We start from the raw sequence: 144,179 nt of genomic DNA on the forward strand, positions 1-144,179 counted from the left end.
TCTGTATTTCATTTCCCTTGCTTATTTACTAAAAGATAAACTAGTCACTTTTTCCCACTGACTTTGCTTAGTTATAATTTCTTTTAGCCTCACAGACAATTTTATTTTGGATTTAATATGGGAGATCCTATCCTTGGTTTTTCCATGTTTGTCCTAATTTTTAAAGTTTTACTTAATATAAAACTACATTAACAAAAATTCAAGCAACAGACTCAAAATCCAAAAGTGAAGCTGAAAATGGCAGCAGAGTTTGTTCCCTGATTTCTAACTCTTAAACCATACGTAAATAAGGATTTTTCCCCCCCTCCATGCCCCACTTTGTTCTCTGAAAAATAAGAACTTGGTGTCATTACTCACATCTTTAGTGGTCAGATCAGGGTCTTTTGTTAAAAATTCTCACCTAAGGAAGTTCCAGATATTCCCTAGGAATGTCCTCAGGTGGCTTGAAAATATTTTTCTCCACCGATTATGTCGAACCTATGTGTAGCCATCCAGACTTAGATTTCTAAGCAAAACAACCAAATTATGAACTCCCCGTGTGGCTCACAACAAAATAACCAAATTATTTTTCATCTTGGCACAAAACTAACTCAGGAGTCAGGTCTCTGCCCCCAAGGGAAAAAAGGAGAAGGGTAACCTGACACATAGAGCGCTAGTAGCCCCCAAGTTAGAGGAAAAGGCTCTTTTTACGGTGTTACTGCTGCAGTATCAATAATGAAGTAGAAGAGGCAGTTACGTAGAACAAATGTCTGCATTTAGAAAAGGAATAAAGAAAGAGAAGATATGCTTTCATTTGAGCCTACATTCATAACCCTGAACTTCTGGAAAGAAATCATTAAATCCAGTACCTGAAAGAGATAAATAGAAAAGGATCCCATTGCAAAGTACCACTGTCCTTACCCCTTAGATCCTCCCAACAGATACTCCCAAACATTGCTAACTGGCATTTCTGAGGTTCAAAGTATTCACTCTGGGTACCCACTGCTCTTCTAGTCACAGGATTATGTGGGAATCCTGCCATTAGAGCAGTTTACTCCACCATCCTGGATTTCAACATGTACATCTAAGGTCAATACTCCTTTCTACTTCCTCGTCTATCTGATTCATTGATGACAAAGAACTCACAGTTTGTCTATAGTTTCTAGTCCTGTGACACTTAACTTTCTTTGATAATCAAATATTCATTGTTGCCTTCCAATTACAACAGACTACTTTCTCTGTTCTATTAGCAATTCTCTTACTAGGGTTATTTCTGTCAATCTAGAAGTTAACCTCTAAAATAGACAGAATTCAGCACTAATTCAGGAAAATAACAGTAATCTGTTACAGGTAAATATTGAACTAGTGTAAAAGTTGTTTATGTATTTGGAGGAAGATGGTCAAAAGGTACAAACTTCTAGTTACAAGATAAACAAGTACTAGGGATATAATGTACATGACTCTGACTAACACTGTGTATAATAGACAGGAAAGTTAAGAGAGTAGATCCTGAGAGTTTTCATCCCAAGGAGAAATATTATTTCTTTTCTTTTTTATTGTATCTATGTGATATGTGGATGTTAAACCTGTTGTAATTATTTCAAAATACATGTAAATCAAATCTTCATGCTATATACCTTAAATTTGCAGTGACGCACATCAATTATTTTTCAATAAAAATAATAATCTTCATAATACATGCTTAAAATATTTAAATTTTTTAAAATAAAAATATTAAAAATGTTTAATTTAAATATTTAAAACTAATCCAAATGACCCGACAGGGTTTACTTTTCAATAATTTAAAATAAAACTAGATATCTAACAAGAAATACTTAAAGGAGTGTGTGTGTGTGTGTGTGTGTGTGTGTGTGCACACGTGTATAATGACAGGAATGAGTAAGGTTATTTTCCACAATTAAGTTTCTAATTGCAGAAAATATGATAATAAAAATATTTCTCATATATCTTCCCCTATTTTTAACCATGGCATATATAGGTAATACAATAAAAAACAATATCATGTAAATAAATCAGAAAATGTTGCTTCCTAGTGCTAGAAAGTAGGAATAGCATACCCTAATCCATACACAAATGAGCATAACTTTGGTTAAAAACAAAATAATATTTCATGCTCAAAAATTAGCCAAAGAAATATTTCTAGGTCCTTTTCCTCTTTGCCTTTATAATTTAAATATATCAAACCAAAATATTCAAACTTCCACTGATAACTGAAATAGTAATATAAAAAACAGAACAGCATAAACAGAAGGAGCCATTACAGGTTCCTGAAGAGAAATTAATTTAAAAATGACATGTTTTGAGCTGTTATTCTAAGAGAGGTTTCTTTATCCCTTAGTGAGGATTCGAGTGATTTATTGAGATGCTCTCCTACTTTAGGGATAGGCTCGTATGTTCTCACCCACAAGGACATGCTCTTCTAAAGGACACATTGGAATAAACCCTGAGACTTCTCCAAACAACATGCTAAATGCCCTGGAGATTCTGAAATGTCTCTTTTCTCCCTCCCTGTCCTACAGCCTCAACAGAGGCCACTATTGTTATCATAAGGATATTACATCCATTAAGTATGTGAAAGGTAAAATTATGGCAATTTGCCATTTTAGTGCATACATACTAGTTCATCACTGTCATCTTGGATGGCTTGCTTCACCTTCTCAGACCTTTTTCTTCTTGGTCTTCTTTTTTCCATCTGTAAAGTAAAGAACTAAGGAAATTAAAGTCTTTTCCAGCTATAATGTTTCAAAGTTTTATCATTGTTCAGGGTGATAAGGTAAGGGAATAAAAGAGAAATCTTTGATCTGCCTCCATAAATTCTAGGCTATATTGATTTCTGTAAAATGTTACTATTCTGTGAAATTTGTGGAATTATCTCAACAGTGATCAACCCACAAAATTATCTGTATATATATATATTTAGTCTTGGAAGTCTTAGTACTATACCCAGATTTTATGTCTGACTGTACAATTCCACACTGCCAACATTTCTATTCTTAAAGAACTGTCATTAGATAAAAACAAGGAGGTCAGAAAATAGTACTATTAATTCCTCTCCTTCCCTTCTATAGTATACTAAAAGCAAAGGTCAGTACAAAAAATTTACTCACAAAAAATCAGTGATTTTAAAGATTACCAAAGATTTATATTAGGAAACATTTAAATTTTCATAGTAAGATCAAAAGAAGAAAGTTAATTTTTAATAGAGTTTTTACTACAGCTTTCTACAAATGCATATCATCATTTATGAACACAGTTTCTACTTCACTGAATTCCTTTTCTAAAGTTATTTATGTAAAACTCTTATTGAACATATGGTAACCAAAATGTTTTATTCTTTAATTCTGTCCTTCAAAACTGTTCATTAAAGCAAAAAATGGGAGTTCCCTTCATGACTCAGCAGTTAACGAATCCAACTAGGATCCATGAGGATGTGGGTTTGAACCCTGGACTCGCTCAGTGAATTAAGGATCCAGCCTTGCCATGAGCTGTGGTGTAGGTCACAGACATGGCTTGGATCCCATGGTTGCTGTGGCTGTGACAAAGGCTGGCAGCTGTAGCTCTGATTTGATCCCTAGTCTGGAAAAAGGGAAAAAACTCTGTAATAATCAAAACAATACCAGATTCTATACCTCTTGAGGGCAAATGACATGTTTCCTTTTGTACAGCTCAAGGAATATTGTACATCAAGCAAGCACTGGATGCTCTTCAATGCACTTTATATTAAATTATACTCCCCTATGGAGTTTCATATGTGTGTATATATATATATATATACATATATATATATATATATACACACACACATATATATATATATCCATATTGTTATGCACTGGTTACTTACTGTGGAAGAGGCATACTGTAGTTGGTGCCTGACTAGGACACAGAATTTACCCTGATTGATTCATGTGAAGAAACTTTAACAAAATTACTAGTTACAGGTGTACATATATGAAAGGAATGAGTGAAGATGATACAGACCAGCAACAGAGAGGAACTGTTACCACTCCTTGCACTTAAGGAGTGAGGGAAGGAAATATTATTGCAGGAATTCCAGTGATAGCTGGAGCCCTGGAGAAGGGGTCACCCAGCAGGAAGTGTGAAATTAGAGGGGTGCAGCCACTATTAGGAAAGTGACACTGAAACAAAGAAGAGGAGAGGAAGGAATACCCAGAAATTCTCTTGATTTTCTGAAGATCCCTTCTCCCAATGACAACACCAACTGCAAATCACCTGTCCAAGGAGCACTGCTGATGCACAGATGTCAGCACAGAGCTGAGAGGAAAAGGGCAGAAAATAGACCTGGGGACTAATCCAAGAAAAACCAACACTGTGAATATTGCATTCCTCCAAAACAATAATATTTCTGTTAATAATAATTCACAGATAATAAATCTTTTGTCAAAGTCTATTTATCAGAGTCAAATAGGGAGCCACATTTTCAGCACACAAGGCAGTAGATGGATTAGAGAACTCTTTGGGGGAAGTAATTAAAATAATAACCCATAGAGCAAAAAATAAGCATCCAGGAGTCTGAGAGTAGAAGGAAAGGAAAGCAAATCAGGTTTAGTTAGCAGAAAAAATAGCCAAAGTCTTCCAAAGTACAGGAAAAACTGTGAAGGACTGTGCCAGGGCCACAAAAGAGCCAAAGATTTAGTCTTTCTCTTTCATGAAGCCAGAGAGTAGAGGTCATGGTTTCCTTCATCTCTTTTTGTAAAGAGTAGAACAATCAGAAAGAAGTTTCAGGGGTTCTTCTTTCTCTTCTCAATCTCTCCATTTGCTGCCTGAGTCCTAAGAGAACATGGTTTTCTCCATCATAATAAAGTGCCTGAAATCATTTGTTCATTCATTCATTCATGCTCTTTACAAGGTGAGTTGCTCTGCCTTATTTATTAGTAAAATCCTGCACCATGCCCAAAGCCCAGCTGGCACACAATAGGTATCAATAAACATTAGTTGAATAAAAACCAATTATGTGAATGGATGAAGAAATAGAGATAATATAAATGTCTATTTTGTAAAACATTGCAACTTTAAAGAAAACATAATGACTTGCCAACTAATTCCTAAACATAAATGACTGAGATCTTGAATGCTTGAAATTTTGACCTAGGATACGGGACTAAGAAACCTGGAGAGCTTGAAGCGGAAGGAGGAACAGCTCCACAAAGGGGCAGCTGAAAACACAGAGAACAAACAGAACTCTTCAGAGACTTCACAGCTTTTTCAAGGGAAGGTTCTGTTTACCATCAGCTGGGAGGAGACAAACAACAGCTTTGTGGAAATATGTTTGTTGTGTTTGGTGCCAAGATGCAGAGTTCAGTTTCCAAGAATTTTTGGTGATTTATTGTATGATTTAAACATACTTATATAGAATTATTTTTTCCTTAAAAGATCCCTTTCACCATATTTGCCGTTTTTCTTTCTTAATTAGAGATCATTAATTCTGTTTGAAAGCTAGGGAACATAAAAATTTACCTTACCTTCAAACTTTGAAAAAAATTGTTTAACTCAATACTTATGCTTTGAAATATCATTATGGAACTTTAATATTAGATATAGAAAGCAGAATCAAATTATAAATATACTTTTCTAGAACAGGCCATACATTTTCTGGAGAAGAACTTAAAATTTCAGATTATATACTCTAAAAACTACTTGAATATTCTAGAAATACATATGTATACATTGCTTTTCACTTATGTTCATTTCACAGACTTCTATAAAATAGCCCCCTTTACCAGATATATATAAAAATATTTATTAGCCTCATTAACTGGCCCTTAATAAGTCAACACTAAACTATTTCTTTACTTTTCTCTGGCTAATCTATTGCAGCAACGAAATATTAGTTTTCCGTAAGTAAAGCCTCCTAACCCTTCTTATCACTTCCCTGCTGGCATCTCAGACATTAGAGTAATGAGAGGTCAATGATAAGAAGAAGAGGAGCAGAGAGGGAGGAAAAGAGAAAATAGACAAGACAGGTGTTACCAAAAAATTGGGACAATAGTATATAACCTAGAACCTGAGTTCTAAACACCGATCTACCATCGAGTGACTTAGGCATCACTTCATTCACCTATAAAATGAATGACTTGATTCAGTGGTTGCTAAGATTCCCACTGGCTCTGCAGTATTGTACTATTCTCTGTGAGATAGAACCTCTTTTCCTTTCACTTGAAACCCCTAGTTAAAAACAAATAAGGTACCACTATTTTATTTGCTCCAAATATCATGACTATAAGCATCATCCCAGAGGCATCCTGGGATGATCACAAGCCCCAACAATGCCTTGAAACTGGCATCTTTTGTATCCAAAAGAAAAAAATGGCTGGAAAACACACTCAAAAGGCTGCGCTGCAGACTTCAAAAATAAGGCCTGCACATGTCTACTTTGTAGAACAGCCTGGCTGACTTTTGACCTGACTTAGTATTACGTGAAGCAGCTTACTGACAATGCCAATAACATCACACATAATAGAACACACATCTTGTAAGTGAACCACAGATAGTGCCAGGCAACATAAAGAATCCAGGAAATACACACTTAAAATGTTAACTACTTAAACAGAATAGCTACTGAAGGATCTGGAAGCAAATATACAAACTGCTTCTCTAAGGTTAAAGAGCCACATTTTAGGATTCTTCAATGCCTGCTGCCATGGTCTTCCTTTTAAAAGACCCAATAATTTCTCAAGACACATGTTTAACAAAAGGCCACATCTATTTCCCCCAATAAAGTTTCAGTCTAACATTACTAAACGTTTGTTTAAATGGATTATGTTTAGCCATAGAAATAAAGCATGACTTCCAGAGTTTGGAAAAAAGAGAAAAACAGCCTTTTAGAATTAGTAGGTACCACTCTAATCTGAAGCTTGTACTGTCCTTTTCAATCGCTGCAGAGAAACAATTAATAAAGGAATCCATTAAGACCTGATTATTGCTACTAAAAAAGGAAGGTAGAATTTCAGGCCTTTGAAGTAACTGAGAATGATTCAGGCCTCATTACAGAGATATAATCTACATTCATACATTTATGTTAGTGATTCAAATCTATTGGGAGAGATTGAATTCCGTTAAATAGTGCATCTTTCCTGTGGAACTTTTCTCAGGCTTTCTCGGGCTAACCTAAGAGGTGACCTAACAATGCAAAGCAGTGGAGTATTTAGGGATTCAACTGTGCTATAAAAGAAAGGCCTCACAGAAGAGAGAAAGACGAATGAGATATAATCTAAAAAGCTATGTCAGCTTTTCCTTTGGGCTGTTTTGTAAATGCCTTTTCTGTCATCACGCTGCACAGAAGAGTGGCGAAAGGGCCCTAGAACCTTGGAACACTGCACCTGCTGCAGCTGGTTTTTAATATGGAAGTTTTGAAGATGTGTTTTTCCCATTTAGGACAGACTAGAAACACAAATCTTCTAACTTAAACGTCTGAACAGCTTCCTCTACTGGAGAAGAAAGTTGGTAGACATAAACGTGAGAGAAAAAGAGAGAGAATGAGAGAGCAGCTACCTTCAAGGTTTGGAGAGAGGGGTGACGCCTATTATATGAGTTAAAAAAAATGTAAAGGATCTCAAGCTGGCATTTATAGGGTACATGCCCAGTTTAGAGAAACCTCAACATAATAACTTCCTGTGTTCTTTAACTTTTCATGGCAGAATCTTAATTGTATGGTTTCATCAAACATATTTTTTTAAATGTAGTTTTAATTATTTGTCAATTCATACATTTGGATTCTACTGAACAATTGGGCTGAAACTCTAGTCCCTTAGAAATACTATACTCTTTTTCAGGCATTTGTCAGCTCACATACAAAACTGAAGTAGAAAATTGAAATTAGCACTGGGAGTTTCTTTTTAAATATCCGTGCTTTAATGAAAGAAAAGACTTGTTTGACATACACCTTTTATTTGCTTAACTCTCCAATTAATAGCTACAGAAATTAGAGCTAATTTTATTAAATATACAAATGTACTGTGGTGTTGACCACATTGTCAAAGTCTTCTGGATAAGCATTGCAATGGTTTATAAATAATGCAATTAAAATACCAATTCTAGTATTAAAAGGTTCTGTTTCAAAAGCTCTGAATGGACAGGAAAATATAAGAGGATGTGTGTAAAGTCATTTTTCAGGTCACTAAACAACATAATTGGGCAATCATTCCTAATGCCCATCTCTAAAATTAGATTTTTTACAAAATTTCTTCGTATTTTCTCCTGTTCACAATGAAAATTGAGACCAAATGCACATTGTAGGGACTCTGGCTTGTTGTAATGCAGCAAGCTCTCCTGACTAGTTCCCTCCAAATTACAATCATAGAGGTCAAATTCACAAGTTTACCTTGAAGTGGTTATCCCTCTTAGAATAGCTTCCAAAAAATTAGGTTGAACCATATGAAATTGCCACTTTTGAAAGTTGAAAGACATAAAATATTGGCAATTTCATATGCTTCCACATACACAAATGTCCATCTGCCTTAAAGAACATAAATACTTTATACCAGTTCATCTTTAGGCACTTCTTCCAGTCAAACTTTCCCCAGTTTAGAGTAATCCTTAAGAGATTCTCTAGGAATTCTTACTCAGATTGGAGTGGATTATCACAGTATCTCCTTCTTTGTACCTCTTAATCCTTGGCAAAGGCTTCCTAACCAAGGAATTGGTGCTGTCTATACCTGAGATGTAAGTTTGTTAGTAATCAAGGCTTGAGGGATGGAGAGTGTGAGAAAGAGAGGGAGACTGGTGGAGCAGTTATATTGTAAAATACAGCCCTTTAAACATTAAATTTGAAGACAGAAAAAAGAAAACACCCCTTGACGGCAAAGTGCAAAGGAAATTGCCTAAAATATAGACAGCAGAATATTGGGCCAAATCGTATGACTAAATCTTTGCAATCTCAATAAAGTGAGTTCGCTTTGAAGTGCACGCGTTATTCTGTAAACGACCCTTGTTAGCAATTAGAAATCGGTCATTTCGGTCCCTGATTTCATTTGTGCCGAGAGAGGCGACTTTTAAGGGTGGTGATAAATCTCCCTGAGCTTAAAAGGCAGAGAGGGCCAAAGTGTGAACTTTTTACTTCAGCAACGGAAGCGAGAAATCAGTGATTCATTAAAGCACAGACCTCCTTGGAAGCTGGCAGAAGAGGAGGAAAGGAAACTAATTATGTCTTCCTTTTCTTTGCTTGCTCACACCAGTTTATAATCTGCTGCTTTAGGGGGTTTATCCTTAGCATCTTTCTTCCTCAACGCCCCCCGCCCCCCTTTCTGGGAGTAAGAGGGGGAAAAAAAGTCAGCCAAGCACCAGGCTCCAGGTGGCTCTCAAGTACTTCACTGTCAAAGGAAAAGAAAAGAAAAGAAAAAAAATCCTATGCTGGAAAACAAGTGAGAAAGGGGCTCTCCAGAGGGGATTGGTTCAGGGTGGAAGAAAGCAAAATTCGGAAAGTGTGAGGATACAGCTTGCGCCGGTGACCAGCGCTCAGAGCACAAGGACGCTTTCGCGGCAATTAGCCGGAGCTGGAAGCGCAGGCGGGGACTGCAGGCTGCCGCGGCGGGGTGGCGAGGAAGGGACCCGCAGCCCCCGAGCTCCGGGCAGAGGCATTGCGCTCCCTTCTACTCGATCCCCTGCTCTCCCCCCCCTCCTGGCCTCCTTCCCCCCTCCCTCTCCTTGGCGTTCCCAGCAGCCGAGGGTTTCAGATGTCCCACCGCCGTTTGACCCCCTCCCCCCGCTTCTCCACCCTTGCAAATGAGGTTTGACCAGCAGAGGCAGAGCCCACCTCTGGCTTAGAATCACTGACATTTAGACTCCAGGCTTCAACCTGTTTACAAGCGGGCTTTCCAAAGGAAGGGGGTGGGAGGAGGAGGGAAATTGGGCCAAACAAAACACCAACCGCCATCCCCCCCCACCCCCAAATAAGAAGTGACTTTCTGGAGGCTTCAAACCAACAGGCACCATCAAAAAGAGAAAGCGAGAGGGGGAAGAAAACAACGACGACCGGGCAGCTGCATCCAGTTCTGACAACTCCAAAGGGACGCACTTTTAGAACTGGCTAGCCAGCTGGGGCTCTTCGGAGAGGGGCCAGAAGGTGCCAACCGCAGAGGGGCGCAGATATCTCCCCCAGCCTCCCACCCCAGGCCCTTTGGGTTTTGTTCACCGTGCTGTCATCTGTTTTTCAGACCTTTTTTTGCATCTAACATGGTGAAGAAAGGAGTGAAGAAAGGAGTGAAGAAGAGAACAAAGTAACTCCTGGGGGAGTGAAGATCGACGGTGACCCACACCACCACCGCCGCCACCAGTTTCTGCTACTGCGGCCACCCACGTCCACATTCACCCGGAGAGCGAGGGGCGCGCGGCAGCAGATCCGAGAAAGGAGCAAGGAGAGGCAGCCGGCCCTTTCGAGGAGTTATGGATGTTGGTGCTTTCACTTCTGGTCAAATCCGAGCCCAGAGGGAGCTAACCAGCGGCCGCCACCTCCAGCTGTCTCCTTGCCTCGCACCAGGTCTTACCCTTCCAGTATGTTCCTTCTGATGAGACAATTTCCAGTGCCGAGAGTTTCAGTACAATGTGGAAATGGATACTGACACATTGTGCCTCAGCCTTTCCCCACCTGCCCGGCTGCTGCTGCTGTTGCTTCTTGTTGCTGTTCTTGGTGTCTTCCGTCCCTGTCACCTGCCAAGCCCTTGGTCAGGACATGGTGTCACCAGAGGCCACCAACTCCTCTTCCTCCTCCTCCTCCTCGTCCTTCTCCTCTCCTTCCAGTGCGGGGAGGCATGTGCGGAGCTACAACCACCTCCAAGGAGATGTCCGCTGGAGAAAGCTATTTTCTTTCACCAAGTACTTTCTCAAGATTGAGAATGGGAAGGTCAGCGGTACCAAGAAGGAGAACTGCCCGTACAGTAAGTAACAAATGCGCGCTCCCCTCCTCCCAATTATCCACCCCCACCCCACACGGGGGGGAAAATCTGTTCCAGATGTGGCCAACTAAATATTTACGTCCCAAACCCCTGTAAAATGATTAAGTGGAATACTTTCACACTAAATCACCCCCCCTCCCTTGTATACATTGCCCTGACGCACCTCCTCCTCTCAGCGTGCTCCCTCCGCACACCCCACTCCCTGCCTTGCCACCCTATCTGCTCTGTCTCTCTGGCTTGCACTCGTGGGACCACTCAGGGCGCCCAAGGGTTGCTGGAGTGCATAGGTGCCCCTCTCTGTCTCTATTACCCTTCCCCACCTCATCCCAAGGTCTCCTTTCCCTCCCTTTTGGAAATCACTCAAGTAAACACATTTTGTTTCTTTTCGCTGGCAATCTTATTAAGAGTTTCAGGACAGTTTCCTCAAGCTGAAAATAATTATCCGCTGTCAATTATAAAGACTTTATGGGAACTTTAAGAAAAGTCAATTTCATCCTCTCCCCACCCCCATCCCTTTACTCCAACATCCCTCTAGATAGGAGCAAAAGCATTTTTCTGGTTTTGATTTTTTTTTTTTTTGTCCCTCATGTTGGCTTGAGTGATTGCAGTTCATGAAGTTAGCTTTTCAGGCACCACCGCTGCTATTTGTCTTCTGCCTGCCTTCTCTCTTGGTAACATGATGCTCATGTCTGCATTGTCAATAGCATATGCGCTGCTTTTGTGGTGTCCTGTTGTACTCCTTTCTTCTGAAACCTCTCATATTGCAGAGCCATAGTACTACAGCATTGTAAACATCTGGGACTGGAGTCACACAGACCTCACACAAATTTCATTGTCATTCTTTTATTTTCAAAGTAAAAGTCGTAAGTTTGTTTCCATGGTTATAGTTTATCCCATAGGATGAGGTTTTCTCCTCAATACAAATTATTCTCTGATTCTTGGGACTACTTACCTTTTTCCTTTCTCTCTCCCTCTTTCTTTCCTTCTTTAGTTCTTACTCTTCTTTCTTGCAGGAATGTGGGTGGGGTGGGGATGGGGGAGAGCTAGAAGAAGAGGAGTGGACATTGTGTCGCTTCTTGAATCAGACCAGCAAGGCCAGATTACTCTGTTGGCTTCCTTTCCTAGTTACTTTCAAGTGGTGGGACTTATTCATCCTCTATTGATTGCTATTTGAAAGGATCCTGAGGCTATGTAATGGCACACTGAAGATAGTAGACAATGACATTTAAACATCTTTAATGACCATTTAGCATTATCTTGATGGTACTTCCAAGTTACCTTTTCAAGGGACTTTTTTGTGTCAATTGTTTGGGAATTCCAAGCACATATTTGCCAGCTAACTTAAATACATGAGTCATATATTTTAAGATTCCTTAGCCCAGCAAGTAACTGGTACTAATGGGAAAGACAATTAACCAGAACTTAGCATCATATTTTTAAAATAAAAGATTTACAAGAAATAAGGCTTAGTTTTCTTATTTGGGGACACACAAACATTCAACATTAGCTTCTGTTCCTCCTCAGCTGCTGCTTAGATTTACTAAAATTAGCAATATGTTTACAAGTAATAAAAAAGATCTGTATAAGTATTTTAAAGTATTCCACTTTATGTTTATTACCAGAGATGTTGCATAGTCCATTATCTATATTGTTTTCCATTCTCATTTATAAGAAGTACGTGAAATAATGTCATTTATGATTTTTTTTAGCTCAAAAGTAATTTGTTACCTAAATTTATTAGATACAATGTATAGATGTTATGGTTGTTGATTGAAAATTTTAATATTCTTGTTCACTTCTAAAACAAAATAATTGTGTTATCATCCAGGTAGGACAATGGGTAAGAAGTGATCCAAACACCTTAGTGAAGAGTGATCTGGGAGTTTAAAAAAAAAAAAAATTCACAGGGACTGAAATTCTTTTTATTTTTAGTTCATGGTGATAACTCAAAGAAATATAATAAAAGTTCAGAGTATTGCAAATTTTTTTTACACTAACTTGATTTTGGTATTGCTATATTTTAAGTGTTTTTAGATGGGATGTAAGGACTAATCTACAGTAGTTTATTTAGTCAACTTAAATTACTATTTTTTAAAAAATAATGATCACCATATGATTAACTATTTAGTAAAATGATTTCTAGAATACACAGTAAAATATATTTTTACAGTAAGAATTATCTGCAAAGAGAAGAGTACACAATTTTTATCACATAAAAACAAGTGTGGAAAATTTTCATCCTAAAGTATCCCAATATGTCTTCCACATGATAAATTATAACTTTAATAGTCCATATTAAAATTATAATATATAGTAATGCAAGCCTAATCAGTGGTTGGAAATGAAAGGGGATGGGGCTTGCTCTGCTAAATAATGTCAAACCATAAATAATTTAGGCTTTCCTAGAACATCTGTATCAAGACATAGCAAGTGAATAGTAGAGGTTGAAAAAGCCTTAATTTCACATGTGGCTGGGTAATCAGAATGCTGCTACAATATCCAGCTGGACTGATTCAGCTGAACTACATGGTATCATTAAGATATTGTCTAAATGTTGCTTAATTACATGAGAACAAACTTTTGCCATGCCTGCAGGGTAACCAGCCAGCCAGCCCATCAAATGGTAACCTGTTAAATATTAGGGTATCTAACCTCTGAAGAGTGTCAGTTCCTTGTCCAAAAACCACATTTCAGTAACATTTTCCTAAACAAGTTATTAATTAATCTCAATACACAAAGCTGTTCTTTTGAGATTTGTCTATTTGAATGTTAATTTTCTTTGTTATTTTTAACCCTAGTATTATTGCTGCTAAAATACAGTAACAGCTTATTTAAGAGGTTACATGTTTGTGATGTCCTGGGTAATTAAACAACTGTTTTACTGGCTTTTTGCCAACAAAATGCTAAGAAAAGAGAAGTAAGGAAATCGCCCATAAGCCTTGCAAAATCATTTTTAATGTCCACCTCCAAAGTTAGTTCCCAGAAATTGGATGGTTCTAAAAATATTACATGTGCCAGAGAAACTCTTCTTCATTTTGAGTGATTATTATAACTTTTAGGGGTAGGGTATTTTTTTGTTTGTTGCTTAGCCATTATATGACAGTAGAAAGAATCAAAGGAGCAGTGATGAATTATGTTTCTCCTGCTAGAGGTCTGAGAAAGCTTGAATAATTTAGAATAGCTGTCATGTATCTGTCACTAGATATGCTCAGACTCATTTAGGTTTGTTTTATCATTATTTACATCTAGAGCTTTGCCCTTGAAACATTACCACTCAGCTCCAGTTCTGGCCTCCTAGAAAAGCTGGATACAGCTGTTAGGTACCCTTACAACTGGGACTGGTGGGCTTATTTCTGGATGTGGGTAAAACAGCTGTGGGATACTCTCATGATTGCCACTTAGAGAAAAGGCAAGTCAAGTGAAAAGAAAATGTATCCCTAAACTTGAGAAAGGCAAGGATAGATATTCTCAAAATGGTGCTTATAATAGTCTTTCCAGGAGAGGAGTATGGGAGACATTGAGATATCAGTATGTTCTCATCATGCTTCCTATGCCCTCTTATATACCTCATTGAAGACTCATTAATAGTACTATGATTTAGATAGAGCTAGCCACACTTTTCAAATATGAAAACCAACCCTGAAAAAAAGTGAATCACTCAAGATCCTTCAGTTGGCAGTTGACAAAGCCAGGATTCAAACCTAAATTGATTTGATTTTTATCACTACTTTTCTCCTTCACCTCTCTGCTACTGGCAACACTGATCTCAATATATTAGAGGTAGATACCACAAAACTCTAAAGACCAAATTATTCAAATCCTTAATTGCCTCTTGCTGTGTACACAAACTGTTCTTCAGAAGGAAGTTGGAAGAACAGCAGAATGACAGTGGAACAGAATGAAATATGTTAAAGGTATTGCAGCTGGCTACCTGGTGTCAGACAATGTTAGTGCATTCTCTAGGTGAAATAGCCCTTTCGATTTTATGTTTGAGAATATAATTGTTCATGGACACACAATATATGCGTAGATCAGTCTCACAGAGGGCATTTGAAATACATGACTAAGAAAAATCCATGCCATTGTATATACTGATTGTTTATAGCTGAGTACCAAATGTTTAATTGTTCCCACATGTAATAAAATAATTTGATTGTAAATACAAGTGTGAAATAGGGCTGCTGAAGAAACTTCTGATGTAGCACTCTCAACGGAGCAAAATCTTAGACACCTAAAGCTCTATGTGTGTGTGTATGTGTGTGTGTGTGTAACAAAAACTTTAAAATGACTCTGTAAACCAAAAATGTACTTCACTCATAAAAATGACAGATTATCTTCTTGTATTAAAGGTTTGCATCATTACTTTTTAATCAGGACTAGAGCTTATTGTGGGAAATTAAATAAGGTAAGAATTTTTTTGAGGAAAATAAGGACTTGAATAATAGATTAAATAATTACTTGAAAATTATCTCCAAATAGATATAAAACGGTTTTCTGGGAAGAGAACCTATATACAACTTATGGCTTCCACTGGTATCTTATTTAAGTTGTGGTTGTTTCTAGAGTTTGGTTGAATAATTTATAATTGCTTCCATTCAATCATGAGGATTGAGGATATATGAAGGTGGAAGGCAACTGTAGTTAATGTTTACATAACACTGTCCTATTACCTTTACTGCATTCCTACCATATGGACCCACCACTTTGATGGATTTATCATAAATCCATTAAAAATTCACTATTACAGAGAGTTTCCTCTTCATAAACCTGATTTATAACCATCTACTAGATGAAACTCAAGAAAACAGCAGGCGGAAATCACATGCCAATATTGGAGTATGAGAATTCATAGACACCAATCTCTAGGTCTTGGATATTTTAGTAATATATTACCCAAAGGTATGTACCTTTCTTTATAAACAGCTATTTTCAAAATGATGTTTAAGCACAGAACTTAAAAGGAAGAGGAATTGTGTCATACAAAGAAGGAAACTCTATTGCATGTATTTTTACTATCTAGTTTAGAGTGAAAAGCTTTACTCTAGTTCATTTATTTAGTTTTTAATGAACTTATGGTAGAACATGAATGAACATTTTAAGTTCCTACACAATTACCTTAATGTTCAGAGGCAAACCCCATTTGTTATCCAAACATCTGACTTTGCATAGGCCAAAATGCTGGAAAAAAGTTGATGGCTCATTTGAAACGGAGCTAATGTTCTTCACATTTATGAGCTGCCTATGAATATCTCCATCTTTCCTGAGCCTGAAATGTCTGTATGCTTATCCAAAATTGCAGTCCAAATGATATTTCTTTATTATACTTTAGAAGGAAGAGTAATACATGTGTATTAGTTCAAAGTGATTTTTATCTCTCTTAACATTAATTCTGTGACCTTTGCAATGAAGAGTAATTCAGATGACATTTTTAGTATTACTGTTCCAACATTTGTCAGCATTAATAGTTGATTTTTGGTTAATATAAGTAAAACATTAGCATTTCTCTCCCGGAAGTTAATGTTCTCCTTTAATTTTCTAGTAAAACGGGGCATAATATTTATGTTAATGTAATTTTAATACAGTTTTATTACAATATAGAAAAGTAATGAGCCTCATTTTGTCTCAAGTTCTTTATGCAGGAGTATCTTCATGTATATTGCAATGTTTTAAGATCATTTACATTTGACAAATGGTGTTTGTTATTTGGTTTTGCAGATTTAAAATATTTACTTTTCATAATTGGCACTCTTTTTTTTTTCATTGCCTATTACCTTTACTTGTGCCAGTCAGTTAGTATAACAAGTGATAATCTAGAAATATGCCTTTAAAATTAGTGTAAGAAAATATATCTGTATCTTGGGAAGCCAGCAGCGATACTCTGATACTGTATTTATGAATAAAAAAAGTTAATGCTTTATAGAATCAGTTTAAGACCAAGTATTTAATTAGTACATACTTTGCACAAATAGAAAGTTTCAAGACATCTAAAAGGGAGCCAGGTGACCCAGGAAATAATGGCCTTAAGACTCCCTTGCTTTTAAATCAGGTCAGTTGTGTTCTTTCTTTGAACACTATGTTCTAATTGGAACAATAAATCAAAGACGACACTCAAAGTAGATTCCCATGTAAGGTGGACAACTGGACAGTGACTTTTTACTGCTGCTAACACGTGCATCCAATTACCATTTGATAGATTCATAGTGCTAGCAGTAAAGCATTGCCTCATTTTATACTTCACCTAATAATTCTTCAACCTAAACCTGTCTACCTTTACCTATATCTAATCTGTCAATATGTGTGTTATCATTAATGAGGAATTTTCAAGTGTTTGACATGCTTCCTATAATGAATGATGACATTAGGATATTAATGCTTCATTTAACTATAATAGAAGTATTAAGTCAGTATCCCCAACTTCAAGTAATTGTCAACTAAATATAACTTAATCATTTTACTACAACTATATAACTTAATAATGAATAGTGTAGGTTAATTTTAATTCTAAATAGCAAAATCAAGAATTTTTTTAAAAGGCATTTTTCTGTAATCATTATTTTATTTCAAGGACCTTATGTTAACATGTTTTACTGATAAAAACCTGTTAGATCATCCTTAATTTTTTTTGAGGTACTTTCCCTGTTTGAGGATAACTTGACATATTCATAGGGTCTTTATAATTCAAGATCCATCAACTGCTTTCTAATGGTTCTGTCCTAGGGCAGCTGTTCATCTGAACTATCAGCCATTTGAGGCACTGTGAAATCCTAATACTTTATCACCTCTTCATCACTTCACTATATCTCCTTTTCTTGTTTTCTTATTTTTCCTTTTGCCTGGTTACATACCATTGAAACAAGGTAAAGTTATCCATTATCATTGCTTAGCATCCGATGATACATTTAGAGCCAGTAGCCTAGCTGTTTTTGGATGTGTAGCATCAAAAAATATAGTTTATATTCTATGCATAAAAGTCTTCAGCAATGCAAATTCAACATACTCCATCAGGTGCCTCTTCTCATTTCAAATATCTAGTGAATTCTCCATTGTCCCAGCACTCAGGCCAATTTCTTAAAGCTTTGCTTTTAGTGAAGTGGGCAAACCATGAATAAGCACCTTCTGAGAATGGACACTGGTTGTTGGATTAGAAGTCATCAATCTGAATTTTCCCTTTAAGTTATTCTCTTCCCTGTAACTCTCCCTACAGGTTCATTTTATCTCTCTTTTATAAACTGTTTTAGTATATGCAACACTCATGGTTACTTTGTCAATATTATGACCATTTTGCATAAGAGAAAGTGAAGATGATTTAGGAAAACAAATAATTATTTCTCTTCTCTTTTAGTCATCATTTATTTCAAAATGATTAATGTTAATTTAGAAGTCTTTAATATTTTAAACTTCCAGAACTTCACTTACATTATAAAGCTTCTCTGTACACCTCTGCCAACTGTAGCTCTCTAAAATAAAACCCATGTTCTCATTTTAATACTGATTATCCAAATAGAAAAATGTGAAATATACATGCATGTTCACTTCAGGATGACCAAACATAGAAATGCACAGGAGTTCCTATCGTAGTTCAGTGGAAATGAATCTGACTAGTATCCATGAGGACACAGGTTTGATCCCTGGCCTTGCTCAGTGGGTTAAGGATCCATCGTTGCCATGAGCTGTGGTGTAGGTCGCAGATGCAGCTAGGATCTGGTGTTGCCGTGGCTGTGACATAGGCCGGTAGCTGTAGCTCTGATTTGACCCCTAGCCTGGGAACCTCCGTATGCTGCAGATACGGACCTAAAGGAAGAAAAAAAAGAAAAAAAAATGCACGGAGTTAGAATCTGAATTCATAGTGCATGTGTGTGCACATAAATTCTTTCAAGAAAGAACCTCTTGGCACTGATTGCCGAATTAGATTTATTTTTTATTATATGTAAAATCTGACTATTTATATATGTTAAATTGATTTGTTACTATAATAATAATTAAAAGCCAAACTTATTTTTACAGTTGGTTTTTAATTATATAGAGGGATAGATTTCCAAAGCTTAAATAGCTTTATTGATAGAATTATTAAAAGAAAAATTAATATTCTGCAACATGAAGAAATACAACAGTAATTTATATACTACTTATGATATAAAGTAAGATCTATTTACAATATTATTCACAGTAATAATTAGTAATATAGTGAGCCAGGTTTCTAAGGCATTTTGGAGAACATCTCTGTAGAAGGATGTGATTCCACAAATGTGAAAAGAAAAAAAATGTTAGAGATGTTAATCAGATAATGATATAAAAAGTTGATGAATGAAACTACATAAAAGCTTTAAAGCTGAAGCAAGAGAGATGATAAAGAACATATAATTAGAATGTTAGAAGCCAGAGGAAAAGCAGAAGAGGCCATAGAGCATTTAGACATAGACTGTGAGAGGAGGAGGAGATGCTTTGCTGGAGTGATGAAGACAAGGGTTTTGAACTCTCAGGAAGGAGATCAAGCTAATGAGTAGCGCTGCAAAAGGGCTGACATGACAAGAAAGGTGTGAGGGAAATATAACCCGAGCCCTGGCATTCGACTGGATGTTAAATTAACTGAAACGAGAACCTGTGATCTAAAAGGAATCCCACAGAAGTAATTGCAGCCACAGTATCAGAATATGGAAGGCTAAATCTGAGTTCCTGCTAAAGAACTGAAGAAGGGTAGAGGGGTTAAAAGCCTGGGCTTTGATTAAAAGTGATTACAACTATGGACCTGGATCAAAAGTAAGTTTTAAAGACACAAAAGTGGGTGCATCTGAGTCTCCAGACTGCTGACAATAGTGTATCACTTGGGCAAGTTGTCATCAGTAAAACAAAGATAATAACAATACCTACCTCTTTTCTGCAGAATAAAGCTTAAAAAAGATCATTTATTCATTCAACAGAAATGTATTAAGGGTCTGCTTTGTGTCATAAAACGTCTGACACTTAAATATGTGCTGAAAAAAGATGCTAGTTTTACTCTTATAGAGCTTCACTTTACAGATAGTTTTAGAAAAACAAGAGGTAAGTGATGAAAACTGGGGTAACTGTATGGAAAACAAATAGGAAAGCTAAGCAAAAACAGTTGGGGACCATTCTAGGCTAGAGAAGCCTGTTGAGGGAGGGAGGGAGGAGGAAGAGAATAGGCAGGGGAACGTCTGGTGCCTCTTCCAAGAAGTACAGAAAAAGCACACTGAGCCTAGGGTTTAGTAACAGGTTTGGAGAAGTTGACGTTAATATTGGTAATAGCTTAATGATGCCCTCATGAAATGGGTATTCACATATCAAGAAAAAGCAAATGTGATGCTTCCTCGTGTTTGAAGGAAAAGCATCAGGAAGGAAACCAGCAGATTATTTCATAAAGTGGGAACTAAAATTATCAGGATAGAAGAAAGAAGCAGGGATGAGGAATACACTTGGCTTTTTTTTAAGAATAGAAATATTAGAACATCTGAAATAATTTAAGATTTGGAATTACAGTATTCATAATGTTCTGAGGTTTGGGGGAAAGCATAGAGATATGATCCATTAAGAGGCTAGTAGCAGGAATTCCCTTCGTGGCTCAGTGGTTAACAAACACAACTAGGATCCATGAGAATGTGGGTTCAATCTCTGGCCTCAGTGGATTAAGGATCTGGTGTTGCCATGAGCTGTGGTGTAGGTCACAGATGCAGCTCAGATCCTGCGTTTGCTATGGCTGTGGTATTGGCCGGCAGCTGTAGCTCCAGTTCAACCCCTAGCCTGGGAGCTTCTATATGCCATGAGTGTGGCCCTAAAAAGCAAAAAAAAAAAAAAAAAAGAGAGAGAGAGAGAGAGACTAGTAGCAGATAACTTGAGGAGAAATGAGCTAAAAGAAAAGAAGGTAACACATGTTCAAGGACACAACTGCAAAAGAGAACAAAAAAAGGAAAACAACAACAACCAAAGCCTAAGGACAAAACAAGTTGGAAGAAGACAGATTACTGCATTAAAGGGAAAAATAAAAGTGACTCAATTTTTAAATATTTCAAAATAAATCTTATGTTTCAAGTTATGATATGGTTTTGAACCAGGATTATCACAGATGCTCAGCTCTCAGTAAGTTCTGTAGTTTAAATTTCTTAATTCTCATCCCAGGACTGTAACCTTTTTGGCCCATACCTTCAAAGGGTTTGCAATCTAGAGACAGAGACAGGAGATCTTCCCATGCAGTTGGAAGATAATGTAAGGCTGTTTATGCTAAATTCCAAAGAAGTGGGATAGAATTTAAGCAAATAGCAACCTATATCTGAGGGAAGGATGATGACAAGGAGAGTGTCACACTGAGGATAAGGAGCTCTAGACAGACTTAGATTGAAGAAAGGAATAAGAAAATCCTAAAAGAAGGCACAGAAGCATGTAGGCACAGAACCTTATATAAAGTTTTCAGGAAACAACGGGCCAGTGGGGTAGAGCAGTTTACAGATTGTTGGGTATCTTATGAAATACAAAGCAAAATACACTAGACCATGTTATCAGGTGAGAGGGAAGTATGTAAATATCCTTAGATTTGAGGACCTAAGTTTTCTGCTAAAACTTTACATGTAAATAGTTTGCATTTTAAATTGCCTTTATTTTATATTTATTAACTTTTTGAAATAAGGAAAAAAGAGAAAGCAGAGAAATATTTGAAAAGAGTATTAATTATAGCATAACTGACATAACCTGAAAGTATTAAAATTGTACCTTAACCTGCCAAAAAAATCCCTCAGAACTAATTTATACAAGGGACATAAAAAAGTAGTCCTGATCTACATCAAATGGCATCATCTTTACCATTTCTGATTTGCTAAGTGACCGTTACTTAAAATTTTAAAATTGTTCCTACTGTAGAAGTTCTTAACTAACATATCCCCGGGAAGGGGTTTTACAATTTTGCAGCAGATTCCCAAAGGGAACTACTGACACATCAATATTACTTGCTCCACTTGTGTATTTTTTCGTATCGTTGTTGTTCTAAATTGTCTTAGATTTACTTGGTTTAGGTGATTAGGAAAAGAAACAAAGGACAACAGCTCTTTTTCTTGCAAAAGAGTATACTTAAGTACTTTAAAAACAGCTAGGAGCAGGATGCTGACAGCATGTATGCAACTGCACCCACTGTTAAGACCTTGAGCTTTGCAGACAAACTTCTTGATGTAGAACCTCGGTTCTAAAACTGGGTAGTTATGTGCACTTGGACAAAGGACTGTCAGGGTCTTGATCTGTACAACTGTTAAGTGAGAATAATAATACCACCTACCTCATCACTGTTGGAAGGATAAGTTTGTAAACTTACAAATGAGACTATAAATGTTAATTTCTATATATAGGGCCTGGCACATTTTAAGATTAGCTCTTAATACTGTTTTATGCTATGACTACTGTGTTGTTTTTAATTATCCCATTTTCTGAAAAGATTCTTAAGTCATAGGATAATAAAAAATTAGACAGAAAAGTGGTATCATACCGTTTTGTTTTATAGTTTACAAAGCATTTTAATATTTTCATCAATTGACTCTCAGAAAAATTACATGAAATGGGTAAAACAGACACTGTTACTTTTAACTACTCTTATCTTTAGATGAGAAAATTGAGTCTGAAAGTTATGCCAGACTGAAGTTACATACTTAGTATACGTGAGTCAGAATGTAAACCTAGGACAGTCTTAGCTAGTATGACCTGTCCTGGTTTGCCTGGGATAGTCTCACTTTGTGCCTCTTGTTCTGACATATAATTAATAACACCCTTATCACTCTCAAACTATCCATTACAAAATCTCCCTAGTATTAGCCCTCTGGGTCTGTGTAAGGCACAAATCTATACAAGCCGCTATTAAATACTTTCATTTCATCCCAGTGTCCCCAGAACAGTATCTTCTTTGAGTGTCATGTAAGGCCTTCAGGATTGTTCTCTACTGACCCCTCCATCCCTGCCCCTGCTTTCCTACTATACTCCCCATTACAGACATATTGAGTTATTACAGTTCCAGAACATGGCTTATTCCCTCACGTGCAGCCTTTGCATAACCTCCTGGTCTAGTTGGAGTGATGTTCCTGCCCTTGCCCCCTTTCTTTCAGGTCCCAGTAAGATGTCATCTCTAGGAAACCTTCCTAACCACTCTAATGTCCTCTCAGAACCTGCCTCCAAAACAACATTAATCTAGTATTTCAACACAATCTCACACTTGATTAATTTACCCATCTAGTTTTCTCATACACAGAAGGCTGGCTGAGGAAGGATGGTAAGCGTCACACTGACCTTTGTATGCAAACCCTTAATATGCTGTTAGGCATGTAATGGGTCCTCTCTCTATTAGATAAATTACACTTTTTAACTGCATATCCTTGATCCAAGACATTTAGACTTTCTTTGGTTTCATCACCTGGTCTGGAAAGTGTGATCAACATATTACCTACCTGAAAAATGTGGTTGAAGTAAACTATCTTTTAAAATTCCTCTAAGTTCTACAATTCTGAGAACTTAGAAAATAAGTTAGCATCATTACTTAACTAAATGTTAAGTACTTATATTCATACAAACTTCTGACTGGAGATCTAAGTAATCTTTTAAATAGATTGTTTCCTATACTTCTCCAATTTCCTGAGGTTACTATTGACTATATTCAGTGGAGTACATGATGAATTACAAAACTGATGCTGTTCTATTTGGTTCTGAGGTAATTTGGTGAGAATTAAAATGAGCAATGCTTAGTAATTCATTTAGAGAATCAGAATGTACTGCAGAAGAGTGGGAGCAAGAGGATATGGTTCAGACTCTTGGCTATGTCAAAAAATTTGCTGTTCGGGAGTTCCCATTGTGGCTCAGCAGTAACAAACCTCATGGATAGTATCCATGAGGATGTGGGTTCAGTCCCTGGCCTTACTCAGTGGGTTAAGGATCCAGCATTGCTCAAGCTGTGGTGTAGGTCACAGATGTGGCTTGAATCCCACATTGCTGTGGCTGTGCTGTAGGCTGGCAGTTGTAGCTCTGATTCGCCCCCCAGCCTGGGAACTTCCATATGCTGTGGCTTGTGGCCCTAAAACAAAATAAAACAAAACAAAACAATCAAAACACATTTGCTGTTCAGTTTTAAGCACATCATTTACTTTATCTTGCCTTCAGAAACTTAATCTATGTAATGAGTATATTAAACTAAATAAAATCATTAACATATTTTATTCAATCATTTCCTAGATTAAGGAGCAGATTCTAGGAGCATAATTATTTTAGGAGATAATAACTATAGTCTGCTGAATAAGAGCCACCCAGAGATATCAGTTCCTAATCCCTGGAGTATATGAATATTGCATTATATGATAAAATGTCTACAGATATGATAAAGTTAAGGATCTGGAAATGAGGAAATTATCCTGCATTATCCAGGTGGGTTCTAAATGCCATTACTTGTTCCTGTAAAAGAGGGACAGGGGGATCAGACACAGAGAAGGCAAAAAGTACTTCAATGATTGAAGCAGAGAGAGATTTAAAGATGCAATGCTCTGGCTTTGAAGACAGATGAAGGAGCCAAGAGGCAAGGAATATGGCTACAGATGTTGGAAGAGGAGAAAAACAGATTCTCCCCTTAGAATCAATGGAAGGATCTTGGCCCTTCTGATACCTTGATTTGGGCCCAGTGAAACTAATATTAGGCTTCCAGCCTCCAGAACTGTGAAAGAATAAATTTCTGTCTTTTTAAGACACCAAGTTTGTTTACTGCAGCAACCACAGGAAGCCAATACAGATTTTGATACCTCAGATTTGGGTGATGCTGTAACAAATACCTAAAAATGTGGAAATGGTTTTGGAATTGGGTTATGGGTATGGGCTGGAAGAATTTTGAGGCACATGATAGAAAAAGCCTACATTGCCATAAACATACTTCTAGTTAAACTATGGATATTAAAGACTCTTTGCTGAGGGCTCAGAAGAAAAAGCCCAGTAGAGAAAGCCTGTGTCATCTTAGAGAATACATGTAGCTTTCAAGAGAGAATGTTGGTAGAAATATAGATATTAACAGTGCTTCTGATGAGAGGGGAAATAGGGAGCATATTATTGGAAATTGGAAGAAAGGCAATCTATGTTATATAGTGGTAGATACTTTGGTGTCTTATAGTTTTGTAGAAAGTGGTGAACTTGGAAGTTTAAATGAGGAAATTTCTAAGAAGAGTGCTGAAGGGGCAGTATGGTTTCTTCCTGATGCTTACAATAAAATGTGAGGGGAATGAGATAAAGTGAAGAAAGAACTGTTAAGTAAAATAGAACCAACACTTGATTTGGAATTTCTCAGCCTATCCAGATTGCAAAAGATACTAAATTAAAAGATTCACTATTAGGAAAATATGCTCTAAAGAAAAGTCCAATGGTGTGACTGAACAGTCTTAAGCTAGTTCATGTGACTGGGGGGTTCCCTCAGCCATCTCAACAGAAAGCCAGAAATAGAAATAATCAGAGATCTGGGGAGGATCCTCTTGTCTACTGACATGAATGCCTGGGTGACACACACAGGAAACCCACGAAGTTTTTGAGAATGTTGTATCAGCAGAAATACTGCCTGTTAGACAAAAAGAAACTGAGGTAGGACAAAATGAAGGACAGCTGTCAGACTCCCCAAATTCTACAAGCAGGAAATAGGCTTATAAAACCATTCAGCTACAGACACACACTAACTTTCAAGAAAAGGAAGGATCTCAATGAGGGCATAGCCAAGGCAGAACCACAGGTAAAAAAGCAGGACCCTCAAGCCACAAAGGAATATTCCCAAATCTTGAAATCTAACCAAATTTTCCCTACTATATTTTGAATTGTTGTGACTGGTGACTCTTTCTTCCTTCCATTTTTCCCTTTCCCTTTTTTGTAATGGGAATGTCTATAACACTAGTATTATTCCTGTCCCACCATTGTGTTTTGGGTATAGATATTTTATTCTCTAGTTTTACAGATCCAGAGATATAGAGGAGTTTTGGCCCAAGATGGATCATACCTAGATACATCTAAATACCATACAGGATTTAGATTATGTAGGTGATGAGACTTTAGATTTTTGAGCTCGTGACATCTAAATGAGATTTTGAAGTTTTATTTTATGATGTGTGGAAACCTTGGGGGATGTTGGAGTGAGGTGAATGTACTTTTACATACGGAATGGCTGTAAATTTGGGGAGTCCAGAGGTGGGTTGCAGTATGATGAATAATGACTATCCAAAGATATCAGGTGCTAATCACTAAAACCTGTGAATGTTATATAGTAAAGTTTTGCAGATGTGATTAGATTAAAATCTTGCCATTAGGAAACTGAGATTATTTAAGTGGGCCCTAACTACCATCACAAATGTCTTTACAAGACAAAGGCAGAGGGAGATTTGATATACACACAGAAGGTAGAGGGTAATTTGACAATGGAAGCAGAGAGAGATTTGAAGACAGCTGGATTTGCAGATAGAGGAAGCACCATGAGCCATTTATGTGCCTCAAGAAGCTGGAAGAGGCAAGGAATCATTTCTCTCTGAGGGAGCTTTCATGTTGGCCCCATCAACGTCTTGAATTCAGCCCAGTAAAACTGATAATGGACTTCTGGATCCTATAACTGTGAGAGAAAAACTTCTTGTTGTTTTAAGCCACCAACCTGGTGGTAATTTGTAATAGCGGCCCTAAGAAAATAATGCAGTAATCTATACTGTATTTATGTGCCCCAAATTAATGGTGATTTGACAAAAACAGTACCTTATCATAGAAATAATTAAGAATGGACTCAAAAAGATGTAAATCCCAACACTTTATGTATCACTTATCAGTTGTGTGACCGAGATAGGTCTCTGAGCACCTGATTCTTCACCTGATCAATGAAGATTAAAATGACATGTAAAAATATCTAGTAAAGTATTAGGCTCATAATGCAACACCAAATTTTTGTTGAATCTAAATTTATTACAAGTTTAAATGACTTTATATCTATAAAACATTGTTTTGAAAATAGTTTATTCACACATAGTACTTTGACTGCTGGGTGCTATAGCCACAAAGGAAGAACTTTAATTCTTTGGCACAGAACCTGACTATAAAGGTGGTTATAAAAAAGCAAGCAAATAACATAGTCCATCCAAGAATATGTGTTTTTCTCCTTCTCACTGGTCCAAAAGTCCCTGTGCTTAAGATACGTGCTAAACCCATGAGAACATTTCCAATGTATAGTCAAAGATGATAGAAAATCTTTTAATAAATGAATAATTAATATAATTAAAATATAAGCAAGTGGTCTTTTGAAATATTTCAGTGTTTAAATATGTTGAAGTTACTATACTTTTGCTCTCTTTTGCATCATCTATCCTCTTTTACTATGGATAGAATTAATATAAATTCCCATGTTTAAGGTTCTTACATCTCAAAATGTTTCCATACGGGTATAACTCCAAAATGTATCTTCATGATTATTTATATATTTTCAGATATTAAGGCCTGGAAAATCATGATTCTAAAACTGGCACTTCCTTTTCCAAAAACGAATTTCTCTACAGTAATATAAGCTATGAAGTGGCAGATAGTAGATAAATGCTTTACTGTCATGTCTTAGGGTAATGTGGCTTTTTCCGAGCTGAGGCTGACAGTGGCATCTCCTAATTTAAAGTGTTACAGAGCTCACTCCCTTTTCTCCTTAACACTCATTATGACTGGGTGCTGGAGTTATGGTAATTTGAGAAGAGAGGTAATAATGGTGAAATGAGAAAGGTGAGTACAAATAGGAACAGGGTTCTGATGCATAGAAGCTGGGTATAGGATCTGATCCAGGACTATCTTGAGCATAGTGAGCATGCCCCCGGAGGGAAGGATCAATCCTACCAGCCCTGGGGGCAGTCAAAGATTTCTACTCACAGTCTCTAAAAGCAAGCAAATAACAGTCCATCCAAGTCTACACGAGGCTTCTGTATTCTCTTAGCAATAGAATAGCCACAGAGACAGTTGTGAGTTATGATTTGAGAACCAGCCCTTACCCATTTCTCTTAATAAGATTATTTTTAATAAGTCCTTAGAAAAGAGATTTGAAGCAAAAGAATAAGCAATATTTGAAACAGCTAACAATAATAGGCAATGCTAGGGTATTTTTCAAAGTTGGACCAATGGAACACATGATCAGAATAAACCAGGTGATCGCTCAAAATGCAAATTATAAGTCCTATTCCAGAAGTACCACACAAGGGAAGTGGGGATGGATAAAAGAGGACACAGGAATTTGAACTTCATTAAACACCCCACGCAACTCTTAATGCCAATAAACCTCTAAGAAACAATAAAATTAAGGGTGAGAGTAAATTAAGTGTATGAGGATTGAGAGGTGTTTTGAGTTTGGGATAATCTGAAAATTTTGGCAGAGTGAATTTCATGCACATATTTCATGTCTGCACATTTTCCATTTTTGCACACATTCTGGGAAAGAAGAAAGCAATAGTGTGTTCTGTAAAGAGGAAGTAATTTTTAAAGTTAAGACATATGCTCCAGTTTAAATACTTCTTGGTTGGTGGAAGATTTTCTGATAAATCTGAGATTAGGTCAGTTTTCAGCTCACTATTCTAAGTGTATGAGTTGTATGTGTTACATCTGGGGTGAGGGAAGAGAAGACCTAGTATCCATCCAAAACTGGCTGTGTTCTCACCATGTCAAAATGCTTTGCCATTGCTATTTATGAGAAAGAGCTGGGGTGCTACACCAAATGACAATTGTGTAAACAAATTTTTAGAGATTCAAGGCTCCCACCCACTTATTACTTTTTTTTTAAGCCACAGGAATTTGTTCATAAGCACCTCTAAGCCTATGAGGGTTGGCAGAAACCTAGTCCTCAAAGTAATCACTTCAGTTTGTAACTCAACTTTCAAAACTAAAAACATGAAAAAAACAAAAGAATATTGATGAGTTTCTATAGTTTCCTCAGGAATGATCTTTCAACTCAAGGATATCCTTAACGTCTTATGAGTTATTGAGAGGAATTTCTCTTTATTTTGAGGATTTTTTCTTTCACCAGTGGAAAACATTTTTGTTTCAGTTTCTGGATATAACCCTATTTTCAGATGGTTGGGATTTGGTACTACAGTAAAAGGTATGACTATGTCCACCTTGGGTGTTGCAAAGTATGCAAACTATAGGCTCCCTCCTAGAATCAGTGACATTTCTTTACACCTACAAAAGACACTTTGGACCAGATTTATAGTCCATATAACTCACGGAATGTCTTCCGCAAAGTCACAGGGAATATGAATCTGGGAGTGTTAATAAAGAATTGAAAACACTTAGCATGCCTTCCAATATATATTTTTTTCTTTTTATATACTTTTTCTTTGTACTGAAGGCTTCAAAGTCATTTGAAAATAAGATTAAGCAGAATATTTTCAGCTGGGCTTATCAGTCAGTGTGTAACCACTGACATCGGCCATAGTTTATTTGTCTAAAATGGTTATTGTGCTGAGCAACCTAAAGTAGTGTGGTTGGGTTTTTCACAATCCAAAAAGACTTCATAGAGTTTAAAATTATTTGTTATGTCCTGTTGTGTTATATGAAGCCACTGGCCTAAAGCATTTTTGCCCTAATGTTTTGTGCTACAAAGAAGGCATCGAATTATTTCAACTATTAAAGAAGCTGACATTGAATACTGCTGATTCGATTCACCATCAATTGTCATGTTGTTTTCTTTTTTGGTGACAATGATTATAGAATAAAAGCATCCCAGTTAAAACTTTTTATCATCCTATGCCATGTCCTTATTTGGTGACCAACACTTTAATTGAACTAACAATGTTTTCAACTACTAACAGTAACTTTTTTTTTTTTTTTTTGATAGAGCAGAGGTGGATACCAGCAAGAGGAAAATTAGAAGTTGGAATAAATATTATTATTAATTTCATTCTTACTTTATAAAAAATAAATTAAGCATTGAGTAATATTCTAAACTCAGACTTACTACATTAAAAAATCTTTATTTTCCTATATTGATCATGGAAAATGTTTTGAGGCAGTTCAGTTTTAATTAATGTATGGGTTCTTCATGTGACATTGTATTCTTAGATTTTTTTAAAATCGCTTTGGACATCAGCAGAATCCACTGAATAAACAGATAGAGATTTTTTTTTAAAGCGATATAATAAGGATTTTATTAGGCAGCATTGAATGATGCAAATTGGGTGAATATTATCAACTACTACATCTAGCTCCATGATTTTATATATTGTTTTAGTTCTGTTTTTAGAGTGGGATAAAATAATAGTAACAGTTAATGATACTGAATACCTGGTCTTAAATACTTTCACATGTATACTCATTTAATCTTCAAGCAACCCTAGGGTGTGCATATTAGTGTCATCCTAATTTACAGATGGGAAAATCTAAAGCCACTAAGAGACTGAGTGACTACACTGAAGTATTATAGTTAAGAAGCAGTGAAACTAGGGTTTGAATCCTAGTAAAGTAGTTCCAGTACACATGTACTTAATTACAATAATACTGCAGCCTTCAATAAGATATAACATATAACTAGTCTAATTTGAAATCCTTTAGTTTAGCAGAGGAAAACTGGGCATTTTGCTGTTACATCAGCAAATTAAATTTTATGTAGTATTCTATGCTTCTTGACTCAACTTTGCCTGCACTAAGACCAAGAATATCCCTTCTTGCCATCTACAGATCTGTACTAGCAGCTGCAAAAATGTGGCTCCTGATCACTTTGGTCTTCACAATGACTAAAATAAAAAGCAGATCAAAAAAGATATGTACTTTTCCACTAGTAATCTTTTTAAAGAAAGATAAACTGGAAACATTTGAAAAATAACGTTTTATAGTATGAGTTCATTTTTCCATCAATTCTTTCAGCTTAAAATTCTCTACATCATTCATTTAATATCAAAGATGGTACTTTTGACCTAATCACATATGAAAAGAAAATATTTATTCTGTTTTTTTGCAGTTTGGGAAATATTTGTCTGGATGCCAAACTGCCTGAAGACAGTAACATTTTCAGAGAAGTTTACTTAGACTTGCTGATCTTTTCCCTTTTACTTAATGTCTCAATAGTTTCCAAGTTCAACTTGACGTATTCTCTAAAGTCATCCATATTATACTCCTACATCTTCATGTAGACATTTTTAAGTACAAAGAACTTAAAAATGGTCCAAATATTGAATTAAATAAAACATTTCTTTTCTCATCTTATCAAATGTCTTCCCTAATGAATTTCAACCAAACTGACTAAGAATCAGCTTTTGACATACCTCATGCTAATAGTAGATTTGCTTTCTGCTTTTGAAGGCAAATTGATATTCACAAATCATATGTCACAAGCCACTAAAAGTGTCAGAATCCCACAGCAGGCCCTTGGTGGCTTGTTAATCTCTCCTGTTTAAAGGAAACAGACTAATTCACTTAAATATAATGAAAGCCATGCCTGCTCCAGCCTGGTCCCTCAAAGAGTGTCAGCCCATACAAGTCCTGCCTTCTTTCTTCACCTCCTTCTTTCCTGGCTCTGACAATTAAACATGATACTAAGAAGCAACAATTTCCTTAATGTTGTCATGTCTGAGTTATTTCAGATGTTACATATGTACAAAATGTAGAATCTTTTTTTTTTTGGCATTGAAAAAATATAGACAAGGAGGTATCTCTGCTCATCTCTCACCATTGTTCTCAACGAATCATAAATGATAAGCCAAGATGTTAAATGGGTGGAGGAAATTATATATATCTTTGTTTTCCTTATTCTAATTGGCTTCCACTGGGAAGGGAGGGAAAAATATAAAGAAGTACAAAATAGGAAGTAATTGATACAGAGGTATGATACTGAACTTCTGTGGTAGACTAGCTAAAATCTGAAAATATTATGGTCAGAGTGATAAAAGAGCAGTTTTCAAAAGGACCAAATCAAAGATGATTGGTATAATATTAATAGGAGGAAAGAAAAGACTTTATCTTGACTTTGTGCACCCAGAAGTTATCCAAATGTAATTGTGCCCAAGCTTTATTATTTTGAGCAGTTCTCATTTATTTCTGTTCTGTGGAGAGAGAGTCAGATGTTCTCTGACTCTTATTGCCCAGATACACACAACTCATACATTTTTGGATATTTATGTTTGTAGTTAATTAATACATTGTCTGTTTGTGGTTTTCCATGCTGAAACTATACACAATAGTTAGTGAGGTTAGCTCTTCCTATCATTTACCTTAGTGACAAGGAAGAAATCTAGGAGTGGGACCAAAACTTTCTAGGATGAAACAGATTTTTACTTTTAACATATGCCTTAATCAAGGCTTAGAGTCATAAGAATAAAACTCTGGAGTTAGGACATTTAGGGGGAAAAAACAATTTTCACTGCAAGCATACTGTACACGTTAGTCATGGCTCAGTGCAGTAGGAATTTTATGGAGCAAGAAGGGGGAGGTGCAAGAAGGTTTTGAGTTTCTTTCCAAATGTATTTTTAAAATAACATTACAGAATCAAGATTTATGAAGAAAGGAAGACAATAACAAAAAGAATGCTTTTTCTTTTGGCCAATTACTTGAGAACTGGATTGACCACAAGGAAAAGAGTGTGAAGTAGCGAAAAGGAGGCAACTGATTGAAGAGATCCCTAATGTGACAACGTCTGGAATCTTACAAGACAATCTGGCAGAGCCTGTTGACAGCTAATCTTGGGATATAAAGTCTGAGTGGAAGTTGGAGGCATGAAAGGAGTTTTCAGAGGCTAATTTAGGTCACCTCCGCTCTCTTCCACAAACCACACTCTACATCATTTCAGACGTCTCACACCCCTGATAACTGACAAAAATCATAACTGGGAATCCATGGTACTCATTAATAGCCAATTCTAGTGTTTGGACATAATACCTGGATGTATATTAAAATTTTCTTAAATCTCTTGTTCTCTAATTTTAGCTCACTTTGTCTTGGTTTCTCAATTAGCATGAGAGATAACTGAATAACCTACTTAATACCTTCACAATGACCTACTTAAAATCTTTACATTTTCCATTTATTTGCATCTTCTTTAATTTTTTCATTAAAGTTTTATCATTTTCAGTGTACAGATATTTCATCTCCTAGGTTAAATTCATTCTTAAACATTGTATTTTGGGTTTTGTTATTGTTGTTATTTGGTTTTTATTTTTTTCAAATGGCCAGACCTGTAGCATATGGAAGTTCCCAGGCTAGGGATTGAATCCAAGCAACAGCTGCAGTCTACATTGCAGCTGTGGCAATGCCAAAACCTTTAACCCACGGCACTGAACCAGGCATCAAACCCACGTCTCCGCAGCAATGCAAGTTGCTGCAGTCAGATTCTTAGCCCACTGTGCCACAGCAAGAATTCCCATTTTATTGTTTTTGATACTACTGTTAATAAGATTATTTTATTTCTTCTTCAGATAGTTGGCTGATAGTGTATAGAAATGCAACTGTTTTTTTATATTTGTTCCATATACTACAACTTTCCATTTTCAATGTAAAAACCATCTGCAGAAAACCATCCACAAAGATTATGTTGCCAGATTTATACCTTGATTTCCTTATCAAAAGAACTCATATTGTGGTTGAATTCACTCAGATACTTAGTTTTACAAGACACATTTACATGTATGCTCTTATTCGGTTTTCAGAATAGCTCTCTGAATCATATATAGAAGGGTAGGTGGTAATATATTTATTCTACATGTGAAAAAAACTAATCATATTGCACTTAAGCTAGAATTCTCTTCCTCTGGTCTCTAATTAATAATCTTTCCACTGTACTATTACATTTCTCCAAGAACAGAGCTTCCTAGCCACAGTACCGCTGACATTTTGTGCTGGATAGTTCTTTGCTGTGGGAGGCTGCCCAAGGAATTGTAGGATTTTAGCAGCACCCCTGCTTTCTTCTAACTGGATGTCAGTAATACTTCTCTCTCAGTTGTGACAACCAAAAATTGTCATTGTCGTGGTCCACGGGCTAGGAGGTTGAAAACCTGATCCTATCTGGATAATAACTATTCAGTTACTATTAGGTATCATGACATTTCCTAAATGCAAGATATGTAAATTTTCCTTAATGCGATCCTATGTATTAATATTCATAGAATTGTTGAGCTGTCATTTTTTGATAATAATGACTACCTGTCCCCTCATAGAGGGTATAATCTAGTATCTTTCCTTAATACTTCTAAAGCTTTTAGCTTTCAATCACAAAGTAATTTTCCATCTTTAGAGTCATGTGAAACATTTTTTTCAAAAAGCTTTTTTTTTTCCTTAAAAGTTTAAAATGCGAAAGAAGACATAACTCAGATGAGTTTGGAAGTCTCTTAGCCTCCAAAGCCTTGGCCTATAGCTAAGATCTGAGCCCAGAATTGTTCTTTCCTTTTTGCTGTACTCTCTGAAGCTGTCAGTTTCTGCCATATCTAGTGAATTATATAATGCAATATATAATATATATATAAATGCAATTATAAGGAAGTCATTTTTATAACCAGTTGCTAATTTTTTTCCTCATTACTGCATGATCCAGGGCTATCTTACTTGTGTAGGTGGGGATATATGAAAGAGCTCAAGAGACAAACCATGAAGGAAAATTTTACCTGTATTACCTAGAAAATAACTAATAAAAGCAAAAAGAATAATTAAGATTTCCCATAGACCACAAAGGTATACAAAATTATGAGTGACTTCAAGTGAATATGTAGTCAGTGACATTCTACCTTTTAAGTTAATAATAAATTTTCTAATGACATAAAGCAAATACCAGGTGGCTGAAGATATTTTAAAGAGGGTCTCACTAATCAATGAAGAAAGATATTGTCAGTGACCTCATTGGAAAATCACATTTAAAGGGGAAAACCCCTTTATGCTTATTTTTCACTTTTCACAAACACCTTTTTTGGTTCTTCTTGGGTGCAGAAGATAATTCATGTTAAATTCCAAACTCTGTGAAACTTGCTTGGTCCAAAGTTATCACAGAAAATTTAGAGTAGTCAAGTTTTATGTGAAATGTCTTTAAAAGCTTCCAATCTATATTTTTAAATTGCTATTGATTTCAAGAATACCTAATGGCTAAATCTTGCTGGTTCATTGTAAGTAATAATTGTATACCCTTATGAAAGGTTAAATACCCATTTCATTAATTCTGTTTATATAAGTGTCCTGGTGACATTAATTAGCTATTAAAAGAGAATTATGTTTACTTGAGATAGACCAGTTATTTTAATGCAAGTTTTCACTTGAAGAGCCATTACTTTTTGTACTGCAAGTTGAAAACTGTGTTAGTAGTGCATTAAATGATGGCATTTACAGATCTGAGGCAAGCCAAACAATCCCTTTTTTATAATTTGTAATGTTTAGGTAAATCATATTCATCTGTTGTTTTTTCCCCAAAATGAAGTCCAGGAAAATTGATACTGTCATGGAAAATTGGAAAAATCATAGAACACACTTAATCAGTAGTACATTCATTATTTAACAAATATTTATTGAGTATCTACTACATTCCAAGCCTGTGAAATATTGTGGAGATAATGACATTAGTCATTGCTGTCTCCCACATGGAACTCCCAGTCTAGAACCAGAGACAGACACATAAACACACCATCATGTCTTAGAGTTAGTGCAAATGAAAAGGGCAGTGGAGGCACAAAAAGAGGGAGAAGTTAACCTGGCCTCAGAGTGTTTTGGGCAGGAACACTCAGAAATGAGTAATGTCAATTCAGGTTTCTCCAGGGAGAATCTCTTCAGCAGAGGATAAAGGTTTCATAGAGTATCTCCAAGATATTAGGGGAACTGTAAATAGAGGGAGGATAGCATATATAAGGGCTGAGAGGATTGAAATAATTTGTCGTATTTAGGGAAATAAGAAATTCTTGACTTAATATTTATCCTCTAGCACATATTATCCATTGATACTCTGCTATCCCTACATCTGATAGAGGATATGACAAAAAGTTTACAGGATTGGCTACTGTGAACAGCATCAACGTTATCCAATATGAGGAAATATAAGAATAGTTGTTTGCTATGTGCTGGGTTACAGGAACTTTATATATTTCTAGATTAAATCTATCAAAAAAATGGAACAGGTGATATTTTCCATTTTTCAGAAGAATTAAAGGATAGTTTGTTACAGTTAACAAGGACAACAATAGCAGAGCCATGATGCTGAGCTGGATCTACTTGAATATAATCACATGGAATATTGTCCTTCTTCTAAGTGTGTTATCTGGTTCAGTAAGATTTTTTTAGAGAGTATAGTCCTCTCAAGAGACCTTCAGAATAGAAGCAGAAGGCATGAAATCATGGGATTTGCTTGAACAAAATAAGCACAGGTCACCCTTCTGATAAAGGGAACAACTGAGAGAGTGGTAAGAGGTGGTTTTGCATATATATATATTTGAGAAATTTTTTGCAAATGCAGATGAAAGGAAATGAGAAATAGTATTTAGGTGCTTAGGAAATGGAAATTACAAAGCTGCTGAGCGGACAAACCAAAATCAGTGAAAATTTTCAAGTAAACTTACAGAAAATATCAAATGCAGATTTATTAAGTGCAACATAATAATGAGTTCGTAAGGCACGAAGAATCTGTAGAAGCCAACTTTTCTAAGTCTTGCCAGACTATGCAAGACAGACTTAGCTCTCCTTCCTGGCTCAGCTCCTAAACAGAGCTATTATCTGAAGAGATAATTCCAGATTCTTTGACCCCTTCCAAATTCTTACTTGATGAACAGTCATCTGGAGTGGAACTCTTACTCTCAATTGGGTTTTCAGAGTGCTACACCAAGCTTTACACTCCTGATTAACACTATGGGTCATCTCCATGCACCCAGTAGTTCTTGGAGACTAAGATTCTCAACTGTCCCTGGGAGGAGAGGGATGGGTGGGGCCCCTTGAGTGGCCTTCGAATGTCTCAGTATTAAAATAGAAATCTCTTGTAAGTGTCTTAAAAATCTCAGCTGTCATTTCTCCAACTTAAAAAAAAATTGAATTCAGAAAGCAATAAACTACATGCAAAGAATGCCTGCAGAACTTCTATGGGACAGCAGAAGCAGTTTTTAGCTGAACTAGCAAAATCTGTCATCATTCCAGTCAAAATTTCAGCACTGAACAATAATCTTCATTCAGAGTTGCCTCTGCAAGGCAACTCTTCACATTTAAAAATTTTATTATTGCTTGTAGTCCATGGAATACCTTTTAATGCAGACACTTCATGGCACTTTGGCTTACGTTCCATACTGAGTCAATGAGATAACTAGGAGGACATTCATTCAGAAAAGGCTGGAGGTTCAAATTAGAAAAATAAGGAATTCATGATGTTTTCATCATTGGCAGGCCTCAGAATATCCAAATCTTGAAATATCATTAAGACAAAATATTTTCTAGATAAAGTTATGCCCTTCATATTCTCTGACAATCAGTCAATTGGTGATGGAGTTGCTAGAGGTGTCTTGCTACTTTCAGTGGTAGTGTTAAAAATGATTGTCATCATGTGTTGAAACATTCATTGAGCACCTGCAGGCATAACATAAAGAGTCATACTATTCCAGCCCTGTGCTTAAGAGTCTTTGATCTAATTTAGGTGACAAGGTTGTCAATATAATAAGTACCCATAAAAATTCCTAATTACTGAGTACAAATGGAATGGTTCACAAAATGAATAGAGAGGCAGGCATGAAGAAGCCATAGAGGCAGACCCACAAGAGAGGCTCTTTGAAGGAAATATGCAATCTAGATGGCAGGAAACTCAAGGTGGTGGCCATGGTCTAAATGAGAAATGTGGCCAGTATTCAGGGATCAGGGACCAGATGCATGTAGGAGAATGAATGGTTGCCACAAGAAAGGGATTGTGGGGGATTAGGGGAAAAGTGAAATGGGCACATCAAAAGCCATCAGGAAATCTCAAATGTAAGGCTACGTAGGAAAATTGAATTGACATACTAAATGTCTTACCTTTCAAAACTACTTTTCTTGGTGGAGTATTTTAAACAATTAAATGGAATCTGTTTTAATCAAAGATCTTTCTTATGTGATTAAGATGTCATTTTATAGTGGAAACATGAAGTATAACATCTGAACTTCAAAATTCTTCAAACCTATCTTGACAGAGATCATCCCATGAAGTGATCCCATGAACCATGCATTGAATGAACTTTTGTGGTTTTCAGGACTGCAAGGATGGAGAGGATTTGAAGGTGGAAACTTTTAGGGTTCATAAAAGGATGCAAGTATTTCAAGAAGGTGATTCAGTCCAGAAGGTGGCACTTTCTAAACAATCACAAGGCTAAACATAGATCACAAATTTTCAAGATGGAATTAGATTTTCCAGTCCAGTCAAATTAGACCACCATTGCTTAGCACAAGCTACCTTGGGACCCAAATGGCAAAGTAATCAACCATTAAAGAGTATCTGCCATATGCAAATAATTACATTTGCTATTGGATAGGTTTCTACTAAAAAGTCCAGTGAACAACATCTTCCCCCTGATTCAGTCTGCAAGACTGGCCCAAAAGAAGCTTATCTAATACAGACTTCCTCTCTCCCAGGTAATGTGGAAGGTTTTGTGATTTCCTTAGAAAGCTGCATGATACCATGATGTAGAATAATTAATGATTATTCTCCCTGGGAGATCCAGAATATCATATGTCAGTATCTTTGAATATACATCTGATTTTTGCAATATTATCTTGCCAATGTGTTTCAATATAATTTTTCTTTGCAAAATTCTTTATGTAAAAAGGTACAGGTTCAGAGCATACCTAATGGCAGGGAAAAAAAATCCTCAAAACTTTACTAGCAGATAAACTAAAAATAAGGTACTGTGGATGGTTCAGAAGCAGTGCAAGATAGTACCCCCACCTTTACAAGATTCCAAATCTTGGTAGGAGGCTCTCATTGGATTATAATAAGACTGCACATAATCAATTCTTGAAAGGCTTCAGCCTTTATGCATACTGAAGCCTGGAGGTTTGGGGCTGTGTGTATTTTATCTCAGAGGAAACAAATATACATAAAAGCAGAAAAGTCTTTCTTAGAGAATATCACTCTGAAATTTTCTAAATTGGGGGACTAATCCTATTAATTATATAATTTCCATTTTTCACGGCCTTTAAAACAGATACATCAATTTAAGATACAATGTACTAACTTTTAATATTGTCATGGGTAGAGCATGTACCATTAAAATTGATGTGTGGAGATAATAGGCACCACATGGTTTCTTACTGTCTATAAGCCTGGCTTTAATCACAGATTCTTCATGAAATGTTGCAATCCTGGGCTGAGTTAGCTGTAAGGTCCTTCTGGGGTACAGACTAGGCTGTGGATTATAGGTGAAACTGCCTTATGAGTCTACTGAGATTAATTACATCTGAAAGTTTCCAGGACAATTCACATCAGTTGACACTCTGTGCTCACTAAATAAACAATCCAGAGGGAGTCCTTTATTAGCAGAACAAGAAAGTAGCTGTCTGTGTTCTATAATGTCCTTTTGTTTTTTAGAGCTTCTGACTCAAAAAGCCTTTCTGTTTGCTTAATGTAGGCTTTATTAAGCCAAATAATGAAGAGCCAAGAGGATCAAAATCTTGAATTTAAATTCTATATCTCAAGGAACAGTTCTTAATTTAAGATCGTGTGACCCAGGACAGCAGTCCAGTGCATCATAGGGAAAGCATCCCAGTGTTTATCCAAAACTTTAAAGTACATGATGTGGTACTCAGAGGCTTCCTAACCTGCAGAAGTTTTATAAAGAAGTTAGCCAACAAGCATAGGTTAAAGATCCTTTTAGTATATTCTGCTTTATCTATTGGAACTTCTTTCATGTAGAAGCCTTCTAATTCTCAATGAGCCACAATCCTCTTATCTGTAAGTCTTTTGGTTCTTAAGCAAAGGAATGGTTAAAAAAAAAAAAAAAAAAAAAAAACACTGGGGGCCCAATAGTCTAAGCTGACCTGGAAATGCTTTTGTCTCCTGTTTTGAAATGCCATCAAGCCTCCTGTTTTTGAAATCACTCAGCTTCTAGGGTATACCAGTTCCATTTTTCCTCACATGGTCTCTGCTTCACCATCTTATAATTTGGTGAGTATGATAAGTTCTGGAGGAGATAGAAGCAAATGAGTAATTCCTACAGATCTTCCTAAGAATTTCCACAGCAGGAAATATTAGGGTCCTGATAACATTTAAGAAAAAGGCACCGTATTTACAAAGGCACTGTTACTCTATAAAGAGTAACCTATATCTACCAAGATGTTGAGAAAGCAGGAGAATGTTGCCCCAGATTGGCATCTTTGTCATTAAACAACTTAAACACTTTACAAAGAGAGGCAAAATACCATAAAGTTAAGAGCTGAGCTTGAATCCTGGCTTTCACCACTTAATGAAGTATGTGACCTCAGCAAGTGACTGAACCTCAGGTGCCTGTTATCTCTCAGGAGAAAAGGATACAAGTAGTATCTCACACATAGGCTGTTAGATGGCTAAATGACTTGATATGTAATACCTGGTATGTATTAAACACAATTCAACTAGAAATTCTCAATTCCATTAATTTCTCTGCAATCAAATTCACTGTGAGCATCTACATAGAGATCAATTTTTATGTCTGTAAACTAATGAGAAAAGACATACAAATTACAAGATATCAAAGTTTTTACCCTATCCCAGTCTGGTGAGTTGTATGACTATGCAATTACTCGGTCTTTTGGGGTTCGGGTTTCCTCAGCTGTAAAATGAGGAGGTAGAAATAGATTATTTCTACAGCTCCTTTCAGGTCTAACATTCAATTACTTCAACTCTAGAGTTTTGTTTTGTCCAGCCAAAATAACTCATCATGTTTCCAAATTGCATTAGCATGTTTGTTTTTTCATAAAATCTTAGGAAATTACAGGTAGTATTAATGATCCAAATGGCATCCTTCACCTACACACACATATTACTTTTTGTGTAACAACCTTTTTTCTAAAAGTTTTGGCAGTTGGAGCAGGAAGAAGTGAAACATTAGATTTTTGAAAGCAAAGTATATTGCAGGGAAAGGGTTATAAGGTCACCCAGTTAGTCTGAAGTGTGTAATTCTTTTCTCTCTCACCTCATTCTTGCTTCTTCAGAGTAGCAGTTGAGTAATATTGCATCAGTTTGATAAGGCTCTCTTGCCCTTCCTAACAACTAAAACCATCCTAAGACACCTTTTCATGGACACTCCCTCCATTAAAGTATCAGAGAACTTTAGAACAGCTTTTAAAAATAGCTAATAAATTAATGATTTTCTTGAGAAATTCTTTTCACTGAAGGAGTATCACTTAGAAACAGTTGATATGCTATATAAGATCTTCATATTGAATAAGGATGTTTCTGTCTCCAGAAACATGCTTAGAAAACATCCCTGAGACCTTGTTATTCAAAAAGGAACAGACACAAAACTACTGCATTTGGCTGCCAGTAAAGAGTTCATTTTGTTTACATTATTGCTCTCCAAAGAAGACAAGATGAGATTGTCATTATCCAAATGTTGTCCAGTGTTTTCCAACTCAGTTCCTGAGCTAAAGTAAGAGATTGCCAAAAATCATGTTTACAACATTGAATGCATTGTGTAATAAAGTGTTAGGTAGATAAGCTAATAAAATTACTTATTTTAGACCTAAATCTAAGTTGAATTTGGGTCTAATTCTCTTCCCCAAAGGAGACAAAGAGAGTTGATTTTTTGATAAACTGAAATATACCCAACTTTTTATTGATAGTAGAGGGTGAGATCGCTTATCGAGATGTTGCCCATGGAAAACACTCCTTTTCAGTGGGAGAAGCTAGCTAGTCTCAATAGAATCACTGCAGGTCATCTATTTAATTGATCTGGATTCTAAAATTTGTTAAAATGAAATTGGCAAAGAATATTCTTTATTGTCTCTGAGGGCTGCCTTGTGGACTCTGAGCCACAGTGGAGTTGGAAAAAGTTTAGGAACAGAGCTGAAATTAAATCCTTAGATGCCTATCATTGATTTCCTACAGGAGATTGTAACAGCTTCCCCTCCCACCCTTTGCTGACACTGCGAGTTGTATGATCAACATTCCCTGGATAAAGCATTAGTGGTTCAAGCCTCTTGGGAAAGGCAGTGATGTGCTTTGAATATTTGGCCCAAAGTACCCCTTTAGATAATTTATATCAATTTATTCTACTTATAAAATGCAGATTAGGAAAACAGTATCATGATGCTTTTAATATAAACACATTACTCCCAAAATAGCCATGCAGAGCCATATCGAAGAAGTTTTCTCTTTTATGCTATGTTGTATTTACTGTTATTATTGTAGTGTTGCTAAAGTACTACAGGAAAATATAGGCTCTCCTTGTTTGTATGATACCTTTGTACGCTAACACCTAATAAGTCATTCTTTGTTTGGAGCTCAGGAATCTGAGATGCTTATTAGTTCTCTACTTTCCTAGTAAATGGTACCATTTTAAAGTATAATGTTAATATATATCAAAATATTCCACACCTTTGAGTCCTCAACAAGTTTCCTATTCTACTTGAGTCAATTCATATCAGATCCTTGGAAACTATTTTCTCTTTCTGTTCAATCTTTTATTATGTCTACAAAAAAAGATATTTTTATCCCATGGAGAAAAGGAATACACTTTGACTTTTCTACAAATACTTCCTTTATAAGATCTTTGTAATATTAGGTTGGGGCTTTATGAATGCTGAGGAGTCCAGGAGACATTGGTTGTGCTTTTTTTGAATCAATCGTCTTCCTCCCTACCCCATTTTTCCAGCTCTAACTATAAGTGGAATAAATGTTCTTGTAAGTCTTATTTTTCTTTTCTTGCCATTGAGATCATAATTCTGCATGATATAGACACATAATTTGGAAACTGGTTACACGCAAAGAGGATGAAGCCATTGCCTTTTTAAGATCTGAGTGTACCTCAACACTGCCTACCAAGATAGAAAGCCTAATGAATGGAAAAGGGAACTAGTACTACAAGGATAGTGAATCATGAAAGCTAATAAAACCAAGATCTGACCAAAGCTGCATCTGGGAATGAGGTTTTAAGAAGCAGGCAGAAATGTGCACTAATTATCAAACTGTTAATATATTACATGTGTTTTGGAGAGAAGACAGTGTGACTCGGGGCAGGCAGTAGCTAAACCAGTAGCCCTGGATTTTATCCATCACAAATTTAGTATTAAAACACCAGCTGCATTATAATGCAACCAATTTCCATACATAACCTGGTGGTCCAACCAAATGTACTACCACTTTCAGAGATTTTAACATTTATTTGAAGACCAGGGTCTATTTGGACACCTTCTGAGAAGAGGATAGAAAGCTTAGATTCATCAGTCAGGTGATGTTTATAGCTCTTCAATGAAAATGAAGAAAAGTTTGAGGGTTCTTAAGGTCTTCAGATACAATTAGACTTGAGAGAAAAATTAATTATTTGACTTAAAATTGCCAATGAAATTGCCCTTTAGTATGAGGTAGCTGGAATCAGGGATGATATATTAAATATAGTATAGATATTAAATTTATATTTAATAAGCACTTGTAATTAAAAATATACCTTCTTTTTAGTTTTTCTGAGAAATGCTATTCATTACAATAAAAGGTAACATATATGTCAGATAAAAACAAGAACTGAGAACATAGACACTTAACATGTCAATAATTCTCTAGTTTCTATTTAAGAGTTTTACTTAAAAAGGAGATTTATATATTGTGGAAGAGTCAATTTAAGCATTTTGTATGCTCTTTGTTAAGAAGTCTGAGGTTTTCTTGTATTCTCCTAAAAAAGGGAACTTTCTAACATTCAGCAAGGTAGAACCAACTAACTCAACTAAACTAAGTAAAAAATCCCAGAGAGTTATAGCTTGTTACTCACTATCCTATTCTATTCTTTATTACTAACTTGTAACTTGGAAGTATGAGAGACAAAGATAGAGATTTAAAAAATCCTCAAATTATTTATTGAATAAGTGCATTTCTTAAAATTTCATTTCATTTCAGAAATGGAAGCATATGAGCTAGCTGGAGAAACCATAGGTGTCCTTTCAAGTTTAGCTACATTCTAGGAGAGAAAATAAGAGCCTTTTTCTTCATGATAAACTACTGAGATTTCTCTCATAGTAATGATTTAGTAGACAGTTCACATAATCCTAAAACTAATAGGAAGAGATTGTAGAGCCTCTACGAATTCCTTATTCCCCAGCTTCTTCTGCTGAAGAAAAATTTTCCAGATATATCCAATTTTATGAACAGAATCTTTCAATTTAGAAGGTATCTGAGAAGCTCTCATTATGATATTTGGAAAGTACCCTCAGGATTTCTTTTATTATTTATACCTAATTACCAAAGGATTCAAGGCAATTTAAAATAAAATACAAATGCAAAACAAAACCACTAAAATAAGGAAATAAGAATATATAGGAATTATATAATAAAGATTTAGTTGCAATAATTTTATTAGAAACAATGCTGGGGCTTGCTATTGGGCATAATATTTAGCTCTAAGCTATTAAAACATTCAGAAAAAAGAAAACACATAACAGAGCATATAGTTCTCAAAAAAAAAGAGGTAAAACAAACAAAAGCTAACAACTACAACAACACAGAGAGGTCATCTGAACAATAACAATAAGAACAATAACAGAGAGGTCATCTGAACGGTAAAAATATTTCTTAGCATTGGATTCTTTAGTGAATACTGAGGAGGGGAGATGGATTGCAGATATGGAAACTAATATTAATTGAGAAGAGAATATTGACCAGGCACTGGTCTAGGTACTTTATCACATAGTCTAATTTATAGTCATCACAAGATCTCTAAGAGGTAAGTACTATTATATTATCTTCATGAGGAAAATGAGAACACTGAGGTTACGTGCTTTCATTTTACCTACATATGGCACTATGTCACATTAAGGGAATGTTTTTTTAACTCAAAACATTTTTTCTTGTCTAAATCCATTCTTGTGACAAGCCTAAGTAAGAAGTTTAAAAGGTTATTTTTAATAGTAACAACTTCCGTTAGCATTTACTGACCACATCCTATATACATTAACTCATGTAAACCTCAGAAAAACCCTTGCGTTGGATACTATTAATATCCCTATTTTACTGATGAGGAAAAAGAGACACAGAGAGATCAGCTAGCCTAGGTTCCCATATTTACAAAACCTAGAAATTTCCCAAGTAATGTCCAAATCATATAATCCTGGGGATTTGAATTAATGCAAGGGTTGGTCTTAGAATTCTTTGATGGACGCTCTTAACTTTAGACTAAAAATCAGTTATCTCAACCAAGTTCTGATAGGAGCTGGGTAGGAGTCAAGAAGAGTTCCTGAAATGCACAGTTGATACATTGTTTCCAAAACCTAAGAGCCTGGCTTGTACTCTGGCTTAGGTAAGGGCTATGCCACCTCTGCATTGGTGTTGCTTTTTGGTGGCACAGAGCAACAGGTATGAGTTTTCTCTGTGGCAGCTTTTGCATTGTTTGCAGGTAGTTCTTTTATTGAACCCTTGAATTCTGACAATAGATTCCAATATACCCTGCACTAATGCATCAAAAGCTTCAGAAAGTTTCCTCAAAGCCAAAGCCCTCACTCTATCACGTGGGTCAGGAGCATGGCGTTTCTCTTTGTTCATCAAGCCTTGATGTTGTGGCCAGTGCTAAATCAGTTACCCATTCACATCTCAGTGTACCCAAATATGCTCCTCTAACAGAGAGTAGAACTTTAAAGTTTGGGCCCTTCTTAGCCTGAGATGCTGAGATGGAATCACTAACAATAAAATGATTGATTCTACAAATATCCACTAGCTTCTAAATTTTTTACAACTGAATTAAAATTAAAACACAGTTCCTAGTTGTAAAATTCACACCTTAAAGTAAAAAAAAAAAAAAAGACATAAGTCAGTAAATATTTAACTCCAGATTATGTATATGTGTGGATGATGTGTGTGTTTTAATTTAAAGAAAGGAATACACACATTGTGCATTTTTGGCACACATTATTAGGTTGAATTATGTATTATTGACTATATTCCTCCAAATCTTATTTACAAAAATGGAAGTTTACATGGTTTAATCTAGTACCTCCAAATAAAAAAACTATTAATTGTAGCAAAATATCAATAGAAATGCTATAGAAATTTAACCTGGAAGCCTTACTTCTTTGAGATAAGATAACTACCATGAGCTGGCCTGGAAATTATTTCTGGTTTTCAGAAGGGAAGCACACATTGTAGCGTGTATCTATGTTTAATTAATGACACACAGTATTTGTTATTCTCTAATTCAGGTTTTAATTATAGCTCCCAATTATTTAAAGAATTTTCTTTTTAAATACTTGGAAAACCACTTTTAAAAACAAGTTAGGAGTTCCCGTTGTTGCTCAGTGGAAACAAATCTGACTAGTATCCATGAGGACACAGTTTCAACCCCTGGCCTCATTCAGTAGGTTAAGGATCCAGTCTTGCCGTGAGTTGTGGTGTTGCAGATGTGGCTCGGATCTGGTGTTGCTGTGGTGTAGGCCAGCAGCTACAGCTCCAATTTGACCCCTAGCCTGGGAACTTCCATATACCATGGGTGCTGCCCTAGAAAGTCAAAAAGCAAAAGTTAGATCATATCGAATGGAATAAATCAGAGATTCTTTTTATTGAGTATAGCCTTCAAGCATTACAAATATAAGAACAAATCATTGACTCATTTAATCTACTATCCATCTAATCTATCATTAGAAGATAAATTAAGCCACTCTTTTATGTAAGAATATTGGTAGACAACGTCATGTCTTTAGAGCATTCACTGTACAGTTGATAAACATTAATCACTTTTAAATAATAAGAAACACAACATGAGTTATTATCTTCTCTCAAGATAAGAAGAAGAATATTTAAAATCCAAGAGAATTCAAATTTCAACATGGGTAAATTGAATTACTTCATATTTATTTATTTATTTAGGCTTTTAGGGCCCTACCTGCAATATACAGAATTTCCTGGGCTAGGGGTCAAGTCCCAGCTGTAGTTGCCAGCCTCTGCCACAGCAATGTAGGATCTGAACCATGTGTGTGCAATCTACACAATAGCTCACAGCCACATCAGATCCTTGACCCACTGAGCAAGGCCAGTGATATAACCTGCATCCTCATGGATACTAGTCAGGTTTGTAACCCGCTGAGCCAAAACAGGATTAGCTTATTTTTACTAATTTAACAACCGGAATAAGCAATCTGACCTGAGAAGATTAATTTCAATAAATGGATATTAATATAAGTACTTTTAAAATTTTTAGGTTCAATATAATACCCATAACAGTGTTCATGTGGCATTATTTTCTAAGCTATCTAATGATGCAAATATAAACAAGTTTTCTTAGTATGTAAGTCACAAAAATCAACATTTGTCCAAAAAAAAATAACTGTACTGCCATCTAAAGCATGAGTCAAAACCAAGAATTACCAAAGTTATTTCATAAGCTCTTTGCTAAAAATAGATACTTTTTTCATGTAATGAACCATGGATAAAATAACAATAATCTTCTGTCATTTAAAAAATTCTTATTTTAATCTGAATATATTTCTTAAATTATGTTTGATATATATAATTTAAGAGCATATGTATGTAATGCATACTCACTGATTTGTTAAATATTTTATGTTATACATATGTTTATACATGTACATATATAATTTTTATTGCTAATATTATAGCATGCCCATTATTAGATATAGATAAGAAAGTATTAAAATAATACTATTTCGCTACCAAGAGGTGACTGCTGTTTTATTTTGTTCAATTTCCTTTCAGTCCTTTGTATTATAATCATGTGATTCTATACTATACAGATATTCCCAGTGGATATTATACTGTACATAGTATATTTTATCCTGGTGATAACTTTATTTTTTCATGGACACTTTTTCATACCATTAAAAATATTCATAAATAATAGTTTAAAACTCCTGTAAGATTCTGACTTGTACCTATATTATAGTTACTTACCCATGTATATATACTATATATTTATTAGATATGTTTAGGAAATATATATATAATGGCAATGGTTAAAATATTCAAAATAATCCTTTTAGTTTAATATTTTCATTATCTCAGTGTCTCAGATAAAGACATAGATTTTCCATAGCTAGCAGATGATAAAATGAGGATTGTCTGTATGATTCCAAACACAATGATCTTAGCCACTCAACTGCACTGTCCTAAAGTGATTTCCTAGAAACCAAATTTTAGGTAAAAGAGTATGCAGATTTTTAAAGCTACCAACATGTATTCCCAAACAGCTTTTCAGTTTTTTCTGAAGATATTTAACTAGAGTAAAATTAGAATATTAAACTATTTTCAAAATCAATTATGAGTCAAACTAGTATGACACATACACCTAGGCCAAGTCTAACCTGATTTCAAAATAGACTACATTCCAGCAAGGGAAATAAAAAGTGATTTTGCCATATATATGTAATATTACACACATACAATATATATGTACTATAATATACATTGTATATATGATTTACATATATGATTTTTCTTTGGGAACTGTCATTTATTAAAAAGTTAAAGCCATGAAAAAATGGTCTGTAAAATGATGGTGAAATAGATAAGGTAGCAAAATTGCTTTGCATGTGGACTTAATAGAGATCACTGCTGGGCTGAGCAGCAAGATAGGCAAGAAGGTGGAAGAAATGAAAGAGGAGGTGAAATAAAATAGGTGACAAATGATTACAGAGACAAGTGGGTAGTGAGTATATGGTCATAGTAGAAAGTAGGAGGGGGCATAGGGAGTATGATTAAAATATTCTAGAAAACAAGCACATCTTTTATTTAATCATAAATTATTTAAATCTCTATGACCTGTACCCTCCCCCTAGTTGCAAATGCAGATGTTAAAGCCCACTACATAGACAAATGCCTTGAATGAGTTTAGAAGAACATTAGAGAAAAGAAGCCCTGTTTCACATGCAAGCAATGTGAGCATAAAGAAGATTCATGGAAAATGTGATTAAACTTTTAGTGGACACATAAGATTGAGAGTTTAATGCAAACTAAAATTTACAGCCATAGGAGATGAAAAACATTACCTCTCAGCATCCGTTCCAAGTAGGGCTACCAGATAAAATATAGAACTCCCTGTTAAACATGGACTTTAGATAAAGAATGAGTGACTTTTAGTATAAATGTGTCCAAAATATTGCATGTGGTATATATACACTAAAAAGTCATTCACTGTTTTTCTGAAATTCAAATTTAATTGAGCCCTCTGCATTTTTATTCACTCTTAATAACCTCCAGAGATATCAGAAAGGATGGTAGCTTCTGCCTTATCTGGGACAAGAGTGATAGAAATTTGTCCTGAATTTTCTTTACAATTTAGAAGATAGAGCAAACACAAATGCACATAGTGTCAGATCTCATGTGAAGTGCTTGCTGTGATCCGAAAGTATCTCCTCAAAATTCATATGTTGAAATCCTAAGCCCCAAAAGTGATGGTATTAGTTGGTGGGGTCTTTGGAAGGTGATAAGATCATGACAGGGGCGCCTTCATAAATGTGATTAAGAGCTCTTATAAAAAAGAGCCTATGGAACCACCCCCGCCCCCCAGCTCCTTGAGCCCTATTAGGACATGAGAAGCCTGTGACCTGGAAAGAGGGCCCCATCCAATCACGATAGTACCCTGATCTCAGATTTCCAACCTCCAGAACTGTGAGTAAGAAACTTCTACTATTTATAGTCACCCAGACTGTGGTGTTTTGTTAGCAGCCCAAGCAGACTGAGACAGTGTCCTTTTTTCGGTCTCTAGTCTTACTTCCATTATGGTAGGATTAATACATTAGCATGTCTTATTAGCATTTGCTTTGTTTATACTTATGGAATATTTTATCCTATCACCAGTGGTTTCATAGAAGAAAATTAAATTTTTAATAACTCACTACTGGCCCACCTTTAGTCTTTTTTTTTTTTTTTTTTTTTGCCATTTCTTGGGCTGCTCCCGCGGCATATGGAGATTCCCAGGCTAGGGTCCAATCGGAGCTGTAGCCACTGGCCTACGCCAGAGCCACAGCAACGCGGGATCCGAGCCGCGTCTGCAACCTACACCACAGCTCACGGCAACGCCGGATCATTAACCCACTGAGCAAGGGCAGGGACCGAACCCGCAACCTCATGGTTCCTAGTCGGATTCGTTAACCACTGCGCCACGACGGGAACTCCTGGCCCACCTTTAGATATACAACTCTTTGGACTAGTTCACACATTTCCTTAAAGAAATGTTGTAGGACTAGCAATGCTTTATTAACTTCTTTATCCACAGTACAGCTAGAAGGCAGGTAGAAGCCTTGAGATCTGTTAACTATCCTAATATTTGTAAAATATTTTCACCTTGAACAGGTTCTATATACCTTTTATACCAAAATCTGACAGTCTTTAAGACAAATGACACATTGCATAATGGTGTATGGAAGACTTCTATATTTACCTTCTAAATTTGATAAAAATATGATATGGCCCCAACATAAATAATCATATTACTGAGACTAAAAAAATTGTTCTAAATAATAAAAACAAAAGAAAAGAAGAGAAATTACTTTTCTGGGGAAAAATAAAAGCCTTAAGCCAGAGCGACTGGGTCCCACCCTTCTGTACAGGAACCTTGCTATAAGGATGTGAGTTGAATTTAATTAACAATTATCAGTGGAGCACTTACTAAATGACACAGCTAGAATTTTACTCTAAGGTTACAAAGTAAACTACAGTCCCTGAAACCAAGTACAATCTATTCATGTAGAAAGTATGGATAAGGTATAAAAAGCACACACACACAAAGAGCTATTCTCAGTAAGAGAAGGAAGATTTGCCATGGGTGAATCATCATACAGGCAGGTCTTTGGGTTTTTTGAAGGATCCAGGAATCTTTGCCAAACATGAAAAGGAAGTGTTGTTCCTATCAGCCTATGATGTGTGAAAACTGTTAGTACCTCAGTATTGCTTGAGTGTAAGATGAGAGGTAGGGAGAGCCATTTATGCAGAAGTCATGATATTATTAAACGATGCTTGCAATAGTGACCTATGCCAAAGTGTTTTAAACAGGTGCATGTCACTTGACCACAGAAGTAACTCAAAATGATCACTCAGTGACACGAAGGGGAGATATGACTGAAGCAGAAGGAGTGTGAGGGAGTCTAGGGAGGACATTATTATTAATGATCTGAACTAAAGATGCTATGACACAGGTGTAACTTCATCCAGAAACAGAGGAGATGGGTTCATCTACCCATTCATTTATCTATTTTTTTCTGCAAATATTTATTGAATACCTACTATGTGGTAGGCCTTCTTCTGGGCAGTAAGTGCCTAGAAACAAAGAGACAAAAATGGCCCTGTCTTAAGAAGCTTACACTATAGAAAGGAAAAATAAATTTTCAAAAGTAGATCAACGAATTTAAAATATAATACTATGATTTTAAATTGTATTTTTTAAAGTAGAATGAAGTGCTGTGTAAGAACTGCACTATCAGTATGGTAGCTGCTAGCCACAGTAGCTATTTTAATTTAGATTATTTAAATAAAATTTAAATTATTCAGTTTTTGAATATCACATGTTAAGTGCTCAATAATTACATCCTGGACATCATAGATTATTGAACATTTCTGTCACTGCAGAAGGTTCAGGATGGAGCTGCTTTAAGACAAATTATTTGTACAAAATTATTTATTTATAAGGAAATGATATTTGTTCTGAAACCTGAAGGATGGGATAGCATCAGCCATGTCAAAATTAGGGGAGATAAAGCCCAAGCAGAGGACACTAGTACAAGAGTCCTGAAGAATAAAATCAATATTGTCAAGAAAGAGAAAAATCCAGTGGGGCTGGAGAATGGTGTGTGAAAGAGAGAGTAGTGGGATATATTTAAAACGTGGATTGTGGCCCCTTATGCCACGGAGTCTGACATTTACTCTAACTTAATGGAAGCCATGAAGAGATTAACAGATGTGAATGACATGTGATTTTTTTAAAAAATCATTTTATTTTGGGGGACAAGAGAAATGAGTAAAAATGAAAGCATGTTCATGGGAAAAAATATGGCTTTGGACTGTACTAACAACAGAGCTGTAGAGAAGTAGTAGGGTCAAGACACAATTTGGAGGCAGAACAAACAAATCTTTGTGTCTGACAGCAAATGGGAGTGGGAAGTGAAGAGATGAGAAAAAGTGAATGATATTGCTTTGTACGGAGATGAAGAAAGCTGTAGGTGCAAGGAACAGCTTTGGGAGGAAAAATCAGTTGTTTGACTTTGGAGATAGTAAGTTCACTATTAATATTTAAGAGTAGCTGTCAAGCAGTTAGAGGTTTAGGAGTTTAGGAAAGAAGTCAGGGCTGGAGAAGTATGTTTGGGCAACATCATCACACATATGGAATTTAAAATCATGATGCCGAGAGATCCCTGTGGAGACAGCATAGAAGACCTGGGTCTGAGTCCAACTTCAACCCAATTATTTCTATATTGAGTAGAGTAAGGGAAGGAGATAAAAGAATGACAGAAAGAGTGCCAAAGAGAAAGGAGAAAAAAACCCAGAGAGTGAATTCTCAGAAGACCAGTGAGAAAATTGTTTCTAGAAATATGAAGGAATAGTTATTTCAAATGCCACTGAGAGGAAGGATAAGACTAGATAGAAGAGACTGCTGGAATTTGGCAGCATGAGTGTTGTTGCTGTCTGATGAAAGAGGGCCAGGTAGAAGCCCAATTTTATTGAGCTGAGGCAAAGAATGAAAAGTGAAAAAAAATGGGGATATATAGACAACTTATGTTTTGCTGAGATGGGGAGAAAAAAAATGGAGAGAAACTGCAGAAAAGCTTGAGGTCAAAGGAAGGTCTGAAGATGAGAGATACCCACATATATTAGAGAATGACCCTGTACTGGGGCAGAAAGTGATGATGGTAAAGGTCATTCACTTGAGCTAAGATGAACAGAAGTTCAATAATGATGCCAATGTTTAATGTAGTAATATTCTTAAAAACAGAAGACTAAAAACATCTTGTTGAAATCTAATGTTCTCGGGCAATATGATCTGAGTTCAGTTTAACTTACTTATCTTTCCCCAAAGTAGCCTCAAATCAGATTTTCTCATTTTGTCATTCATTATTTTTCAGTAATCAAAGAACCTTGTAAAAGGTTGTAATTCCCAACCTTTTAACATTTGAAGACTATATTTACAGCTAAGATAGTTTTAGATTCCCATATGGAATCTTAGGCCTACATAATAGTGGAAAGCTAGTAGGTATGCTTTAAAATAAACTTTATCACTACAAAACATCCACAAGCATTTGAAAAATAGTGTATATTTCTTTAGATATGCTTCTTATTCAGATTGTAGGCAATGTGTGATGTGACCATTGATTATAATACCTGAAATTCTTTAGGCACACAGATTGGAGGGAAGTCCACAGACAGTATGAAAAGAAGGAAGCCAACAAATAATTGTACATACCACTGTAGCCTGAATCAGGGAGGTTACTAGGGATATATGAGTGCTTTTGTCCAAATTCAAAAAGTTATTTTTCAGATGAAATCCTTTGAAAGTCTCAAAACTTCCTTTCATTTACTGACCCCTAGAAACCACTGACCCAGCACATACCATAAAATCAGAACAATGCTGAAACTTACTGTTATTATTAACAAATGTTTCAAAGAAAATCATCTTAAAGGAAAACTTGTACTCTCTCAATCCTAAATATTGAAAAGACAAAATATTTATCCCTAGAAACAGAAATCAGTCACATAGTTGGTTTAAAAATACATATAAAACCATAATTTTGTTAAAAAGAAAAAAATGAACTTTTACTGAAATTATAACTCCAATGTGTCATTTTTACTATGTTTTAAAATTAGGAAACAAATAACTATTCATTTAATATTTAACATTTTTTCAAATCATATATCCTGTGGTTTTATAGCAACCTAGAGCAAAGTACAATTCTTCCAAATGCAATTTTGCTAAGTTTGTCTTTAATTGGAAATGGTGTCATTATCTGCCTGAATATATTACATGAGGCACTGAAGTTTGGTTAAACCTCAAAACGACTAGGACAATGGATTGCACTGAAGTACTTGGAACTGAGAACAGAGTTTGCCTCAGCCTCAGAGCTGATGATACCTTTTCTGTGCTGCCAGGCTCACCTTTCTCATTGTTCTCTATGGATGTCCTTTTGCTCTCTGCCCAGATTTCTGACCATCCAACATGGGTTATCCTTTTGGTCCCTGTGTCTAGATTTATATATGTCCACATCTCTGATTCCTTGAGCATTGCCTTGCTTTGACCTATGTGCAAAGCAGCATTTTCACTCTTAGTAAAAAGCAACACCATTAAGTTTGTAGAAATTACTGGACTCCTCCAAGGAGAAACATTCCCTAACGTAAAATTACTGAAACATCTCAAAGTATGTAACTGATTTTTTAGAAATGTAATTGAACTTTAACATGGGTAGGTTATAGAGAATTTCATAATATTTTAATTTCCTTTACTGTAAGGGTCCCTTCCCTTGCTCCTTCTGCTTGTGTTTTACTAGAGTGCTTGACATAAAGCTGGCATTCAGTAAATACTTTGAATAATGGATTCTGTTTTTTCCCATAAAACCTTCCATAGCTTCCCTAATCCAAAGTCCTTATTCCCTTGAACTCCTATTAAAGTTATTATTTACCCTGTTTAATTGGCAACATATATATTATAGATGGGCATCTATATCTAACATCTATAGATATGACATATATATCTAACATTTATTAACTTTTCACAAATATTTTGTCCCTTGACAGAATATGCACAGTGTTCAGTGAATTCGAGTGGCCGAATTAAAAGTAAGCTCTAGTGCTAGAGTACGACTTCCACTTCCTTATGTCCTGTAGTTAGTAACACACATGGGATACTTCACAAGTGGTCATTGATTTGTCTGTGATGCTTATGAAGATCAAATTTAAGAATAAAATGATATAACTTTATAGAGGAGATAATTAATTAACTAACCAGAGGTGGTACTGACTGCCAGTATAAGTCAAATAGGATTAAATTCACAAATATTAAAAGTATAATGGGATTAGTAAGGGATACATGCCTAGTTTTTAGAGCATGTTAGACAATGCTGCCTTCCCAGGTCTGCCTTCATCATCATCAAATGGTATCTGCAAAGCCTGCTGGATCAGTTAGAATATAGAAATAAGAATATCTATTATTTGTTGAACACTTTCCATGCAATTAAATAATTTATTCCTTATATAAACCCCATGAAGTAGGGTTATTTAATATTACCCCAAATAATAAAATGCAGACAGGTCTGATTTTAAATTCTCTGCTCAACCCATAATTTTCCCCCAGTCACTACAGGTTGTATTTACAAATGTTTCTGTTCTTGTATTTGGGTCCTACAATATCAAGACAGTCAGCTCTAACTATTACAGCTGACTATGGGACTATACTGAGCAACACTGACAGTTCCCTAGGTCTTCAATAATGGTGTGAAATCTCTTCCAAGATGATTTCCCCTTATAATAGGTTGGTCTATAATGTGGACTTTATAGAGCTTTCATTGTTTTGCCCAATGTCTTAAGTTTTAAAATAACTCACTTGTAAATGCTGATAAATGCTGTGTCATTGTTTTCTAATGATGAGTGGGTGTGGAATAGCTCAGATATCTATCTATAACTCATATACCTATTTGGATATATAAAATAATGGACCATATTGTTGGTATTTCATTTATTCTGGGAACCAGATCCATAACCTAATAAAGTAGAATTGAGTGATGTTTTATTTTTTATTCATACTTCCTCCCAAGAATTCTTTAAAAGCTATATTGAACCAATTTTTATATAGCCCAGTATTGTTACATATATCAAATTTCCAGGAAGATATATTCAGTGATCTACATGATATAAATAGGAAAAAAAGCAAATTCCCATTATAAAACATTACACTGTAATAATTATTAATAAATATTTACTAGCATGTATTTCACCTAGAACTCATGTGAAAACTTTTACTTAGGAACCTTATAGATTAGACAGATCCCAGAGATGCTGAAAAATAAGAACAAAAGAAGAATTAATTAGAATAAATTTTTCTCTTCATGGATGGTATATTTCAGATCATCGTGTAAACCTACTTGGAATGCTATCATGTTAACTTTTAGAATTTACATAGAAAAGTGCATTTTATTCTTCCTGGGCTGATTCTACCTTTGACCTCCACATTTTTTTTCCCCTTTTGGGTAAAGGATAATACATAAAATCCCTACTTCTATTTTCTTTCTATATTTCTGAATTTACCCAAGGTGGTAGATTTGAAATCCTAGAAAGAGGACAACTATTCCATTGGAGCCTAAATGAATTTCACGTTTGGTAACACTTCCCAGTCATAAAGTGAATGCTACAGGCTATAGTAATCAGTATTCTAATTTTGTCAGAATAATGAAGAGAAAAACTATCACACTGACAAAAGAGCCATTATGATTTAAAAAAAAAATTTAACTGCGTTCTGGAGTTAATACTCCTGGTTTTAATGTCTATACATACCATATTTTTAAACTTTCAAAATTGTATTATGTTTCATGATATTTTCACATTATGGTGAATGGGGGTATCTTTTTAAAGAGTTAAAGGGCATATTATCAAGAACCTAAAGATGGGCACTGTATGAATAGAGTAGATTTCAAAGATTAATGACTCTCACTCAAGTTTATAACTCTCAGGCAATTCTTGAGAAAATTGGAAAAGCTGCAAATCTAAGGCATGTCATTCCTATTCTTTGGGCCATGCTCATTTCACCTTCCAGTTTTGAGTTGATGCATTCTTCTGCTTTTTCCTTCCACCTAGATACTGTCATTTCTAATATATGCCTCTTATCTCTACTGCCACTCCTCCTTAATTGCCCAAAGTGGCAGATGTGTGTGAAGTGGAAAAATTCATACTTTGGCAAGAGTAGGGCAAAGATATAAGTACATTCTAAAATTTCTCACTCCTAGTCTCCCATGAATTCTGATTTCTTACCATTTTCTGTCTTAACCAAATAGTCGAAAAAGACATGTAAAGTTAAGGGAAATGAGCAAGGTTGTACCTTATTTTAAAGAGGTATGTAAGAATGGGGACCTAAGTTTTTTTCTCAGCTGCACCTGTGGCATATGGAATTTTCCAGCCCATGGATCAAATATAAGCCACAGCAGCTGCAGAAATGCTGGATCCCAAACTCATTGTGCTGGTCTGGAGATCGAACCAGAGACAACGCCTGATCCTTAATCCACTGTGCCACAGCAGGAACTCTGAGACTGAAGTCTTCCAAGGCAAAAGATGGGTATTGATAGGAGAGTAAAAAGAATGAGGGCAGATGGCCTGAAGTGGTATCCTTAGTTCAAAATAGTCTGTAAGAGGGAGAGAATGCAGTCAAAAGTAAGAAAGTGAGGAGCTGAAGAGCAAAGAGCAGAAAGCAAGATATTAAAGGTAGGGGTCAAATGGCCAGAGGAGACCTTTCAGATAAGATGACACTTTTCAAAGAATCTCAAAGTGAAAAAGGAAGAAATAAGTGGAATTTCTCAGCAAGGGCCTAATAGGTTACTGTTTCACATAAAGAGTGTTGATAGGAAGCTATCACTGCCTTTTAGATAATTTGCAAATACACAGTAAGGCAAATTCTTTGGCTAGAGCAAAGCATAAGACATTTGTATCAGGAAGATAATTTCCATAATTGAATCCCATACTGAATTTTTATTTTCTGTTTTGTTTTTCTCTTTTCCCAATTCCACATGTCTTTAATGTAGTCTAAGGACGGCGGCATCATTTTTACATTAAAAAATTAAATATTAAATTATGTGCAACATGTTTGAGGAGTGGGTTACACTTTTGTATTACTGAATGCTAAAACGATTGATCTATTCTGATCATCGCTTTACAACATTTAGAACCAAAGATGTACAGGCTTCAAATAAAAATAAATTTCTAAAATGTCCTTTGTGCTTGGAATTTAACCTCTGTTGTGAGACCTTAAACATTTTGGAATTTTTTTAAAAATAATTTAAATCATATTCATTGTTTTCTTTGATCACTTTTAGAAAGGAAAATAGTAAACAGAAAGGGGCTTTTAAAAATTAAGTATATTTGGTCCTAATGAGTAGGAAATTAGATTCATTGATTTGACTTTACATATCTATCCAAATTCTAAGTGACAGTCTTAAAAGACTTTAAATTTATTATTAATCAGATGGTTAGATAGTCTCAACTTATATATAGCTTGATTTTCGACATTAATTCTGTTATATTCTTGCATTCCTCACTGAAGAACAGCAAAATGTCTCTAGTATTTGTCTTTGATACTTGAAACAGAATATATAAATCACAAAAGACTAATGAAAATTAATGGTGTACATTAACTCAGCTGTTGGGGTATTTCTGATAAATGAAGTTATAGATAAACTTTACACTGTAATTCAAAGCTAGAAAGAGGCTTTTGTTACAGTTTAGCCTCTTCATAATAAATGTTTCTTTGAACTTGTGCTGCAGTGACGGAAGGCAAAGGGAAAGCTCTGCTGATCTTTTAAATACATCAAAGCCTTAGGAAGCTAAGCATGCTGGACAGATGCTTTTGTCAATCTGAATGGTATCTGTGCCCCATCTTCCTAGGGAGATAGGGCATTTATCTCCTCTAAATGGTAGACAGGAGCTTCTGGCACTGCAGGAACTCTACCAGGTCGACACAGAACTTCATAATTTATGTTTCTTTTAGTGTCCCTCAACTTGAATTACTGTCATCTTTTCTGAAAATCAATTTTTGGCTTGAGGAAAAAAGTTCTAAATACTGGTTGTAGAAAACACAGAAGATTATAAAGGAAAATAAAAATCACTGATAAAACCATCATTCAGAAATAATCATTGTTATTTTAGATTATCTTCCTCCTTTCTGATATATAACTATGTTATGTGTTGAATTGTCATTTTATGGAATTGTGATCATACAATGTCATATTTAAAGCTTACATTATTAGCAATTCTTCAAATCATTAAATAATGTCCTTTTTAACATTTTTCTAACATTTTCTATGATTGCTAGTGGAAATAAAATAAATTAGAAGAATGTTTGATTTAACACAACCTATTAGTTGGACATTTAGATTGTTTTAAAATACAATTCGGGTTGTGAATATTATGTAATAATTTTAATGTACATTTAATATATGAATCTGGTTTGGCAACTCTAACCATTTCTTCGGCATAGATTTCTCAAAGTGAAATTATTTGGTTAAGGGCATAATAGTTCGAAGGCTATTCTAGCAAGTTGTTTAATTGCATTTTTAAATGTCCTAGGTGACAGGCCTATTAGCAGTTCACCAAACCCACACCAACACTGGCTATTCTTATATTTTTTCTCATTGTAGCTAATTTGATAAGTAAAATATTTTATCTTGTTTTAATTTGGATTTTACTAATTAAATTATTTAATATTTTATATGCCTAAAACTTGTATTTTTTTGTCTTTGGAATTGTATTTTTATGTTATTTGCTCAACTTTCTGCTGAGTTTTAGTTTATCTTTTTTCATTTATTTTTACGTTAGTTTCCTTGTCAGATTTGTGATAGAAAATATTCTCTATTTTTAATATTTTCTTTTTCTTTTGTATTTTGATATACAGAATCATTAATTTTTAATATCCAAATCTGTCATTTTTCACTTTGAGAGTTTTTCTATGTGTTTTATGTTTTTCATACACTAAGATTAGACTACTTCCTTACATTTTTACTGATTATGTTATAGCATTATTTCCCATAGATAATGTTTCCATTAACTTGTGCTGATTTGAGGAAAGGATCCAATCACTCTACTTTTTGCCCAAATAGGTAATTATCTAATACCCTATAATGACTCTAATTTTTTGCTATCTTAATCATAAGCTATATTTGACATACTGTTATTATTTATTTACACTGTGCCTAATTCCAAATCATTTAATATATAAAAATACAGGATAAAACAAAGACAAAATAAGTAAAATGAAGCAAAGAAAAAATAATAATGGAAATTGTAGATGGAGTCAAGGATGAGTTGACATAAATTTGCTTCCTTCAAATGTTATACCTATGCAAAGAATAGACCATAAATAGTGCCTCTTAGGTTTTCAAGAAGTTAGTAAGACAAGGCAAGTTTAATGTGTTGTGGGATTCAGGAGTCACAGGTATAAAAACACTAATGCTCTTAAAAATCACACTTTTTTAAAAAATCACAAACTAACTATCCAATGAAACCATAAAGAAGAACACTGTGTAATATGGTATACTATATCCTTTACTGTATCTTTATAACAAACAGAAGAAGACTAAGAAGAGAAAACGTTGTATTAACATACTATTTTCAAGCCTATGGCTTTAGCTTTCTGATGAGTTTAATTCAAGTATAGTTTTAAAAATCAGATTTATAAGAATGCATTCCATATCCCTCATAATTATTGACACTCTTATACAAGCTTAGGAAAGATACTGAGTAGGCATAAATTCAAGAATATTCAACCTGAAGGGGGCCACTAATAAATGCAGCCAGTTGAGGGCAGAACAGGGATTAATAATTTTAAGAGTTAGGACAGAATTGACATTTTCTTGAGCAAATTAAAGAGTGCTAAAAAGTCATGTCATGTTTCTAAATGGAAGTCCACTCTTCCTCTACTTGGAGGAAATTTTTATAGATAGGATAATTAGTGTCTGAGCCATTTATGCCATCCATCAATCTCTTTGTACAGCTCTCACATTGCTTAAATTATTACAGCTGTGTAAGTTTTACCTGAGAATAAAATGTTTTCCTCAGGTTTGATGTCATATAATAGTTTGGACCTTAATGTTGTGCTCAATTTTAGCTTCCTTATGTATATAACAGACCTAGAAATGTTAAGGACCACAGTATTCTAAGCACAGGGTCAAGTACATAGTGATACCCTATAAAATGGAGCTATTATTAATCCCCTATAAGTTTTGTTAACTTTATCATAGTTATATACTCATTTTATCTCTTCCCTCCTGTGAAATGAATTCATGACAAAACACCGTTGTCTTCCTTTTTCGGGTCTATACCCTTAGTACCAGGCACAGTGCTCCGACCATAGATAGACACATTTTATTGCTGCTTTCTGGAAAGAAATCCCACTGTGCAAGAGTTTAGTGCCTCTGGCCAAATGTACCCATTGTTCCATTAATACAGCTTACTTCTATAATAAATTGCATAAATATGGTGAATATTTTCTGTCTAGACTGCTTTTAATGTGTGTTGTTCCATAATTGTAAAATTGTATAGTCCCAACTTAGGTTTAACTAGTTCCAATTTTTTGTAGGCCTATCTGTTAAGTAACTAAACTATAATAAAATATTAGAAGGAGACTAGGTAAGCCCAAATGAATATACTGTCCTATTAAGCCTAGACTTAGAAACTTTCTTGAGAGGGCCAGTGATCAAGAGCAATGTGGCTTTGCCACATGAGCCCTTTCAATCTAGTGGATGGATTTCCTCCTCCTTTTCTTCTCTTATCTTCTTATTATCTAGCCTATCTCTTTCCTCCTCCTTTGTCCTCTTGTACTAACCAGAAATACACTTCTTAGCACATGCTGAATATGTTGGCTTCCTTACTTCAACCAAGTGTGTACCGAAGAACACTACTGCTTAAACTCTTGTTACTCAAAGTGTAGCCCTAGGACAGGCAGCACTGAAATCACTTGGGAGTTTGTAAGACAGATGCTGGGACCCCACCTCACCTACTCACCTCAGGCGATCTGAATAAAGCTCCAGCAGCTCTGTCTTAGCCAGTCTTGTGGGTCATCTAGGAAAGATATGGTTTCACCCACCAGAGGGCAGTAGGACATGTGCACCACCAAGGTATTGCATGCATTTCCCAAGTATGATTAAAAGTTCTTTGAACAACTATTGGCAGTTGGCAAAGGGATAGTATGCTTAGTTCCTTTAAAGGAAAAACAGCAAAGTCAAACCAGGTTACATAGAGAAATTCAACATGTGAGATTAATGAAATAAGCAGTTCCATGGCACTAGTATAGTATAAAATCAGGTGCCAAATCCTAAATTGTAACGTTGGCTCTTGTTCATGGATTATAGAATTGTAAAGCAGGAAAAGGCTTTGATAATCACCTCTGGGGCAACCTCCTTATTTTACAGATGAGGACGGAGACTCCAAGAGGTTAACTGCCTCTTCCAGATTTCATACAGCTCACAATTTGCCAAGCCAAAGCTGGAACTACTATCAACACAGACTCCCTACCAAGAATAAAAAGAGATTTTAACAAGACACTAAACATATCTCTGTAGTATTCCATGGTAAAATGGAGTTCATACTGTGCTTTGTACAAATGATGGGTTTAATTGTTGTCATTTCCTTAGAGGGAGGAGATAGAAATGGAGGCATTTGTCTGTGTTTTTTTTTTTTCCTTCAGTTATTTATATTTAGCTGTACTACCATCAGAACACAGCATAGATGTCTCCAGTTCCAGTCCCATAAGTGTCCACATGTAAATATCAACCAATCACAAAGTATTGAGTAACCATAATATTCATGGCACAGTTTCACATTCCTTTTAGCATGATGCTAGCATGATTTCTGCTCTTGGTGGTCCTTTGGTTATGCGTGTTATAATAGCTTGGCTGGTAACTGCTTTTAATTCTCAATCCCATATGTTTTTTGCATGCAAAATGGGATCAACAACATTATGTCAGACCCAAAGATACAGAAAGTGATGAAAACTGAGCTGGTAGATCCTCATTCATTTAAGAAGCTGGAAAGCCTTTATAAAAGAAGGAAACCTAATTGTGCATACAACACACTCAGTACAACTTGCTCATAAGTCTTCAAAATGACCTTTTAAAGAATGCTTTAAATGTCAATTCTTTTTTTGAAAACATTGAACCAAACATGGAAATCGCGTGAGAAGAATTTCTGAATCTCCAATTAAAGGCACAAAGAGCCACATTTTCACTTTCCTCTTCTTTTTCTCTTCTTCTAACTTGTCAGTGCAAATACTTAATAAAAACTAAAATCACATAAAACTAGTTAGGCATAAGCATTTGAATGTTAAATGTTGATGAATATCATGCAAGCATTTCTTAGACAGATTTCCAGTTTTTGAGCAAAGCTCCAGTGTGAAAACTGTGGCACAACAAAGTTTTTGTACAGAAAAACAAACAAACAAACAAACAAACAAACAAACAAAACAAGCTTCAAAAATAAAAGCAGAAATATTTTAAGGAATATCTAATCTTGCTAAATTTCTACCTTGACAAAGAAATTTAAATCTAGCACCTAAATAAATTTTTCAGAGTCCTGGTCCACCCATCTCTCCTCTTACCTTTAGCTATAGTGTATAAGTGATGTCCTATTCAACTGTCATAATTTTACCAGTCTTAACTGTTTATAATGAGTTACACAAAAGCTTACTTTAATTATCAAGAATATGAATGTAAAACACAGCTGCAAAAATTGTACCAGAGTCTGAAATAAAATATCCAAGTAGGGTTTTCTTTCTTATTTTAAGTTAAAAAGGAAATAATCTTAGCAAAAAACAATGATGATGTCTAATCAACTGAGATAGTAATCCATAATATATAATTTAAATGATAATTTCAATTTTCCTAAGGGATAAACTAGATTACATAGTAGTTATGTAGGAAATGTGTTTTCTCTACCATAACAATATTATGACAACTATAAAGAAAAACAGTAGCATTTAATAAACTATTTTTTTAGCAATCATATGAAAATGTATATGCAGTTATTTTTAGAGGTTAATATTACCATTTGGACTTACTTTACTTATTTTATCTGAGAATATCCTTTTTTTTCCATTATAATAGAAGAACAGCTCTCAATTATTGCCAGTAATATTAGTGGCATACTCAAGTTTATATCTCAAATATGTTTTTAATTTTCTGAAGCAGAGGCAAATTGCTGGTGATATCTTAATGTTTTGGGGTAGTTAATGCCAAAAGGCTTGGACCTGATCTTAAACTGAATATTTCCCAGATGTGTGGTAGGGTGAAAGGTGGAACAACTAACAGAAACCAACTTCCGACCCATGTTAGACTTACTTAGGTGAATTTTAAGTAAGGATTAATTAGACAGTAAGACCTTATAAGCAGTCAACTTCACAGCTTCCAGAGATAAAAGCTGGGAACCTTCTCAGTTGTAACATAAGCCATATGTTGAGAAAGGGAAATATCAACTACCACTGCCTCCTTGCACCTTATTTATAATGTTCCTTTAGCCAACTTCCTTTTGAAAATCCAATACGTTGGGAAATGTTGAAAAGCTATTTTAAAAAGGACTATAAAACTTACAGTTTTTGAATAAGTATCAGGTAAATATTGAAGTAGCAAAAAATATGCCAAATATTTAACTTACATGGATGAGGTCATAAATATAAAAAGACAGCTTAAGAATGACAAGAGGAAACTGCTATTAATGTGGCTTATCCTAGACCAGCTTTGTATACTGACAGATACCCTGGGAACCTGATGCTCTGAAACTCTACATCTCTGTGGGAAGTCAGGCTGCCCATTTTAGGAAGAGGAATTTGGCACAAATTTACAGCTGTTTGTCCAGGTTCAGTAGAGACAAAACATGAATTGGAACAAGATCTTGCCAATTATTCATTCGTAAGGGTTGGGGTTCTTTAACTTGACAAGATTTTGCCACCTAAAACAGCTGTTTTGCGTTGGACACTAGATGGTAATTTTGCCAGGACTACTCAATGTCTGAGCCATAAATGCCAAAGCAAATGTTTCTGATATTTGGAACATGCTCATTTTGTGATATTTTTTCATTTAAATTATCATGTGCATATGGGGTGCTGATTTAGATTGGTGGTGCTGAAGTAGAAGATAGTGATGTGAAGCTCAAAACCTATGATCAAAATATGTCAGCCCATTAGGAAGAGATCTGCTTCAACAAACAATGAAAGCTAGACTTGGTCAAGTCAAAAGAAATCAATCTGGTGCACTTATTTGCTGACAGTGAGAGCAAACTCTTCATCAATAATAACAGTTCTTCAAATTTGTTACAGTTTTTCTGCTTAGAAATCTACTTGAAAGAATTTTCCTTATATGGTTTTCTCCTTCTTAGACTTTAAAAAAGTATCTATTAACATACGTGAGATTTTCAGGTTATGGTAAGGAGTACGGGAAATGTAAACAATCTGTCTGAAAAAAATATGTTTGCAAAGCAAATAAGATTATGTATTTTTCTGCCTATAATAAATTCACCAGAAAATCTTTACACAAAAATTTAGTGTCAATGTTTTGCTTCAATTTAAAAGGCAAAATTATCTATGACTTTTTGATGTGATTACCTTACATAGTCATGCAAGGGCAATTGAACAAAAGCAAACTATCAGACCGCAAACAATGGTACACTGCTCACTCTACAGGGATGCCAGTCTTTGTGGAGTTTTTGAATGAAGGTAAAAGAAAAAATCATAAAAACAATCTTTGAGTACAGTCATTTAACGGTATAGTATGCACATCCCTTGAGGTTGGCAAGTGGGAAGACAGCTAAGAAAATGTCTCTGAAGCTCTTCTTTTGGAAATCAAGTTTGTGTAACTGGACAAGACATGTGGCACAAGTCTGTGCAATTAGATCACATAGCCTAGTACCGCAAACATAATTATTAGCGGCTGTTTTTGTCAACTGGCAGGTTAGAGAAACAAGAAAAAGAGGAGCTCATGATGATGAAAGAGGAAGGGCATGAAATGGTTGTGCTCTTCTCGGTAGCTTTTAACTCTCCACATAAAGAAATGACTTTGTCAAACCCTCTGGATTTAAAGTGTTGACTGAGAAGACAAAAAGGGATGAGAAGACTGTTTGTTGGCTAGAGGAATAAAGATAGGATCTCCCACCATGTCAGAAAGCTGTTAAGCACTCAAGATGAAAACACTCATTCGGGTTTTAGAGTCAGCAAGCAATTGTTTATATTTGGACATTTGCAGCAGACCTCATTACCTTAACATCCTTGACTGAGTTTCTCAGGCAAAAAGCATTCAGGGTTTGGACTGAGATATTGGGCTTTGGGGTTAGGGGACTTCTTTTTAAACCTTTTTAAATAGGTTCCCTATAAAAGGAAAGGAACAGAGTGGTCTTTGGCTTTTGCTGTGGTTGAAGCAAGTAGAATTTAGTAGGAGAAGACTGAGCAGAATAATTAGGCTTGGGACTCCATCTAATTCTTTCTCTTCCTATAGCAGACATATCACAGTGGTTGTGTTTATGCTTCATAGGTGGCTTTGATACACAGAAAGCATCAAATATTTGTCAATATGATTTTTATAGGGTTACATTTGGTAACAAATCCTTCAGGGTACCTGTGCTTAACCTTAAGTTTAATATTTACATCCACAAAATAATGTGAGAAAATCAATCTCCAGGATAGAGACCATGCTAAGGTCAGAAGACAAACTGGGACAGGATGGGGGCATGCAGAGGGTGGTGTGTTCCTCTATAATCCTGCCTACCATAGAAGGTGAAGATGAAATAGCTTCTAATTTTACCCCACTGAGTTCTCTGGGTGGAGATGGCACACTCAGAGAGAGGATATCTGCCAATGGAGTATGGCTTTCCTTTCCTCTTTCCAGAGGAAAATAAGTTTTCCAAAGTTGAAACTAGTACTTTGCACATGAATTCCTTCAGATAAATCACTAATTTGTTCCATGATTATATGTTAGGTACCTGCTATGGGCTGAGTGCTGGCAGTACAGACATGGCCCATGTGGTTAAAAAGGAGGGTCACGCTTTCAATAAACTATGGGCAAGTTGAGGCTCTTCCTCCCTCCAGCCAAATGCACTCTCTTCTTTCTTTCCTTTACCAGAGTTCATATGAGCATACTGAACATTTCTCCTGGACATGTAACTATGACTAGTTCTTGTATCAATTCATAAAAGAAAGAAGTTCAGCTACACAGTAGTTATAACCTATCCAAAAATAAAACTTGCTTAATAGAGTTCTAGTCCCAAGTTTTATTTACATGTTTTGCCATTGTTTAATTAATTATGCTTTTCAAGCTTTTTAAGGGTATAGCTATTTTTGTTTTTTCATTTTTTGAAATTTAAAAAAATTGTTTTTCTAACTGGTTTGTTTATATAAGACAGATATACATGTATCTATTCATCTATCCATTTAATAAGAATTACTAAGAAATGTATGTCAATTCATGGGTCCTGAATTTCTGAGTCTGTTTTGGTAAAATATGGAGGCTTCAAATATATACCCTTCTAAAATTAAATTGTGACACAAAGTTTGCCATCTACTTGGACATCATTTATAAAGATTCTTATATGGAAACAAATAAACAAGGTTTACTTTGATTCTTATCCAAGAATAATCTAGACTGAAATATTTCAATGTTTGTAATAAATTAAATTATATTGTAATCACAGTTTTTTTTCTCTCCAGAACTTGTATGAGAGGAAGCATTTATAATAGAAATTGAATAGTATAAAAATGTTGAACATTGCTTATTCTTCTTTATAGAAATTTCTATTAATTTATTAACCTGGCTTGCTAAAAGACCAACTACTTTACATAAATGTTTTTGCCAATTCGATTACAATTTGACAAGTTATTTTCAAATTTATATTGTCTTTTTTAGCTTCTTTAGCTTTTTCCCTACCATATCATTCATGCACTAAAGTTTTAATCACCATAAATTACTATAATCAGTTATTTCAATTGAACTTAATAATTATTTGTAAATACTTTACAAGCTAGTCAGAATTGAGCACACCAATTCAAATACATTCTTGCAGTTGAGTGTATGGATTAAATAAAATTGAGAGTCTTTCTTTTGGGGGAAATGCTTTCAGACTTTGACAAATAAATGTAAACAGAAACAGTTCTTCAGAATAGAATATGTAGAGTTTTATGCAGCTGAACTGAACAAAATTTAGGATAACTTTTCTTTGAATATTTTTTTTCCAATTTTTTAAAAGTTTTAACAATTTTGGATAAAATTTAATTGGGTAAAATGAGCCAATTAGCATGGCATGGTTTGCAATTAGCATGGTTTTAGATAAGTATTTTAGTGCAAGATATACAAAATCAAGTCAGTACAATAATTTTAATTCTCTCTGTGTTTCTTCTCTGTTAACTTGTAGCTTTTGGTTTTCTCTTTTTTCCTATAATCTGGACCCCAGAAATAACATCTTGTATTCATGATAACTCAAGTACATAGTAGTTATAATCTATTTTCCACTCTTAAATGCTGAACGTTCAGCATGTGTTATTCATAACAGTTTACTAATTATTGTACAAATATGAGTATTAAATTAACACTTGTCTAAAATACACACACACACACACACACACACACACACACTATTTATTTGGTCTTGTTGATCATTTGGGACCAGCACCTACATATAATGTTCTCTCATCCCTCAATTTTTACTTTCAAACTTGGATCAGGTAGTGTTTTCTCTTAAAGGATACATGCACTTGCTCAAAACCATATTACTTCAAATAAATTTAAGTATTGGCTTTTAAGTAAGACATTATATTAAGATAATTCCTGGTCTTTATCCACCATGGGAAAACAGATATCATGTGCTAGGTAGAATTCATATTGTCTAGTTATTTCTCTATAAAGAGTCTGTTAACGCAAGACAATAAAACAACAAAAATATTCAGTGAGACTTAAAAAAATACACGATATTTTATTTCCCATGTATAATTACAAAGAACAATAAAGGATACATGTCAGGTTCTAATCTCAATCATTGGTTGCCTCTCACACTAAAGAAGGAGTATTGTCCTCCTCCTACATGAGATTAAGGCACTTTTATTCTTGAAACATCTCTTCCTAGTCCAATGTTTCTTTTCCCAGGCTGTCTATGCTAGAATGGCCTACTTTTATATTGTTTTTATCTTTGTTTTTATACTATCTCAAAATATTCTTTTAAAGTACCAAGGAATCTTTTATAATAATTTCTATGACATTATTCCCTCTAGAGCACTCTGCAAAATACAGCTAGGTGCTTTACTAATGATTACAAATGAATGTGTGATGCTGTTTTTTTCTATTTCCAATCTAAGAGATCTGTTTTCTTTCCCAGCTGTGTGGCAAGTGAGAGGGAATTTTCATGTACTTAGGGGCCAAATCACTTCCACCTTGATGTCTGACAAAAAAAGGACAATCTTCAATCCAAAGGGCCATGACCTTCCCCTAAGTATCTTGACTGAACTTCCCCGTTTCAGCAGAAGCCAGCATTCCTTATTGCAATATGATGAGTTATAGAGATACATAGTCATATATACGGCAAATGAATCAGTGTTTCATTTTGGTATACATATAAATAGGTAAATTGTCTTTTTGCACGATCAAATAAAAATACTCAGACCAAATAGTCATGTTTATTTATCTTAGTATTAATTATAATTATCCACTATCCAAGTGACTATAGAATCTTTGAAAGAATTAAGAAACTAATTATATGCTATTCTATATTATGCTAAGAGTTTTAGAAATTTACAAAATATATGTTCAAAGTGAGCCTTGAGCTTGAACTCTAAAACCTGTTCTACATTAAGTATTTTAAACTACTAAGGCCATTCATGCTTAATTTGTGAACACTTAAATATATAAAGTCAGCCTTTTTCTTACTAGAAACCTAACATCAAGAAATGATCTACTGACCCATTTTATTCTTTTAATAAAATTGAGGAGAAAAGAGATGCTATATTATATTTAGTTGCATTAAAGAAATTCATTAAATTTTAAATGTGATAGACATTGTATAGAAATATCTTTAGCATAAATATATAGTGACATGGTGACAATTTAGCAAAATATATCATGAAGTAATTCCTCTAACCCTTTATGTTGGCTTTAAATTTTTCTTTTCCTTTATAAATAAAATGCAGTGGTCAAGCTCAACTAGAATGAATTGTTTCTGTGTAATGAGTAAGATAAAGTAGTCTATAAAATATTAAGTAGATAGAAAACTTTTGCCTTGCTGCCAGTAGTTTTTAAAGGTTTATAGGAGCCTCATGCTGTAGTAGAAAGAACATGTACTAACTATTTCAGGCTCTAAGTAATCTTTCAGAGGTGCTTAAATAAGCCCCTCGATATCCCTAGGTCCTCTGGTGTCATGTTAAAGAAGGAAATCAGAGATGAACCAAACAATCTCTAGATTTCATCAAGAGATTCTCTGACTCTACAGTTTGCTAAGACTTAGTCTTTTCTTTTCTTTTCTTTTCTCTTTTGTCTTTTTGGGACCACACCTGCGGGATCCGAGCCACGTCTGTGACCTATACCACAGCTCACGGCAATGCCAGATCCTTAAGCTACTGAGCGAGGTCAGGGATCAAACCCACATCCTCATAGATACTAGTCAGTTTCATTAACCACTGAGCCACAATGGGAAATCCAAGACCTAGCTTTCCTTAAAGCCTTAAATGACCTGAACTTTTCTCACCAAAATAAATGCCAGTTGGTTTTCCTATTTAGTCATTTCAGTTGATTTTCTGGCTTTAAAATCTATGCTTTAAATTAGACTGATCAGAAGTTTTGTTTGAATATAGACTATTGCTCAAAATAATTTATGATGACTTATTGGGGGTGGGGAGAGGGGGAATATCACAATTGGTATGCTTCCTAAATCTCCTTATCTTAATAGATCTAATTTAGGGAGTTGGTTGGCTTTTTCTAGTGCATAACACTTTTCTAGTTTTGGGGGTTTTTTTGTTTATTTGATTTTTAGGGCCACACTCATGGCATATGGAAGTTCCCAGGCTAGGGGTTGAATCAGAGCTACAGCTGCCAGCCTCTGCCAGAGCCACAGCAACGTGGGATATGAGCCATGTCTGCAACCTACACCACAGCTCAAAGTGATGCCAGATCCTTAACCCACTGAGTGAGGCCAGGGATTGAACCTGAATTCTCATGGATACTAGTGGGATTCGTTTATGCCATGCCACAACGGGAACTCTTTTGCATTGTGTGTATATTTTTCCAGCAGCAATAAGAATGTACTGATTATCCCTTATTTTCACATGGCTGGTATTTAGACTAACCTTTCTACACAGAATAGTAGACTTTCCTTTCCTCCAATGCTCAGTGAAGAGACACAAGCCATATAAGGAGTCACTCAGGCTTTTTTTCCCTATGTGTGTAAATACATGAGACTAAATAATAAGAGTAGAGCCAATGTGGGGTGTGCCTGGTTGCCCAGGCAAGAAACCAGGAATTCTAACATTTTAGAATTTTTTTAAGAATTTATTTACTAAAGGAAATTAGGAGGGGGGGGAGACTAATAAATAACTTTATAAAACTATATACAAGTGTATTTTCTGGTGCAGAAACAAGTTTATCTTTCAGGAAGAAATATTATCATATTATCTTCTGCCTCATATGGTCTTACTACCTACCATTCAAGTGAATTGTGCTAGGCTTTTCAGAGAGTATCTTCAGCCTCCCTTTCTAAATGCTTCTATTTTATGCTGTTTCCTACCATTTATTCCATTGTAAAATGGGATCCAATGTCAATTATCTTGGGTAACAGCAAATGACTCAAACATGTATTTCTAGTATTCTTTTTCCAGGATTACTGGTAGCTGGAAGTAGAGCAAGAGTTCCTATCTCCAAGGGGCACAGAAGCTTTTCTAGGGCTTCATTTCAAGTCAAATTGGGTTTATAGTTTTTTTTCTCATTTTGCACATTAGCTAAATTTTATCAGCACTTACTATGGACTATTCTCAAAAACATTCAAATAAATTCTTATCCATAGAATATGGATAGAAACATGTAATTTATGTCTCCTTGTGAATCCATCCTAAGAAAACAGAAGGTAATGTCTGAAAACACAGCACTCCCACAATATTAATAATTATCTATGTCCTGACACAGCTCAATAAAGTTAAATGATCAAACAAACCAAAAAAAAAAAAAAAAAGACTCTATTGGTGAGGTAAAAAAAAACCTACCTAGAAATAAAATATATTAAGTTTAGTAAATCTATTGATCTAGCACAGTGTCATGAAGAGACATATTAGATGACCATTTGTAAGTATTTATAGACTAATGGTCAATATGGAAGACCTCAAGACATATTTCATTTGTAATAAAAATACAGTAATGAGACTAATCTCTAACACTCTTTAAAATTTATTTACAACTAGGGAATATTGTCCCTACACTGTGTTGTACATTTCTGATAATTTTAATGTTAGGTCAGTGAGAATGGTTAAACTCAGTACTGGTCAATCAAAATATAGACTTAAACTGAGAAGCCTTTTAGAATTTGCTTCCATACTGATCAATAAGACCAAGGTAGTCACCTGAAGTGACTTGAAGTCCAGGTGAGAATGTAAAAAGTCATTTTGGACTATAGAAATCAGAAAAGATATATTTCCTTCTTTAGGGATGTTAAGGATTTTCTGCCAATGCAAGTCCTGTTTCTGTCTGCAATTCTAAATGAATGCCAAGGGTATCCGAAAGAACTGAGGCTGATAGGGAAACTAAATAGCTCTATTGCACTATGCTGAAAAGGCAGCCAGAGTCTGTAATAGTACAAGGTGGACCAGACCTAGATTAATGATTAGTCTACTCTGGTATCTTCCTTCTAAAGGCAATGAGCTTATTCTAGAGCATGTATGTGCCTTTGACTCTGGGTAGAGAGTGGGAGATCAGATGAATCCCTACCAATCCATAGCAATTTCTTCACCATCAGCATAATTTTAAGGGAGTCATATAGTCATTTAATTTTCAGAGTGTCAACACAATTAGCCCCATGAGAATGCCTACAAAATACTTCTTTAGGAATAGTTGAAGGCACTTATGTTTCTACCGGCATTTCCATACACTTATTGAGGAGAAGAAAATAAGGATTCTGATAAGAATCTTTTTGCAAGACTTCAAAAAGCTGACTATAGACAATATACCGTATTTATACAGAAACTCCAAATCCATATTATCTCAGTTATGCAGATGTTGAATCCCACACCTATAAAAAACAAACAAAAGAAAAAGCCAGGGCTTCTTCCCATATTCTCTAACAGTTTTTCTTTGATCTTAAGTTGCCACCATAATTTGTGTCTATTTCTGCTTGTGGTTCTCCTTCTCTGCATATGTTTCTGTCAATGCTTTTTACATCAAAGGCATGCTCTGTCTCTGAATCGTAGTGTACAAAATAGTGTGTGGTCCTTGGACCAACAGAATCAGCACTGCCTGAGAAATTTCTAGAAATTCAAATTCTCTGGCCCTACCCCAGATCTACTAAATCAAAAATATGAGCAATCTGTGTTTAAACAAGCCTTCCAGATGGTTCTGACACATGCTCAAGTTTTAGAACCACTGGTGTAGAAGATTGGTTATTTGCCACCATTCTGACTAAGCAGAAGTAAACATCTATTCAATATCCACTACTGGAGATTCTACACACTCCTATGAGCTATAGAAATTAGCCTGAACTAACAAATGAGGAAACCAAGACTTGGAGTTTTGACTTATCCAAGGTCACATAGTTAAGTAGCAGAGCTAACATGTTAAGTCAAATTCTTCTGCTTTTTTAGGGTTTTCATTTATTTCCCTCTCATTTATACCTAAGCACCTCCTCCATTAATTTCATCACATGGACTGTGACTTTGCTGTTTCCTTTAAAAAAATGTGTGTGTGGTTACTAGCTGCTATGTGTGTGTGCGTGCATGTGCATATGTGTATGTGAAAGAGAGAGCAAGAGACAGAGAGAGGAGGTGGGAAGAGAGAGAACAAGGGCAAGAGAGGGAAAGGGGGAAGAGGGACAAAGGGTGGATGGACAGAAATGAGATGGGAAAATAAGGTACTAATACAAAAAATAAAATTAATGTCACAAATGTTGCTGTTTTACAGTTACTCTCCTTATACAGCAATTACTTAGGTACATTTTGACATTCTTTCAACATAGTTAAGCTAGAGTCTAGAGGCATTTTTTTGAAATTGTTGAATCAAGCAAATGTGGAATCCTGAATAGATTCTTAAGGATCCACGTGGACCCTTAAGCTAGGAGATACTAACAGTTCTATTACCTCTTAGCTAGATAATTTCCTCTCTGTCTTTAAAAAATCCACACTTTTATGCCCTTTGACAATTACCATTTGTGAACTATTTTGCTGGCACATGCTACCTTGACTTTGGTGGCAGTTTCTACTCTATAATCCCTGTGAGATTTTTTTAAATCTCATGTAACTGTCAAACCAATCACCCAAGCAATAAAATCCAGCACCAGATGCTTGTTAAATGCTTGGTTTTATTTAGACTACTGCAGTAAGGAAGAGAGACAAGAGTGTTAACTGAGCTCAACTTCAACTAAGACAAAGGGGACTGAGGTTTTTAAGGGAGAATAGAAAAGGAACAAATGAGGATTATGAGGAAGTGATAAAGGGGTGACAAAAAAAGAGACTAGAGCCTATGTAGAAATGGAAAATTATAGAAGGGAATAAGTGGAGAATTACTGAAAATGGTTTGGTAAGGTGGGCTGGGACAATGTATAAATAACTGTTTAGAAGCATTGCACTTTCTTAAGCACGGGGACTGGAGTCACTTTTAGGGAAACAGCCTAGTGTGAGTGGGAGCCAGGCTAAAGTTTGATCAAATTTCTTAGCATAGTGTTCAGGAAGGTCTTTGGTGCTGTGTAAGAATTCAGTAGTTCATACAGTGTGTTAATGCTTCAATTAATTTTGCTCTGTTTCACATTCAAGAGAGGTGAAGACATTATTTGAAATATTTCTAGTTATGATGAAAATTATTTAGCTATTGAAAACCTCCGTGTTTTTTCTGGACACGATCATAATAGACCTAGAATCTACTGGACTTTCTACATGTAAAATAGCATTTTACTCTCAAGAAACATGAGTGGAATCAAGTTTTCAACAAATTCAGGGGTATAAATGAACTTCCAGATGAAATAATAATTGCTGTATAATTTTTTGCAACAGTGTTTATGCTGCAAAGTTAGTCCCCATTAAGTTGTTTGTAAATTATTATAATTTTTCCAACATAGGAAAAATTACAATTGTTTCACTATAGACATAAAAATATCTAATTTTAAATCTCTGATGAAACAAATGTAATTTGTTCTACACTTAAAGCTACTTTTTTTTTTTTCTTTTTAGGACCACACCTGTAGCATATGGAAGTTCCCAGGCAAGGGGGTGAATCAGAGCTGCAGCTGCTGGCCTACACCATAGCCGCAGCAACATGAGATCAGAGCTGCATCTGAACTTACACCACTAGATCCTTTACTCACTGAGCAAGGCCAGGACTCTAACCCACATCTTCATAGATACCAGTCGGGTTCATTTCTGCTGAACCAGAATGGGAATCCAAAGCTATGTAGTTTTATGTTTACCTCAGAATTTTTTGCATTATATTTGTGTAGATATCCATTTTCTAGAATATAACTGAGAGCCTACCAAAAAGAGACATTGGGTTTCTACACAAAGCCTGATGTCCTGTACCAAGAACATCACTAAACCTAGCTCATATTTCTGACTCAGTTCTAGTGAGATCACATTAATTTAGCAGCTTACTTTAACATGGAAGCTCATGAGAGTAATCTACTTTCGCAGCATTAATACTCATGTTGAGGGCTCTGAGTCCAAAGCCAAATTTTGATTACTTATCTCTATATATGAACAAGGAAATGGGTTAACTTGAAGCTTTCAGGGCAAGGTTATGTTTTTGTTGTTGTTGTTGTTGTTTTTGTTTGTTTTGTTTTTTGTCTTTTTGCCTTTTCTAGGGCCGCTCCCACGGCATATGGAGGTTCCCAGGCTAGGGGTCTAATCGGAGCTGTAGCTGCCAGCCTACGCCAGAGCCACAGCAAGGCGGGATCCAAGCTGAGTCTGCAATCTACACCACAGCTCACAGCAACGCCGGATCATCAACCCGCTGAGCAAGGGCAGAGATTGAACCCGCAATCTCATGGTTCCTAGTCGGATTCGTTAACCACTGCGCCACAACGGGAACTCCCTGGTTTTTTTTGTTTTTTTTTGTTTTTTTTTTTTTAATAAATACTCAGTGCTGAAAAATCTTTGTTACCTAGAAAATTAGTCTGTATGGAAGTGAATCTCTTTGTGTTGACTAAACAGTATGCTGCTCTAAAATACTTTTGAAATCTAATAATCAAGTGCTTGCTAGAATATGGAGATAAGTATTTAAAATTGGTAAACAAGATTTGTCATTCTTTGTTATAATTTACCTAAAAGTAATAATACACATTTACATTTTATAATTTACCAACTTTTCCTTCAAAGCATGCAACATTTTGGTATTTCCTCTTTTATTTTCATTTTATTTGGATGTAGAATTACTAATTCATCTGAAGGTTTTATAAATATGTTTACTCTCAAAAGAAAAAATATATATTTAATAAATACCTAGTTTTTCTTTACTCAGTCATTAGACTGACCACTTACTGATTTAGTTGTTCATTCAGTGAATACATATTGAATACATATTATGAACTATGCACTGTTCTAATAAGTTCTTTTTTAAAAAGACCACTGTGATTACTATGGTTCTTTGAGAAATACATACAATTAAGGAGAGATATCCACAGTGATTCTCAACTGAATATCATATTTGGAGCCACTTAACCCCACATTATTGGATATGGTCACATTATCTTGGAGTTATACAGTGTAAATGTGATAACAAGCTAACGAACATATAGAGTCTCTATTTGGACATAATAGATCTATGCGGGCCACTGGACAATTCTTGGGAAAGAAGGAGAGAGATTCAGTTTAGAGAGGACAGGGTGTGTGAATCATGTTATACTAATAATGATATGTTTTAGCACATTGACTGCAACTATCAAACTCTATAGCATTGTAATCTGAGTAAAAATGTTTAGAAAAAAATAAGACATGATGGATTCTAAATTCATAAGGCTCTCACATTTATTGAGCTACTTCCAAGTTTCACAGTACATTTTTTGAAAAGTGCATTCCCCAGGAAGAGTACCACTGCTAGTCAATGAAACAGAACCCTTATTTTTACGAAGTATCCCACACAAGGGCAATTGATGGGGAGAGCCAGTTGTGGCTCAGACACACACTAAACTCTTTCCCTTCCTCCATCCCTTTCTTTACTCATTCACTTTTCTCTACCTAAAATATTCCCCTCAACTTTTCAAATTCCCACCTAATAAAGTCCTATCCCTGAAAGGTTTACCTTAAACACTAACCATCTTCTTCAGGACAACTTCTTTACTACTTAAAGCCATGGAAACCTATTTTATCTCTAATATAGCACTAAATTATTTAAATTATCCCTGTCTATCCTACTGAATTTTAAAATTCCTTGAAAGTAAAGACTGTGTCTTACTTACCTTTGCATTCTCCATAGTGAGAGCTAGTACAAGTCCTGCCCATTGCTGCTTAATACTTGCTAGAAGAATTAATTTTCTCAAATGATCTCTAGGATTTATTTATGTGTTCATGTTCTGTTTATCTAGGAGAGGATAATAGGATTTTGCATTTACTTTTTACATCTAACTTCCCTCCTGTATATATCCATTCTATAAAAAAGATTTTTAAATTCTTTCTCCAGTTTTGTCTATGAAAAATATTTAAGGAGAAAGCTACCATCCAGGCCAAAAGTTTGTTTTTATTATAGCCCCAAAAGAGTAGTCTTAGTCCAGTGTAATTTCTGGGGAGAAAACAGGTCAGATGCTTCTCTTCTGGAGAAGGATGAGAAGTATAAACTGGGAAAGATGCTTATGAATAGCCACCTCCTTGGATTGACAACTCAGTAGTTCATCAGGGCATAACTCTTGCCCTATAAATTAAAAGAAAAACTGATTTACATGAAAATTATGATGTTGAGGTTCTTTCCATTTGGAATTCATTAGTTTGCAAAATCCTCCCCACTACTATGGTAATGTTGCATCACTAGGTAGCATTTGCCACTTACCAGGGAACTGATTTTCGTCATACTCACTTTTGTAAAGTTGATTACCAAATTTTATTATTTAAGATTTCAAATATAAACTCAAAATAAATTTAATGTATTGCTATTATTTAGAAGAATTTGCTTAAAAGTGGCTTTTCTAATATATTCTTTTAAGTTACATATTTTTAGATAAAATACTTCCTATGTGCCAAAATCCTTAGAGTTTGTACAAGACGGCTGATAACCTGAGTCTGACTTAACTCCCCAACCTTACTTTTTACAACTTCCTGCCTTGTTCCTCACTGGCCCCTCAGAGGGTGTCCTTCAGTTGGCATTCAATTTTGCATCAAAGTATACACTTATAGAAGCATAAGTTATTAATCCAATAACTGTCAAAATTCCAGAGGCCATTTCCAAAAATACTTTTATAGGCAAATTTGACCATCCTCACCTAAGAATAGAGACCACTGGATTCTTTATGAAAAATAGACACGTGCTCTAGACTTGATTTGCTCAGAAAGTTACTTGCACATTCACAGATATTTCTAATAAAAGGAAAGTCATTGTCCATTACCCAGGAGATTATCAAATTATGATTCACTGACATGTGGTGTTTCCAAAAGTTTATTTTCAGAATTAAAAGGGACCTTAAATCATCCAGGCCTTCTTTTTTCTATTTTGAAGCATACTGAACCTTTTCAAGCTAGCATTAACTGGTTACAGAGTAGAAAAAATGGTTAATTAATGAATTCTTTGAATACTGACTTCCTATTTGGTATGAAGCAGAAAGAAACCCAAGGGTTTCTGAGCATAAATATGATCTACTATGTGCAGTGCACCCTCAGAAATAATTGGTCAAGAATTTGGTAATATTTATGACATCAGAACATTTTTGCTTTTGCCAGCTCAGTCTGTTACTACAGTTTAATCCCACTACTTCTGGTTAACATTCAAAAACCTTTAATTCTTGGCTGAAATTATCCTCCCTTCTTTTTTGTTCTAACAATTTCTGCTTACAAAAGCATACATAGGGAATACCTTGTAATTTAATGACAGTACTTACTTGCCTTCTTGGCAGGCAAAAGAATTAGAAGCTTAAATATTCTGCCACAGATTCTTAATACCTCCCTTGCTCTATATCCTCTGCTTGTGACATAAATAAAGTATATTAGATTTCCTTCTCTCAGTCTCAGACATCATTCACTGTGGCATGCCAACATCCTTGGAAGGAAAAGCACATTAGGTTGTTAAAGACTCTTATTGTAATGAGTCATTTTGGCAGTTGGTCTTCCAGCAGGATTCCCTTGCGGGAATAGCAATGAAGGGGGAGAGATATGATAAAGAGCAAAACAGAAATGGAAAGCCAAATAATCTGAAAGTGAGAGGCTTAGGTGTTGGCTGGACCCTTCATCCCTTCATTAATGACCTATGTCACTTTATCACTTTGTATGTGAGTTTTAAAACCTCAATATCCTCCACTTTTTCATCTGTAACTGAGAATCATACCTCCTTAGATGACTGTTGTGAAAAATAAAGAAATAAACTACAAGAAAGCAGTCTTTAAATGTGAAAAGAAAAGCACTTTTTAAATGTGCATGTGTTTGAGGGCAACTACCAGCATAAGGAAAGGGGATGTTAAAAATGCAGATACTGAGTCAGTATCTTGTAATAACCTATAATAGAAAAGACTCTGGAAAAGACTGTATATATAAAACTGAATCACTTGGCTGTGAATTTGAAATTAATACACTGTAAATCAACTATACTTCAATAAAACAAAACAAAATACAGATACTGTCTCCCTCTCTCTTAAAGATATTTACCTGTTTGAGCTTGCCAAATGAGATCCATTTTACTTTATTAACAAGGAGGTACATAGGTCCGAGGCTTCCAACACTATACCTCTGGCTTGTAATTCTGGCACAAGTCTCTCTAGTAATGTTAGCTTTGTATTAGGGCTATTCAAACATTTCTCTTGGCCTCCACAAGGCTTGTCTACTTGTGAAGAAAGGATGGACAATATTATTGTCTTAAGAACAAGATAGTCTCTACCTCTGGAAAAGCATAAACATGTAATTTGTTGACCACATTTAGGGTAGTGTTTCTTTTTTTTTTTTTCCTTCCTTTTTTTGGCTACATCCACAATAAATGGAAGTTCCCAGGCCAGGGACTGAATCTGAGCCACAGCCTCCACCTACAATACAGCTGTGACAATGCTGGATCCATAACCCACTGTGCCAAGCTAGGTATCACACCGGCAATGCCACAGAGATGAGCTGGATCACTAACCCACTGTGACACAGTGGGAACCCACAGGGTATTTCTCAGGATAGGTAACACAAGAGAAATAAAATATCATTGAGATACGTGAATGATTCAGATTTTACAGGCAAAGCCAGTGGGGATTTGTATGCTGTGTTTAGGATTTACACAGCATGCTGAAAAAGACGCTTTAAACTCTAGAACTGTTGAAGAAAAACTTTATTTAATAATAATGAAGGGAGCACTAAAGTCTAGACAAGTTCTAATCATCATATATGTACTCACTCATTTAATCCTCCCAAAACTGTAAGGGAGGTACTAATGTGTTGCCCATTTTACAAAAGAAATTGAGACGTAGGCAATGCAGTGACTCCCCTTGTGGTCATTCACCAACAAATGCAAAAGCCAAGATTCAAACCCAGACAGACTGGATTCAGAGAGGCCTTTGTTAATCACAGTGCTGCTTTTCTACTCTGAAAAAGCTTTCATAAAGTTCAAAAATTAGAAGTAGGTTTAGTATCTGAAGTATCCTTTATCTAAACTAGGTGGGCATTTTGAGTTGACAGTTTACCTACAAACTTTTCAGAGAAAATTATCTTTAGATGCACCAACCAAAGCTTATGTATTAGGGGAAAAGGTCTCTTGTCTGTCAGTTCCTAATTTCCTTAGTTTTCCATTATTTCTAGGGGGGAAAAAAAAAAACCAAAAAACTAAAACTTTAAAATATGCTGATGGGAGTTCCCATCATAGCTCAGTGGTTAATGAACCTGACTAGTATCATGAGAATGCAGATTTGATCCCTGTCCTTGCTCAGTGCGTTAAGGATCTGGCATTGCTGTGAGCTGTGGTGTAGGTTACAGACGTGGCTGGGATCCCGCATTGCTGTGGCTGTGGCTGTGGCTGTGGCTGTGACTGTGGTACAGGCCAGCAGCTGCAGCTCCCATTCACCCCCTAGCCTTGGAATTTCCACATGCCTTGGATACAGCCCTAAAAAAATTAAAAATAAAATAAAATAAAATATGCTGATGAATTTTTCCCCCAACGCAGAGTAGTGATTGTGCTATTTTAATGACAATGTGGATATTGGGTTAATTTCTTTGTATCTCAAAATGTCAACACACTTGCCAAAAATAGATTTATCAGTTAAAGGTAGCCAAGTGTTTAGTTTATCTAAGTGTCCTACAAAGAAGAAATAGTTTACCACTGTTTTTACAGATTGAAGTAAATCTGACATATTATTGACATATGCTATAGATTTAATTGCATACCATAGTACAGATGTGTGCTCTGATAAGTCTTTGTGAAAACTAGGCTACGATGAGTAGAGTTGTTTCAATATTTATGGGGTTGAAAATGCAGAGTTAGCAAAGGAAGCATTTTAATTAAAACAATATTTTGCCCTGTATGCTCAAAGTAAAATCAGGGGAATTCATTTAAAGACTTAATATTTGTTTCTATATAGTTGCTCTGTTTTTAGGCACAGTGGAAAAGGTTGGTTTCCTCCCCAAAATATTTTACTTTTTGATTTTAGAACTATCAAAAAATAAAAAAAGTTTCTTCTGAATTTTTTCTTTCAATTAAATTTATGTGACTCTTTAAGTTTAGTTTTTTAAATTGTATGTTTTAGGTATCCTGGAGATAACTTCAGTGGAAATTGGAGTTGTTGCCGTCAAAGCCATTAACAGCAACTATTATTTAGCCATGAACAAGAAGGGAAAGCTCTATGGCTCAGTAAGTATTCTGATTTTATTTGCAAAATCCACTTCAGTAAATTATCACCATAGTTTTGCAATTCAGCATCCCCCAGACACTGAAGAGCTTTGCTATCATTCTATTGCTAGTAAAGAGAACCACAGAGGGCTGATCACCAGAGTTTCAAGGGCTGGCAAAGCAGTTCTTCCAACTCTACAGTTTCCTCTCTTGTTCACCCATTAGTCTACCACACAGGCTGTTGCTGGCATTCATCAGTCAGTGTTTTGAATGCTAATATTCTGAATGTTCTGAGCTAACCGGTCAGATTCTCACGGAAGCATCTGGTCAGATTTTCATGGTTGCTGCAGACAACTTGGAGAAGAATCACTGAAAACAAAGATCTTGGATTGAGTAGAAAACCATGTACTGTGTATGTTACAGCTGAAGATAAAACAAAGACATGGGTGTTTTGTATTCTGTTAAAATCTGAAAAGGGGAGAGATATCAAAAAAAATTCATCATTCTCTGTGCTATTCAGTTAACTCCTGGATTTTATTTACCTAAACAATATTGATTCAATTATGGAATTGGTATCCAGCCAGTGCTTTGGGTACATACATCCCAGTATTCCATTGCAAGTATTAGGGAGTATCACTTTAAAATGTATAAACAAACTTATTCTATTGATTTGTATAAAGATGATTGCAGGGCCTGCCTAGGGCCAACAGCTCTCAAACTTGTGTCAGAATCACTCGGTTGGATTTGTTTGAAACACACTCCCAGTTTTCTGATTCAGTTAAGTCTGTAAGAATTTGCATTTCTAACAAGGTCGCAGGTTTTGGTAATCCTACTGGTTTGGTAAACAGTTTGAGAATCATTGGAAATTGAGCCCATAATTGGCCTTGTTATTTCATTCATATCAGGTCCACTTATAATTGGGGAGTCAGGCATATTCTGGATCAGTCCCTCTGGCTAGGGTAAATGTTTTTGGGGTAAAAGGGTCAGGAAAATTTTAGTTAAATTTTTCCATTATATGTATTTCTACTCATGGTAAAGGACCATTTTAAAAAATGGTTCCGCTTGGGGGTTCACAGCTTGATCACTTTGGAGGCATTTTTTGTATTTCTTTTCAATGAACATGTCCAGGTCCCTTCATTCCTTAATCTACTGCAGCAGAATTACTGAGGAAGAGGTCCAGGTGTATCTTCCTTGAAGAGATACTGACACACAGTAAAAACCAATACTTTAAAGTAAAATCTAATAAGAATTCAGATTGAGAGAGAAAATGTAAACATTTTAATTGTAATAAAAGATTGAAATAATTTAATTGATAAAAAAGACTTCTTTAAAAGGTGATATCAAGGAAAAATGGATAACTCTCAAAAGAACTGTCATAAAAATAACTCATGCTTTTCCTTCCATCCCCCCCTTTTTTTCTTGTATCCCAACACAGCTAACACACTATGTCTATGCTTCTTCTTGAGCTCTAAGGCCTGTGAATTAGTTCATTCTATCTCTATATCTAAAGTAGATGTCCAGCTGCTTTCTATCACATCATACCACTTTAATGATCTACAATGGCATTTATCAGCTGTTTTCTCTCAATGATACGTTGTTGACTGTCTTCTCCCAGTAGATTGTGAACTTCAAGAGGACAGGGTTTGCCTTGTCCCACACTATTTCTTCAGCACCCAGAACCATAAAATAAACCAAGTCGGAGTTCCCGTCCTGGCGCGCAGTGGCTAATGAATCCAACTAGGAACCATGAGGTTGCGGGTTCAATCCCTGGCCTTGCTCAGTGGGTTAAGGATCCGGCGTTGCCGTGAGCTGTGGTATAGGTTGCAGACTTGGCTTGGATCCCACGTTGCTGTGACTCTGGTGTAGGCCTGTGGCTACAGCTCCGATTCGACCCCTAGCCTGGGAACTCCATATGCCTCGGGAGTGGCCCCAGAAAAAGGCAAAAAGACAAAAAAAATAAAAATAAAAATAAAATAAAATAAACCAAGCAGTGCACTGGATTAACCTAACTGCCTCTCCAAGCATTTCAGCCCATCACAGCCTATGCACTTCACCTTCAGCCTGTCTCAGAAAGAATCGAATTCTCTAACCATAGGCCACTGCTTTTGCAATTCTGCATTACCACTAGGAAGGAAGAGTGAAAAAAGTTATTCTTGTTCAAAATTAAATTTAAAATATACTAAAATTCAACATCCTACTCAGGGCAGAATGGTACTAGAAACTTTGCATTTGAAGGGCACACCATCAAAATTCATCAGTACACGCCCTATATAATTCTGTATATCAGGTGACAACTCTCGTAATTCCTTTTTTTTTTTTTTCAGGTAATTTCCATTGATTTCATAAGCCTTCTTGAAAACATCAATTAGGCAAAAACCCAGAGTGACTTATCAAACAAACTCTACATATTTTTGGAACCTTTTTCTCTATTCCCATTTGGGAAACACGTATCTCTCTTATATTTTCATTATCTGCTCTCCGAACAATATGTCCGTTATACACTGAGTTTTCTCCTGGCTGATGGAATTAAATAAATAGATTATAAAATTGAATTATACAGGGCAGGCCCTTAAATATCATCATTTAAAAATCCAAAGAGGGACTTCCCATTGTGGCTCAGCGGTAACAAACCAGACTAGTAACCATGAGGATGCAAGTTTAATTCCTTGCATCGCTCTTGGGTTAAGGATCTGGCATTGTCGTAATCTGTGGTAGGTCACAGAGGCACCCCAGATCCTGCTTTGCTGTGGCTCTGGCGTAAGCCAGCAGCTGCAGCTCTGATTGGACCCCTAGCCCAGGAACTTCCATATACTGCATGTGTGGCCCTAAAAAGCAAAAAAAAAAAAAAAAAACCATAAATAAAAACCAAAGAAATTTCCCAGGTATCATGAGGAAATCCAAAATCTTCTTCTAAACTATCAAAACCCTACCTTTGAAGCTCTTGCTCTAGCACACTTTTTTTTTAACTTTAGTATTTATGATTTGTCCAAATACTATAAACAATAATAGATTCCTAGGTCTCTCTTCCAGAGAGTCTGACACAAAAACTTGATTGTCTGAATATTCAAAACACCTGAGATGAAGTATCTGAAATAGGTATGACTCAATTCCTGCCCTATAAATTAATTTGGGGGAGGAAAAATAATTAAGCATCTACTCCTATTTTTTTAATACATAACTCCATTTCAAATATACCAAATCATCTAAAAATGACCTCAATTTTTCCATAGTCTCTAAACTATACTTTCTTTGTTGAAATAAATAGAATTATTCATGTAAAAAAATCCTCTCTGCCTTGAAAACCATAGCTTTAGATAGACTAATATGAATAAATAGAAAAAAAATAAACTCATATTAAGGGTTCAGATTCTTCTCTAATGAACAATTTTGTGTTATATTAAAATCTTTACCATAAATAATTTACCTTTTCTTCTTTACTTTCAACCAAATAAATCATCACTTGAATGGTATATTTAAATATTCTTTGTAGTAGAGAAACACATAAGACAAATTCCAGGAAACAAAGGTTAAACTGATAACATTAACATAAAACATACCTGCTCATTATGGTTCTGATATTCAAAATTAGGATCTAGCCTGCAGAAACCTGGTTGTCTAAATATACACATATCAAGGAACTGGGAATTTAATAGAAATATCAGGAAGTCTGGATGTGAGAGAAACTGAAGTTCCTAGTAGAGGTTTCAATTGAAAGATGCCAAAAATGCCCTTGGTTTGCACAGAGAAGACAAATGCACAAGAACAAAAGTCCCAATTCCTTAGCTTCTTTACTGCTTTAATTTGTGTATAAAGGAAGAGTGATATTTAGCCAGAATTTTGAGATCAGTGAAGTACTTCATCTTTGCTATTAACTCCAGAATGAGAATCTGGATTTATAAAATGAATGCCAATCTTTGTTGCAAACAATCCTCTTAAAAACACTAGGCTGCTTGAAACAAAGCCAAAGGACTACAGCTATAGGATGGAATTTCCCAGGAACAAAGTCTTCGGGCTTGTATAATCACACCAGTGCTAGTCACCATCTTTGTAATTTCTTTGACATGGTAATTCACAAAGCAAAGTTAGTTCATGTCCTACTTTTCAATTATTCCTAAACCCCAGAGTCAAATTTGTCAAAATTCCAAGTTATGGAAAGTTGTAAATAATTAACAAAATTGAGAATCTAGTTTTTGGAAGTGAGGAGGACATCCCTCACTCCCAGAGCTCCTTGATTATCCAGAACCATTATGTTTTTGTTTTCTTATCAATCTGTCTGTATTTATTGTGGATTTATAGATAAAGTTTTGAAACTTGATAAGCCCACTTTTTTCCTGTAGATCTTTTTTATCCTTGTCATTACTCTGAAATAAAGGATTATAACAACATTCTTTATCATTGGCTTATCACAAATATTGTTAGTGAATTTTTTTTTTTTTGGCTTTTTGGCTTTTCTAGGGCTGCTCCTGCGGCACATGGAAGTTCCCAGGCTAGGGGTCCAGTCGGAGCTGTAGCCGCCGGCCTACGCCAGAGGGCAACACCAGATCCCTAACCTACTGAGCAAGGCCAGGGGTCGAACCCACAACCTCATGGTTCCTAGTCAAATTCGTTAACCACTGAGCCACAACAAGAACTCCATGAAATGCTTGTTTCTTGACAATCATTCCAGGTGCTTATTCAAAGCACATAACCTTTTTTAAAGTGCCCCAATAATATGGCTATGACGATCAACTAAAATAAATCATGTGCCTTCTAATGTAGAATCTGTTTTATCAGGAATTTTACTCTTCTGTTGTTGATGTTTTGTATTAAATGCACAACTTACATACAAACGACAACGGCAAATAAAACCCTAGAATTGGAGTTCTCTGGATGGTTTATGTGCAATGGAATCAAGTATCATCATGATAGGAATAAAAGATTTTGTTTTTCTCTTGCAGAAAGAATTTAACAATGACTGTAAGCTGAAGGAGAGGATAGAGGAAAATGGATACAACACCTATGCATCCTTCAACTGGCAGCACAATGGGAGGCAAATGTATGTGGCACTGAATGGAAAAGGAGCTCCCAGGAGAGGACAGAAAACTCGAAGGAAAAACACTTCGGCTCATTTTCTTCCAATGGTGGTACATTCATAGAGGAAGGCTATGTTGGCAGATGCAGTATAACCAAAGGCTCTTTTGCCAGCAATAGTTGATATTCTTCATGAAGACAGTAGCTCAAAAGGCAAAGACATATTGCAAGTATCTGCTTGCTTGAAAGAAAGGAAGCCTTTGAAGGTTTTTGTATGCACTGCTGACATATGATGTTCTCTTAATTAGTTCTGTGTCCTGCCTTGTAATTGAGATATAAGCAGATCAAATGGGATGGAAGTCATTCCCAAGTGAACAATATTGTGGCTGAGTTTTGGCGTTACGTTTTTTGTTTTCGTTTTTAACCTCTGAGATAGAACTTAAAGGACAAGGAACAATCTGTTGAATGATCTCCGGGAAAGTTATTTATGGAATACGAACTCATATCAAAGACTTTCATTGCTCATTCAAGCCTAATGATTCAATGAGCAGTAAGACACGCAAGCATTTACTGGAAAGCACTTGGGTCATATCACATGCACAACCAAAGGAGCTTTGGGTGTGGCATCATGGAAGAATTGGATAGGATTGAAAAATATAAACATGGTAGTGTAAAACTGTTCTAACAAAACAAATAGTATGGTATGCTTGTGCATTCTGCCTTCATCCCTTTCTATTTCTTTCTAAGTTATTTATTTAATAGGATGTTAAATATCTTTTGGGGTTTTAAAGAGTATCCTCAACAGCTGCCCTCTAATGTACCTTTTCTATTTCTTTAGCACACCACAGGCATGTTCATGACAAAGTGTTTTTAAAACTTGGCAAACACTTCAAGAATAGGAGATGAGATTGGGGAAACAGTGTGAGTGTCCCCTGTGCTGTCAGTTGACATAATCTGCACTTCTGCCATAAGAACCATCAGCCATAAATACGACAATGTTTTGGCATGGCTTGAATGAGAGATGTCTGCCATCATTTAAAAACATACATCACACCTAAGGCTTCTTTTCCTAAGAAATAGACCAGAAAACCAAATTCTTTTCTTTAAATACATCAATGGGTCTCCGAGAGTATACTAAAAGAAGGAAAATTTTAAAATACATTTTAGTAGCCTAGTCTCATTCTTAGTAATGATCTTTTGCCATATCTCACAGTGGTAAGTGATGAAGAGGCTGTCTGCACATATAAGAACCCTGTATAAATCTCACATAGTACATCTCCCCAAATGAACCATTAAGGAATTTGGTATGAAGTGCAACCCTCCCAGGGGCTTAAACTGAGCAAATGTATTGGTATATATGTAACCATATACTGAAACCTGTTCAAGCTGTATGGTCTAGTCTTTACAAAACCAAATAAAACTTGTTCTCTAGAAATTTAAAGAGCTTTGGAAGGTTCCATAATGTAACCTTATTGACATTCATTTTGTTAGAGCAGATATAGAAAACAGTACATAAATGTGTACCAGTCATCATCACATTGTATTCCTTCCACTAGATAAATACATAAGCCTTATTTGCAGTGTCTGTAGTGATAAAAAGAAAAGTGTAGAAAAATACTATTTGTTCTAAATACTTTAAGTGATAACTATAAGATTATTATTGATGCTGCAGTTTTATCTTCGTATTTCTTGTTTTCAAAAGGTCTGTTTATTGTTTGGACACAGTATTTTGGTACAAAGGAAAGACTCACTAAATGTGTCTTCTTACTAAAGGTTAACCTTTAGAAAGGCTGGTGTTCTGTGATCCTCTCTAATAACTTAATTGTGTCAATGTTTAACCAGCACTTCTAGTTAATCCATTATTTAAGAATTAGCTTTATTAAGAAATTTTCCCATAAAGTAATCCCATAAAAAAAGTTGGGATTCCTTAAAAAAGTTGGGATTTCAAAGGAATCATTCCTTTAAAAAGTTGGAATTGCAAAGAAATGTATTCCAGGCAGAGTGTTTTGGCTCATGGATAAAGTTGCATTTCATGGTACATGGCTTCCAACTTGCCTTTTGATAAAAAATGTTTAATTTTGTGATTGGAATCTGTATGTTAAAATTTAATTGGTAACTGAGTCTTAAAGCCATAATGTGATGCATTCCTATGAAAACTAGGTTATCTTTGTTGTTTTATTTTAAAATAATAATTGCACCTGACACATCAACATGGACCACCCACAACCAAAATTAAATGTTGAGTGAGACAGATATAGTATTAGATGACCATGGTAACAGCAAATAGGGCACAAACTGGATTCATATTTCACAAAGCCATTTAGATTACCAAAGAGACTATGTGTAAACAGTCATCATTGTAGTACTCAAAACACTCAAACAGCTTCTAGCAAAATGTATCAAAGCTTGCAGAAGCCAAAAATAGAAAACATCTCCTTCACCTCTCCCCCTGCCTCATCCCCCAAACACACATATTGACAGGGATAAAGACAGAAACAGTTTGATAAAGAGTAATGAGATTCTCCTGCATTTACAAATGGCATCATTGCTTGATATTGAGATAGCATTCTGGTCCCTTTTGCGGCTGGATTATGCTACTGAAGGGACAGAAGCTCCAGTCCTGACTGTTGTTGTTGGTTTTTTTAATCATGATTTTGTGAGCTCTGCCTCTGTAGGAAGTGTGACCTCTGGCTACAGTGTCAAGGTGTGTTATCCACAAATGTGTGTCCATCTGAGTGTTGATTTCAAGGAGACTCCTCATAAAGATATAGATTCCTTCCCTCCTCCTACCTCCCAAAAGGCTGAACAGTGTATAGTATGTTACATTTAAATAACTCAATAAAAACGCTGGGAAAAGAAAATGAAAATGTTGTCCTTGTTTCTTTTATTAGCCTAAAACTATATCTAGTAATAGAGTCATGTGTTGTGCGCTTGGCAGGATGTGGTTAAATGCCCCACAGCCCCAACAACAATAACAGAAAAAAAAAAATCACTCAAACATTTGTAAAGTTTCTTTAATGTTTTACATGTGTGAGTCAGCTATCCTTACTCTAATAACAACCAAATGCTTTCGATTTTTCCTAAGTATTTAGGTCCACCTAGTTTACACAGTGGATAAAGAAGGATGAACTGAAAACAAGGATAGCTTGTGAAACAACGAAAGATTTTTGGAGAACAGCCAGGAGGCTGCAAAATCTGATTTCAAGGTGAAAGAGTCGACCAATGCATTCGACTTGAAAAGTAGAGAGAAAAACATATAATAATGCAAGTTGGGTCCAGGGCCCAAGCAAGGTTATGGACACTATTTAAATGTATCAGCATTAATGTGCACAGTTCTAATAATTTGGATGTTTGTTAAATCAGGTTTTATAGTTATTTAGCAAAAATAAAATTTACCTTTGCCTTATCAGTGAAGGTTTTAGTTGGCTCAAACTTTTAAAAATAAAGATATTTGTAGAAACTCATGAAATACTTGAGGAGATATCTAGAGCATTAGAAGTAACATATATACGCAAACAAGCATCCTGTGGATTAAGGATTCTTGTCTGTTTCACTGGATAGGACTTTTTTTTTAACTTTTAAGCCGTAAGAAAAAAAAGAGAGTGATTTTGGAAAGATACTAGAAATAAAATGATCAATTCTGAGTTCCACCAGAGAGGACAGGAAGCAACTAAAATCTGCTTCTTCTCAGGCATGCATTTTCTCTCATCTCAGATTGACTTTATTTGCTTACCTGCTATTGTCTCTACTTTAATTCTTTCCGACACTAAGACCAAAACCCCAAAACTTCTTCTTCTCAAGATTCCAAAATGGAAACATCCAAGTTATACCTCTTTTTGGCAGATTTGGATAAGATACCCACCTCTAGAGCCATCAGTAGGACAAGGATTATGTGTGTTATGATTGGCCATGCTTCAGTCACATGACCACAGAGCTATAGATGTGGATTTTGGCAGCCCACACAACTGGAACTGATGAAAAACAGTGTGCTAAGGAAAGGGAAGTGCTGGACAGGGAGAAAAACAAAAATAGTTCCTAGCTGCATTTGTCAATATGAATCTACTGACAATCCCAAAATGTTTTTTTTCTAACTCTAATTAGCCTTTCTTTTCTCTTCAAATTAGAGATCTTAAGATTTTTTTAGGCATTTTTTTTGGCATTTTTTTTAAAGGGAGAGATTCTGTTTGTTTTGTTTTGTATTAAAGCCAAGGATAGGGCTGAATATAGGCATGCTCACTGTAATTCTGCAAACTTTGTAGAGTGATCATTGAGATGAATGCAAATTACCACTGAATCAAAAAGTGATCCCTATACTAAATATCAATCTATATCACAACATGACATTATAAGTATTTTTTTACATTTATCCCAATAGCATGTAGTAGTATTTTCAAATATATCAACATGAAGAAAAAATCTGAAACTCGAATGTCATTCATTTTATTTAAATTGCAAAATAAAAGATAGTTCTCATTGTGGCTCAGTAGAAATGAACCCAACTAGCATCCATGAGAATGTGGGTTTGATCCCTGGCCCCACTCAGATCCTAGTCTGGGAACTTTCAAATGGCCCAAGTGCAACCCTAAAAAGCAAAAGGCAAAATTTTTTAAATTTAAAAAAATAAAAAGAAAAATCCACTTTGTCTCTCACTATGTCATACACTTTTAATGAGACAAAATAAAGCTTGATAACATGAATTTCTCTCTTCTTTTGCTGATTAGAAAATAGTAAAACACAAAATTCCCTTGCAAGTGAATACTGAAAAACACCTTGACAAACACCATGTATTAGTTAAAATAGAATAATTATGATCAAACTGATGAGATCAAAGGAATTGGTATCATTCCTAAGTGACTAATAATGAACATTTCCATGTGGCTGTTCTATGATAGCAGCTAAGGGCAACAAATCCATACTCAAAGGGAAAAGCCATATGCCAACCATCTATGCATGTGGCATGTATTATCTTACATGTTTTTATTATCCTCTAGCAAAGATCCTATGGTCATTTTTTAATATAGGCAGTTGCATCCTCTAGAGATGAGGACAGCAAATGAAAAATCAAAACATCCCATGTTCCTCATTAAAACTATAAATTGAACATATGCCTTTGTACAGCTTAGGCAGTGACCCCAGTTGTAGAATAACCAACTACAGGAAGACCTTAACCCTTCTAAAGTTTGGTTTTAATTACCTAATACACATCTTAAATGCCTAAATAATCTTACAATTTTTGAAACTATTTAGTAATCATTTCTGTGGTCAATTTAAGCTGCTGACAATGCAAATATTCTCAGAGAGGTCTTTCAAGGAGCAATAAATTAAAATCAATTTTCATGAAGTATTATATATTTTTTAAAAAAACTACTTTTTACAATTACAGAAGGCATTTGGGTTAGGGGTTATTTATCAATTCAACATTGAAAACATTTTAACATTTGGTAAATAAACACAGACTTTTCAATTGCCATTTTTTTCCAGTGATACTATCAATATATTTATTAACAAAAACAATATTTAAGCTAATATCTACAAAAATTATAGTATAAGTCTAATGGCAATTAGACTTTTCAATTGCCATTTTTTATTGACATTAATAATATTTAAGCTAATATCTACAAAAATTATATTAAAATATCTGTTTAGGGAGATTTCAAGCTGAGAAAACTAAAAAAAAAATGACAAATGGCATTGCAAATAAGTAAAGATACAAAAATACCTTATTTTTTCTGATAAACTGAAAACTGGATGTAAAATGCATTTTACAATACAAGCCTATCCTCATTTAGGAAACAAGTGAAAGTATACTAGTATTTTAAATAAATTTCCACAATCCTTCCTCCTCATCTTTTATAAGCTAGAAAAATTCTGCATTCCATCCTCCAAGATCTCCTAAGAAATAATCAGATCACCATATTTCAATTGCACCAGTTTCTCCTTCTCCTCAGTTTTGACTTCAGGTGATATTAAATACCCATGTGAAATCTATTTCCTTATTAGACTTGCAAGAAAATTCAGAATTTATGTAAACTAATACCTACATCAGCTTTATCATATCAGTGTGGACTCCACAGTAACATTGGTAGAAACTGGTGGAAGAAATCCACATTGAGTACCTGGAATTACTGTTACATTGCCTTTCTATTTTTTTTTGAGTTACATTTTCTCTATGTTTATAAATATTTCCTAGTGATGAAATTAATGGTCCCTAATCATTTAAATTATTCATTCCTATTACTTGAGAAAAATTAAAACAAAATTTAAAAATAGAACCTAGCAAAAGTTGAAGTATCTTAGAATGTGACATAATTGGGTAAATGGGTACTTGCAGATGTAATTAGTTGAGACGAGATCAAACTAGAGTAGGGTAGACCCTCAACCCAGTATTATTGGTGTCCTGATAAAAAAACAGGAAACTTGAACACAGAGAGAGAGAGGGAGAGAGAGAGAGAGAACACCATGTGAACATGAAGGCAGAGACTGGGGTGATGAGTCTGCAAGCCAAGCAACAAAAATGATTGCCAGCAAACCACCAGAAGCTATTCTACCTCATAGTCCTAGAAGGAACCAACTCTGCCAATACCTTGATTTCAGACTTCTAGCATTCACTGCAGTGAGACAATGAAATTCTGTTGTTTAATACTCCCAGTTTGTGATACTTTGCTATGGTAGCCTTGGGAAACTATACACAGTCTGTAACTTAAGACCCATTGGAAGTCAAAATTACAAGGTGGCCTGGTACATCTGGAATCATAAGGCTTTCCTGTCAATACAATAGAGTTATTTGACAACAACCTTCATATCAACAAACTCCTATGCCATGTCACTACAAAGTCCAACATACAGTTTTGCTCAATGAATCTGAACCAACCCATAGATTTTTGTAGTATCCCAAGAATCATGTCACACTTTTCTCCAAAAATTTATAGTTTTCTCAATAACCCTAAATATGTTAGAAATAAAATAACCACATCTGACCTAAGACTCAAAATGCAATTTAGAGGAGTTTAATGTAGGTCAGAAAATTTAAAATTCTATTGGCGGTTTTGATTTTTTTAAATATTGACCTTCCCTGTTAACTAGAGGATAAAAAATAAATAAAACTAGGAGTTCCCGTCATAGTGCACAGAAAACAAATCCATCTAGGAACCATGAGGTTGTGGGTTTGATCCCTGGCCTTGCTAAGTATCTGGTACTGCCCTGAGCTGTGGTGTTGCTGTGGCTGTAGGCAAGCAGCTGTAGCTCCAATTAGACCCCCTAGGCTGGGAACCCCCATTTGCCATGGGTGTGGCCCTAAAAAGAAAAAAAAAATCAAACTAGTACAATCAAATATAAACCTGTTTATGGTAGCCTCTATTAACTCCTGAAAATTTATAACAATTTTTATGAATTAACACATCTAAATAATTATTTCTATTTCAAAAATACTTGGGATTAGACTATAAAGGAGCTATGACTATTAAATAATGGAATTACATAATATATCAAAATTCATACATATAAACAATATTGCTCACTTCAGAGTAGAATATTAAGAGACTATATTTATTTGAATGGTATTCTTCATCTTAGCAATCAGCTATTCTAGCAGACACAGGGTCAGAAGTGCACAGAGTTGAGGAACTCATCTGTGTAAAAAGGAAGGAATGAGGTGATGCTAAATGGACACATTCATCAGTTGAAGATGGTTCTTGTTGCTTTTTTATTTTTTATTTTTTTAATTAAAGCTAAGGCAAACTGAAAGAAAGAAAGACAGACAAAGAAAGAAAGAAATCAACTACTCTCTTACCCAGCTTCTAACTCCTTCCAAGGAATGTTTTTTTTGTTGTTTTGTTTTGTACCCATCTCCCCACATAAACATGGAGTTCCAGAGTCAGGGATCAGATCTGATTCCTACACCACAGGGGCAGTAATGCTGGATCCTTTCAGGCAGGGATGAACTACATCCTGGCGCTGTAGAGACAGCCCCAATCCCATTGCAACACAGCAGGAACTGCCCAAGGCATGTTTTTCTCCAAGTGACTTTCCTGACTTTCTGTTTAACCCCATCCATAGCCATTACACCAGAGGTGGGTACCTGGACTCACACTAACTTATAATCCTAGCTTCCACTTTTGTAATCTTAATCTTCCCTTTAGAAATGCAGAACCAACATTTGAAACCAATATGTGACTGAACTGATTCCTATGATCCTATAGTGTGCAATGAAAAAATGGGTGGGTAAAAGAGGTCCCCGTCTCCAAAATCTTTAGTAAATCCATCCAGAACCAACAATGTATGAAACATTGGAATGCTTGTGTTTTGGACCAAACTACCAAGGACATTTTGTAAATATAGTCACATTGCCAACTCTTCTCTCCTGATTTGTTTAATTGCTCCTTCTCTGATCATTTACTGGCCAATAATATCCAGGATCCCTACAGTGCTCAGTATTTTGTCCTCCTTTATTTCCCATCTAAACTTTCATCTCCTTGTATGACACTAGGATATAAACAAGCAAGGAGCTAACAGGTTTTCAACAAAATAGATGTTTGCTACAGAAATAAAATCATTCTGCGTTAACCCAATGCTAAACTCTAATTCTTCATCTAACCACAAGAATACACAACATTCAAAATATCAGATTGGTTCTGGGACACAATGTATTTCTGATCTGTTAAAGATCTGTCTCCAATATCAAACACAACGAATTAGTTGAAATTCTAGCTTTACAGCCTAATTTTATAAATGATGAAGTTCATTTTCCTTCCCAGAGATCACTACTAGGAAATAAATGCAGGTCCCCTGATTCCAAAATTACTCTTCTATTATATGGGCACTTTACCAAAATAAAAAATAAAAATAAATTAAAAAAATCAGACCCACATCATTTACAGCCCAATACATTTTTTTTCAATTCTTTTCAGAAATGTAATGTAATACTAAGGATAACAGGGTGTTTTATTTTAACAGCACATCTCTTTTTAGTTTTGTTTGTTTGTTTGTTTTGAGAGGAATAGCATGTACTCTTGAATCAGAGAGATCATTTTTTTTTAATGCTGGCTTTATCAATTTCTAGCAGTGTCAACACAGAAAAGTTACCTAGTTTAAGATAAAAATGAATGAACAAAAAGTTTGGATAGTAATTCATAGCACCTGGGACAGTAGTAAGGCTTGAATGTCACCATATTAGTTAACTGTTTTATATAATGACTGATAAGAAGTAAATATCAGTACATGACTTTCTGTTCTCCTGTTGGTCAATTGTGAATATTTATAAAAAATTTCCTAATGTGTTAAAAAAAAAAAAGTCTGAGTCACCTTCAAAATCTCCATATTCATTCAAGAGATTACTTCATTACACAGATTTCTGGCTCAACCCGTGCATTATTTCTTTCCAGAAAATCTCTCTCTGACCATTGACTAGACCATGAGTGTATATAAAAATCAGGCTTCTCTCAGCACTGTGGGTTACTAGGTTCTGGACAAGCTCATGAGGTAGTACTTTGAACCACTGTCTTCTTCACTGAAAAGAAGGACTTTGAGGCATCAGAACAAAGAAGGCCGAGATAACCTAAGCATGGATATAACTTTCTTACTTTAGTAATGAAGATAACACTGTCCATAGGAGGTTTGCTTTAAGAACCAAGATGGACTGGTGTTTTAAAATATTCACTTGAGAGAAAAGAGACACACTGAGAGTATGAGTGTTTCTAGAAAAATTATACACGTCATAGTATAGTAATGGTTTAGTAAAATTTCGCTTTTTCCCCCCAACAAAACCTCATTTTCATAGAATGTGATAGATGCTGAACACACAGGGAATAGGGTGCCCCCAAAAAGGATAAAAATAGTTTATGTTTTCTGCACTGTTCAATCACCTATCTTCTGATAAATTCATAATCCTTTTGTAAGTAGATTGAGAAATGAGGGAAAATAGGTCTATTATCTCTGTTTCCAAGACAGAGATATAATAATTCAGCTTTTAGAACCCTGCATAGTTAACAAGTGGTGCACAGCTCAGATCCCCTTCTCAGGACAGAGGCATTCCTTCCCCACTATGGCAGCCACATCTAATGACAGTTCAGTGTCAGGGATAACACCTGCCCCTCTTGCTCATTTGAGAATAATTCAATGGGGTCATCCCTATGGGACCAGCTGAGAAACTTGTTGTGACTTCATCTTAGATCAACTTTTTTTCTATCTAATCCTGTTTTCTGCACCCTTCCAATTGTCCCAAGAGCATTCCCCACTAAACATCCTACATGCAAAATTCTAGCACAGAGTCTGCTTTTTTTGGAATTAGATCTAAAACATCCAGTAAGTACAGTTTGTTTGTTTTTAAGGTGGAAGCCATTGGACAAAACTGTGACAAACTAGCTACCCCTTCTTCTGAATGATGGTTGCCTCAGTTTTAACTTAAATAATATATGAGTTTAATGAGTCCAATGGAGAAACCTAAGGACACACAACACTTCCTTAGAACAAATTGATGAGGGATGCAGCAATTTTTAGGGCTAGCTTGAGCCAACAGCACGGGAGAGTAAGAGTGGGTTTCCCACCTAGCAGCAGGATATGAACTAGAGGCACGTGGGCACAAAGCTAATTGCCAAAATCAAATAGAGGCAAAATGGCAATTAGTCTAAAATCTCTCCTATTTATTTTATGAAAGAACCAGCAGGGAGAACAATGACAGACACAATTTTGTTGTGGAAAACCTAAAGGTGAGAAAAGTATATTGAGACAATTCAAAAGGAACATTCCTAAATGATTACTTCAGGAAAAGTAAAATTCCAGATAAAGGGTAAATGAGAGATACATAGGTATATGAACTTGACTGTAAGACAGTTTACTCCAACTTGCAATGAGTCCAAAAAGCAAAGGATAGTATTCTCAAGATGAAGTTCCAGAGTAGCCCCTCCAAACAGTTTCTAGGACCTGTCTATGTATTCGTATTTTTGTAAAGAAAATCGCTAATAACAATTTACTTTTTTTTTTTCCAATGTGCTATGTTGAAATTCCATTACTGAGAACCTCAAACATCATTACCCAGGACAATTCCCTATTATTATGTTGGAAATGAAACTTAATTTTAGGTTTCCAGTTCCAAATCCCAAGTGGGAACTAAATGTCACAGAACAAAATGTCATGCAATGAGATTGGATACTAAAATATGTGACAGTAACCAGATGTTTCCCTAACAATTACCACACAGCAAAAGCCAGTCAAAGAAATGAGGTAGAGTGTTTCTCCTAAGTCAAAGGGCACTCCAAACAGTTATTTAGCATGTTGGTATTTGCCAGTTTATATTCTGATGAGCACCCTCTGGATGCCTCTGAAGAAATACAAAGTAAAATGCAAAGAATGATTATTTTTATGAAACACATTTTAAAGAAAGTATTCAAATGGGTCTCAAATATAACTCATAGTATCAACAATATAATCCAGGTCCTCATTAAAATGTGAATAGAAGGAAACAGGTCCTTACTTATTCTAAAAAACTCATTGCCATCATCCCTGCTCTACCACCTTCTCATTAACTGTTGTACCATCTGTGAGGCATGAAAAGAGGAAGATGGGGCTCATAGGAGACAGATATGGAACTCAGATGAAGAAGCAAAATTAGAGCTGACAAAGAACAAGGTCACTACTCCCCTTCATCTTAGATACTATTCATGATCCAGGTTCTTGAGTTTTAGTCCTTGGATTGGTTCCTCAACATAAAATTGCCAATTTCAGGAGGCAAAAGATTTGCCTCAGAACAGAAATTCCTTTAGCCAGTTTTAACACCCAGGCAAAGTTACAGTGGCCAGTAGTGACACTAAAGACAAAAAAATGGAAACACTCTCCAAGCCCAATGGAAATACCCAATACTTCATGAGATAAGGGTAAATATTAGATTAATGGATTTATTTGTTTAATGGATTAGAGGAAATATTTCAATAACCAAAAGTCAGAAAAGATATAGGAATTACAAAATCTATTTGTAAAGATAAACTTAGATTAAAACAAATCTTAGACATAGTCACATGGTACAAATAACTCTTTGCACCAAGAAAACCCAGTATATAGTTAATGCACCTTATGTGTGCAGTGTTTCTTTTATGGAGGCTCTAAAATATCATATTAACTTTTTTTTTTGCCATGCCCACAGCATGCACAAGTTCGCAGGCAAGGGATCAAACCCGTGGCATGGCAGTGATCCAAGCATAATGAGAAAATGCTGGATCCTTAACCTGCTGAGCCACCAGGGAACTCCAATACATTTTTATATTAGTATATATGAGTTTAGTAAAGGATAGGCTAGCAATTTCAGAAAAGTTTCATGTTCTAAAAGGTGTCCTTGAATTTTCTGAGGACCTCACCCTGTTATATCTAAGATACCACTGGGTAGCTAAAACACAACATGCTAAAGACAGGTTGTGTTTTCTTTTTTTTTTTTTAATTCCAAGTTTGCTAATAAATCTTAAAATATAAAAGTATATAATACTCTCTTTTCCCACTTTCACAAAAATAATCTTTGATGAGATATGCATTTGTCTTCAGCAACCTTGGTATGCAGATGTAGAAAACAAGAGACCGAGTCAAATTAGTAGAGAAAAAGGCAAAGATTATCCTCCTATATAATTCTGTACAAAATTTAATTTGGTATATTAGTTTTAATTGCTGCATGGCATTCCATTTTATGAAAATACCATAGCTTATTTATCCAACCACAAACTGACACACATATAGGTTGTTTCTAAACTTTTATAACTGCTGATGAAGAAAATGTCTTGTACATGGTTCCTTGGTTTATGTATGTATATATATATATTTTTTTTTTTTGAAAGGTCTCTTCAGTGTGTATCTACAGATGGGCTCCAGGGTTTGAACACTGTCAAACTTCTGCACACATTGTCAACTTGCTCTCCAAAGCTTCTCCAACGTTCTCCCTGCCACCCCCATTTTTTTTAATTTTAACAGTTTGTGTTTTCATGTCATTTTAAGGAAATTCTTCCCCATCTTAATGCTGTAAAGCTTTTTCTCCTATAATTATTTACAAAAATTTTGAAAATTTCTTTCATATTTAGATATTCAATTCATATGGAATTTATCTGTTAGAATATTGAATGTAGATAAAATTTTATTCTATTCAATATGGATAGTTAATGATATCCTTATATTCCTCTAGATCAACTTCTCTCATACATATAGAATGATTTCATATATTTTTCATCCAAATCAAAAAGGGTTTTAAAATGAAAGGGGTAGGAACAGCTGGGCTCGGGGAGGGCTGGGGGCTAGTGTTGCACAAAGGCCAGGGGAATTGGGGGCTGGCTCCGTGGGCATGCAGCTCCGAAGGGCTTGGTTTAGTGCTCTCCTAGGTCATCTTGAAATTCAAACAGGGGGAGACGGGATTAAGATGGCAGAATAGAAGGACTGGAGATCAACTTCTCTCCTAAAAACAACAAAATTCACAACTAAAGACTGAGCACTCTTCACCAAAATGGACCGGAAACCTTAAAAAAGATATCCTACTCCAGAAGAAAAAGAGGAGGCCACATCAAGAGGTAGGAGGGGCAATTTCACGATATAAGCAACCCCATACCTCCTGGGTGGGAAGCTTCACAGACTGGAAACTAACTGGTTCACAGAGTGTCACCTACAGGAGTGAGAATTCTGAGCCACACATCAAACTCTCACGTGTGGGGATCTGGCACAGGGAGAAAGAACCCCAGAGCATCTGGCATTGATGGCCAGTGGGGCTTGTGCACAAGAGCTCCATGGGACTGAGAGAAATGGAGACCCCATTCTTAAAAGGCGCACACAGACTTTCACATGCACTGAGTCCCAGGGCAAAGCAAAGTCTCCAAGGGAATCTGGGTCAAACCTGACTGCAGTTCTTGGAGGACATCCTGGGAAAACAGGGGTGAATGTGGCTTGTTGTGAGGGAAGGATATTGAAGCCAAAGCTCTTGGGAATATTCAGCAGCTGCCTTTCTCTGGAGGTGGCCATTTTGGGAAAATCTGGCCCCACCCATCAGTCAGTGCTGAGAAGCCCCAGGGCAAAGAACAATCCAGGTGGGATGACAGACCCACCCCTCAGTAAACAGGCTACCTAAAGACCCCTCAGGCACACAGCTGCCTCTAATCCCATCCAGAGACTAAGCCCCACCCACCAGAGGGATTAGAGTCGGCTCCTCCTACCAGGGGGCAGGCATCAGCCCCACCCATCAGGAAGCCTACAGCAAGCCCCCATACTGACTTTAGCCACAGGGGGGCAGACACCAGAAGTAAGAGAGGCTACAACACTATTATCTGTAAGAAGGTCACCACACCAAAAACCTATAAAAATGGAAAGACAGAGGGAAATAACTCAGATGAGGGAGAAAGGAAAAACCCCAGAAAAACAACTAAGCCATGAGGAGATTCTCAGCCTCCAGAAAAAAGATTTTAGACTGGTGATGCTGAAGATGATGCAAGACATTGGAAAAAAACTGGAGGCAAAGAAGGATAACTTACAGGAAACACTGAGCAAAGAGATACAAGATATAAAACTTAAACTAGAAGAGATGCAAAATACAATAACTGAAATAAAAAATTCACTAGAGGCAGCTAACAGCAGAATACAGGAGACAGAAGAACGAATAAGCAATGTGGAGGACAGATTAGTGGGAATTATGGATGCAGAAAAGAAAAGAAAAAAGATTGAAAACACATGAAGAGAGCCTCAGAGAACTCTGGGACAACATAAAATGCACCAACATCCGTATTATAGGGATGCCAGAAGGAGAAGAGAGAGAGAAGGAGACAGAAAAAAATATTCCAAGAGATAATAGCCAAAAACTTCCCTAACGTGGGGAATGAATAACTCACTCAAATACAGGAAGCACAACGAGTACCATATAAAGTAAACCCAAGGAGGAACACCCCGAGACATATACTAATCAAACTGACCAAAATTAAAGACAGAAAATCTTGAAAGCAGCCTGTCAGAAGAAACAAATGACATACAAGGGAACCCCGATAAGATTATTGGCAGATTTTTCAGCAGAAACTCTGCAGGCTAGAAGGGAGTGGCATGATATACTCAACGTGATGAAAGGAAAAAACCTCCAACCAAGATTACTCCAACCAGCAAGGCTCTCATTCAGATTTGAAAGAGAAATCAAAATCTTCACAGATAAGCAAGAGTTGAGAGAATTCAGCAACACTAAACCAGCCTTACAACAAATACTAAAGGAACTTCTACAGGCAGAAAAGAACAAGAGAAGAAGGAAAGGAAAAGAGCAACAAAAACAAATCCAAAGCAATTAATAAAATGGCAATAAGAACATACATATCAATAATTACCTTAAGTGTGAATGAACTAAACACCCCACCCAAAAGACACAGACTGGCTGAATGGATACAAAAACAAGACCCATATATATGCTGTCTTCAAGAGTCCCACTTCACTTCTAGGGACACATACAAATTGCAAGTGAGAGGATGCAAGAAAATATTTCATGCAAACAGGGATCAAAAGAAAGGTGGAGTAGCAATACTCATAGCAGACAAAATAGTCTTCAAAATGAAGAATATTTTAAGGGACAAGGAAGGACATTACATAATAATCAAAGGATCAATCCAAGAAGATGATATAACAATTTTAAATATCTACGCACCCAACACAGTTTCACCACCATATATAAGGCAATTGCTGACAACCTTAAAAGGAGAAATCGACCATAACACAACAATAGTGGGGGACTTCAACACTCCACTTACAGCAATGGACAGATCATCCAGACAGAAAATCAATAAGGAAACACAGGCCCTGAATGAAGCATTAGACCAGATGGACGTAATAGATATTTACAGGACACTTCATCCAAAAGCAACAGAATACACATTCCTCTCAAGTGCACATGGAACATTCTCTAAGATTGATCATATCCTGGGCTACAAATCCAACCCCGGTAACTTTAAGAAAATTGAAATCATATCAAGCATCTTTTCCGAACACAACGCTATATGATTAGAAATCAACAAGAAAAAAACTGCAAAAAACACAAACACGTGGAGACTCAACAACATGCTATTAAACAACCAAAGAAATCAAAGAGGAGATTAAAAAATACCTAGCCGCAAATGACAACGAAGATACGACACTCCAAAACCTATGGGGTTCAGCAAAAGCCGTTCTAAGAGGAAAGTTTTATAGCAATACAAGCCCACCTAAGGAAACAAGAAAAAGCCCAAATAAACAACCTAACTTACATCTACAGCAGCTCGAGAGAGAAGAACAGACAGGACCTAAAGTTAGCAGAAGGAAAGAAATCATAAAGATCAGAGCCAAAATCAATGAAATAAGAAACGAAGAAAACCATAGAAAAGATCAATGAAACGAAAAACTGGTTCTTTGAAAAGATCAACAAAACTGATAAACCCTTAGCCAGACTTCTCAAGAAAAAAAGAGAGAGGACTCAAATCAATAAAATCAGAAATGAAAAAGGAGAAGTAACAACGGACATCACAGAAATACAAAGGATCATAAGAGACTACTATATGCAACTATATGCCAATAAAATGGAAAACCTAGAAGAGGTGGACAAATTCGTAGAAAGTACAATCTTCCAAGACTAAACCAAGATGAAACAGAAAAGATGAATGGACCAACCCCAAGAACTGAAATTGAAACTGTGATTAAAAAACTTCCAACAAACAAAAGTCCAGGACCAGTTGGCTTCACAGGCGAATTCTATCAAACATTTAGAGAAGAGCTAACACCTCTCCTTCTGAAACTATTTCAAAAAATTGCAGAGGAAGGGATACTCCCAAACTCATTCTATGAGGCTGCCATCACCCTGGTACCAAAGCCAGACAAAGACACCACAAAAAAAGAAAACTATAGGCCAATTTCACTGATGAACATCGATGCAAAAATCCTCAACAAAATACTAGCAAACCGCATCCAACAATACATTAAAAGGATTATACATCATGATCAAGTGGGATTTATCTCAGGGATGCAAGGGTTCGTCAATATCCGCAAATCCATCAGTATGATATACCACATTAACAAACTGAAGAATAAAAACCATATGATCCTCCCAATAGACGCGGAAAAACCCTTTGAAAAAAGCCAACACCCATTTCTGATAAAAACCCCTCAGAAAGTGGGCATACAGGGAACCTATCGCAACATGATGAAGGCCATATACGACAAACCCACAGCTAACATCATTCTCAGTGGTGAAAAGCTGAAAGAATTCCCGCTGAGATCAGGAACAAGACAACGATGTCTGCTCTCACCACTACTCTTCAACATAGTTCTGGAAGTCCTAGCCACAGCAATCAGAGAAGTAAAAGAAATAAAAGGAATCCAAATTGGAAAGGAAGAAGTAAAACTATAGCTATTTGCAGATGACATGATACTATACCTAGAGAATCCTGAAGACTCTACCAGAAAACTGTTAGAGCTCATCCACGAATTTGGCAAAGTCGCCAGATACAAAATCAATACATGGAAATCGACAGCATTTCTATATTCTAACAATGAAAAAGCAGAAAAAGAAATTAGGGAAGCAATCCCGTTTACCATCACATCCAAAAGAGTAAGATACCCAGGAATAAACCTACCCAAACAGACAAAAGACTTGTACTCTGAAAACTACAAGCCACTGATGAAGGAAATCAAAGATGACACAAATAGATGGATAGACAGACCATGCTCTTGGATTGGAAGAGTCAATATTATCAAAATGACTATACTACCCAAGGCAACCCATAGAGTCAATGCAATCCCTATCAAATTACCAAGGACATTTTTCACAGAACTCGAACAAAATATTTTAAAGTTTGTTTGGAAGCACAAAAGATCCAAAATATCCAAAGACATCCTGAAAAAGAAAAATGGAGCTGGAAGAATCAGAATCCCTTCACACTATACTACAAACAAACAGTCATCAAAACCGTATGGTACTGGCACAAAGACAGAACTATAGATCAGTGGAACAGGATAGAAAGCCCAGAATTCAACCCACACACCTACAGCCAACTCATCTATGACAAGGGAGGCAAGAATATACAATGGAGAAAAGACAGCTTGTTCAATAAGTGGTGCTGGGAAAACTGGACAGCCACATGGAAAAGAAGGAAATTAGAACACTCCCTAACACCATACACAAAAATAAACTCAATGTGTATTATAGACCTAGATATAAGACCAGACACTATCAAACTCCTAGAGGAAAACACAGGCCTAACACTCTTTGACATAAACGACAGCAACATCTTCTCAGATCCACCTATCAGAGTACTGACAATAAAAACAAAAATAAACAAATGGGACCAAATTAAACTTAAAAGTTTCTGCACAGCAAAGGAAACCCTAAACAACACGAAAAGACAACCCACAGAATGGGAGAAAATCTTTGCAAGTGAATCAACTGACAAGAGATTGATCTCTAAAATTTATAAACACCTCCTATAGCTCCATACCAAAAAAACAAACAACCCGAAAATGGGCAGAAGATCTAAACAGACAATTCTCCAAAGAAGACATACAGATGGCCAAGAAACACATGAAAAGATGTTCAACGTCACTCATTATTAGAGAAATGCAAATCAAAACCACTATGAGGTACCACCTTACACCAGCCAGAATGGCCATCATCAAAAAGTCTACAAACAATAAGTGCTGGGAGGGTGTGGAGAAAAAGGAACTCTAGTACACTGTTGGTGGGATTTTAAATTGGTGCAACCACTGTGGAAAACAGTATGGAGATTCCTCAGAAGACTCAACATAGAACTACCATTTGATCCAGCAATCCCACTCCTCGGCATCTATCCAGAGAAAACCACGACTTGCAAAGACAGATGTACTCCAATGTTCATTGCAGCAGTATTTGCAATAGCCAAGACATGGAAACAATCTAAATGTCCATCGACAGAGGAGTGGATCCAGAAGATGTGGTACATATACACAATGGAATATTACTCAGCCATTAAAAAGAATGAAATACCAGCATTTTTAGCAACATGGATGGACCTAGAAATTATCATGCTAAGTGAAGTCAGCCATACAATGAGACACCAACATCAAATGCTTTCACTGACATGTGGAATCTGAAAAAAGGACAGACGGAACTTCTTTGCAGAACAGATGCTGAATCACAGACACTGAAAAACTTATGGTCCCTGGAGGAGACAGTTTGGGGGTTGGGGGGATGTGCCTGGGCTGTGGGATGGAAATCCTGTGAAATTGGATTGTTATGATCATTATATAACTACAGATGTGATAAATTCATTTGAGTAATAAAAAAATGGAAAAAAAAATGAAAGGGGCAGTCCTAATAATTATGCTTTGACAATGGGCATAAGTCCAAGAAATAGTCCCAAGCAAACTGGTACATATAGTCATTTTAATCATAAATCAATACATAATTCAAATATGTGTACAGGTCTTTTTTTTTTTCCCTAATTTCCTCTATTAAATCTTTTGTCGATTTTCATAGCTGCAATACACAGTTGCAAGGGTTAAAGGTTTATAATGTCAGGTAGTTTTAACAAAATTTTAAGGAAGATAAAATCTATAGTATAGATAGTATTTCACATAATCTCAATTTTTCAGATTGAGAAACATGTGCAGTATATAACATTAGGAAAGATTAGTATGCAGAATATATCAAAAACTCCTAAAAATTTCTAAGAAAACAAAAATAAACCACTTCAAAATCATTAAATCAGGAAAAACTGGAAATTCTGATAATACTAAGTGTTGGAGAAGAGTTGGTGAAATGTAAAATTTCATGCACTGCTGGTCTCTTAGCAGATGGAGGGAAGAAAAAGAACTATTTAACAACTTCTTCATCAAAATGTCCCAAGGTGCCTTGTGATCCTTTTCTATTCTATATGAATTTTCAGATCATCTTGTTATTCCCAAAACTATTCTGGTTCTTCTGGGTGGTTCTTCTCTTCTCAACTGGGTATATCACAGCTTGCTTGCCTAGGAGAGGACCAATGAATTTAAAGTATGGATAATGTTGCTTTATTGAACCAAGAGATAAACATGCCATACAATATTTGGTGCCAGGACAGCCTTAGTAGAAAGATGTTGGGGAAGAGTGTTGTAAGTGAGGAAGCTCAGTAGCCTCAAGTTGTCCTCTACCATCACAATACTCATTATTTTAAATTTGTAAACTTTTATTTTCAGATACTTGTAGATTCACATACTGTTGTAAAAAATAATACAAACATCCTGTGTACCTTTACCTAATGTCCCCCAATGGTAATATCTTCCAAAAACTATACTACAAATATTGCATCCAGGATACTGGAATTACCAGTCAATATACAGGACATTTTCATTTCCATATGCACCCCTTATCTTGCCTTTTATAGCCACACCCACTTACCTCACCCTACCCCCACTTCCTTAACAACTGGCAACTATTCATCTATTCTCTATTTCTATAATGTTTCCATTTCAAGGATGCTCTAATAAAATTATACAGCATATATAACCTTTTGGAAAGGGAAGAAATTGTAAGTGAGGAGAAGCAAAAGGAAGGGAGGTTAGGGGAGGGAAGAGAAGAAGGGAGCATTGAAGCATAATTTGGGGATTTTGGGTGAATTGTTCAAAATGCATAGCTTAATTGGGGTGAATTAATTTTTTCTAATTATCTCCTTCTCCTGTTCACACAAGCTTTCTAATTATTTTTTATGTATTTAGGTTTCCTCTCTTTAAATTGCATTCCTAACAATTGCCCTGACAAATTTGGTAAAGAGAAGACTGACATTCTAAATTCAAGTAGTAGAGCCCTTTCAATTGTGCTCCTAAATCATGGTTAGAACAGCAACAATTTCAGTGTACTACCTTTTTCCTATATAGGAATGAACTCTGCATTCAAAGTTGAGTATCTCTTTCCTCATTGCCTTCACAGTTTCTCAGACCCACAAGCACATCAGGACTTTTGGACTTTCTGATTCTAGTCTGTGGGACATTTTCCCTAGGTTATCTGTATGGCTTCCTCACTCATTTCTATCAGGTCTCTCTGCTCAAAGGTTACTTTTCAGAAAGTCCTTTCCTAACCATTCTATGTAAAATATTTTTAGACATAGATTCATTTTTCTGTATGGCATTTAATAAAATCTAATATATCATATATGTATTTGTTTAATCTCTACTGAAATTTAAGGTCCATAAGGGCAGATGCTTTTTTTTTTTCCTACTGTTGTATACCCAGAACTTAGACTTCCTCCCAACATGTAGTTAGCAAGCAAATATTTGCTGAGGGAATGAAAAAAAGAATTTGCAAGGGATATAAAATTCTAATGATTGGGCATGAAGAGATCTTACTCCTGCATATTTTTAAGGTCAGGAAATTCAGAGAAAAGGCTTGAAAACAGTAATAGGATTAATGGTAAAACAAAGGAGAGAACCCAAGCTTCAAGATCTAAAGCTTTTAAATTCCAACTCTCATCCCCATGGAGCTTCTGACAGTTCCCTATTTTTGCATTATTATCTAAATTTTGTTTTGTTATCTGCAATTCTTAGATTTGTTCAACCCACTGGAAATTTCAGGGTTTTTTTTGTTTTGTTTTGTTTTTAATAAAAATTATAGCAAGAATTGCCTTCCTTAAGTCAGGTCTAAATTACCCCAAGAACAAGCCTTCCCCATAGAATTTTGGCATTTCCCCTTCTGGCTCGAGTCAGATCTCAGAAGCCTGAAGGTGTTCCAAAGTGAAAAGTAACAGGAAGAAAAATTTAACCAAATTTCCAAGGCCTCCAAAACAACTGGTTTCAAGTTGCATTTGCATTTTGGTGTGGATTAGTCATGAGAGGTGAAAGGGAAGGGTTATTATTTTCTTCTGTCTAATCATTCAGGTATGAGATATTTCTCTGTTAAGCTTTTCAATTTCTTTGTTTCAGTCTTTTCTGTTTCTTGCTGACAATTCATTTTCATGTATATTTAGAGAATTTTCTTAACGGGAGCCAGAACACATTTAACATAATCAGGATGGACCTAATTAAATAGGGTACAGATGTCTATCTTTCCATAATAAATGGAAATCTTGTAAGATTTCTTTTTAATTGAGCATGAAATATATAACAGATTTGTTGCCACCTATGTTGAATTACAGATTCAAGAATAAATATATGATAGTGTACACATAAACACAATAGTTTTCAAAGATACAGAAAAAATAAAAAACACTTGTAAAAAATATTTTTCATGTTACTTGTTGTGCAGGTCAGCCTAAAACCAAACTTACTGGCCAAATGTGAGAAGAAACTATTCTCCATTCCTTTAGTAATCTAGTGTGTACCATACAAGATGAAAATCATTATCATTTTTAATTCCCATTATTGCCCCCTCCACACATACACTCAAGGTAAAGTAAGAGAATACAGTTTTTCATAATTTACTTCATAGGCTTATTAAAGAACTAGCCTCAACAACCTCAAAGTAGTAGAGAGAACTGAACATTAAAATTTGTCATACCTGCATGCAAATCCCAACTCAGTCATTTATTACCTGAATTCACTGTCAGTTGATTTATGATACAAAAGGGACTATAATTCTTTTCTTGAATGTTGTTATAAAGACCAGAAACATATATACATACATACTAGAAACAACAATGCTAGCACAGCTTCTGGATTATGGAAAATGATCAACACATGCAAAATCAACTGAACTCTCACAATATGTAAAAGGGTTTTTACCAGTATTTGTTTCAAATTAAAAATTGGTTAGCCCCTAAATTTTTCAGACACGTACACCTTATATAATATTAACATTGACTATCTTAGAGATCAACTAGTTTAACCTACTTGTTTTAGACATAATGAAATAGAGTCCCTGAGCAATTAAGGGATGGAGGGGACCAGATCTTGAGCAGCCCAGCTTTGAAGTAATAACAAAAAGTTCATAGAAAGTGAAATTAATAGTTCTCTGATCTAACACTTTCATTTTTCTGGTATTATTTTTCCAACTCTTTTCATATGGGTATTTCTTCTCACATATTGGAATTATAGCCTACATATAATTTTACAGTTTTTTTTAACAACTATGATTTAACAAGTGGGAGAGGAAGAAATAGAATTGAAGAAACACAATAAGAATATTATTTGGGGGAAATTACTATTGTTTATAATCTTCAATTCTGCACAGCAAATTGTCTTTACAGTTATAAAACTTTCTTTTTCTTAATTTATGGGTTAAAGAAAAAAAAAACCTAGGATCTAATAGCATGATTATCACCAGAGGTAATAGAGAAGTAATATGTATATGTTGGTTGTGAAAAAGTTTATTTTCTGTTATTTAGGAAATGTTCCTATGAAACTTTTAGGGTTGTAGCTGATTCTGTAGAAACAGAGGTATGTTTCTTACTTAACTCTGATTTTTCCTTATCATTTGTACTCTATCTATAAGAATATTTGCTTCTAACTAGAGAAATGCCCAGATAACTAGCTTGCCCTTAAATTTCTTAACTGTTTGATAGGCAATGTAAGATTAGATTTACTAATTATTATTTAAGAAATATTAGTTACAGATCATATGAGTATTTATAAGCCATGATTATAAAACAGTTATATATTCTGTTCTATATCTACTATGTAATCACCCCTAATGTTCTGTTAAATCAAACATAGGTTCTAGCCATAGAGAACTTATTTCAGGTTTCTGAAAGTGGCATGGACTTTGTTGCCTCCAGGTCTTTGAATATGCAGTTCTTTCTGTTAATTTCTCCAGCCCAACCCATATTTCAGGTTCTGGGTCCATTTAGACTCTACATATAAAAAATTTATTTTAAAAATATTAATTATTAAACAACTGTAGTACATCCTTGTAATCTCTCTTTCCTTCCCTTTTTCATGCAAGCATATTCTAGTTTATCACCTTTCCTCATTAATCTTTGATCAGATAAAAATTACATAGAAAGCTGTTGTTTTGAATTTATACTTTAAAAATAACCCTCAGATGTATTATCATCTACAGTTCAAGAAGCCAATAGATATTTTTTTTTATTAAAGACACATTTTAAAATAAAATAAACAGTGTAGTCATCAGAATCTTCTACTTGTTCTTTACACATTTAACATTTGGGAATAGTTATATTCTCACCACTACAAATTATAGTTTAGAAGATTATTTTTGTAAATATACATTCACAATTTGAATAAATCCCATTTGTGTTTTTTATACCATATTCAATACGCATAGTTTAAATACAGAAGGAAATATGTTTAATTCACCATTTCAATGAAAGTAGTGAAAATAGATAATTTCCAGGAAAAAAAAAAGAATTGAGTCAACAGAAATGCTGTTTTACCAGAGTTCCCATCGTGGCGCAGTGGTTAACGAATCCGACTAGGAACTATGAGGTTGCAGGTTCGGTCCCTGCCCTTGCTCAGTGGGTTAAAGGTCTGGCGTTGCCGTGAGCTGTGGTGTAGGTTGCAGACGCGGCTCGGATCCCACGTTGCTGTGGCTCTGGCGTAGGCCGGTGGCTACAGCTCCGATTCAACCCCTAGCCTGGGAACCTCCATATGCTGCGGGAGCGGCCCAAGAAATAGCAACAACAACAACAAAAGACAAAAGACAGAAAAAAAAGAAATGCTGTTTTACCAAATTAAATGTTTTTACTTACTCAAGTATGTGTGATCAAATCATTTCTTACATACAAATAAAGCTGCTCTTAGGAAGCCAAAGCAATTTACCTGGTGAACTCTTCCCCTCTAAGAATGTTTCTTAGAGCTTATTATTTGTTTTGGTTTTCATTTGCTTCCCCCTTAGAGTAGTTTTAGGCATTTTTACAATTTGCATCTATAGAATTTGATATTAGAAATATGCAATTTTGAAAGTGTTGCTTAACTTTATTCTCTAAACATTTTTCTAGACATAAAGGAAAGATTGTTTCTGTGCACCAGGGGCAGAAAGGTGTTTCACTTCCTTCTTCCTATTTCTCAAATTAAAATTCTTCCCTTAGACCAAAAGAAGGGCTCGGAAACCTCTTGTTAGTTTATCACCTGCCTACTCTTGGAGGGGATGTTTCCTATCATTTCAAGTAATGATTGGTGTTGCCCTCAGAGACTGTAACATCCTGTGACTGGAGTGGAAACTAGGGTTTCAGTTCTGTCCCAGGAACACTAAGGTTTGCCCTCAATCCCTAGAGTTTCTTCCACTGTGAATAACTTAGGTATATTGGAAACAGTGTATCATCTCATGAGTAAAGGCATAGTGAAAAGGAAACAGATGAAAGATACAGCTCTCTCTTGCACTGAGTACTTAAGCTGAGGTGCTGACTGTGTGGCATTGATGGTTTCCTCAAACTGAGAAAACTCATATCCTCTTTTCAAAATACTAGCCCATTTGATTTCTTCCTTATGTTTAATCTAATGAAGCAATCCTTTTAGTCTTAGCATCTGTAAAATAAGCAATTATTTCAAAATCCCAAATATTTTGTATTTCAACCCATATTATTGAACTTTACCAATTAAAACTAGATATGGAATTTGTTACTGATTTTATTTAATATTTAATAATAGGGATATAGATATTGAAAAAGAGACAACATTCTTTGTACCTCTTCATATCATGTTAATACATCTTGTTATAGGAAGTATCTCATTACTTCATTTGATATTCTTTTGTGTGAGTGAGTTATAATAATTTACATGCACACATAAGGAAGCAAATCCTATTAATTGAGCAAAACCTAATCTTCTGTATGTTATTATAATTCCCATTTAATTAATTTAATTACTTTTAAATATTTCTCAGGTTTTTAAGATTTTATTTTATATTGCTGCTGTTTTAATTCTGTCAAGAATTTTATGAATTGTATTGTTTTAAATCCCCAAGTTATGTTGATGGTTAGCAAATAATTTTTTGTTTTTGGTTTTGTTTTTGTATTGAATAACACTCTTCCCATAGATGAGTAGCCTGTAAAATGAATTTAAAAATCTATCAGCTATGAGTTATTCCATCATAACTTGGACCTATGGACCCCGGGGGTGGGAGGAAGAATTTAACTGTACCTCACCAACTTATAGAATAATTGGGACACTATAGATCTTGGAATTTCACTGGATCCATGCCATGCACTAGAGTTCAAAAATTTCATTTTTCTTGTAACCTCTCTCACATTGTTGTATGAGATGAATAAAGTACAGTCCACCTATCACCAATAAGTAAGAATATCCACTATTTTGGGTAAGTATCAATTGAACACCTACTATGAACTCAACACTATTTTTGTCTGATTATTAACCATTTCTCTCTTACGAGTTTCTCCAGCTGTTCCTATTTAAGAATAGGCCTAAATAACCCAGTTCTATTTCCTGAAATTTGACCTATCCAGGTGGCACAAGATAGAGTGATAGGACTGAGAACAGCAAATTTAGAACCTACTGTCATCTCAGCTTCTAGTTTTTGTTTGTTTTTGTTCTGCTTTTACACATGTTCCTGCGCATTAATGCTATAGAAGATATATATGAACAATTTCTATTTTCATGGACCTGTTAGTCTTGTTGGGGAAAAAAAAAGAATGGAGACAAGATTTATACATGTGAAACAGAGAATAAAATATGAATCAGGTCTCAACCTAATGTTAGGATCCCAACTAGAATGTAAGTGACATGACAACAGGGACGTTGATTATCTTACTGAGCTATATGCTTAGGTGCTCAGGGCCTAGGACAGTGCGTGGTACACAGCAGCAACAAACTGTGTTTTAGATTGTCATTGATCATGACCTTGCTTGTGAATGTGGCAGCATGTAAAAAAGGAAAGTTAATTTGACATAGAGAGCTTAAAAAGGCTTTCCAGAGCAAGCAGGTTCTAAGCAGTCAAGCACATCTTTGATGCCTACAGAACTGTTAACTGAGACCTAATGAACATGTTGAGTGATTAACAAACAACCCTCCTTAACCATACTCCACTGGCTTCCAAATCCTTCACCACATCTGAAAACCATTTCTGATTCTTTTTCACCAACACTAATACTACTATAATCCCACTAATAATGCTTAGATAACTTTTCACATGCTTATAACAAATATTTCCCTTCATTACAATTCTTTAATTTCCATTTAACATTTCTGAATTCCATTATCACCAAGGATACAATAAGGTACTGAGAGTAAAATATGAAAGAGACATTGTTCATTCCTCAGGGACCTTACAATTCGGTATTCTTAATATACAATAGCCCACTAAATAATAAATAATAAATGTTATCACAGGAAGCAGAAAAGCCAGATATTATGGGGCCTACTGTGTTCTAAGCTTAGAATCAAACAATATGCTACTGCTTCCCATATCTTGCAAGTTAGGTTCTATAATGTCTAGTTTTTACGTCTGAGGATTCTGCATTCACAGAGGCAGAATATCGTTCCAGAGCAAGAACCTGTATTCCTGGGATCTACACTTCATGGTACTAAATATCTTATACAACTTGTGCCTCCGGAACCCATTCTTCTGATTACCCTATATTGTGCTGCCTCTTCCATCCGACTCTTTGCTATCCCTCCTCCGTTTATCCCCTGGCATATTCTCTGGCATGAGGCAAAATAAATAACTACCTATCGAAGCTTAAATACTCTTTGATGTTCTTAACTACCTAAAATGTCTTCTCTTGATCAAGTAGATATGGTAATCTTCTATGTTTTAAGAAAAGAACTGTTGTGCTGTGGGAGATCTAAGGCACAACTCAAGCTGATTCAAATTGCGTTTTACTGAAGGTGCAATTAACAATAGGAAAATGTTCCCATAGTTATTACAAGACATCTAGAAATTTAAATACATCCCCTTTGGACGTGCAAGAGTGAGAGCATTCAGTCAGAAGAAATAATATCAAACTGATTTTTTTTCTTCAAATCTGCTAAGATGGTCCAAATACTTAAATTCAACAGTAAAATACTGTTATAATTTACATATATTTTGTTGGTTTTATCTGAATCAAGATCACCAGCTTGTACCTTGTTAATAATGCACTCTGCTAAGTAGATTGCCAAACTTAAATTGCCAGTTCAAAACAACCTTGTAAAAACTAATGAAATGCCATTTATCTGCACTAAGTCTTGCCTCAGATTTTATAAAATTATTTTCCAAATGGCATAGCTTATATAAGAATTTTTTTTAGGTTTTTTTATTCTTCTTTCCACATTTGGGGTAATTTTCAATTATTATAATACAGAAAGTGTACTTCTCTGAACAATGGTGTGGCTACTGACGCTGGAAAAAAAAACATGAGAATTTACTTACAAAGAATTAGCCACCAAAACAAATAAACTGGTTTTGAACTATAAAAGAAGCCCACAAAATGTTTCTGGGCTTTTTGACCTTGTTTTTCCTTTGGGTAAACAGATTTCAAGGACATGAATACCAACTATTGCTAACTAGTTCTTAGACTTCACTTCTTGAATCCTTCCTTTCCCTGTTTCTGAGCTGACACTACCACTCCGGGGAGAGGGTAACACCACTCTGATACAAATTTTCAAGGTCAGTCTCACTTTCTTCCAGCTCAAGTACATTTTTAAGTCATTTTGACAGAGCAACAGGAGGCTACATATTCTTTCACCTTTCTGGTAACATTTTATATTTTAAGTGATTTATGTATTTAATTTGTCATACTTCTCTGAAACAAAGAATTGGGGAGTAAAATTGGCCACAGAATTCAAAGACATAGAATAGTGATGGTCTTAGACCATGTGGCAATTGCTTTTTACATAGATTCTCTCCCAGATGAAGAGCAGAAGGAAAAGGCAAGCTTACTTATAGGGAACTAATATGAGTTGTTGTTGCTTCTAGATTTGAAGCCTTTGTTTCTTCTAGATTGACTCATTCTTAGAAAAAAAATCCATATAATCTTGTTTCATTTTACTTTCTACCATATTATTTATGTATCTTCATTTGGTGTCTGACACTTACTACTCATACACTTGAAGAATGAATGAACAAGTGAAAAAATAATACATATAGGGAAATAGTTAAGAAAAAATTAAAATTGCCATTATGTAATGTATAATGTCCTTCTAAAATAACCAACCAGCAAATAAATAGCTTTCAGTGTAACTACCTCTCCACTATAATAGTGAATATAGAAATACCAGGTCATTGTGGGAGCCTGAAAATAAATAATTATTTACTCTGTTGAGTGCCTTAAGGACCTGCGGCCAAGAAAAAAAAAATTAAATGCCTTACACATCTAGTGGAAACACATTTAATGGTGTATGTATGCATTGACACGTTAACTTGGGGAGTTCCCATTGTGGCTAAATAGAAACAAACCTGACTAGTAAACATGAGAATGTAGGTTCAATCCCTAGCCCACTCAATGGGTTAAGGATCCGTGGTTGCTATGAGCTGTGGTGTAGGTCACAGATGAGGCTTTGATCCCATACTGTTATGGCTGTGGCATAGGCTGCCATCACTGTGGTTGTGGCATAGGGCGGCAGCTATAGCTCTGATTTGACCTCTAGTCGGGGAACTTCTATATGCCACCCCTGCAGCCCTAAAAAAACACAAACAAAAGCAAAAAAAAAAAACAAAAACAAGTTAACTTGGGAGAAACACCTTGGTTTCTCTCACTGTCATGATGAACGTGACAATGACATATTGTATAATGCACTTGCATAACACAGGCTGAAAAATCTATATTAAAGAGATAGAAACACACTGTGTTCCTGGTTAGTGTTTTGAAGAAAGTTTTGTCTGGATATATGCTCAGGAATGGGATTGCTGGATCATATATGTTAGTTCCATATTTAGTTTTCTGAGGTATTACCTTCATGCTGTTTTCCATAGTGGTTGAACCAGCTTACATTCCTACCAACAGTGTAGGAGGGTTTCCTTTTCTCAATAACCTCCAGCATTTGCTATTTGCAGACTTAATAATGATGGCCATTCTGACCAGCTGCATGTATAAATCAATGAAACTAGAACTCACCCTAAATTCAAATGGCTTAAAAATAAAATTAAAAATAAATTCAAAATGGCTTAAAGACTTAAACATAAGACAAGACACCATAAAACTCCTAGAAGAGAACATAGGCAAAACATTCTCTGACATCAACTGCACAAATGCTTTTTTAGGTCAGTCTCCCAAAACAATAGAAATAAAAACAAAAATAAATCAATGGGACCTAACCAAACTTGCAAGCTTTTGCACAGCAAAGGAAACCATTAAAAAAAAAGACAACCTACAGAATGGGAGAAAATAGTTTCAAATGATGCAACTGACAAGGGCTTAATCTCCAAAATACACAAACAACTCATACAACTCAACAGCAAAAAAAGAAACAACCCAACTGAAAAATGGGCAGAAGACCTCAATAGACATTTCTCCAAAAAAGACAAGCAGGTGGCCATCAGACACTTGAAAAAATGCTCAACTTCACTAATTATTAGAGAAATGCAAATCAAAACTACAATGAGATACCACTTCATACCAGTCAGAATGGCCATTAGTAAGTACAAAATCTATTTTTTAAGAAAATGTGAGAGAAAGAAAAAAATAAAGAGATATTCTTTATGCTTGGTCAGCTTTGTTTTCTACCTCCTCTTTCTTTCTCATTTTCTTCTTTTCTACATCCACTTTATCTGTTTTTTTCTTTTAGCTTGTTCCTAAAAGGGAGGGGAAAGGAAAAAACTGAGTTCCACAAAGTCAGAATCTTCTTTAGCAGTCAGCATCAAAGAGAAGACTGAAGACAAATTTAAGTTAAATATTTTTGACTAAGTCTATTTACTAGAATCTCTCCATATATTATTGTAATCGAAGTGAACTTTACCTAAACCAGTTGTTCTCAGAGTTGCCTGTGAATATGAAACACTAAAGGGGCTTTCATTTTTCCTTCACTGCTGACGGGTAATTTTGCTGGTTATAGAATCCTAGGTTGATGAGCTTTTCCTTTAACATTTTAAATATTTCATCCACTTTTTTCTTGTATGCATGGTTTCTAATAAGAAGTCTGCTGTAATTTTTATCCTGCTTTTCTATATTAAAGTTGGATTTTCTCAAGATTTCCTCTTTGTTTTTGGTTTTATGCATTTTAAATAGTACACCCAGGTGAATTTTTTTTAAAATTTATCCTGTTTAACTCTAACTGTTGATTCATCTCCCTCTCCACATTTAGGGAAGGTGATTTTCCCAGTGACTTCAGTCTTCTGAAAGGCTCAAAAAAAAATTAGTCATTGAGTTTTAGTTTGTTCAAATTATTTTCCCTTTGTAAGATCAGGACTAATGACTTCCAAGAGGTTTACATATCAGGGACAAAATCAGAAGTTTTAAGAGGCTTTTAAAATTTTGACTGGACTGGTTTGTTGCCAGAATTTTTTTTTTTAACCAACTAGAGTGACTGTAATGTGAATTCAGTATTAACAACAGATTACTTAGATTTTTAGACCTTAAACATTTCTAAACTATGTCACTACTCAAGATCACCTGATAACAGATAACATGGCTCCAAATATTTTTACTTTTCTGACAAGTTATACATGGCATATTCCTTTAATTGCATTATAACAGATGAGAATCTTTAAATCTGAGACCATGGTTGTGGCAACTCTGGGTTTGATCCTACATTTCAGAACCAATCTACCACCACTCAGAACCTCACTCATGTGGGACAAAGAGCTCCTATATCAGTCAGCTTTTCCATACTGAGCCCTGTTACTATCCCAGAGAACTTCAAAATCCAAATAAGAAAATCACAAGCTTTAGTCTCATAGATCCATTACTTCAAGTCCTGAGAACTTTACTCCTGTTCCCCTTAAAACTATGATTGCCTTCTTTATCTTACCCAATCTCCATAACATTTAGCAATAATTCTCACTCTGTTCTTGACAATACCGCCTTCCATCACTGTCATAATACTCTTCTGGCATCTCTCCTTTCTCTTTGGCTATTGCTTCTTATTTGTTTTCATGGATTCCTAATCCTTCATTCTCTCCTCATTGTGTCTTCCTGTGTTCCTTTCCTTTCCATTCCTCTTTATGCTCCAAACACCTCCCATAGACGATTTCACCCACACTTTTGGCTTCAATTATCCATCAGTGAGACCAAAGGACTATTCTTCCACTTTCTCTAAAAAGACATATCTGTAAATATATATTTCTACTATTTTGGTTGTATTTTATATGTATCTTAATTTTAAGATACATAGTTTGATTTTTAATTACATAATAAGTTAAAATATATAATTTTTGCAAAAGTTTCAAGTACTCATCAGACTCAAAAGAGACAGACACCAAAAAAAAAAAAAAGATTAAGCATCACTAGTCTAGGTAAGTGATATATCATCCTTTACTGATTGGTTGAATTTAATTATCCACTTACTGCTCCAATGCAAAAAAACATAGCAGGTAACATTTATAGTTAGAGAACTACAAATTATCATGAATTCCTTGTTGTTTTTATTTTTTGTATAAATACTTAGTCTCCTATACCGTAATTTCCTCCCCCTCTGCAGAAAGACTCAGATGTCTTCTTTAGAATAACTCCTTCAGAACAATGAACCTCATTCTGGGTTAGGAACAAGATTCTGATCTCTAGCACCACCTGCATTTAGAAACTTCCCAGATGATTCTGTTACAAAGCATAGTAGTTCAGTGTTAAAGACCTGGTAGTTACTGATAGGCATTTGTTAATTGGATTGTTAATCCAAATCCCTAGAAATTTGACTCCACACATAATACAACGAAAAGGGTGAAAAGTTTCTAATAAGTAAAATATTTTCTTATTGTTTTGTTTTGCTTTGTTTTGGTTTTTGTTTCCTGTTTAGCAATTTGACTCTGGATGCAAATAGGATAACTTTCTTGCATTAATGGAATTATTATCTCTCAGTATTTGACACCCTTATTACTAAAAAGGCTTTAGAGTTAATATATAAACATATGCTCCATAAATCCTCCAAAAATTCTCATTAGTTTATAGCATATTTCCCTTTTTATGAAAGAAAAATAATATATTCGTGTTTATTCAGCACAAATCACAAGAGCTTAGATAAGCTATGACTCCCAATACTTCTTTCCATTTTTTTTCCAAGTAAGCAGTCACATCTCCATCATTAAGCATCATTCAAATCATGATTATACACAGATAAAATAATATCAAATACGGGATAAGATAAAGTCTAGATTCTAGCACCAACCATAAGTCAAGCTTATCCAGAGGGCCCAAATTTTTGACAGGGGAAATGTGAAATAGTCTTAAATTTAGCCCTTGAGCATGGTACAATATTTAGTGGGCTATTATTTTCACATTTCATCACAATGAGTAGCTTTGCCTTGTTTGCTTTATAAGGAACTTTTTATCCACCCCATAAAAACCATTTTCCCTCCTACTTTAAGCAAGAATTGATGATTAAACACTGAATTTTAATGAGTGTCAGAATATCCTAGTTCACTGAGATTAGAAGCTGTCATTTGCTGTCATTTTGCTAGTTTCAAGAAAGCTTTTCTAACACTATCCAGCAAAATATATTGCTTACTGCTTTGAATTTCATTCACCACATAACTCCATTAATTACCAGCAGCCAGACTTCTTCTTTGGGATGTTTTGTACACCTGGTTTGCAGACGGGATGTAGTAACAGAAGCCAACAGAACACACCCAGACTGTAGTACAGGCCAGAATGTTGGCCATTCTCAACTAATTTTATGTGTCTATGGAAAACAGAGCATTGGATTTCAACCAGCTGAAGTTACTGCTTGCTGTTTCTCTATTCAACATTAACATTGCTCTGTACAAAGTCAGAAAAAGAAAAGTGAATTCTCAAGATGTTGATCAAGACATCATTTAATTTCAGTCCTATTCAAATAGCTATGAAATCATATGTTGAAGTAAAAACCACACAGATCAAAGCCTCCCAACAATATAGAGCTTTGTCAGTGACTTTGCATATTAACAACATAGTATCTGTCTGTTAATAATTTCAGCAGTAAAGGCTGAGGGCTCCTCTGGAAAAACACACAAAAAAATACCTTAATTCTGCAACCTTTTTTACCATTAATGTCTGTATTAGCTCAAGGAGTTGGAACATCTACTTAAAATAAGTCTTAAAATGTCTTCTCTGCAGGTGGCATGAGCTATGCGTCTGTAACATGCCCAATAAATATTTGGGAGGGAAAGAATGATGCCTTGTTTTTACTGTGAAATCAGACTCTCTTCACTCCTATTTCTCTCACATTAACATGTTTTGCCTTATTCAGAAGTTTTCTGACAAGGAACTAGTCACAAAATCTTGTCTCTGGGTCTTGCTTCCCTGAGATATTTTTTTGTTGTTGTTTGTTTGTTTTTGCCATTTCTTGGGCTGCTCCCATGGCATATGGAGGTTCCCAGGCTAGGGGTCCAATTGGAGCTGCAGCTGCCAGCCTACGCCACAGCCACAGCAACATGGGATCCGAGCCACGTCTGCAACCTACACCACAGCTCACAGCAATGCCAGATCCCCAACCCACTGAGCAAGGCCAGGGATCAAACCCGCAACCTCATGGTTCCTAGTTGGATTCGTTAACCACTGAGCCACGATGGGAACTCCTCCCTGAGATATTTCCATAAGCCCTCCAGAAAAAAGTATCAGTGATGTTCCTGTGAACTGTCCTGAGAGGGCTTTACAGGATGTGAGGACAAAGTTCTGCACAAGATTGTGGGAAGAGCACTTTCTCAGTTTTGACTGGGGGTAACACTGGACTAATGACACAGATAGTGCAAAGAGCATGGCATAATTCCCCAAAGATCTCCAGCACAGCTGAGTTAAAACTGATGACTAGAGACCACTCTCAGATACATTGCAAAAATCCTCACAATGGGAGTTCCCATCGTGGCTTAGTGGAAACGAACCTGACTAGATTCCATGAGGATGCAGGTTTGAAACCTGGCCTCATTCAGTGGGTTAAGGATCCAGTATTGCCTTGAGCTGTGGTGTAGGTCGCAGATGCAGCTCAGATCTGGCGTTCCTGTAGCTGTGGCATAGGCCAGTGGCTATAGCTCCGATTCCATCCCTAGCCTGGGAAATTCCAAATGCCTCGGGTGCAGCCCTAAAATGACCAAAAAAAAAAAAAGCAAAAGTCCTCACACTAATTTCAGCAGTCCAAAATAAGATGCAAAAGGATATAGGAACACTAGGGCTTTATACACTATCCCTGGTCCTCATGGACCTCAATCTTGGGAGGCCTAAGATGATGAAAACCATTCCAAAGCTGCCTTTTTTTTTTTTTTTTTGAATAGCTGAACCCAGAGCATATGGAAGTTTCTGGGCCAAAGACTGAATCCAAGCCGCAGCTGTGACCTACATTGCAGCTGTGACAACTCTGGATACACTGCAGCTATGGCAATTCTGGATCCTTTAAACCATGCACGGGGCAAGGGACAGAACCCTCACCTCTGTAGCAACTTGAGCCACTGTGTTCCTACTCTTAACCCACTGCACCATGGCAGGAATTTCCCCAAAGCTGTTTTTCTAGCCACTATGTGGCACCCCAAGGAACTGTCCAGATTTTCCCATAATAACAAAGCACCATTTGGTCTAAATTTTTGTTATTTCCCATAATGTCATCAAGAAGAATGACATGAGGTTATTCAGGGAGATTGATTCCATAAGAGAGCTGGGAGACATAATAGAAATATTTAAAGCTAAAGAACAATAAAGATTTTAAATGTTTTCTCTCATACATATAGCTACTTTTTTAAAAAATTAAAAAGTGCAGCTGAAAAAAAAAAGATTCAGTGCTCTATTTATATTTTTTGCTACCTAAAGTAAGAATATTGAAGTAGAAAAGTTGCTTGACTATAAACAAAATTAAATCTATAGAATTTCCTCTAATATTTATTTCATCATTGAAGAAATAATTAAAATTTTTCTTCTAGAGAACATACTTTGATAAAAATGTCAAAAGATTTTTTGCTAACTTTATCTTTAATCTTAGTCTTTGTGGCAATTATTCCAAGACTTTATTGTGGTTTCCTGCACAAAATTATACCCTTAAGCATAATAGTCCTACATTTACTACAGGCTCAGGACAATAAAAAATCAACAGCAGGAGAAAATACATTTTATATGTTCAGTTAACTTTACACAGAACTGGAAAATATTGGCAAGTGGCACTTAGTATGTTACTCTTGTTTCTTTAATATATCTCAAAATTGCCCACCTGAACAGAGATTATTTTTAGTTATTTAGAGATAGAATAACTATATCCATTGTTATTTAAAGGCTTCAAATAAGTCTCTGTATTTATGATTTAAAAGCGTCTCCACTATTCAGTTTTGTAACAGTATCATTGTATTTTTAACTCAAATCTTCAAATATAAAATGAAATAAATTTTCTTTTTGTCTTTTTGCCTTTTCGCCTTTTCTAGGGCTGTTTCCGCAGCATATGGAGGTTCTCTACTAATCAGAGCTGTAGCCCACTGGCCTATGCCACAGCCACAGCAACGCAGGATCTGAACTGTGTCTGCGACCTACACCACAGCTCATGGCAATGCTGGATCCTTAACCCACTGAGCAAGGCCAGGGATCAAACCTGCAACCTCATGGTTCCTAGTTGGATTTGTTAACCACTGAGCCAGGACGGGAACTCCAAAATGAAATAAGTTTTATTTGAGTCACATAAAATATATAAATAAACATAACATGAGTAATTCTAATTTCTTTAACAGGTTGATTTGGGTATTGTATTTGTTTAATACTCAGATCAGAGATCTTTCCATTGATGATAGAGTATTTATGCATTAGTTATATACTACAACATAACAAGTTAGCTTAAAACTTGTGTGCTTAAAACAGACACTTTCTAACACTTTCTGTGGATCAAGCATTTAGGAGTTGAATGGTTCTCGCTCAGCTTCTCTCATGAGATTGCAGACAAGGCTGTAGTTACCTGAACCCTAAGCTGGAGCTGGAGCATCACCTTCCAAGATGGTTCACTCTTATGCCTATTGGCATTCCTCACTGGTTATTGGCAGGAAGCCTCGGGTTTTTGCCACATAGATTTTTCCATAGGACTTCTTGAACGTCCTTACATCATGGCAGCTGGCTTTCCCCAAAGCAAGTCATATAAGAAAGCAAAAGGAAGACCCAATGTCTTTTATTCCCTAGATTCAGAAGTTACATTCTGTCATTTCTACAATATTCTATAGCTTACACAAAATACCTCTATTTAACATGAGTGGGGACTCTACCAGGGTGTGAATATAGGAGACAAAGATTATTGAGATGAGCTACAACCATCTATTTCATCAAAGAAGAAAACACAATGACAGAAAGCAGACTGGAGAAGAGGAAGGGCTCGGGCAAGTTCTAAAGATTACACAATTACATTCTTCTAGATTTATTCCCCTGGACACAATGACAGCTCTGTTACCAAATTCACCTAAGGGTACAAAGGAGCTCATCACAAGAAGATGACCCATGAATCAAATATTAATTATCCATGACAAGAGAGACTATGGGACTCATAAGGCCAAGGTGACATCACTGAAATCTTCAATTTGCCTATTTCCAGATAGGGAGTTACATTAATGAATACAGTTTATTTCCAGGTACTCTGTGGATTCCAATGATCCATCTTTTCATTTATATTTGTTACTTACCTATGACTTAAAAATTATGAGAAAAAGTTGACAATATCCTTGGGCATTTTCAGTAGGTGGCTAAAAAAATGTGAGTGTGGGTTAACCATGCAGTAATCAAGGATGTGGCTCAAAATATAAAAATGGAATAAACTCAACAGCCAAGTAGCTCTATAAATCTGTGGTTCTGCTGACCACTTAAGAACTTCAGTTTACATAAACAGTGTACTTTTAATCTTTTGAAATACTTCCACATATTTTCCTTATTCCATTTCATAGTCTTCCAACAGTCCTGGAATAAGTCAGGTAGGTATATCTGTTCCTTTAGCTAGAGAAGTAGACTCACAAAAGATGAATGATTTACATAAACTGGAATGTGACAGAGCCACAGTATACAAGTGCCTTGAATCCCAGTCTGGTATTTGTCTCCCATAGGCCAGAGCTTCTGGAACTTTAATACAAGTCACTGAGAATCTTGAACTATAGATTCTGATGTAGTAGGTCTAGTGTAGTGCATAATATTGTACACTAGATGATACTGATGCTGCTGATCTGCAGTTCTACACCAATCTACTTCAGTCTACTTAAATCATCTCTTTTCGCAATGCCTGCGCATCAATTGCATTTCAAAAATAGGGTTTCAAGAGCTCTAGCCCAGAGGATTCAGTAGGTCTGGGACTCCACGTGTGATTTTGATTCAAAACCAGAACTTAGAACATTTACACACTAAGAAGTCATAGCACCTGTAATATACATTTTTAAAATTTAAAGTGAGTCTTTTCATTGTAATCACACTGACTTTAGTTCCATCCTAATTTACAAGAGAACTGTTTTCTATGTTTAGAGACTATCAAACATTATTTCTTTCAGATTTTTCTCTCATCTTTTGATCCTAAGACTTTTGTTTCTCTAGTTCCTGAAGTACAAAATATCATAGCACTCTATAATGTCACAAGATGTCAATTTCACTCATTTTGGTTTAAAATAACATCACTTAGAAATTTCAATTTCCATTTTCTTTGATCTTTTAAGATATCTATGCCTCTTGGAGAATTTATTGTCAGGTATAATCTTCATTATAAGGCACATTTTAGAGGTCTGTACAGAGATAAGAAGTGTTCAAGATATAAAAATTATTTCAAGAATTACATTTTGGAAGGGGAAAAACCTAACATCTGAATGACAGTTAAAGAGATGGCAACTTTACTGCCACAATTAAGCTTCACGAGTGAGCACATGGCAAAGACAGGTTGAGATAAGAGCAGGCCCTGATAGAAGGTGTGAGGGATGACGTGCCATGTTGGTCTTACATGTGGTCCTTGGGAGTTTGATAATCCAGCAAGTTATCTTCCACATTTTTTTAACATTTTGATTTTAGGGGCAAGTTAAGAGCAGTCTAAAGATGCACACAGTTTTCTTTGTAAGGATGACCTTGGCTTTCAAATTGCTAAGCTCAGCTGTAGTCCATATTTACTTCTCAGGTTAAAGTAAAAGGTGGTGGAGACAGGATGTAGGATTCTGGAAGGAGAGTCCAGGGTATTTTTAATTCTTCTCACCCCCCCATAGCCTCACAACGACAATCTCATGTTATTGGTTTTGGGTCCTTTCAGGATAATGGCCCAAAGAACAGAAATGCTTTCTCAGTTAACATTGTTCTTTTTTCTTTTTTTTAAAGAATTGTTGATCTACAATATTGTGTTTACACTATTCTTTTTTTATTTTTTATTTTTATTTATTTGTTCTTTTGCTTTTTTTAGGGCAGCACTTGCGGCATACAGAAGTTCCCAGGCTAGAGATCTAATTGGAGCTGTAGCCATCAGCGTACGCCACAGCCACAGCAACATGGGGTCTGAGCCGCATCTGCAACCTATACCACAGTTCAGGGCAACACCAGATCCTTAACACAACTGAGCAAGGCCAGGGATTGAACCCACAACTTCATGTTTCCTAGTCAGATTATTTTCCACTGCGCCATGATGGGAACTCCTTTTTTTAATAATAATTTTTATTTATTCTCCATTGTAGCTGGATTAAAGTGTTCTGTCAATTTTCTACTGTAAAGCATGGTGACCCAGTTACACATACATGCATACAATCTTTTTTCTCACACTATTATACTCCATCATAAGTGACCAGACATAGTTCCCAGTGCTACACAGCAGGATCTCATTGTTAATCCATTCCAATAATATCTGTAATTTTTTCACAACATACCCCAAACCAAAAGAAATATTAACATTTCTATTTAAGTAGTTAGGTCCAAACAACTTGAAAGTATTCATATCCCACTTTGTCATTGCTGGGCACAGTACAACTTATCAAACCTTAGAATCAGATGGGACACCTTCATTTTGTACTCTGAAATGATTTTCACATGGTCCTTTGCTTTTTATCACAGAACACATAGCTTCGTGAAAATATGATATGAACAAATGGAACATAGCAATCTACTGTTCAAACTTTAATATATGTAGGGTCCAAAATAGATAACTATAGTGTAAATAACGGATGCAGAACAGAAAAGAGAAAAAAGATTGAAAACAAGTGAAGAGAGTCTCAGAGAACTCTGGGACAACGTGAAACGCACCAACATCCGTATTATAGGGATGCCAGAAGGAGAAGAGAGAGAGAAGGACACAGAAAAAATATTCCAAGAGATAATAGCCAAAAACTTCCCTAAAAAGGAAAACGAACCACTCACTCAAATCCAGGAAGTTCAACGAGTACCATATAAAATAAACCCAAGGAGGAACACCCCAAGACATATACTAATCAAACTGACCAAAATTAAAGACAAAGAGAAAATTTTGAAAGCAGCTAGGGGAAAGGAACAAATAACATACAAGGGAACCCCAATAAAGTTATCGGCAGATTTTTCAGCAGAAACTCTGCAGGCCAGAAGGGAGTGGCATGATATACTCAACGTGATGAAAGGAAAAAACCTCCAACCAAGATTACTTTACCCATTAAGGCCCTCATTCAGATTTGAAAGAGAAATCAAAAATCAAAAGCGTCACAGATAAACAAAAGCTAAGAGAATTCAGCAACACTAAACCAACTTTACAACAAATACTAAAGGGATTTCTCTACACAGAAAAGAAAAGGTGCAACAGGAAACAAAAAGGCCACAAATGACAAGGCTCACCTGTAAAGGTATATATACCGTAAACATATGAAATCATCCACACACAATTATGCCACCAAAATCAGAAATCATGAGAAGAGGAGGGTACAGATGCAGGACACTGGAGATGCACTTGCATTTAAAACCAATCTTGTGTATATATATAGACATATCAAAACTTCAGAATAACTGCAAACAAAAAAATCTACAATTGATACACAAACAAATGGGAAACATCAACTCAAACACAACACTAAGGATAGTCATCAAACCAGAAGAGGAGAGAACAAGAGAAGAAGGGAAAAAAAAAGAGCAACAAAAACAAATCCAAAGCAATTAATAAAATGGCAATAAGAACATACATATCAATAATTACCTTAAGTGTGAATGGACTAAACACCCCACCCAAAAGACACAGACTGGCTGAATGGATACAAAAACAAGACCCATATATATGCTGTCTTCAAGAGTCCCACTTCACTTCTAGGGACACATACAAATTGCAAGTGAGAGGATGCAAGAAAATATTTCATGCAAACAGGGATCAAAAGAAAGGTGGAGTGGCAATACTCATATCAGACAAAATAGTCTTCAAAATGAAGAATATTTTAAGGGACAAGGAAGGACATTACATAATGATCAAAGGATCAATCCAAGAAGATGATATAACAATTTTAAATATCTACGCACCCAACACAGTTTCACCACCATATATAAGGCAATTGCTGACAACCTTAAAAGGAGAAGTCGACCATAACACAACAATAGTGGGGGACTTCAACACTCCACTTACAGCAATGGACAGATCATCCAGACAGAAAATCAATAAGGAAACACAGGCCCTGAATGAAGCATTAGACCAGATGGACTTAATAGATATTTATAGGACACTTCATCCAAAAGCAACAGAATACACATTCCTCTCAAGTGCACATGGAACATTCTCTAAGATTGATCATATCCTGGGCTACAAATCCAACCCCGGTAACTTTAAGAAAATTGAAATCATATCAAGCATCTTTTCCGAACACAACGCTATATGATTAGAAATCAACAAGAAAAAAACTGCAAAAAACACAAACACGTGGAGACTCAACAACATGCTATTAAACAACCAAAGAAATCAAAGAGGAGATTAAAAAATACCTAGCCGCAAATGACAACGAAGATACGACACTCCAAAACCTATGGGGTTCAGCAAAAGCCGTTCTAAGAGGAAAGTTTTATAGCAATACAACCCCACCTAAGGAAACAAGAAAAAGCCCAAATAAACAACCTAACTTACATCTACAGCAGCTCAAGAGAGAAGAACAGACAGGACCTAAAGTTAGCAGAAGGAAAGAAATCATAAAGATCAGAGCCAAAATCAATGAAATAAGAAACGAAGAAAACCATAGAAAAGATCAATGAAACGAAAAACTGGTTCTTTGAAAAGATCAACAAAACTGATAAACCCTTAGCCAGACTTCTCAAGAAAAAAAGAGAGAGGACTCAAATCAATAAAATCAGAAATGAAAAAGGAGAAGTAACAACGGACATCACAGAAATACAAAGGATCATAAGAGACTACTATATGCAACTATATGCCAATAAAATGGAAAACCTAGAAGAGGTGGACAAATTCTTAGAAAGTACAATCTTCCAAGACTAAACCAAGATGAAACAGAAAAGATGAATGGACCAACCCCAAGAACTGAAATTGAAACTGTGATTAAAAAACTTCCAACAAACAAAAGTCCAGGACCAGATGGCTTCACAGGCGAATTCTATCAAACATTTAGAGAAGAGCTAACACCTCTCCTTCTGAAACTATTCCAAAAAATTGCAGAGGAAGGGATACTCCCAAACTCATTCTATGAGACCGCCATCACCCTGGTACCAAAGCCAGACAAAGACACCACAAAAAAAGAAAACTATAGGCCAATTTCACTGATGAACATCGATGCAAAAATCCTCAACAAAATACTAGCAAACCGCATCCAACAATACATTAAAAGGATTATACATCATGATCAAGTGGGATTTATCTCAGGGATGCAAGGGTTCTTCAATATCCGCAAATCCATCAGTATGATATACCACATTAACAAACTGAAGAATAAAAACCATATGATCCTCCCAATAGACGCGGAAAAACCCTTTGAAAAAAGCCAACACCCATTTCTGATAAAAACCCCTCAGAAAGTGGGCATACAGGGAACCTATCGCAACATGATAAAGGCCATATACGACAAACCCACAGCTAACATCATTCTCAGTGGTGAAAAGCTGAAAGAATTCTCGCTGAGATCAGGAACAAGACAACGATGTCTGCTCTCACCACTACTCTTCAACATAGTTCTGGAAGTCCTAGCCACAGCAATCAGAGAAGTAAAAGAAATAAAAGGAATCCAAATTGGAAAGGAAGAAGTAAAACTATAGCTATTTGCAGGTGACATGATACTATACCTAGAGAATCCTGAAGACTCTACCAGAAAACTGTTAGAGCTCATCCACGAATTTGGCAAAGTCGCCAGATACAAAATCAATACATGGAAATCGACAGCATTTCTATATTCTAACAATGAAAAAGCAGAAAAAGAAATTAGGGAAGCAATCCCGTTTACCATCACATCCAAAAGAATAAAATACCCAGGAATAAACCTACCCAAACAGACAAAAGACTTGTACTCTGAAAACTACAAGCCACTGATGAAGGAAATCAAAGATGACACAAACAGATGGATAGACAGACCATGCTCTCGGATTGGAAGAGTCAATATTATCAAAATGACTATACTACCCAAGGCAACCCATAGAGTCAATGCAATCCCTATCAAATTACCAAGGACATTTTTCACAGAACTCGAACAAAATATTTTAAAGTTTGTTTGGAAGCACAAAAGATCCAAAATATCCAAAGACATCCTGAAAAAGAAAAATGGAGCTGGAAGAATCAGAATCCCTTCACACTATACTACAAACCAACAGTCATCAAAACCGTATGGTACTGGCACAAAGACAGAACTATAGATCAGTGGAACAGGATAGAAAGCCCAGAATTCAACCCACGCACCTACAGCCAACTCATCTATGACAAGGGAGGCAAGAATATGCAATGGAGAAAGGACAGCTTGTTCAATAAGTGGTGCTGGGAAAACTGGACAGCCACATGGAAAAGAAGGAAATTAGAACACTCCCTAACACCATACACAAAAATAAACTCAATGTGTATATAGACCTAGATATAAGACCAGACACTATAAAACTTTTAGAGGAAAACAGGCCAAACACTCTTTGACATAAACGACAGCAACATCTTCTCAGATCCACCTCTTAACACAGTAAAAACAAAAATAAACAAATGGGACCAAATTAAACTTAAAAGTTTCTGCACAGCAAAGGAAACCCTAAACAACACGAAAAGACAACCCACAGAATGGGAGAAAATCTTTGCAAATGAATCAACTGACAGGGTATTAATCTCTAAAATTTATAAACACCTCCTATAGCTCAATACCAAAAAAACAAACAACCCCATCAAAAAATGGGCAGAAGATCTAAACAGACAATTCTCCAAAGAAGACATACGGATGAACATTTTGGTTATGTCTTATAGGTGAAGTATTAATTACTCTGTTTCAATTTCTTTGTTTTAAAATGGAAACAAGTTTCAGTGTTTTAAGAGGGAGCATAACCAAAAGTATTTCATATGTAGAAATAATAAATATATAGTATTTTCTTAAAAGTTAGTTGGTCTAATATAGTTAATTTTAAACTTTCACTTTTTGGAATTTAGAATCCCTTATTCAAATAAAAATCCCTAAGATACTAAATAGACGTTTGTGATTAAATACACACATCTGAGATTAAACCTTTGAAAAATGAATGCTGGTCATTTTCTTCAGACCCATTTTTCATCCTCTTCATACTCTGCTCTATTTTCCAAGGCAGATGGACACCCACTAAGTTTGCTAGACTTCCTTGCAAATTGGCTTCCTATTAGGCTCAATTTGGATGCTTCTGGAAGTAGAATCAAAGGTATTCCCCCCACTCTGTCTTCCAGGAACCTCTTCAGTAGTCCCATTTTCAGCCCCCTCCCCATGAGAACCCCCCTCCTACAAGGTTCCCATTCCCATTACATGGCCTCAGCTCTCCCCCCAAATTCCCCTCCAGCCCTATAAGTAATGGTGGATTCTTGCAGTTACTTATCCTGGAATTGCCTCAATTTCTCTGTGCTGTTCTTTGAAGCTCTTCTAACCTGTAGCTAGTTTTCTGTAGTATATTTTCTACATTAAAATTTCTTGCTGTTGGTTTTATTTTCATGAATAGTCTCTGGCTGATACTAAGGTATGAATAGTCCAGAGACCTGTCTCTAGGCCCCAGTCTTCCTGACATGATCTTTAGGAAATCTGAAAAGCTTATCTCAAAGCTCATTCCTCATTTTATCACTAATTAGCTGTGTAATCTTGGGCAAATCATGAAACATCTCTGAGCCCCTTTCCTCACTCCTCAAGGATCATACTTACCTTGACCTTCATAGTAAATGGGAAATATCTGAGAATGATTTAAAATGTGAGACTAACATTTTATTACATCTCAAGCCTTTGTGTATGTGGATTAAGGGTCTACATTAAAATATAAAATAAAAGGGTTGAGTTCCAGTCATGACGCAGCGGAAACGAATCTGACTAGGAACCATGAGGTTGCACGTTTGATCAGTGGGTTGAGGATCCGGCATTGCTGTGAGCTGTGGTGTAGGTCGCAGACGTGGCTCGGGTCCCAAGTTGCTGTGGCTCTGGCATGGCCGGGCAGCAACAGCTCTGATTAGACCCCTAGCCTGAGAACATCCATATGCCGTGGGTACGGTTCTAAAAAGACAAAAGACTAAATAAATAAATAAATAAATAAATAAATAAATAAATAAACAAATAATAGTGTTGATTTCCCAAGAACCCTAAAAATACATCTTGTCTCCCCCACCACCACCACTTCCCCACCATAACCTAGGCCTAGCTTCTAAGGAAATTCTGAACTGTTCTTTTAAATAGTAAGATTAAATAAGGATTAATCAACTTCCATCAACTGTAGCAAATTATAACAGATCTTGGTTACAGCTACTGATTCATGTTACTATTCCAAACTTGGTGTTTATGCCTAACCCACACTGGTATTGTGCTCATTCCTTCTTTTAGTGTGGTTTCAGCACTTCCAGAGAGCTTTTAGGCACTCTTAATCCAAATTTTAGGTTAATATACTCAGACATGATTACCTTTGGTTGCCAAGAAGGATGCATACATAACAGAGATGGAATTAGACAATTATGGTTTAAGAATTGCTACTCCAAATAAAAAGGCTGAAATGTATATGTTTGTAAATAACTGTGGTCTAATGTGTATTGTAGGTTTTGTTTTTCTTCAAAAAAAAAAAACAAACAATTTTTAAAGTTTCACTTTCTGGTTTGCTGTAACATCAACTCTGTCTGGTTGAAAGAAGACATTTGGGTCAGTGTCACTACCACACACAGTCTGATCCATGACCAAGAGTTCTGGCTTAGCAACCTATAGCAGTATTTAATACACTGTGTTGTGATTTCCTCTTTACTTAGCAGTCTGGTCTAGAGGCTATTATAAACTTGGAAGGGAGCAGGATTAAGTCTTTTTCAAAATGTATTTCTATTTCCAGAACAGTTACCTGTCACACAGGTAGTTTTCAAATCAATGTGATGAATTAAATGAATGCAAGGCTGGATTAAGACCAACTGATGTCCTCAGCCCAGTCCAACAATGGGGCCCCCTCAGTCCTTCCATTGTGCAAAATAAAGAGCTTCTGGATCATTTATACAAATCTGCTGGTAAGCTGAATGCTAACCAGACTTCACCAGCTATGTGTACACTGGATATAAGCGAAACCCTCAAGCTATAAGACGGAAAAAAAAAATGTGATATCTGACAACAGCTTCAAACCAAACTTTTAAACTTTAGTCATTCATCATGACAAGAAAATATTTAATAAGTCAAGGGAGGCAGTGAGATAGGTATGGAAAAGACAGTTGGGTGGAAACTCTGTGGTGCCTCTTTTTCCCTCGTGTACCTGTTTTTTTTTTCTGAATGGTTAATCTAGGGCTGAATTAATGGCAGAAAATGCAGAGCTTACTAACATTAGAAGTCTCCCTTATACGTTCCCCATCTGATGTTGCTAAAATACCTTAAGCCTGAGTCTACAGTTTCATTCCATGACTCTTCTTTCTTCATATGTCTGTCCTTTTCCCCAATCCCATGATATTGTGCCTGACTCAGACTTTTCCTATTCTAGCACTTTACACTAAGCATCCTAACCTTTGCCTCTCAACATGCGTTCCAACTATCTAGTTAATCATTTTGGTCCTCAATGTGCACAGAACTTTGTGAAAAGCATGATAAACTTAGACTATATTTAAAAATAGCAATTTACCTATTTTGAAAAAAGTTATCTAGTTTGGTAACAAAGCACACATGCATGAATATATTCTAGGTCTCAAACCACTCATTATTATAACAACAATAAAGACTAAATCTTTCTTGTTCTGATATCCTTTGAATAAAAGACTTAGAAAGAAATCAAGTCCAAATTGACATAGTACTTTTAAGTTGATACAGTATAAATGGAAAATTACTAAGGATTACAAAGTTTAGCCAGAGTCATAGTTAAATGAGTTAGACAGATTGTTAAGAAAGGGATACATTTCGGAGTTCCCATCATGGCACAGCGGTTAACGAATCCGACTAGGAACCATGAGGTTGCAGGTTAGATCCCTGGCCTTGCTCAGTTGGGTTAAGGATCCGGTGTTGCCGTGAGCTGTGGAGTAGGTCGCAGACGTGGCTCGGATCCCAGGTTGCTGTGGCTGTGGTGTAGGCTGGCAGCTACAGCTCCGATTCGACCCCTAGCCTGGGAACCTCCATATGCTGCAGGAGCGGCCCCAGAAAGGCAAAAAGACACCCCCCAAAAAAAAGCAAGAATGGTAAAGCAAGGTGGTTCCGAAGATCTCGATTCTATTCTCCTTCTCACTTCCCCATTGGATAAATTAGGGGACTTAATTAATTAATTAATTGAGGTATAGTCATACTACAGAATACTCTTCAAAATTATAAGAAGTAAACTAAATATTGGCATGAATAAGTTTTTAAAATAGAATTAAAGGATTGATTTCAGTTGTTCACCATAAGCATTGTTCTATACATTCATGTACACATTTCCTTACACACAGGTGCAAGTTCTTAAGAGCATATGTTCAGAAATACAGTTTGTGCTTTTGGAGTTCTTATTATGGCTCAGCAGAAATGAATCAATTAGTATCCATGAGGATGCAGGTTCAATCCCTGGCCCACTTGTGGGTTACCACTCTGGCGTTGATACGAGCTGTGGTTTAGGTTGCCAACATGGCTTGGATTCCACATTGTTGTGGCTGTGGTGAAGGCTGGCAGCTACAGCTCTGATTCGACCCCTAGCCTGGGAACGTCCATATCCCGCACCTGAGGCCTTTAAAAAAAAAGGTAATTTGAGGGATATGTATACATTCAGCTTACTAAATATTGTCAAAATCTTTCTAATTGATTTTTGACCAATGAGTAGTATATAGCATATGAAAGTTTTATTTCTCTTCATCCTTAGTGATACTTGGTAGCATAAGAATTTCAATATTTGACAATCTAATAGTTGTAGAATGGTATCTCTTATTTTTATTTATATTTTCCGATTAGTTGTAAAGAGGCACATTAGTTCTTGTTTATTGGTTGTACCATGAATTACCTGTTATAGCCTTTTCATATATTTGTCTAATTATTTTAATATTGATTTGTAGGACTCATAAGAAGTATCTTGATGGCTATATGCATTTAAAATAATAACTTGGCTTATGAGGTCTATGGTTGTTTAGAATTTGTTCTCTGTGATAATAGTCAAATTTGATAATATTTTTATATTATGGTTTGGGAGTCTTGTATCTTCTATAAGAAATCTTCCATATTTTCTCCTAAAATTTTTAAATTAAAAAAAAAATGGACTTTATCTATAGCTTTCTTTGTATAGTATAACATAGGAATTAATTTATTTTTTCTATATAAAAAAACAATTTTCATAACACTGTATTTATTGTCCCTTCTTTATAATTCTTCTTCTAATCCATCCCTAAAAATAATCTTTCTAGAAAACTGCAGCACATTCTAAAGGAGATGTCTTCCTTTTCAGCTATTTTTAGACAGAATTAGCTAGAGGAAAATTAATATACTCTGTGTGTCTATTCCAGAGACAATGAACTACCTGAATCTTGTTTTTGAAAATATTCATTAAGAGATAGTACTGGACTGGAGAGTAAAGGAGAAAAAGCATTAAAGATGCTGGGGCCCCTTAGGCATAACTCAGCTACACAGGCCATCCCTAGCCACATCCTGAAACCTAGGCCCACCACACTTTAATATAACCAGAGTCCCCAATTTATGCCATGAGTAGACCTTGAGCTTCTAGTGACTCTCCAAAATAAATCTCTAAGACCTCATCTTTAGTCTGCATTTATCTTTGGTTCACAGTGCAACAGTCCATGACAATCACCAGATCAGCACTTTTGTGGGAGTAGCATAGGTAGAAATAGGTTGATAGGGTTTCAGTACCCCAGCATCTTCAGTGTGCCACAGCCCACTATGAGCACACTGCCCTCACGGTGGCAATTCACTGTAATATTTCCCTGAAAGAAGCTGACCACATACTAAATGGAATGCTTTCTTCTGGGAAACATTGATCATCTATCAGGGAAAGAGAAATGACTCAATACAAACTACTCACCAAACTGTCTCCAGGAAGCATCTCTGAGGTAGCCAGTGGACAGGAGACAGATGGGCATTACCGAATTATCTCAGATAATAAAGGAGGGGCTGTTAATATAATCAGAGGAGCCTGTAAAATTGAAGTTTAAAAACAAAAATTCTGAGCTCAGGTAGTAGAGACACATATGAAAACAGTAATTCCTAAGTTTTTTTTTTTTTTCACTTTAACACGCCTATAATTTTAAACCATTTCAATGGATTTTTATTTTCAAGACCTGGAAAAACAAAGGTCCTCCTAAGCTGAGAGCAAATGCTTCCAGTGTTTGCCTGAAGCCATTCTTTTTATTGGAAGAGTTACAACCCCTCCAGAAGAAGGGATTTATAATGGAAAAAATGAGAAAGGATCAACCATAATGAAGCTCAGAAAATAAATAATAAAAACCCTGTTAATGCCTGACACTTTATGTTTCTAAAGAAAACCCCTGCCTTTTATCTAAAATGAGACAGTTACCGAGAAAATGGATAAAGACCAGGCTGACCCGCCCACAGTGGTCCATTCCCTTCAGAATATTCCTCAAAGACCAAACATTTTATGAGAAATACAAGCATATATTTAACATGGTTCTTTTACTTTACCTTTATTACCCTTTAGGGAAAATAGTCCCTTGATGTATGTTAGGTTTTCCTTACTTTCAATCTCCCAGACAAATGCAGCAGAAGCCCTCTTAGCAAAGTCTCCAGTGAAGAGAGGACCACGCTTTTTCAGCTGAATCCTGCAATGCCTTAATGCATGAGGAGGAAACAGCAGAATTTCCAGTTCTTCCTAAAGTAAATAGAGGTTCTGCATGTAGACTCTTCCCTGAAGGAACGTGTAATTTCTTGGGGCGACAGTACTTTTTAGAACAGTATATTGAAATAAGCATCCTTATCTAATTCATATCCTCAGGGAGCTGGGTACTGTGGACATGGCAGTATATGCAAAACATTCCTGTCTTTAAGGAACTCCTATTCCAGGAAGTAGAGCCTGTCATTAAATGCTATTGCTGACCATTAATAAACATTTCATGTATGCTTTCCACTGAGTTTAAATCTTCACATAGACTACGTTCTGCACATCAGTCTCAATGAGGTAGGAACTATTACTACTACTTTTTAGGATGTTGAAAACAGTTTCCAAGGGCCTAATGAGACTCCCCAGGGGCACTGGGCAGGAACAGCAATCAAGGGGTTATGTCATGTCTCTGCTGGGCATACAGCAGACAAGAATTTATGCATTTGCCCAGTTCCACGGGCTGGAATTTGTACTAGTGGAAAGAGACTCTTGTTTTCAATTTAAATATGATTATACCAACATCTACAGTTGGTTGAGAAAACTGCATTCCCCATCAGTCAATTATGGTGGGTAGTATAATGCACTGAAATTTCCCACAGTATTGGTATCAGGGCTCATGCTTGGGCACTCTCTCTAAGAAAGTAGCCACAGGACCTGTTTAGTAGTAGTTTCCCTTAATGAGGTCCAAGATAAGCCAACTTTACTCTAATTTTATTTATGTATGTATGGCCACTTCCTGCAGCTGCTTGATGTGGGAATCTCAGTTATTAGACCATGGATTGAACCTGGACTACAGGGGTGAAAGTGCCAAGTCTTATCCATTAGACCACCAGGGAACTCCCCTTCTCTAATTTTAACTCAAGTGAATTCATACTAAGAAAATGGTGATTTGTGTATTAAAAATAAAGTGATATCAACCCATCCTATCATTCAGAGAAGTGAATTCCTATCATGTCTCATGCTTTCTTATAACCATATTGTTTCTCTGCCTTAATAGTGTTTGAGCACAAGTAAGCTTTTTGCATAAACTGCACTGGATTTTACTTAGTTTGGCCCCCCCACCACATTCTAAATGCTGATAATTGCTGTATTTGTAAACTGTTTTAGGATATACTTCACATTTTAATCTGTACCTACTTTATGTTTTCTACTTAACTTATCCTTCTATTAGATCTTAGGCTCTTTGAAGGTAGCACAGTGAATTATTCAAGGCAGAGTTTTGAAAAGTTTTTAGGTTCCAGGCAAGGTGGCAACTAAAAATTTTAAATGTAATTGTTTAGAAAAAAAAATTTTTTGTAATGAGGATAATTAGAAGCCTTAAAATTATTACACAAGCAGTTCTACAAAATTTTTATTATTGTGACTAGGTATATAGAATTAAAGGAGTAAGTCATCCCTTTCTTCTCTCTTTATTTCTACTCCTTCCTTCAGAGGTAACTGACATTCCAAGTCTAAACTAAATCCTTCCGTCCTTTATCAGTGTATTTATGCACATATTTATGATAGTATATCAATTAAAAATAAAAGTACTCAGTAGTAAATATGTGCCTCACACTAAGCTAATCACCTTACATATTTTAATTTATAATTCTTACAACCACTCTATTAAGTACATACTAATACTCCTATTTTACAGACAATTGAGGCACTGAAAGGTTAGGTAACATGTGCAAGTTCTCTCAGGTAGTAAGTGATGGAAACAAAATTCAAGCCTAGGCAGTCTAATGCAGAGCCCAACCTCCCATCACAAGCAAATGATTTTTTTTTTTTTTTGGCTTTTTGCCATTTCTTGGGCCACTCCCACAGCATGTGGAGGTTCCCAGGCTAGGGGTCTAATCGGAGCTGTAGCTGCCAAGCTACACCAGAGCCACAGCAACACAGCATCCAAGCCACGTCTGCAACCTACACCACAGCTCACGGCAACGCCAGATCCCCGAACCCGCAACCTCATGGTTCCTAGTCAGATTCGTTAACCACTGCGCCACGACAGGAACTCCAAATGATCTTTAACTGTCACAGGTTCCTACACCTTTGGAAAAAGTTACAATGGAATAGGTTTTTTTTTAATCTTTTCATAAGGAAAAGATTTAAAATATAACAAGAAATCAAAAATATATATATGGAGTACCTATGTATCCATTGCCCAAATTCAACAACTGTCAACTCACAGGCAATCATGTTCTACCCACATCCTACATCATTCCCTCAACACTGGATTATTTTGAAGGAAAACTTTGACATATTTTATATAGCATCTAACTCTAAAAGATTAAGGTCTTTAAAAAAAACAAACATAACCATAATACCATTACCCCACTTTTAAAAATTACCAATAATACTTTCACATCAGTAAATACCTAAGAGGTATTCAAATTTCTCTGATTTTCGTATAGTTTTTTAAGTAGGCTGTTCATTACCTCAGTAAGGTCCATATAGTTTAACTAGTGGCTATGTCTCTTAAATCTCTTTTACCTAGATGTTCTTCCTTGATCTTGCTTCTGTTTTCCTTCTAGTGTATTTGTTGAAGAAAACAGCTTTTGGTCTTGTAGTATCTCCAGGGTAGATTTTATTGATTGCACTCCTGTGGTACCCTTTCACATTCTTCTCTGTTCTTTTTATTTCTTGTAAATTGGCAGTTAGTTCTAGAGTCTTGATCACATTTAGGTTTCTTTCTTTTTTTTTTTTTTTGAGAAGAATGCTAAATGGGTGTCATTTTGTACCTCTCTCGGGGGGCATATAATTTCTGATTGTTACTCTTTGCTATAACATCAGCAGCTACGGATGTTCATTCCCTAGACATCATTTCATTAGAGCTTACAAAATGGCAGTACTGTAATTTTATATTCCTCTCTTCATTTATTGCTTCAAACTTTTCTGGAAACTGTTCCTCATTAACCCTGCACAGTCTGCATAAATATTTAATTCATTTTATTTACCAGTTTTTTAAACAATGAATTGGTTTCCTGGCATGATATTAAACTGAGGGCTAAAATATATTTTGGTATTAATATGAGTATATGGATTTAAGCATGTTCAATGTTTGGAATCATTCTTATTCATACTCAAAATTTTCTACCTTTGACCAGGGCACATCTTCAAATTGCCTTCTTTTGATGGGAGCTCAGTTGTCTGATAACTTTCTTGCTGTTTGATGTGACAAGATGAACTACGCTTATCACATATTTCCTGGAATCAGCCATTTATGCAAGGGATTCTGGCTTATTTTACTGGGAAATATTATTTAGAGATCAGAGTATACTGGTTGTGCTTATTGCTACTAAGCTGGTCATTCTTTCTAGCCATTTCTGACTGATGAAGCTAGGTTTCATATTTATTTTGAAGCTAAAATACAACTTAATAGTGACACAATTCAAATTCAAGACAATATTTTTAATAAATCTCTTTGATATTACACCTATTTCCTCTTTATCACATGCTAAAAATCCCAGATTCCATAAACATCAACCTAATAATGCCCTTGTTTTATTCCAAACCACATACAGAACAATCTCAAAACACTCAGTAGACTGCTGTCACTGATAGCTTCAGTTCTTTACCAACCTCTCATATCTACACACTTTGCTGTTTAAACATTTTTCATTCTTACTCTGGGTCCCTCTAGTGATTTTTAGTGGCCAGCGGGATCTTAGCAATCACAAAACAAGTGAAGCTAGAAAAAAATTCTTTCATGTGTCTACTTTCTTTCTTGTATTTCTTTGCTTGCCATTGGAAAGTGCTTGGGCTAGCCTGCAGGAGCTACCAGGGGTCATTGGAGCCACACTGACCTTGTTAACTGCCTCTGACAAGCCATTCTAGATTAGTCAACAGCCAACTAACCCCCAGATTGAGCTTACCAAGATCAGCAGAGACATCTATCCAACCTAAACTGATTTTATACTCCTAAGACCAGAACGTACCAGCTAAACTCTGCAGAACTGTGAGCAAAATAAATACTATTTTATTGCATATTCATTTGTTACCAACCACTTTGTGGTGAGGCATAGCTTCTACAAATAATACAATGTGATTACTGAAAAAGCATTTTGTGATTCTTTTTGTTCACAGAGTATATATTACATTAGACATGTGCAGTTAAATTAGGTGTTTTTAAGACTCATAAAGTAGATCCACTCTGTGTGGTTACGTTCAACTTAACATAAAGTTCATTAATTCTATTATGCCTTCAATTTTAAAGATTTTTCACTTAATTTTGTTCAATAATGTATTTACATGATTCCAGGAAATGTACAAGACAAGATGTATTCAGAGAAGTATAGCTTATATTCCTGTTACTCCACACTGTTTTCTCCCATGGCTATATAGAAAGCCATTATTTTAGGTTTAGTTTATCTTGCCACTTTATAAAAAAAATAGCAAATAAATAGATTCAGATATGTACATGTTCCTCCCCTTATAGTAAAAAAGTAGCAGAATATAGAGAAAGCCCATGCTGAACAGTGTTTATATGCCTTGTGTTCAAAGCAAGGGTATTAGTAGCTAGCTATGCTCCTTGGCAATAATAATAACATTCCGGGCAAAAATATTAATATTAAAAATAATAAAATTAATAGGACTATTAAAATAGTACCAGCAATAGTAAGCCTTAATAGTAACATTAAATATTAAGTATTAACCTTTATCATTAAAAAAACAAAGATATAACATTTAGTGTCAATTATAAGCAAGACATCTTCAGAGCAGTAGTTAAAGAAACTGACACTGAGAGAATTTAAGTAATTTGTTTAAAATTATCCCACTAACAAGTAAAGTGGGTGTGTACTGATATACACTTCCTATTCTGCTCTCATTATATGCCTATCCTTGCTAAGTAGTAGAAGGCTGCCTTAGAATATGAATGGGTTAGAAGAAATGACCTCCAGAGTTCTCCCAATCTTGAAAATCCTATAATTCTGTAATAATCTATATTTTAAATTTAAAAAATGGAGAAACTGATTGTGAAGATGACATTCTTCAGTGTGCACACACATTACAGATTTTAGAAAGTTGTCAACCATATCACAGAGAAGCATCATTATTAGTATTTTATTTATATGATACTAAGTACTAGTGATTTTGGAATGTAGTGCAGAGAAGAATTATTTTACTCTTAATGACAGAAATGCAATCCAAAGTGAATTAAAACATAAAATAATTGAAAGCAAGTAGTTACAACTAAAAAGTCCATTACTGGTTATCTCCTGGTGTAGTTTTGGATACCGGTACTCAAATGATATTATTTTTAAATGTTCATATATACATAGCTCTACTTTCCTCTAGGTTGCCCTTACTTTCAGGTAATGTTTCCCCTTTTTAAGTGGATCTCTCAACAGCTCAGCAAGTCTGACTGAAAGAATTTAGAAAAAAAATCAATACTTTCAACAGAAGTGGCAGGTTTGTGTATAATTAACCTGATTTGGATATCATTATTCTAATGAGAGAATCTGGTTCATGCAGCCACCTTGGCTCCAAGCAGAGAAAGTAATCCCACCTAAACCACATGAACAAAGGATGAGAAGAAAGATGATCCCTTCAATGACCATCAGAGTTGTTACCAAAAGAAAAGTGGCTAAAATCTGTACAAGCAAACATAACTAATGTCCTTCACAAAGAGGATAAAGAAGAAAAGTGCTAGACATCCTCAGGATTAGTGAGTAGGTACAGTGATACAGAACAACCTTAATCCTTTTCCCACAATTATTTGATGCTCTTGAAAAGTTGTAGGAAAAAAAGAAGAGAAACAGACAATATGATAAAATCATCCATGCCAGTTAAACTATCAATCTCCTCATGTTCCTGGTCCCCTCAGGCCCAGGAAGTACGCACTGAGCCACTGAATGGAAGTGAAAAAAATTCATCTCATTGTAGTACTGAGGTGGAACAGTTATTAATAGAATAAAGTACTTTTCCTACCTTTTAATTCCAAAAATCACAGAGTTGATTATTATTATTGGGAAAGAAGAAAAGGGAGAGTAAGATGTTGATTTTTAAAGAACCCATTCTTCTTAAAGAAGAAATCTTTTAGCTTATCCTCCCATATGTTTTTTCTTGAAATTCCCTACCTTGCAAATGGTTGAATGAGATGCTAATTAAAGAGCTTTGACTTCTTGAAAGAAAAGTCTCTGAAATCTCAGTGCTGAAAAATATTAAAACTTAGCAATACAAGCTTTGGGGGGGGGGATTGTATACCACAACAAAAAGAAAAAATGTTTTTCACTCACATTTAACAGATTAAATTCATTGATTATTTTAAAATCAACAACTCCTTTGTGATTGGCATTTTATCAAAGTAAAATGTATTCTAGTTTCCACACTCAGTTTTGTATACACTCTGAATATCAAAGTATAAATAACATACACGCCAATGTTGACTTCAGAGCTGTGTGTAAGCATAAAACTTTTTTCCTCAAAAATGGATGTATAACTGAGACAGAATGTTTCAAAACCTCATATGAAACTATCTTAAGAGCCTGCCAAGGATTCCAGGAGAAACTTAGGTTTTTGTTTTGTTTTTTGCAGAGCATCAAAGCAGGAGATAGCTGAATAAAATCATCTAAAGATTTGTTTTCTGTAAAACTTTATTCATGATCGATATTTATGAACCATATAGTCTGGAAACCTTTTAGACCCTTCATCTTCCATCCTAATCAGGTATAAACATCAATTCCACTGAAAGTAGCTTCAGAAGAGCAATTTTATTGTCTGAGGTTGAATAATAGATATTTTATAACATTGATTCACCTCTTCTAAACTTTCAAGGTTACCACATTAATTAATTCTCCCCAACTTTTTCTTACTGTTATAACTCCCTTATTCTTTAAATATGCTACAACACATAAAACAGTGGTAGAATCTGAACTTCATGACAGATGAGTATTAGAACTAATTATTCCCATATAGCTCCAAATCATATAATCTCCCACATGCGCCTTACTTTATGTTCATTAATCTTACTTCTAGCTCCAGAATGTGAAGAAGTCAGAGTTCTAATTCCTAGAAAAAGAAATTGGTCTTTTCTGGAACAAAAGCTACTCTTCTTTTGTACACATCAAAATATTCTTTGGCAAGAATTTGTAAAGATATTGCCTGTGTTTATATA

The 144,179-nt window shown here is 35.6% G+C and overlaps 1 protein-coding gene across 1 annotated transcript; it reads left to right on the top strand.

Moving 5' to 3' along the window:
- The first annotated feature begins 9,195 nt into the window (after positions 1–9,195).
- FGF10 (fibroblast growth factor 10) lies at positions 9,196–89,692 on the top strand. The gene is made up of 3 exons (XM_047764063.1): positions 9,196–10,892; positions 81,733–81,836; positions 86,753–89,692. The coding sequence occupies exons 1-3, from the start codon at positions 10,559–10,561 to the stop codon at positions 86,948–86,950; spliced, it is 636 nt and encodes a 211-aa protein (XP_047620019.1). The 5' UTR covers positions 9,196–10,558; the 3' UTR covers positions 86,951–89,692.
- The last annotated feature ends 54,487 nt before the right edge of the window (positions 89,693–144,179 follow it).

The sequence above is a fragment of the Phacochoerus africanus genome, chromosome 1, assembly GCF_016906955.1.
Source record: "Phacochoerus africanus isolate WHEZ1 chromosome 1, ROS_Pafr_v1, whole genome shotgun sequence".
NCBI lineage: Eukaryota > Metazoa > Chordata > Mammalia > Artiodactyla > Suidae > Phacochoerus > Phacochoerus africanus.

Bases quoted from the DNA above. Each gene is read 5' to 3' on its own strand.
- FGF10 (XM_047764063.1), top strand. From the start codon at position 10,559: ATGTGGAAATGGATACTGACACATTGTGCCTCAGCCTTTCCCCACCTG. The intron at 10,893-81,732 runs GTAAGTAACAAA...TGTATGTTTTAG, and splicing joins GAAGGAGAACTGCCCGTACA to GTATCCTGGAGATAACTTCA. The intron at 81,837-86,752 runs GTAAGTATTCTG...TTTCTCTTGCAG, and splicing joins AGGGAAAGCTCTATGGCTCA to AAAGAATTTAACAATGACTG.